The sequence below is a fragment of the Sminthopsis crassicaudata genome, chromosome 3 (genome assembly GCF_048593235.1).
Source record: "Sminthopsis crassicaudata isolate SCR6 chromosome 3, ASM4859323v1, whole genome shotgun sequence".
In the NCBI taxonomy this organism is placed as follows: domain Eukaryota; kingdom Metazoa; phylum Chordata; class Mammalia; order Dasyuromorphia; family Dasyuridae; genus Sminthopsis; species Sminthopsis crassicaudata.
This window is the reverse complement of record NC_133619.1, coordinates 580,938,447-581,082,625: the sequence shown is the minus strand read 5'-3', so window position 1 is coordinate 581,082,625 and position 144,179 is coordinate 580,938,447. Positions and strand designations below refer to the sequence as shown.

The following is a 144,179-nucleotide window of genomic DNA, read 5'->3' as shown; positions in this document are numbered from 1 at the left end:
ACAAGATCTTTGGAACTGGCCTCAATCATCTCATTGTTGGAAAGAGCTACGTCCATCAGAGTTGACCATCATATAATTTTGCTGTTGCCGTGTACACTGAGCTTCTGGTTCTGCTCATTTCACTTCGCTTCAGTTCATTTAAGTCTCTCCAGGCCTCTCTGAAATCATCCTGATGGTCGTTTCTCACAGAACATAATATTCCATAACATTCATATACCATACCTTATGCAGCCATTCCCCAACTGACTGGCATCCATTCCATTTCCACTTTGTTGCCATTAGAAAAAGGGCTGCCACAATGTTTTCATTTTTAAAAGCATGTGGTCACAAAATACACTTCAGTTATGTTGACTTAAATTTTTAGTAAATAATCTGAAAGAGCTTAGATATGGGCTATCAGCTGTGAAACTGGCCTTGCCAAGTCCCTTGAAGTCTTAGCCTCGTCTTGCCTTGGTCTTCCCAGGGACTTACAGGTGACTCCCCACAAGGCAGGGCGTTAGATGGGGAAGGTGACCCCCCAAGGAGACAGGTTTCTGAGGGAAAGTCAGAAAAGCAGCAACTCTGGGAGCTACAGTTAAAAAAGGATCATCCAGCACTAGAGAGGAACTATATTTAGGGAAAAAGTCCATTTTCTGTGAGTGCTGGAAAAGGGAGACCATGAAAGGAAGATATCTGAGACAAAGAATTTGGTAAAGATTCCAGAGGCTGATGCATAAAGTAGAGAGCAGAGGTAAACAGAAACTGAATGGGGGCAGGACCAGGATACATCCTGGGAGGGGCTGAAAATAAAGTCTCTCCCAAAAAGAGGGTTCCACCTCAGCAAAATGAATCTGAAAGACTGGAATAATGGGAGTGGAAGGCAGGAATCTGCTGCCATAAGACAAGAGGGGCACCTATTGATCAGAATATTTACACAGATCAGAGCAAAGGCAGGAAGGTCCTTTGGAATGGTACTCCAGATGTCTCTGCAGTGGAGGCCTCTGATCTCAGGCAACCTGTGACTGGGGATGTTCGATTTTCTCCACTCTTCAGTGGCAAGAATGGTCCTTTGTGTTTCTTCTTTGTCCACTCAGAGAAAGATCAGTAGAAGAGACTTTTTAGATATTAGTCACAGTAGGGAGGACTCTGAAATGCAGGAGGTTTCCAATTCCAGGTAGCCCATGCTCTGGATAGGAGGATTTCCTTAATGGCCATCTCATATTAAGGATAAGAATTAATGCTGGTAAAGCTAAAGTAACTTGTCCAAAGACATCCACCCATTGAAGTTAGCCAGGGCTACATGTACTCAGCATCCCAGTCAAAGAACTCTTTTGTAGCCATATGATAATTTTTCCAAGTGATGTGAAAAGATTTTCTTGAATGTAGGCTGGTCACTGTCTTTCTTAGGATTTGACTAAAGTCCAATTCCCAGATGCTGTGAAAACACAAATATTTTGTTGTATCTTTATCTGAGTTTTTTAGTAGCCCTGATGCCTGTGTCCTCTGTGAAGTCCCTTCTGTCTCCCACACTTTGTTCCCTTTTATACTTTCTATGACTAAAAGTGTGTGAGGGTGAGTATGATGTACATAAGATGCAAGATGGTTTTTAGCAACACATCTGCTATGTCTGACATAGCTTTAAGCTTAGTCCTTCCGCTGCCCTCCTCATGTCTGGCCTAGTGACAATCAGGAGAAGACCTTCTCTGCATGGACTTCATCAGGAGCAGGTCCGGCACAGACCGGATACAATCTTCCTTCACTATCATGACAGATGCTTGGTCCTATGCCAGGTTTTAAAGAAAAGTCCAGCCCATCAGTATGAGAAGGATAGGAATCCTGGCTACACAAGAGTTCTTATAAAAACTTCTGGTTGTACAAGTCACCACAAATCAGTGGTGTGAGAAATCAGGACAAAATGGCCAATGTGAAATTTGGGTTCATGGGAGAAGCACAGATTACAAAAGGAGGAATGGGTTAGCTCTCCTACTCCCTGCCCTGGTCACACCAGGACTGGTTCCTCACTGTATACTCTCAGCAGAGGAGAAGGGCTCATTGCAGGAAGGACATTAAGAACTGAAGAACGTTCCTAGGAGGATAATCAGGAGGGGAAATAATGATGGCAGGAAAGAACCAATTTTAAGCACCTACTATGTGCCAGGCACTGTGTTAGGCATTTTATATATATAAATAATCTCATTTAATTCTCAAAACAACTCTGTGAAGTAGGTGCTACTACTCTTCCCACTTTACAGTTAGGGAAACTGAGGCACACAGAGGTTCAGTGACTTGGGTCCCCCAGCTGATTAATATTTAACTCAGGTCTCTTCCTGACTCCAAGCCTAGTGTTCTGTCCATGGCACCACCTGTGTGGCCTCCTGGCCAGGGACAGATTAGCTGAAATCCAGGATTTGCAGGCCATGCAATAGGAAGGTTTCACTTTTTTGGTTTTATTGTTATGTTCTACTGCTGGGGAGGCAGTGGGAGTAATAAATGATTGTAAAAATACATCTAATCTTCTCTTTATTAACCTCAAAGGAGCTTATAAGTAGCAGAGGAGCCTGGTTGGTACAGTGTGGAGTTGACCAGTGATGTCTAGCTCACACAGAAATGAATTCCTGAAGGCCAAATACTGACTCAGAAAACAACAGATTCCCATTGTCCAGGCTGTGTTACATGTTAATGGGCCCCCCTGAGAAGTGTTGACCCCCACCTCTGAATTGGATCAGGAGGAGACAGCTGTGTCTCCCCAAGGAAGCCCTGCTGTGGGCCTTGTCCTCGGCAGGTCCCTCTCTGCCTCCCTTCCAGACCTGGTCAGGCTCCTCCCATGAGGCCCAGACACCCTCCTTTATGGGAAGAGAGAGGGAACAGGGGGCTGGGGAAACAGGTTTCAGGAAGGGATGGACTAAAGCAGCTGCGAGTGTGAAGAGCTCAGGTCTGCTAACTAGAACATCCAGTGGGAACGAAGCTGTCTCAGAATACCTCTGGTAACAGCGTGTCAGACTCACTGACTGAGCTTCCCTCTCCTGGTCCCTGCTCCTGGCTCTGCTTGTGGTTCCAGGAAAGACCTGGAAAACAGAGAGGCTCATCAAATAAAGAACGGCCCCACAAGTTTGGGAACATTCATGTGTTGGAATATTGCTAAATGTTACATCAGAAATGGGGCAAGGGATGGATGCAGAAAAACCTGGGAGGACTTGTATGAACTGATTAGGAGGGAAGTGAGCAGAACCAGTGAAACAGTTTATATGACAACCAGAACAAAGTCAATTATAACAGAAAATAACTTTGAAAAGTTAGCATAATGACCCACTTCAGTTCCAGAAGACTCTCTTGATGAAGCTTACTAGCCATCTCTAACAAAGAATTTGATGGGTTCAGCATTCTAATTGAGAAATATATATATATATATATATATATATATATTTTTTTTTTTTTTTTTTTTTTTGAGTGGGAACAAGGCTAATATGGGAATTTGTTCTGCTTGACATGTATATTTGTTTTTAAAATTTTAATTTTTCTTCTTTTTTTTTTCCCCAAATTGGTAGGATGGGAGGAGTGACAGAGAGAGATAAGATGAAATTTTTTCATTAAAAATTAAATAAAGTTATTTTTTTGCTATTTGCTCTTTGTACTTTCTTTTTTATCCTAAAGTCCAGGAAATATTCTACAAAGAATATTAGATAACTTACTTTAATATTTGTAAGTTACAAACCTGCTTTTCCAAGGCTTTACACAACAGATTAACTCCATTTTCACCAAAAAAAAATTATGACTCAGGTCCAATGTTTTTAGTTTCTCAATGCTACAGAAAAAAGGTAGGAGATTCCGAAGATGATCAACAGTGAGTTTACACTGAGACATCCTGAAAGAGAAGGACAACCAAGGGAAAAATGACAAACTCATTTCTCTGGGGGCCATTTATTTCTTGAGTTTTTGTGTGTGGGGGAAGGGAATCAAACTCACAGCTTCTTTAGAACCATGTGTGCGTACATGTGTGTAACTCAAATCCTGGAATTTGTTTTGCTTGATCCTGTATATCTGTTGTAAGATTTTCCCAAAAAGGGAGCAGGAAAGGTAGGTAAATGGGGAATAAAAACAAGATAGTGAATGAGAAAAGCAAAAAAATCAAAAAGGAATCTTTTTTTTTTAAAGAGAATAGAAGGAAAGTCAGAAATAAGCATATACAAAACAGTTTTGAAAGGTTGATTGATTTTATTTATTCAAAAATAAAATCAAGGTCTACATCATAATGATCAAGAATTTCATGAATAATTTTCTTTTTTAGTGTATGTTCTACCTTATAGAATAAAAGTTCATAGAAACTGAGTGAATGCCCATTAGTTGGGAAATGACTGAATAAATTATGATATATGAAGGAAATGAAATATTATTGTTTTTTAAGGAATAACAAAGGGGCAGCTAGGTGGCGCAGTGGATAGAACACCAGCCTTGAATTCAGGAGGACCCGAGTTCAAATCTGGTCTCAGACACTTAACACTTCCTAGCTGTGTGAGCCTGGGCAAGTCACTTAACCCCAGCCTAAAAAAAAAAAAAAAAAAAAAAAAAGGAATAACAAGCAGGCTGACTTAAGAAAAGCCTGGAAAAACCTGATACTGAGTAAAGTGAAACAGAGGTTTCTTTAATGGCCCTTTTCGAAGAATTAATGACCAAACAAGAAATAGAAAGGATCATAAATGTTTAAATGATTTTGAGTAAATAAAATTAAAGAGGGGCACCTGGTGATACACTGCATAGAATACTAGCCCTGAAGTCAGGAGGACCTGAGTTCAAACCTGTTCTCATATATTTAATACTTCCTAGCTGGATGACTCTGGATAACTCACTTAACCCTAATTGCCTCAGAAAAAAAAAAAAATTAAAGAATTTGCAAAATAAGAACCAATGCAGCTAAAATTACATGTAAAAAGGGAAAGCAAGTAAATGAGGCGGAGGGGAATCATTGAATTTCTTCTTCAAAGATCAAATGTGTAACTCATATAAGAAACTAATTTAAATTTAAGATAAAAACCATTCTTCAATAAATACAGGATCAAAAAATATCAACCGAGAATTAAAAATACTTCATTTTCTTCCAATTCTATATAAAATAAATTTTTAATCTTTTTTTAAAGTTTAATTGGTGTAGTAGATAGGACACCAGCCCTAAAATAAGGAGGACCTAAATTCAAATATGGCCTCAGTCACTTAACACTTCCTGGCTGTGTGACCCTGGGTAAGTCACTTACCTCCAATTGCCTCAGAGGAAAAAAAAGTTTTGAGTTTAGAATTCTATCCTTCCCTTTCTCCTTTCTGAGCCAGTAAAGATTCTGAGATAATGTTATATATGTTCAATCATGTAAAACATTTCATATAATTCATTTTGCAGAAGGAGATTTGAAAGAAAGGAAGTGAAAAATATGCTTGAGTGTCTATTCAGACCTTAGTTCTTTTTCTGAGATAGTATTTTTCATCACAAATCTTGTTTATTGTCATGGATCACTGAATTCCTGAGAATAGTAAAGTCATTTAAAATTCTTCATTGTACAATATTGCTGTTATTGTATACAATCAATCATACCTTTGATTTTTCACTCACTGCCATGTTCATGGACTCTGAAATTCCATTTTCTGATTATGATTATTTACTATTCCATCTTTCCCCCTGCTTTGCAATCATTAACCCTGTCCTTCATCCTTCTTAATTTTCCAGTGTTATCATATTTTACTCCCTTTCATATACTTTATGATGCAACAATGATGGCCTTGCTGTAATGACCCATACAAGTCCTATTTCCTGACTGCTTTTTCACTACTTATTCCCATGCCATTCCTTTTTACCTCTGTCTTCTAACTTCATCAAGATTCAGGTCAAATATCACCTAAAAATAAGCCTCCACTGCAACTTTTATCAACTAATACTTTTCCTCTAATTTTAATTGCTATTCAATTTTTTTCTTTTATGTAGTCTTTTGTTTACTGCTTCTTCCACTAAGATGTAAGTTTTCTGATGGCAGAGATCAATTTTTTTTTTTTTTTTTTGCCTTTCTTTGTACATGCAGTGATTAAAAGTTTTGATTAATTGGCTGCCTTTTAGAGATTTGTGTTGGGATGATCAGGAATGACCTCTTCTTGAAATTTTCCTTTGGGCCTTAGTGCCTTGGCTTTATTTTGAAAGCCAGATATAGATCAGGAAAACTGGAGATGGCCCTGGATGATGGCACTCAATCTATCCTTTAATCAAATTGATCACAAAGCCAATTCATTTTTTTCTCCTATCATAAAACTCCTTGATGACATATCCTTTATTCCTATTTTCCAAAGTTGCTCATTGGTTACATTTTGCAAAACATAATCATAAATAACCTTAATAAGCTCCTACACTACCATCTGTATAATTCTTTGGAGATTGTATATTCCATTTCTCACTATTATACAGTAATATCTATACAAGGGTGGTATAGAAAAGATATGCCTTTTATCCACGAAAATCTTTGAGTCAGCAAAGCACTGAAATTTCCTGAGGACAATGCAGTTCATTTACTTTCTCCTGTTCAATTAAGAGCCCAACTGAATGTCCATGTGCACTGTTTGTCTGAGATACACACAAATTGGATGAGTTCCATAGATTTTCTATTCAAATGAAAGCCATAACTCTTGCCAACAGGTATTTTTTATTCATTTAGTTTCTCCTATGTGGATGGTTAGATCAAACTTCTTTGAGTGGTTGTAGATGCTTGGTAGAACTGAAATAACTGGTCTCTATAAAGAATATCTAGAGCACTTTACCATCCATACAAAATCCTTCACTTCTTTGAAGATTCCATATTTTTGGGTTATGGAACGATATATTTATATACATATTTATATATGTATGTATATATGACATTAGGCTTGGTTGTTATGTTGGTTTTGCTTTCAAAATTTTTTTCTCTTTTAAGATTCTGTGTTAAAAGGGGGAGCTTTCTGCAATGGAGAATAAGAGAAATAGTGGGAAATATAGGTGACATAAAAAAAAAATTAAATAGCAATTATATGTAGTCTTTCAAAATCACTACCCATTCCCTTCACTCTGATTTGCTTTCTTGGCATGCATTTTCTAAGATGCACAAAATAGAAAGATTAATAATGAATAAAATTCTAATTATGTATTTTAAAGAATACAATAAAAGGAAAAGATCAGTGATTAATGTTAGTTCTTATTTCTAGGTAACAATGCTCAAGATATTTTTGAATTGTGCAATTATTCCTAATTATCTCTTCTCCCTAAATCTATTTCAATACTGCTTAGTTACCTCTTATTAGAATATATTTCTATTAGAGTCATTAAGAATATATTGCTATTCATCCAGCCATTCAGAAGAGCAATTTGGAACTATGCTCAAAAAGTTATCAAACTGTGCATACCCTTTGATCCAGCAGTGCTTCTGCTGGGCTTATATCCCAAAGAGATTTTAAAGAAGGCAAAGAGACCTGTATGTGAAAGAATGTTTGTGGCAGCACTCTTTGTAATGGCCAGAAATTGGAAACTGAGTGGATACCCATCACTTGAAGAATGGCTAAATAAATTGTGGTATATGAATGATATGGAATATTATTCTTCTGTAAGAAATGACCAGCAGGATGATTTCAGAAAGGTCTGGAGAGACTTACATGAACTGATGCTGACTGAAATGAGCAGGACCAGGAGATCGTTATATACTTCAACAACAATACTATATGATGATCAATTCTGATGGATGAGGCCCTCTTCAACAATGAGATGACCCAAATCAGTTCCATTTGTTCAATAATGAAGAGAATCAACTACACCCAGTGAAAGAACTCTGGGAGATGACTAGGAACCACTACATAGAATTCCCAATCCCTCTCTTTTTGTCTGCCTACATTTTTTATTTCCTTCACAGGTTAATTGTACATAATTTCAAAGTCCAATTTTTTTTTCAGCAAAACAACTGTTTGGACATGTGTGTGTGTGTGTGTGTGTGTGTGTGTATATATATATATATATATATATATATATATATTAGTTAATTTATACTTTAACATATTTAACATGTATTGGTCAACCTGCCATCTGGAGGGGGGGAAGGGGGGGAAAAGTTGGAACAAAAGGTTTAGCAATTGTCAATGCTGTAAAATTGCCCATGCACATATCTTGTAAATAAAAAGCTATAATAAAAAAAGAATACCTACTAAAAATCCTTATTAAGTACCAGTCAGAACACTAGATATTAGAGAAATTACAACAAAAGTGGAACAGTCTCTGCCTTCAAGGAATTTGCATTCTACCAAGGGAGATGATGTATAGATAAATAGAGACAAAATAGATAAAAGTGAATTTCTGTGAGGAGGGCTCTAAAAGCTGAGAAATTAGGAAAGGCTTCATGAGGAGGGAAGTGAAAACAAATCTTAAAGGACACTAATATCATGAGAGAAAGCAGTTAAAGGGATACAATTCTAGGCATAGTGGTGTCATGTCTGGGACAGGTCTCTGGAGGGCCTTAGGATGGGTCAAAGTCCTTGGTCTTTAGGAGGAAAAAATGAAGGAGGCAGGCAAGCTGCTATGTGGCCTTTCAAAGATGGATCCTAGACTCTGGAGTCAAGCCTGAAGTCTTTCCTGCTGAGTGTGCTGCAGCAGAGAGAGTCTTTCCCCCTCCCTCAGCCCTCTAATCCTTCCCTACAGTTACCTCACCACACCACATTCAGCAGGCCCTAATCCTGAGGAGAGCCACAACATCACCATATCATCTAAGTATATGATTATAGAACCATTATATCAAAAGGAGTAAGTACTTAGCCTTAAGTACTCTGCTGTTCTGGGTTCCAGTACCTTTTCAGAGTTCCAGCCCTCTGCAATCATGGTAAGCCTGTGTAAAGGCACAGAGACAGGAGATGGACTGGAGGAGGTAAACAACAGAAAAGCCATTCTGGCTGGACCACAGAAAATGGGAGGAAAATAAAGTTCAGTGAGGTTGGAGAGGTAAGTGTAGCACAGATTGTAAAGGTCTTTAAATGGCAAAGGATTTCATATTTGCTATGGAGGTAATAGGGAGCAACTAGAATTTACAGAATAAAGCAATGGCACAGTCAGATTGGTGCTCAAGGAAACCACTGGGGCCATTGTGGGGAAGATGGATTAGAGAGAGGAAAGATCTGAAATACAGAAACTAATTAGTAGGCTACTGCAATAGTGGAGGCAAAGGTGATAAGGCTCTTAACTACAAGGGTCATTGTATGTACAGAGGTAAGAAAATTTTACATATATGAGAAAGTGAGAAAGAAAGTGAGGAATCAAAGGGAAGAGTGAAGTTGCAAACCTGAATGACTCAAAAAGCCATAGGGAAGTGAGGAAGAGATGTGGGTTTTGCTGAAAAGTTAACCAATTCTGTTTAGACAAATGTAAGAAATCTTAATTAAGTTTTGACCATGTTCTTGGAGTATTTTCTGTAATTATAAGGAACCTCAATGAATGTTAACCAGTTCCCTCTGCATGACCTTGTACTGAGAACTACTTGTACTGAGAAATTTGCAATTATTTGATAAGACATTGGGAGGCACCGGAAAAGCTGGACACTTTTCCTTGTGCTTGATTTAAGACTTTCCTTTGAGCCTTGGTAAGTGTTTTACCCCCAGAAACCTTAGTGAAACTAGCTGGCTTAAAGGAATTTGTAAACTTCTCCCTTAGGTGAAAGCCCTCCATATCAGGGAAGCTGTTCTGTCCAGGGGAGCATATGTCATATAATAAATTTGGCACATGGCCTATATAAATCCCACAAGGGGTAGACTTCCCACAGGAACAAACACCTTAACTGAGATTTGTTTTTCCTCTTTGGGCTTCATTCTGACCAGCTGCATGATTGCGGACTCCTCCAGCTTGAAGAACCAGGAGTTGATGTTTCTTGAATAGATGACGATGTATGCTACACATTTGTCTGTCTGTGATTACTATGATAACAGCACCTGTTACATTGTGTACTGTTTCTCTATTAAAAGTTTCCTCTTCTGTTATGTCTTATTTGAACCAAGATTTGGAGCAGTCATGAACTTGTATTCATCCCCTTGAAGTTTGGGCCTGCCCAATGCGAATTCCAAACCTAGATAACACCTTGAGTTTGACATGCTTACAAGGACATTCAGAGACTGGGACTGATAACACAGATTTGGAAGCCTTGCACATAAACATAATAATCAGCTATTAGAGAGAAAGGCAGGAAATCTACCTTTCCCTGTTATATTACTGCTTAGAGCACAATGAGAGGAAGAGTGTAAGACTATGAACGATGAACCTGGAGCAGGAAAGCAGTTTCATGTTTCTATTCCCTGGTTTTTACTATTCTCTCTTCCTCTTGCACTCCTGTCCCTGATATTAAGCATAAAGTCTACAGATGGAAAGGCTGGGAACTCACCTCAACGTCTCCAATTTCCAAATTTGGTTTTCCATACTCTTTCACAGATATTTTATTTCCTCCTCACCAAAAGAATTTAGACTTAGATATAAATTCTTCAGGCTCTTAATGCTATCAAGAATAGAGAAGAGCTTATAGCAAACTGTAGGTAAAGTTCACAATTCACCAAACTGAAAGAGAAAACATAAGAGGGAAAGTGGTCAGTTCAATTTTCCATGATTAATTTCCTAACGTTATTTGAGTAACATTAAAAATACAGTGACTTTATGTACTTTCTTTAAAAATGATCAATCTCTTTCAGAAAAAAGTATTTTTAGACCTCAAACTATGCTTGGGAACTGTGGAAAGGCAGGTTCACCAATTCTCTATTGAGGGAATTGTTATGACTGTTATGGAAAGCCAATTTGTAATTATGCTAACAAATGATTAAATTTTCTCTATCCTTTGGCCTAGGGATAAACTGCTGGAGCAAGGACATCAAACACAAAAATAAAGGTCATTGAAGCAGGGTATCTATCCTGCTGAGAAGCTTACAGAGGAAAACCTTGCTTCCTGAAGCCTGTTTACTGCACACAACAAGACTCACTGCTCTGGGGAAATTTAGTCCTTTGTTAGAGAGTCCATGTCATGTGGAGATCCTGGGCTTCTCTGTGCAGCACAGGGAGGAGTATTTCTGCAAATTTTTCAGAGATAAAGATTTGGGTGAAAAAACCTTTCATTTAGTAAAAGTCACAAAGAAAGAAAGCCCGAATGACATTCTGGGCTGGTAGTACATCCAAAAGTGAAAGAAAAACATTGGGCTCCCTCGTAAGAAAGATCCATAGTTCAATCTGTCTGCAAAGAGCCTAGTAAAGGCTTCAAGATGCAAGAAACATGAATCAATCCAAATGCTTAAGGTGATAGAAATAAAAATTCACTTCCTCAAGAAGCTTACAATCTAATAAGGGAAACAGCATGCAAACAGTGGACACGAACAAAATATAGTCAGGATAAATTGTAGATAATCTCAGCAAGAAAGCACTTACAGAGGGGACACCAGGAAAGTCTTGTTGCAGAAAGAGGGATTTTAGCTGAGACTTTCCCTAAGTCTGGAGATGACAATGAGAATTTCAAGCATAAGAAACAGTCAATGTTAATACAGTAAGCAATTGGATGTCGTGGGCTCACCTAAAAACATTTCCTCTGTAAAAATCTTGTGAGTCTTTCTTCTGATCATTCCAAATGTATGTGATTTCTCAACTCTTACAACCTTCACTTCTGTTACACCCATTTATATCTCAACCCTATCTACCTTAGATTGATTTTTATTCTTTAGTGATGACTCTGTGCTATAATTAAGGAACAACTGGATTTGGAAAGTGTCCTGAAGGGTTATCAAATCATTTCTTTCCTTAGAACAGTCCTTTATTTTCATTTCAAAGGAATATGAAACAAAGCATTATAAGAAGCTTCTATAATATTCCCAATAAGAGTTTGTCCAGAGTCTTCATAATGACAACTAGTAGGAACTCATCATATCCTAAGGGGCTCCTCATTTTTGGGGGCAGCTCTAAACAGCTGAGAGCCCTTCCTTTTTGTGAGCTAAAACCTGCCTTCTATACATTCTACTAACTGGCTCCTCTCCAGGACACACATCCACCATGCCTCAGGAATAATTTCTTTATAGAAGCTCTTCCAGCCAAGGAGTTAACACAATCGAAGCCCCTTCCACTTCCCAGGCCTTTCCCTCAGATTGGATGGCTCCTTTTTTTTTTTTTTTTTTACTTTCTCTGTTGCATTCAGAACTTTCTCTGTCATGTCTGATGGCAGGTATCTCCTTCGAAACCCAACTTGCCAATTTTTTTTTCCCCATTTTTTCATCTTTCTCTACTAGAACACCAATTGTTATATGACAGAGACTATCTTTCTACTTTTATTCATTATTCCAAGCCCTATTAAGCACAGTAGCATACAGTAATACTTAAATACTTAATAAATATCTGTTGACTGATTTGCGACATGATACGCAGGACTCCTTTCCCAAAGTGTTCAAATATTCTGTCTATACAAGTGATACCCAGATCTGTATATCTAACCCTAGTCTTTTTTCTAAGTTCCATATCACATAATTAATTGCCTATTGTGCAGTTCATATTGAATTTTCATCGGAATCTCAAGCTTAATATATTCAAAAGTGAACTAATTACTTTTCTCCCAAACTTACCTCTTGGAAATATCACCTATTCTTTTTTCCATGTAGTTTGCTACCTCAGTGTCATCTTGCACTATACACTGTCCCTCACCTACATTTCTAAGAAATTGTCAAATATTTTCAGTTCTACTGCTTTATCATCTCTCATATTTACCTACTTTTAAATGTTCACATGACTATGGCCCTGTCCATCATTCTAGATTCTAAAGTTCTATATACTATTTGCTTATATGCGAAGGATAAAATTTTGCTTTCTGGCGCTATATAACCATAAATGCTATCCTTCTTCACCCTAAGGCATATAAAGCAAAATTATTTGCTTCAGAATATATACACATGTCTATACACAGGTCCACCTATTTTAATAACTGAGGCTTTTATGTTTATCTTCTATAGCCTGCCTCCAAAATCTGAGTTTGTCTTGATATGCACAATCCCAAGAGAAAAAAATCTAAATGAGTCACAAACAACTCTGTGAGGTCTTTGGCTCCACATTAGAGACAATGACCCTAGTATATGCTTCTGGCATTTGTCAGATAGATATTACATATCTAGGAAATATTGTGTCTTGATTTTTGCTTTTCCTTCTAAAATGAGGAAAGTCTCCCCTTCTTTACTTAAGATAAATCCCTTAGATAAAGGGTATACTTATGTCCAGGCAGTGAAGATATGACTATACATATTCTCCTTATTACTCAACCTTAATTAAGTCACAGGACAATAAATTTTCATTCTTTCACCTCCTTCAACCAAATATTATGCTCAAAAATACCCCAAGCACAAATCAGAAAGCTAACCCTTCCTTTGCCAGCAATCACTACATTAAAATCCTACAAAAAAAAAAAAAAAAAAAAAGCATTTCTAATACACACTGAATTTGGGAACATTCCTGTTTAAAAAAAAAAAAAAAAAAAAAAAGTTAAGTCAATGTGCCATCTTTGGAGCTTTCACAACAATGTAATCTTGGGAAGTGCCAAACCATCACTCCAATATGAACACAGAGTAGAAGATCTTCAGCTTCCCATGTTTTCTCGACATAAATGTATGAAATCTCCATTAGCAAATTTCCTTTCAACACTGAAATTTCAAAAGTGTGTTTCCCTTTCTCTTCTCTATTTCACATTCAGGACTACAATACAATCATTCATTGGGAGAGACATTTATTTACAACTGAAGTGAACTGAAGAGGAACTAATCAAATTTCCTCAATTTTAAATTCCTTGAACTCAGGGAGCCCTCCTTCCAATTTCTAGAATAAAAGAATCTAAATTAGTGCAACATTCTCTCTCTCTCTCCTGTACATTAATTTCCTGATTAAGTCGGCATCTCAAATCTGCTTCTTCTCCATCTACCATACTACTATTTAGGTGACATTACTAATGTCTGATCATGTCATTCTTCTCATCAATAAATTCCAGCACTTGTTATTGGTTCTAGCAACTAAACAGTGTGGATCTGAACTCTTACCTCTATTACTAAACAGTATTTTGCCATCTTGTTCTCCTAAAAGGTATATTATCTGTTTTGTCCAAAAAAGACTTCACATCCCCTTACATTATACACATAGGGCTCCATTAATGGACAATTTAAGATTAACATGGTAAAAATAAACTAAACCTAATTTTACCCACAGCCAGTCCACATACCTTTCCCTTCTTGGTGTTTTTTCGTGTTTCTTGGATTTGTTTTCAGTCTGAGCCCTTCTGTAGGATCTATAATAGAAATGGATATGGCAATGAACCTAAGAGGAGATCAGCAAAAAGTTTAAAAACAATAGTAAATAATGAATTTGTTGCTAAAAAGAATATATTTACTCTTCTGTTTAATAACTCACATATTTCTGGAGAGATGACTATTTAGGGCAAAAGAAAAAAAGAATAAATAGAGGTTATGGTAGCTGCAGTAAAGACAATCAATGCTGGGTACAATAAACAACCTGATAGGTGTTGGTGATCCTATCTCCAGGGTCTTTGCCCATGGTCATACGTTTACTTATAGGGAGGCTTTTTCTTGTCTCCTACCCATTATTAGGCCCTAGGTATCTTAATATCATATGATAGGGAAGGGGCATTTGAACTTTTAGAAGATATAAACTATATCATTAAAATTTTATTTTAAAAAATTCAAATGTTTCCTTTATATAATACTGCAAAAGAAGCAGCTGGGGCTTATAATGATATCCCTCAGTTGAACTTACGCTCTACCATCAGCAGTCATTTTACTTTATTTTTTGTTTTTCCCTTAAAACAGACATTTGGGCTTAAGTTGGACAATATGGGCAACCACAAACGTGGAACATACTCTGTACCCTTTAAAATTTATGATTTGACCTGAACAATCAAAAATGCATCCATAAAAAGAACAGTAAACCAAGGAATCACCAAGTATCTATTTATTTATTTTAATAGTTTTTATTTACCAGATATATGCATGGGTAATTTTACAGCATTGACAATTGCCAAACGTTTTGTTCTAATTTTTCCCCTCCTTCCCCACTCCCCCAGATGGCAGGTTGACCAATACATGCTAAATATGTTAAAGTATAAGTTAAATACAATATATGTATACATATCCAAACAGTTATTTTGCTGTACAAAAAGAATTGGACATGGAAATAGTGTATAATTAGCCTGTGAAGGAAATCTAAAATGCAGGCAGACAAATATAGAGGGATTGGGAATTCTATGTATTGGTTCATAGTCATCTCCTAGAGTTCTTTTGCTCGGTGTAGCTGGTTCAGTTCATTACTGCTCTATGGGAACTGATTTGGTTCATCTCATTGTTGAAAATGGCCACATCCATCAGAATTGATCATCATACAGTATTGTTGTTGAAGTATACAACGATCTCCTGGTCCTGCTCATTTCACTCAGCATCAGTTCATGTAAATCTCTGCAGGCCTTTCTGAAATCATCCTGTTTCACCAAGTATTTATTAAGCACTGTGTGTGCTAGGCATGCCCATAGTAAAGGCATGTAGAGTGCAGAGGACAGAGGGATCCCTGAGGGCTGAGAGTTACAGAAGACTTCATGAAGGAGGAGGACCTGATCTCAAGGGAATGGGAGGATCTTCTGTATTGCTCAGCTTGAGGCAAGGAAAAGATCTAGGACTCTCTCATCTACTGCTCATTAGATGCTTGGCTTAAGGTTTCTACTATCCTTTTGGTTCTTGTCTGAATTCCAAGTAAATTAATGGGGAATTTTAACATTTTTTTAATCTAAAGATTAACATAAGGTGGGCAAAATAAATCCAGGGACCTCAGAGGAAGTTTAAGTGCACACAGAGTTTGTGGTTTAGACCTCAGTGTTTCCTGGTAAGGCTGTATAGGGTAAAGTGAGTGAAGACCCTCTTCCAGGGATATACCCTCAAGCCCTAATTATGACTTGAAACTTTCCAATAACAAGTTGAGCAATAGTTAAAAAACTTCAGGTATTAGGTTGTCTACAATGAACATTCCCTCTGATTTTCCCCAACTCTTAATTAGCATTTAAGTACTTGTTTTAAAGGCAATTTATTCTTGTTTTTCTGGGATAGATTTCTGAGTTTGGAGCATAAACCTGGACTCCCCACACAATGAGAGAAAATTTAGTCAAAGGGTGAAGCTCCTGCTTTTAAGGGACCTATTTAATCTTGTGTTTTGTAGGTTATATTTTGCACTTCTTTACTGACACTTTGTCAGATGAGAGATGTCCTTTCTTGAGCAATCTTAGTAAATTCCTTTTTGCTTTTTCTTACTCTGAATGTCTATTTTTGTGGTCGCTGCTATCCCACACTGGCTGAACTAGTCTGAGCCACCCAGTGAGAGGTGAAACTCTGCTGTTTCAAAAACCTACTTACTTTATTATCTCCACTTCAGAACTTCACTGGAACTTTCTTATTCTCATCTATTTCTTCTTTCTTCCCTGATCCAAGGGACTGGAATATCAGGTCTCAGAGGGAGTGAGCATCCACATGTAGAGGACTCGGGTCAGCCTCAAACTCTCTGAATGACTACGGGTGATCTTCGGTTAATGACCCAGATAAGGGCCCATTCAGGTTATTTGGTGAAAGAAAATTCTTTCTCATCCCTTTTACAGCGCATGTCACCAGATCTGCTTCTAGCAGATTCTCTCTCATTAAAAAAAAAAAAAAAAAAAAAAAAAAAAAAAGGACCTCCCACTACTCTGCTCTCTACTCTGCAAAGACTCCAGTGAATCTGATAGAACATGACGGTTCTAATCACTCTCTTCCTGGGACTTTTTCCTTCTGTTGGTAAAATATCTAGTCCAGGCCTGAGCCACTTCATTCATCTCCTCCTTCCTCACACCCGCCTTTTCTTCTTTCCTCAATCCCACCGGAAGTCTCCATCACTTCTATTCTCCTACTTTCCACGGTCTTCCTCTCTCTAAGTTCTTCCCTCCCTCCGGATCATTCTCTCGCCTCCAGCACTCTCTCCTCTGGGCCCAGAAGCTCATCCTCTACACAGAGAACAGTCTCTGAATTCCACTTCTTCTGTCTGGATTGTTGGGAAAAATCACCGAGGCCTCCCACCCTCCCTCCCTCCTTTCTCAGCCTTAAGTCAATGGGACCCTCTAATCCGGGAGTCAGAAATCAGCCGCCAACGAGTCTTTAAGCATCTCTCACATTCCAGGCTTTGGGCTAAGTGCTGGAGACCCCAAAGTCAATGAAACAGCGCCTGCACTGAGGGAGGAAACTACCTGTGAGACAGAATCTGTACAGAACGAATGCAAGGTAACTGTAGCGAGGGAGAAGCGCTAGCAGAGATCCCCGGGGAAGGAAGCAAGAAGGGCGGGAGGGACAAGGGAAGGAAAGAAGGGAGGAGGGAAAGGCGCACGGAGGTGGGACCTGGGAGAGTTCCCAGGCCGCGGTTGCGCCCACAGGCGGATCCTTACCCCGCGGTCCTTCCTCCCCGGCTCGCTCCCACAGCCCCCGCAGGCCCATCTCCTCCCAGATGCTCCCAGTCAGCTCCCAGACGTCCCGCTCCCCTAGGGCGCTGACCAAGAGCTCGGCCAGCTCCGCTCTATCCGCCCCCTCCACTCTGCCCCGCGGGATGCTCCTCTCATCCTTGAGGTACAGCTTGAATTTCTTCAGCTCCTCCTCCGTCAGGTGCTCCAAGTACCGAGCCAACCGGCAGCGGATCCCCTCGGCCATCCCGCCCCTCGGCCCGCTTCTGTGCTGCCGCTCCCGCGGGACCCTCCTTTGGGGCGTTGTGTGTGTCCTGAGGGACCGAGGTCACGTCCCCAGATCACCGACAGCCTGCGTCTTCTTGGGTGACAGGAATGGCCTCGGGGTTCACTTCGGGTTTCCCTTTCAGTCCTCCCGGCGCCCTCCGCCTCAAACGCCTTTCCCCACCTTTCCCTCCCCCCGTTCCCGGGCTTTTCCTGCAGCTCTGGGAGTCCGACCCCGCCTCAGAACTCTTGGGTCCAAAGAGAAAGTGAAGGAGCAGCGATCCCGAGGTCAGCGCTTTTGGCGCTTAGTGAACCCCGCCCGCCGCGGGAACTGGGATTAAAGGGCAAGGACTGGGTCCCGCCCGCGCGCCTCGGGTTGTTCCTCACACTCCAGACCAAACCTGAAGAAAGAGGATTCTGATTGGATTCAGGACCGGGGCCTTTTATTTTTTTTTTTAACTGTTGGCTCCTGGTGGCGCGGACCGTTCTGAGCAGCGGGATTCGGGAGTCCGGCTCCGGGAGAATGGGACTGGGGGCGGGGGGGGGGGGGGAATGTGCAGCCGGTACCACCATACCAACCCGGATATTTGCGTCTTCCCTTCCTCCAACAGAGCCTCCTACCTACACTGACTCACTGACGTGGAATCCGAGGCTCTGGATTCAAGTTTCCCCTGTGACAGTTACTGTTTCCTGAGGTAACTCACGTGACCTCAGCATCAGCTTCCTCATGTGTAAAATCCCGGAAAGGATTTAGACTCAGTGACCTCCGCAGCCCCTGTCTTTTTCCACATAATATTTTTGAAGCACTTTGCACAAACCTGTCACTTAGCGGACTTATAATAAATGTTCATTGAAATCAGTAGATGCTTCCTAAATGCTTGCTCCTCCCCCCACTGTCCTTTCCCTTTCAGCTCTGCATCTGTGACAGGACCATCAGTTAGTTCCTTCCATGAAATACACATCGACCTGTTTTCTCTTTGATGATGGATATTCTTGTAATTCTATTTCTCTAATTGCTGTGAATAATATTTCTAGAAGGAGGGAGGAGATTAGCCTTTGACCTTTGAAGGAAGAAATCCTCAGCATTTAATGTAACCAGAATTGCTAATAAACCAACACGTGTGTAACCTGGTAATGAGCATCAGAAGGTCGGTGGCTGTGACCAGTGCTTTGGAGGTGGTGGTTCATGAACCGGAAACAGAAAAGTATAAAATGGCTCTCGCTCTCATGGAGCTCCTTTCTACTTCCTGAGAAATGGGGTCAGACTTTGCACAGAGAGAAGGGTCAGGAATCCCTCGGTGTTGTTTGTAGATGTTAATTTAACTCTTGTCTGTTTAACTTGGCACTATTTTACTACAGCTAAACCATTATATAGTTGGAATTTTGATGTTCCTTCCAGTTCTAAATCTAAGATCCTATGACACTAAAATAACTCCCATGTTGATGTTTATTTTTTGAAGGTGTCTGTTTGGAGACTGAGTCCATGCTGGAAGCACCGCTACTCCTCCCCTGGCTTGATCCCCGTTCTGATGAGTTGTGAGGACTGCCTCCTCCTTCCCAGAGCTGGGATCCCCTTTGCGTCCGTTGGGGTCCACCTGATTCACCCACCTCTTACAGCCCGCACCAGTGAGACATTCTGACAGACAGGCTAAACCACATCAATGTTATCCAGTCCCAGTTGTAATTCCAGAAGAATTTCCTCTCTGACAAGTGCTCAGTAACCCTGTGTTTAAAGACCTCCTTTGTTGGGAACTAGGAGATTGTCCCCCAAGTCAAACCTTAATCTCCCTGTCTGAAACTTTCCCCCATTCTCCTAATTCTGCCTTTGTGGGGAATCGGGGAACTAGAGAATTGTAGATTAAGGTACATTAAGCTTAGTGATAGACAAGATTTTAATTTTAGCTTTAAAAACCAGAATTTACCATTGCTGATGAAGCTCAGGTTCTTAGATTTCCTTTTCACCTATCTAGGATTCTGAGTCTCCTCACCTAGTCCTACATGGGAGTGTGGATGGTATGTTGTGTCTTATCCCACTAGGAGGCAGTCAACCCCAGAGTTGTTGTTTTTTTGTTTGTTTGTTTTTTATTTTTGAGTTGTAATTTATATCTGGAGAAACTAATCACTAGAAGTGATTTCAGAACCAGAAAAGTTATTATTCTGCAGGGGAATATCATTATGGGAACGTGTGTAGCTGATATTTTCCAACTACTCTACTGTACGTACATTGTATGTTCACTCCAACTTCTCATTTATGCTTTTTGAAGGTCACACATGCAAAGAAATTATGAGGTAAGGTCATATGAGATAAACGTTTTGGAAAAGGGCCTGTTGGAAATTCAGTTCTGAATATACTCTTCAAACATAAGCATCTTATTTTTTCCTTTGAATTTTTAGTGAGAGTAGGTAAAGGAGTAGGTGACAATGGTGCTATACACTACAAGGTATACAATATTAAACAGTCTGAGTCATTTAGTCATTATCATAGATTAACAACCAAAACAGAAATGAAATATTTGGGAAAAAAGATTGAATTCTCTATCATTCTAAAAGAGCCAAATCCAAATAGGTCATGAAAGAGCATGTATAATATACATGACAATTTAACTTCTTAGACAGGAAGAAAAGATCAAAGCCATTTTCCCTGCCCTAGAATTAATTTAACTGCCTGATTCATTTTAGCCCATAGTTTATGCTCAGAACATTCCCATCAGCTCCTGCCCTGAGCATCCCTGTATTATTATATTTGAAAGTAATGAAATATTATTGTTCTGAGAAATATAATAGACTGATTTTAGGAAATCCTAGAAAGATTTACAGGAACTGATGAGGCGTGAGACAAGTAGAACCAGGAAAAGAGATTATAATGTCCAGGCTAGCTCCCTGGAGGGCCTCAAGATCATTCAGAATCAGGATTAAAGTCCTTCGTCTTTAGGGGGAGAAGTGAAGGAGGCAGACAAGCTGCCTGAGGCTTGCCAAAGATGATTCCTGGACTCTGGAGTCCGGAGCCTTAAGTCTCTCTCCTCCTGGTCCTGGGGCAGAGTGACTCTGACCTCTCTCCCTCAGTCCTCCAATCCTTGCCTAAGATTACCTCACCACCACACATTCAGCAAGCACCAAGGGTAAGGAGACCCAACACATCACCATCTCATCTAAATATATGTATATAGAGCCATTATCTCACATAGAATAGGTAATTAGCCTCAAGTGCTCTGATGTCTGATTCTAGTATACCTTTTCAGAGTTTCAGCCCTCTGCATCTCCTGCTTTCCTTTGTTTTAGAACACAGGGAGTCACACTTTGCAAAGGGCTGAAACTCTGAGAAAGGTGTGCTTGAATCAGACAGCAGAACACTTAAGGCTAATTACCTATTCAACAATGACTCTGTTAGCATATGTTTGGACAAATGGCCCTTCTCACTCTTGGCTGCTGGCTCAATGTTTGGTGTATACAGATAGGCAAGGATTAGAGGGTGGGGGGTGACATGCCACTCTCACTGGGCAGCAGGACAAGGAGGAGAAAGGTGGAGATTCTGGACTCCAGAATCAAGAAGAGATCTTTGGCAAAATTCCTGGCATTGTGCCTCTAAAGTCCAAGGACTTTTACTTATCCTGACTCTGGCTGATCCTGAGGCCTCCAGGGAGCTAGTCTGGGACATTACAAAGTCCCCCCCTCACTTCTCAGGAAAAGGTGAAAACACTAAAAAAGAGATGATCCCACCCCCCACCCCGACTTCTCAGGAAGGGAGATAAAAAAAAAACCAAAGGGAAGTGGGGAGTCAAGCCAGATATTGTTAGAGGGTTTCTGGGATGAAAGGTCTTACTAGAAACAGGTATACACAAACCCATCAGCATGGGAGGTATAACACAAGCACATAGTAATAATGTACAGGCTATTAGTGATGACTCTCCCCATAGCCAGTGCAGGCTTGATGAGATGTAACAAACATGCATTGTACTTGGAAGTAGTGATATAACAAGCAATATGAATCAACACAGTCTTGTAAAAGACTTCCAGAAGTCCTAGAAGGAGGTTATGTAAACATCAGTCACGTATATGCCTCCTTCAGCAGCCAAGAGATAGTCCAAAACCAATCTATTATCCATTGCTTCATGTGTCAGGGAATCCAAAGATCCCCACAATTTTTGGAAATCCTGCAACAGTTTTATTATTATGGAATCCAATGATTTCTGAGAGTTCTGAGGTCCTGACTCAGTGAGGAAACTATGGTTCATAGGCAGTATACTCTTTATCACATGATAATAATGAGTTTAGAAATTTGAATGAAACCAATGAGTCTTGACCAAAAATCCAATACTGGATGTTAAGCCGTCTCTCTTCAAGCTGGCCTCTGTCTCTTCCTTCTTGTTTCAACTTTCTCATCTGTGTTATCTAATCTTATACCCTTTCTTCAATCAAATTAGAAAAGAGATCTCTCAAGTAAGAAAAGAATTAAGATGTTAGGAGTCACTGGACAAATAAGGTTTAAGGAGGAAAATGTTTGCTAATATAATGACATTAAAGCATTACATGTTGGCCTTGAAAGAGTATTTTAAAAACAATGAATCAGATTATCCTCCCACTATTATCTTCCCTGGTAACCCTCAGTAAACACCTCAGTTTCTCTTATATTTTATGTACAGAGAGGAATGGTAGAAAGCAATCAAAAGGCAATAATGTCCCTTGCTCAGACTAAGGAGAGAGAAAAACATGGAAACGGGCATGTGCAGTCAGAAGAAAGAACTAACATGGAAAAAAGATAAGGAAACGGTCTTTGGAAAATGCAGGATTTGAACTGGGGTTGAAAGGAAGCTGGGAACTCTTCAGATGGTGATGATAACCAGGTGAGTTTCCATCATTAGAGGTATTCCAGTGATGAAGGAATTGGATGGAGGATACTGCTTGTGGAACAGCAGGAAGGTCGTTGTCACTGGATTCTAGGTTCCATGGAGGGCAATGATATTGAGAAAGAATGGAAAGCTTAGAAACATATTTCTGATGCATTTTTAGATTTGCATGGGCAAACCAGTCAAGCAGACATGTTTTTATTATCAGGCTTGTGCAGCAGAGGCAACTAGGTAAGCAATCACTGCATTATATTCATAGAGAAGATGGCTAAAAATATCACTGCAGTTACACAACATTTAATGAGGATAAATGACATCAAAGGATAAGGATTTCTTCAGAATTTAGCCGGTTTGTGTCTAAAAATACACAGGAATATGAAGTCATCGTTCCTTCATTGTGAGTTGGAGAGGTTTGTGAGGGTCAGGAAGGCGAGCTGTCCATTGTTGGAGACTTCATGAAGGCATTGCAGTGAGATTGCAGCCATTAGTGTGTCACATGAGCAAAAGTCCTGAAGGAGACATTCTGGCTGACTACAGAGAAAGCCTGAACATTGGAGAGGCTTCTGTAAAGATACATTGGCTCCAATTTATGGAGAAGCTTAAGTTTCTGGAAAGAAGTGTCCATTATATTTAACAGAAAATAGGGAACCATGAAAAAATAGTGAGGAAAAGAGGTTCTATAGAAGATATGAAAACAAATTACTCCTTAAGCTAGAATGAAATGGGAAATTGAGGAATTTTTAGAATTTTAACTTTGGGTAATTCAAGACTCAGCACCAACCTTCTGTTTAATCATTAGGCTCTGGGAAAAAGAGCAAAGTTTTGCTCTTCCAGAAGAAATAATTCAAGAGATAACTCTCTTGACCTTTACTCAAGTTCTTAGAGAAGAACCTGACTAATTATTTAATAGCATAGAGATACAGGATGTCTCTAAACTGACTATCTCTATTTGTTGACTGATGAAGTAATATAGACTGAATCTCCTCAGTTACTAGCTCAAGTAATCTAAGAAACCTTTAATCCCTCTGACATAATCAATTACTTACCTCTAAATAAATCTCCTTATTGTGAGGGATCATGTGGTTTCTCATAAAATCATTAACTAAGGTAGATTGAACCTATAACCTGAATTTTAGTTTATGAAAGTCTGGTGGGTTTGGGAAAAAGGAAACTCTTTGTACAAACATTACAGCAGAGTCCCCATATCAGCTTAAGCATTTGCAAATTGTAACCAGCTGACCACAATAAACTTAGGTAAATACACCTGCAATAAGGCAGCTATATTGGCTTAACTAGAATTTAGCAAACCTTTGCTACTTCACTAGAGCAAGCAGTGAAGATTAACTGGATAAGGGGAGGAGAGTTACAAGTTTCTATTTAATAGCTTTAAACTCTGTAACCATTGGCCTCCTCTCTTTGAACAATCAGGGAACTTCTCGGGAGATTCTAATAGTAATAATACTATTAATAATAAAACTTCTAATCCTCACTTTGAGAAATCTCTGAGTAGTTATTTTTGGTCAGGGGTTGAATTGTCCCATACAAAGTGAATTATAGAGAAATTCAGGGGGCAGCTAGGTAGCACAGTGAATAGAGCACTAGCCCTCTGATCTCAGACACTTAATACTTCCTAGCTGTGTGACCCTGGGCAAGTCACTTAACCCCAGCCTCAGGAAAAAAAAAAAAAGAGAAAGAGAAATTCAGAGTCCTAGGCTTTCAGGAAGCTTATTAGTGTTGAGGAACTTGGGAAACAGACATGTAATCAAAGAAAGAATAGGAGAAATTTTTAAAAAATTACTTAATTTGGGAGCATTAATGATACCTTTAAGAATTGACAATCCAAGTTTGGAACAGTAAAGGAGGCAAATTTCTTTTATACTACCATGGTAGGTGGTTTAATGAATGGGATGAAAGACAGTTCTTTTGGAAGAAGGAAGGGAAAGTAGAGAAAGACAGATTGGAGACAGTTTCTTAAATGTCTTGAAAGTTTTTTTTTAAATTGGAAAATACCTTAGATGCCATCCATATGTACAGAAGCTCTAATATTCAAGGATAAACTGAAGTAACTTCCCCCAGCTCACACAACACCTAGGAAGGTTCCCTAGGCTCTTGACTCCTACTTAGCCAAAAGGTCTTTGAATTACACCACATTGAATAGGCAAGGAAGGGGAGATTTGGGTATTGCTTTTGGTATATTCACCTTTCTGTGGCATCAAATTTCCTTATCTGTACCAAATCCCAGAATTTTATAATGTTTAGAACAGAAATTTTTACTATAAGGTTTATGGACTTTAAAAAATATTTTGTGAATTATTGCAATAGAATTGATTTCTTTTTTATCCTATGCATTACATTTTACACACTAATGTAACATGTTAAGCTTTGAAAATCCCAAATATTTCACTTTTATGCCCATAACAATCCCAGGAGATAGGTGCTATTATTCCCATTTCATACATGAGGAAACTGTAGCAGATTGAGGTTAAGTGTCTTCCTCAGGTGATACAACTGCCACATATCTGAGGCTGGGTTTGAAGTGAGACCAGAGCAGGAGGGATAGACAGGAAATGCAAAGATGTCCCAGGAGCTGAAGTATCTCAGGGCCAGTCTGATGCTCTCATTTTACAGATGAGCAGCTGAAGGTCAGAGAGATGGACCCACTCACCTGTGGTCACTGGGATGAGGAGTATGGCAGGATTCTTGGACTCCAAATCCCACAATCTTGTCCCTTCACCACTGGAGCTGGTTGTGAGGGCAAAGAGCAGGTTAAGAGTAATGAGAAAGGGAATAGAAAATGGTGCTTAAAAGTGAAATTCAGAGTTGTAGAGGGAAGAGTTTGGGATAATAGTGATGTCTGTTTTGGCCACCTCTGGGGCTGGCTGAGGAGGAGAGCTGGAGATCAAGGCACTAAGGGTGGTGATGAGCTAGAAAGTCAGGGGGCTAGAGGGGATACAGTGGAGAATACTGGGAGCCAGATAATGGACTCCCTAGAAAGAGGAGGGAGAATAACATAGAGGCTGGGTTAGCACAAAAAAGAATCCAGGCAGTGACAGCAATTGTACTGAGTGCTGGATGAAGCAACGGGTAAAATGAATGTGGGGCCAGGAGAGTTCAAGCTCACATCTTGGAACTGAAGTTACAGCTTCCCTTTTATACCCTCCATAAGGATATTTTTCACTTTTATACATTACACTAATGCCAGAAAACCACAGAAAGCATAATCAAAGCTGTATCATTTCTTTGTTCTATTAGTCAAGGCTTATCCTGTTATTTCTCTTCATTTTTTTATTGGCTTTTTTCTACTTTTTTTATTAAAGGTTTTTATTTTCACAACATATACATGGATAATTTTTCAACACTGACCCTTGCCAAACCTTGTGTTCCAAATTTTCCCCTGCTTCCCCCAACCCCTTCCCCTAGATAACAAGTAATCCAATATGTTATACATGTTAAAATACATGTTAAATCCAATATATGCACATATGTTTATACAATTGTCTTGCTGCAAAAGAAAAATTAGATGAAAAAGGAAAAAAAATGAGAAAGAAAACAAAATGCAAGCAAACGATATAAAGAGTGAAAATGCTATTCTGTGATCTACCCTCAGGTTCCCCAGGCTGCTCTCTGGGAGCAGATGGCTCTCTTCATCACAAGATCTTTGGAACTGGCCTCAATCATCTCATTGTTGGAAAGAGCTATGTCCATCAGAGTTGACCATCATATAATTTTGCTGTTGCCGTGTACACTGAGCTTCTGGTTCTGCTCATTTCACTTCGCTTCAGTTCATTTAAGTCTCTCCAGGCCTCTCTGAAATCATCCTGTTGGTCGTTTCTTACAAAACATAATATTCCATAACATTCATATACCATACCTTATGCAGCCATTCTCAACTGATGGGCATCCACTCTGTTTCCAGTTTCTTGCCACTGGAAAAAGGGCTGCCACAATTTGTTTTCGCTTTTAAAAGCATCTGGTCACAAACACACTCCAGTCATGTTGACTGTTATATTTTCAGTAAGTAATCTGAAAGAGCTTAGATATGGGTTATAAGCTGTGAAATTGGTCTTGCCAAATCCCCTGAAGTTTTGGCCTCGTCTTGCTTTGGTCTTCCCAGGGACTTACAGGTGACTCCCCACAAGGCAGGGCGTTAGATGGTGAGGTGACCCCCCAAGGAGACAGGTTTCTGAGGGAAGGTCAGAAAAGTAGCAACTCTGGGAGCTACAAAAGGACCATCCAGCACTGGAGAGGAACTGTCTTTAGGTAGAAAGTCCATTTTCTGTGAGTGCTGGAAAAGGGAGACCATGAAAGGAAGATATCTGAGACAAAGAATTTGGTAACAGATTCCAGAGGCTGATGCATAAAGTAGAGGGCAGAGGTGGACAGAAACTGCATGGGGGCAGGACCAGGATGCATCCTGGGAGGGGCTGAAAATGAAGTCTCTCCCAAAAAGAAGGTTCCACCTCAGCAAAATGAATCTGAAAGATGGGAATAATGGGAGTGGGAGGCAGGAATCTGCTGCCATAAGACAAGAGGGGCACCTATTGCTCAGAATATTGCACAAATCAGAGCAAAGGCAGGAAGGTCCTTTGGAATGGTACTCCAGATGTCTCTGCAGTGGAGGCCTCTGATCTCAGGCAACCTGTGACTGGGGATGTTCGATTTTCTCCACTCTTCAGTGGCAAGAATGGTCCTTTGTGTTTCTTCTTTATCCAGTCAGGGAAAGGTCAGTAGAAGAGACTTTTTATATATTAATCACAGTAGGGAAGACTCTGAAATGCAGGAGATTTCCAATTCCAGGTAGCCCATGCTCTGGATAGGAGGATTTCCTTAATGGCCATCTCATATTAAGGATAAGAATTAATGCTGGTAAAGCTAAAGTAACTTGTCCAAAGACATCCACCCATTGAAGTTAGCCAGGGCTACATGTACTCAGCATCCCAGTCAAAGAACTCTTTTGTAGCCGTATGATAATTTTTCCAAGTGATGTGAAAAGATTTTCTTGAATTTAGGCTGGTCACTATCTTTTTTAGGGTTTGACTTAAGTCCTCTTCCCAGACGCTGTGAAAACACAAATATTTTGTTGTATCTTTATCTGAGTTTTTTTTAGTAGCCCTGATGCCTGTGTCCTCTGTGAAGTCCCTTCTGTCTCCCACAATTTGTTCCCTTTTATACTTTCTATGACTAAAAGTGTGTGAGGGTGAGTATGAGTGTACATAAAACCTACTATAGGATGGTTTTTAGCAACACATCTGCTATGTCTGACATAGTTTTAAGATTAGTCCTTCCTGGGGCAGCTAGGTGGCGCAGTGGATAGAGCACCAGCCTTGAATTCAGGAGGACCTGAGTTCAAATCTGGTCTCAGACACTTAACACTTCCTAGCTGTGTGACCCTGGGCAAGTCACTTAACCCCAGCTCAAAAAAAAAATTTTAGTTAATATTCTTTGTGCATTAAGTGACAGTAGGACAGCCCAGTGTATGACATGTATTATGAGTTAGGTTAGCTGCATGGACTTCATCAGGAGCAGATCTGGCACAGGCCGGATACTATCCCCCTTCACAATCATGACAGATGCTTGGTCCTATGCAGGTTTTGAAGTCAAATGAAGTATGTAGTTTAGAACCAGAGAGTTCTTATAAAAACTTCTGGTTGTACAAGTTGTGGTTGTGAGAAATCAGGACAAAATGGCCAATGTGAAATTTGGGTTCATGGAAGAAGCACTGATTACAAAGGAGGAATGGGTTAGCTCTCCTACTCCCTGCCCTGGTCACACTGTATGCTCTCAGCAGAGGAGAAGGGCTCGTCTCAGGAAGGACATTAAGAACTGAAGGACGTTCCTAGGAGGATAATCAGGACACAGAGGAGAAGAAATAATGATGGCAGGAAAGAACCAATTTAAGTACTTACTATGTGCCAGGCACTGTGTTAGACATATTATATATAAAAATAATCTCGTTTAATTCTCAAAACAACTCTGTGAAGTAGTGCTACTACTCTCCCCACTTTACAGTTAGGGAAGCTGAGGCACACAGAGGTTCAGTGACTTGGGTCCCACAGCTGATTAGTATCTAACTCAGGTCTCTTCCTGACTGCAAGCCTAGTGTTCTCTCCATGGCACCACCTAGTGGCCTCCTGGCCAGGGACAGATTAGCTGAAATCCAGGATTTGCAGGGCATGCAATAGGAATGCTTTTATTTTTATGGTTCCACTGCTGGGGAGGCAGTGAGAGAAATAAATGATTGTAAAAATAAATTTAATCTTTCTCTCTTTATTAACCTGCTTTTTTTTTCTTTTTTAAATTATAGATTTATATTTACAAAATATATGCATAGATAATTTTTCAGCATTGACAATTGCAAAACCTTTTGTTCCAACTTTTCCCCTCCTTCCCCCCACCCCTTGCCCCAGATAGCAGGTTGACCAATACATATTAACCTGTCTTTGCAAGGAGCTTATGAGACCAGTGATGTCTAGCTCACACAGAAATGAATCCCTGAAGGCCAAATACTGACTCAGAAAATGACAAGTTCACATTGTCCAGGCTGTGTTACATGTTAATGTGTCTGTTAAATATCCCCAACTGCATCAGTGTGGGCCCCCTGGGAGGTGTTGAGCCCCACCCCTGGACTGGATCAGGAAGAGAAAGCTGTGCCTCCCCAAGGAAGCCCTGCTGTGGGACTTGTCCTGGGCAGCTCCTCCTCTGCCTCCTTTCTAGTGCTGGTCAGCCTCCTCCCACGAGGCCCAGACACCCTACTTTATGGGAAGAGAGAGGGAACAGGGGGTGGAGGAAACAGAGGAAGGGATGGACTAAAGGCAGCGGTGAGTGAGAAGAGCTCGGCTCTGCTAACTAGAACGTCCAGCGGGAACGAAGGTGTCTCAGAATCCCTCTGGTAACAGCATATCAGACTCACTGACTGAGCATCCCTCTCCTGGTCCCTGCTCCTGGCTCTGCTTGTGGTTCCAGGAAAGACCTGGAAAATAGAGGGGCCCATCAAATAAAGAATAGCCCCATGAGTTCGGGAACATTCATGTGCTGGAATATCACTAAATGTTACATCAGAAATGGTGCAAGGGATGGATTCAGAAAAACCTGGGAGAACTTGTATGAACTGATTTGGAGGGAAGTGAGCAGAACCAGTGAGTTTATATGACAACCAGAACAAAGACAATTACTGTTAGGATTCTTTCAGATGTTATGGGCCAGAACTTGAGAAAAGGTAATGGGCTTAGTTCACATCTTTAAAAGGAGTTAACACCTTTAAAGGAGCTAGCTCATTGGTCCTGTAAGGAGTTCCCACAAGCCCATGGAGTACCCACAAGCCCATTCTCTGAGAGGATATAAGGAGCCAACATTGAGTGGGGTCAGTCAGTCTGGAGTGAGTCAAGGAGAAAACTTCAGTGAAGGTCGAGGAGATTCAGAGCTAGGATTCAGTGGATTCGCAAGTCCAGCAGATTCACAAGTCTAAAGGAAAAGCCTGCTCATGGACTTCTGGGAGATTCACATCTAGGATTGAATTCTGGGAAAACCACAATCCCACACTCTTGGAGGGAGAGTCTGATTCATTTCCAGGTCTACCTTTGTGCTGGCTGGAGGCTTTGGATTCAGAGGGAGCTAGAGACTGAAGCTGGCTGGAGACTTTCTGACAGGAAAAGATTCAAGACTTTGAAGGACACAATAAGGATCTGGACTTTAACTCCTGGCTGCATTTTGGGGATTACTGGTACTGAAACTAAAACTAAGGCTGGCTCCAGAAGCTCCCCAAGAGATCTGCCCAACGATCACAATTTAGAGACAACAGAACATCACATTCTGGCACCCAACATGGGGCAAGAACTTTTGCTTATCCTGACTGGCTGATTCTGAGCCCTTCAGGGAGCCAGCCTGGACTTTACAAATTATAACAGAAAATAGCTTTGAAAGGTTAGCACAATGACCCACTTCAGTTCCAGCAGATTCGTGATGAAGCTTACTAGCCATCTCTAACAAAGAAGGTGATGGATTCAGCATTCTAATTGAGATATATATATGTATATTTATATATATTTTTTGAGTGGGAACAAGGCTAATATGGGAATTTGTTCTGCTTGACAAATATATTTTTAAAAATTTTAATAATTTATTTAATTTATTTATTAATTTAATTAATAATTTGTAAGGGCCCTTTAAATGGGCGGACACAGTGCATCGGGAGATTGAGGCCCGGAAGTAATTTCTGTAGATATTAGGACTGCCCTTGGGCGGGATCCTGGCCATATTGAGATAGCTTCGTAATGGGTGACTCTCTCCCTGATTGGCTGTGTGTGTGACCTCACAGGCCCTATGTAAGCCCACTGCAGGCAGCGGGCGGTCCTCTTTAACCTGGCGTTCTTCACCTGGGCTTCCTAGCTTCGGTGGCCAAGCCAAGATGGATAGCCAAAAGAGGTAAGGTTTTTGGTAGTGAACACATGGGTCTTCTGACCAGGTGTTCACTCGGGAACCAACAAGTCAGGGCATCAGTTAGGGCATTATGTGAGTAGGTATAATAAAGGCTTTTAAGATTACATGTGGCTGTTCTTGAGTGCGCTACCGGTTATTAAGCTATAGATTCAAGAGATTGTGGCCAGAGACCTTTGAAGGCCTCAGAGGAGGCGAGCCGGGTAGAGTTCACACTGCAGAGGACAGTGGTCAAAGGTACTCTGGTGGGTCTAGGACAGACTAGCAATAGTAACTGCCAGGAGAGCACGTTACAATGATTAATTTTAAAAATTAATTTTTCCTCTTTCATTTTTCCCAAATTGGTAGGTTGGGAGGAGGGATAGAGAAAGGTGAAATTTTTTCATTAAAAATTAAATGAAAATTTTTTTGTGTCATTTGCTCGTTCTACTTCCTTTTTCATCCTAAAGTGCAGGAAACATTTTAGAAACAATATTGAGGAACTTACTTTAATATTTGTAGATTGCAATCCTGCTTTTCCAAGGCTTCACACAATAGATTAACTTCATTTTCACCAAAAAGATTATTGCTCAGGTCCAACTTCTTAAGATTCTTAATGCTACAGAAAAAAGGTAGGAGATTCCGAAGACATTCAACAGTAAGTTTACACCCAGACATCCTAAAAGAGAAGGACAACCAAGGGGAAAATGACAAACTCATTTCTCCAGGAGCCGTTTATTTCTTGATTTGTTTTTTTTGTGTGTGTGCAGGAAAGGAATCAAACTCACAGCTTCTTTAGAACCACAGCCTCAGAACATGTCTATGTATACCTGTGTGTGTGTGTGTGTGTGTGTGTGTGTGTGTGTGTGTGTGTGTGTGTGTATGACAAAAAGAATTGTCTTGTTTCCCCAAAAGGGGAAAGGAAAAGTAGTTAAAATGAGGAATAAAAATAAGATAGTAAATGAGAAAAGAAAAAGTCAATAAAGAATCTTTTTTCTTTAATGGAGAACAGAATAGAATGAAGGTCAGATATAAACATATACAGGACAGTTTTGAAAGTTAGATTAATTTTATTTATTTAAAAATAAAATCGAGGTCCACATTATAATGATCAACAATCTCATGAATAATTCTCTTTTTTTGGTGTTCAATCTTATGAAATAACAGTCCATGGAAACTGACTGAATACCCATCAGTTGGGGAATGATTGAATAAACTATGGTATATGAAGGAAATGGAATATTATTGTTTTTAAGAAATAATGAGCAGTCTGATTTAAGAAAAGACTGGAAGAACCTGATGCTGAGTAAAGTGAAACAGAACCAGAAGACACTGGTACATAATAAAAACAAGATTATATGATGATTTGCTGTGATGGAATTGGCTCTTCTCAACAATTCAAGGCAATTTCAATACAGTTGGGATGCAAAATACCAATCACATTCAGAGAAAAACCTATGAAGACTGAATGTGGATCTAAGCATAGGATTTTTAACTTTTTTGTTTTGTTTCTCATACTTTTTTTTTTTTCTTTTGGTCTCATTTTTCTTACACAACATGAAAAAATGGAAAGATGTTTAAAAGGATTGCACATATTTAACCTATACCTAAATTAACCTAAATTAAATTAAACCTATCTTAGGGTGGGGAGGAGGTTAGGGAGAGAGGGAGAAAAATTTGTAATGCAAAGTTCTATAAAAATGAATGTTGAAAAATATCTACATATATTTAGAAAAATAAAATACTATTTTTAAATTTAAAAAAATTAACTTATACATGTACATTCATTTTTTACATATATCCATATGAGTCAGGTTGAGTTTAAAAAAAATGTTGAAAACAAAAATGAAAATAGTGTATATTGCTCACTATTCAATCTCCATATGTCTTTCTCTTTCCATCCAAAGTTTGTTGGGATTGCCTTGGATCACTAAATTGCTGAGAAGAACCAAGTAGATCATAGTTGCTCATCACAGAATCTTGTTACTGTGTACAATGTTTTCCTGGCTCTGCTTGCTTTATTCAGCATTAGTTCATATAAATCTTTTCAGGCTTCTCTAAAATCAGTCTGTTCATAATTTTTATAGAATAATATCATATTTTTCTATAAAAGAATGAAATATTATTTTTTAAAAGAATTAAAATTCATTCTACTTGATGTTAATTCAGAATTTAAAAAAAAAATCCCATTTCTTTAATGGTTCTTTTCGAAGAATTAATGATCAAACAAGGATTAGAATGGATCATAAAAGTTTAAGTGATTGTGATTAAATAAAATTAAAGAGGGGCAGCTAGGTAGTGCAGTGGATAGAGTACCAGCCCTGAAGTCAGGAGGACCTGAGTTCAAACCTGGTCTCAGATACTTAACACTATAGATGTGTGACCCTGAGTAACTCACTTAACCCTAATTGACTTAACAGCAACAAAAAAATTTGAAAATTTGCAAAATGAGAACCAATGTACCTAAAATTATGTGTAAAAAGGGAAAGCAAGTAAACGGGAGGAAAGAATATTTGGTTTAGGATTCTTTGACAAAGATCAGATGTCTAACTTATATAAGAAACTAATTTAAATTTAAGAATAAAAATAATTCTTCAATAAATACACGATCAAAGGATATGAACAATTAAAAATACTTCATTTTCTTCCAATTCCATATAAAAACAATTTTCAACCATTAAAAAAAAAAGTTTAATTGGTGTAGTAGATACACCACCAGTCCTGAAATAAGGAGGACCTGAATTCAAATGTGATCTCAGTCACTTAACATTTCCTTGTTGTGTGAGCCTGGGCAAGTTATTTAACTCTAATTGCCTCAGAGGGAAAAAAAAAAACCAAAAAACTTTTGAGTTTAGAATTCTATCCTTCCCTCTCTCCTCCCTGAACCAGTAAGGATTCTGACATATATGTTATATATGTTCAATCATGTAAAATATTTTATATAATTCATTGTGTGCAAGAAGACTTGAAAGAAAGGAAGGAAGTGAAAAATAATACGTTTCAGTCTGCGTTCAGACATTAGTTCTTTCTCTGGAGAAAATACTTTTCATCACAAATCCTGTTAATTGTCCTGGATCACTGAATTGCTGAGAACAGCAAAGTCATTTACAATTCTTCATTGTACAATATTGCTGTTACTGTATACAACCAATTACACCCTTGATTTTTCATTCAAAAGTATTGTTCCACTACCATGTTCATGGACTCTGAAATTCCATTTTCTAATTATGCTTATTTACTATTCCATCTTTCCCTCTGCTTTACAATCCTTAACTCTATCCTTCATCCTTCCTAATTTTCCAGTATTATCATACTTTACTGCCTTTCTCATACTCTATGATGCTGTAATGATCAGGCCTTGCTGTTATTATCTATATTTGAAGTCCTATTTCCTGACTGCTTTTTCACTCCTTCTTACCATCCCATCCCTCTTTACCTCCATCTTCTAACTTCATCAAGATTCAGATAAAATATCACCTAAAATAAGTTTTCACTGCAACCGTTATCAACTAATACTTTTCCTCTAAGTTTAACTGCTATTCAATTTTTTTCTTTCATGTAGTTTTTTGTTTACTGCTTCTTACATTAAAATGTAAGTTTTCTGATGGCAGAGGCTGTTTTTTTTTTGTTTTGTTTTTGTATCTGCAGTGATTAAAAGTGTTGATTAATTGGCTGCCTTTTAGAGATTTGTATTTCTTTCAAAGTAAAGCCCAGGCACTAAGGCACAAAGGAAAATTTCATAAAAAGGTTTCTTAGTCTTTACATTTTATTTTAAGTACCTCTTTCTACTTTCTTATGTAGCAAAGCAAAAGTCTATTGATATTAGACTCCAAAGATGTTACTTCGCACTGTCACTGAGGAAGAAAACATTTTGTTTTGGAAAAGTATGAAAAGAAAACAATTCTAAAGATAAAAAGATTCTCAAATGTACAAATGAATTTGTGATTTCATGTATTTCGGAGGACCTTTTTATGATGCAGATCAAACTCCATTAATACTTATCCATTCTATGGTCTCTTGTCTTTGTTTCTCATATCCTGACCACAGAATATCCACCCAACATGTTGGAGGATTTCTGGCATTTCCAGGGAATCACTAGAGTATTTAAGCTGTTGTTATTCTTTGTCTTTGCTTCTTGAAGAGGACCAGGATATCAGGGAGCTCATGCAATGACATAAAAGTGAGTTGGATTTAAGTATAAGAGGACTGTGCAAGGTCACCAGCTTCATTTTCCCCCTCAGAGCCACCTGGGTCCAGAGGCCTGATATAGATCAGGAAGACTGGAGATTGCCTTGGATAATGGCACTCAAGCTATCCTTTCATCATATTGATCAAGAAGCCAGTTCATTTATTCCTCCTATCATAAAACTCCTTGAGAGCATATCCTTTATTCCTATTCTTCAAAGTTTCTCATTGGTTATATTTTGCAAAACAATCATATATAATCATAATAAGCTACTGCACTACCATCTATAGTCACTCTTAATTCTTTGGAGACTGTATATTCTATTTCTCACTGTTATACAGTAATATCTATACAAGGATGATGTAGAAAAGATGTGCTTTTGTGTCCATGAAAATCTTTGAGTCAGCAAAGCATTGAAATTTCTTGAAGGCAAGGCAGTTCATTTACCTCCTCCTATTCAATTAGGAGCCCAACTGAATGTCCATGGGCACTGTTTGTCCAAGATACACACAAATTGGATGAGTTCCATAAGTTTTCTATTCAAATGAAAGCCATAACTTTTGTCAACAGATATTTTTTATTCATTTAGTTTGTCCTATGTGGGTGATTAGGTCAAATTCCTTGGAATGTTTATAGATGCACTGAAATGTTTTTTATTTGATAGAACTGAAATATAAATATATGATATTTAGGCTTGGTTGAAATATTGGTTTTGCTTTCAAAAGTTTTCCTGTTTTAAAATTCTGTGTTAAAAATGAGAGCTTTCTTCAATGGAGAAGAGGAAGAGAAATAGTGGGAAATATAGGTGACATAAAAACAAACAAAAAATTAAACAGAAATTATATGTACTCTTCCAAAATCACTACCCATTCCCTTCATTCTTGATTTGCTTTCTTGGCATGCATTTTCTAAAACACACAAAATGGAAAGATTCATAATGAAGACAATTCTAATTAAATTTTAAAGAACACAATAAAAGGAAAACATCAATGATTAATGTTAGTTCTTATTTCTAACTAACAATGCTCAAGATATTTTAAAATTGGCCAATTATTCCTAATGATCTCTTCTCTCTAAATTCCTTTCAATATTGCTTAGTTTCTTTTTATTAGAATATATTTCTATTAGAGTCATTAAGAATATATTACTATTAATTGTTAAAATATATTACTATTATAATTAAGTACCTATTAATAATCCCTATTAAGTCCCAGTCAGAACACTAAATACTAGAGATATGACAACACAAGTGGAACAGTCCCTGCCTTCAGGGAGTTTGCACCCTATCAGGGGAGATGATGTATAGATAAATAGAGACCAAAGATTAAAAGTGAATTTCTGTGAAGAGGATTTTATAAGCTCAGAAATTAGGAAAGGCTTCATGAGGAGGGAAGTGAAAACAAATCTTAAAGGTCACTAATATCATGAGAGAAAGGAGTTAAAGGGGATGCAATTCTAGGCATAGTGGTGTCATGTCTGGGTTAGGTTTCTAGAGGGCCTTAGGATCAGTCAGGGTCAGGATCAAAGTCCTTGGTCCTTAAAAGGAGAAGTGAAGGAGGCAGGCAAGCTGCCATGTGGCCCCTCAAAGATAGATCTTGTACTCTGGACTCTGGAGTCTGAAGTCTTCCCTGCTGAGCGTGCTGCAGGAGAGATAGTCTGTCCCTCTCCCTCAGCCCTTCAAACCTTCCCTAGTATTACCTCACCAGGACACATTAAGCAGGCCCCAGAGTGTAAGACTATGAACACTGAACCTGGAGCAGGAAAGCAGTTTCATGTTTCTATTCTACTGTTCTCTCTTCCTCTTGCTCTCCTGTCCCTGATGGTAAGCAGAAAGTCTACAGATGGAAAGCCTGGAACTCACCTCAGTATTTCCAATTTCCAAACTTGGTTTTCCATAGTCTTGCACAGACATTTTATTTCCTCCTTCCCAAAGATACTATAACTCAGATCTAAGTTCTTCAGGCTCTTACTGCTACCAAGAACAGAGAAAAGCTTATAGCAAACTGCAGGGTGAGGTCTACAATTCACCAAACTGAAAGGGAAAACATGAGAAAGTGGTCAATTCAATTTTCCATGATTAATTCATTTTCTGTCCTTTGGGTAATGTTAATAATACACCGACATTTATGTAGTTTTTTTTTTTTAAATGATCAATTTCTTTTTTAAGAAAACAGTATTTTTAGACCTCAAACTGTACTATAAGGCAAGCATCATCAAAATGATTTAGTTTTTAAATTTTAAAGTTTTAAAATTAAAAAAAATTGAAAAGTATACCAATAGATCAGATTAAAGAAGAATCAGAAAAAATCAATAATTAATTCTTCAATAGGCATGAGAACATAAATTACTCAAGAATGAATTCTTATACAAAAAATTACTGAAAAAACTGCAAAGCATTTTGCACAAATTAGGTTTAGACTAACATATTCCACAATTAGCTCAAAATGTACATATCGTTTGAATATTGATGGTCAAAATGGAGGAGGAGGATAAAAAAAAGGAGTAAGAAGAAGATACAGAAAAAGAAGAGGAAGAAGAGGAATAGGTGCAGGAGTAGAGAATCAGATCATGAACCTCAAACAAATAAATAAGGTAGATTAGTGACAATATCAAAAGACAAAAGAATTCTTCATTACATGAAATTGAAAAGTTTTCCATGAAAATTAATTATACAATAAGGAAAAAATATTGGGGATATGTTTTGTTTAAGGCAGCAAACCACTGACATGTGATTAATATCCAAGATATATCTAGGGAAGTTACAGAATTAAATGATTTAAGTCATTGTTCAATGAATAAGTGATGAAAGAAGATGAACAAAAAGCTCTCAAAATAGAAATTGTAAATTTCTAATAATCACATGAAAGACTGATACAGATCATTACCAATAAGAGAAATGCAGAGTAAAACAATCTTGAGGCAAATTAGCAAAAATGACAAAAGAGATGGAAAGGGAATGCTGAGGAACTGTGGAAAGGCAGGCTCATCAATTCTTTATTGAGAGAATTGTTATGACTGTTATGGAAAGCCAATTTGAAATTATGCTAACAAGTGATGAAAATATCTATACCCTTTGGCCTAGGGATTAAACTGCTGGAACAAGGACATCAAAGACAAAAATAAAGGCCATTGAAGCATTTTTAATGTAGAGAAAGGAAGAAAAGAAAGTTCAGAGAAAAACATATATAAGACAATTTGAAAATAACATGTTGAATTTATTGCAGACCCTTACCCTTAAATTATATTATAAGAATTTAAAATTTTATAAGTATTTTTTGTTTTATTTTGTACATGGAAACATCCTCTTTTTTGATGTTCATTAGAAATAGAATAGAAAATTAAAATTAATAAAATATGACATGATCATGAGGAGGGAATGGGAATTATATATTTATTTTGGGAACCAAAAACTTAAAAATAGTAAATTATGAATGACAAAATGCATTTTTCCCACAGTTACTGCATACTTGCTTCCATTCCAATTATATTTCCTGGGTTATAGTTTACCAAATATGTGATATGCTGAGGAAAAATAATCAGGTCTCTTGTGATTAGGTAACAATTAATTAACAATATTGAAAGAAAAAATCTGGAATTAACTCCAGAACAGCTTTTTAGCTAATAATATTTAAGAGTTTTTGCATTTGACTAATGTATATACAATCACAACTGATGAGACTAGATGTTTATAGGAAGTGTTTGAAGTCTAGACAACAGGGCAAGAAGTGGGAAGTGCCTGAAAGTCCAATTATACATAAAACTTTATCACACACACAAACCAAGAACAATTGAAGGTAGGTTTCACTGCACTAAAACTTTGGAAAGAAACCGCAAGTGACAGATTAGAATATAAGATAGGAACACAAATAAATCCTAAGACTTCACTAAATGTCAAAAAAAAAAAAAAAAAAAAAAAAAAAAAAAGTTGAGTAAAACCCAGAAAAGTGCAAGAAAGACTCCTGACAGTTAAACCATTATTTGAGTCCAAGAAATTTAATCTTCCATATTCAAAAGAGGCATACATACTATATAGTTTGCCCTGGCAAATGAATGGTCTATATAAATTGACAAAGAGAACTGAAGATCTCAGTTCCAGGAAACATGGAGAACAGGGGTGAAATTTCCATTGAGATAGAAAGTATATCTACAAAAGCCAACTTATAGCTACAGAGTAAGATGGAGGCTGACTGTGTGCCTAGTGGAGAAGACAAAGTGCTTGGAGAAGGCCTTGCTACTTCACAGGCTAAAGGATAAAAAATGAACGGTTCCTTAGAGGAAGGGAGAAAGTGCTTCAAACAGAAAACAAAGATGATGCAAGATCTGAAGAGGAAGTCTCAAATTCTGACTTCTACCTGTGATTAAAAGATGAAAAGTAACAAAACTGAACACAAAGAATGAAAGGGAAAGAGGGCAGAAAAACTTTTACTGTAATAACAAGTATGAGACTTTCCAGTATTAATATATGCTATAGGGGTGATACTTTGGCAAACGTGTGGCAGACTGGAGATGGACTAAAAGCAGAGAGAGCAATGAAGAGTCTGTTACAACAATCCAGGTAAGAGGTCAAGAGAGCCTATACTAAAATGTAGCCAAGAGAGCATAAGAATAGAATCAATTAGGTCCAAGGAAAAAGACCTTCAGATTGGAAAGCATCAAACAATGGGGAAAAGAACTGAAAACCAAGATAATGCAAAGACTGGCAGGTGCCTCTGCCCTGTATTACATTAGGTTTGGATAAACCATATTCCAGTGTAGGGTGCTCCCAGAGACCTGAAGAAAACTGAACCAGAGAACATTACAACAGTGGACCTCCTTTTTCTTTTCTTTTCTTTTCTTTTCTTTTTTTTTTTTTTAATAGTTTTTATTTACCAGATACTTGAATGGTAATTTTACAACATTGGCAATTGCCAAACCATTTGTTCCAATTTTTCCCCTTCTTTCCCCCCTCCCCCAGATGGCAGGTCAACCAATACATGTTAAATATGTTAGAGTATACATTAAATACAATATATGTATACATGACCAAACAGTTGTTTTGCTGAACAAAAAGAATCGGACTTTGAAATAGTGTACATTTAACCTGTGAAGGAAATCCAAAATGCAGGCGGACAAAAATAGAGGGATTGGGAATTCTATATAGTTGTTCATAGTCATCTCCCAGAGTTCTTTCTCTGGGTGTAGCTGGTTCAGTTCATTACTGCTCTATTGGAACTGATTTGGTTCATCTCATTGTTGGAGATGGACCTCCTTTTTCAATGAGAAATGTCAAATAATCACAAGCTCAAAAAGATTTCTTGGAAGAACTTTAAAAGGAATTTAAAAATCAAGTAACAGAGATCAACGAAAAATTAGGGGAAAAAATAAGAGCAACCCAAGAAAATCAGGAAAAGAAAGTCAACCAACTTTCAACAGAGAATCAAAAACTTAAGAAAATCACTCCCTAGAATTGTACAAAGAGAAGCTAATGATATCCTAAGACAAAGAAAAAAAAAAGAAAGAAAGAAAATCAAAAGAATAGAAAAAAGAATATATTGTGAAATATTTCATCAGAAAAACAACTGATTTGGAGAATAGATTGGGGGAAAAAAAATTTAAGAATACTGCTATGGGCCAGAACTCTGAACTTGAAACAAAGGATTCTTACAAGGTACTAAATCAGTGGAATTGATAGAGACATGGTTATTTAGCATGGTGCTTAACAGTTCTCTAGTTCAGTACATGTACTTAGTACTTACCATAGTTCTACAAGATTCACACCTTTGATTAGAGAGGATATGAGCTGAACAAACTCAACCAGAATCAGAACAAGGGAAGACCAGAGAAGTGGTTGCAGGCTGTCCTCCTTTGCTTCCCCACTGAAACAAAGATCCAGAAGGCCTCCAGAAAAATTAGCTAAGTCCCAAGTGAAGGAGACAAGACTTTGAAGGAGACAATAAAAGATTTGGACTTTAACCCCTGGCTACTTGTGTGGTGATTACTGAGCTGAAACAAAGGCTGCTGTACCCAGAGACCCAAAGAAAACCTCAACAGAGAAAATTACATTTTAGAGAAAATATAACATTTTGGCATCTGAACATGGGGCCAAGAACCTACTTCTGTGAAATTAGGGTGAGTAAAAGAAGGAAACTTTGTAAAGGGCTAAAGCAGTATTCCAGTTAAAATGGGACAAATGTTTAGATAGGAGATATCTCCACCACAAAGAAAATTTGTTAAAAGCTTCATTAAACTTATAAAAAACAAGGTATGATTGTAACTTGGGAGCAGATCATTGAACTTTTAGAAACAGTATAGTACACATCAGCTTGGTTCTCTAAGGAAAAAGAATTAAATCCAGATGAGTGGAAATTAGTAGGAGAGCAACCATGTGAAAACTGCAATGACTCAATATCTAAAGAAACACTTTATACATATAACTTAATACAACTGGCTTTAAGAAATTATGTAAGTATTAGAATAAGGAAAAAGAAGAAAGAGCAGGAGGGGGGGGGTTCCAGATAAAGTAGGTGAAATGGATGAAGAATTAGACAAAAAAGCAGTTAAGTAAGAAGCTGATGAAATTTAGGAGTGTAGTGTTTCACAGCAGGAGCCATTAGGGCATTCTCCAACCCCTGACCCACCTCCCTCAACAAAGCCTTCATGGATGGAGGGAGAAGGAGGAGGGGGAGAGGCAGTGACACAATCAGCACCACCTATGAAGCAGCTTATGACAAGATTACAAAAGGCACTAGTTAAAGTAAAAAAAAAAAAAAAAAAAAAAAAAAAAAAGGACAGGATATATCTGATTTAATAAATGCCTACCCTATGATTGAAGAATTTGACTCTTCCAGTCAACAAAGGAGAAGATACACTCCTTTTAATCTGGAAAAAAATCAAAGATCTGAAAAAGGCTTGTTCTCTTTACTGGTCTACATCATGTTAAGATGATATTAGAGAATTTGGCTTATTATATTTTAACCCCTAGTGATTGGTAATACATAGCAAGGGCATGTTTAGAACCTGGACAAAACTTGTTGTGACTTTTGGAGTATCATGAATTATGTAGGATTCAAGCCCAACGCAATAAGCAAATGGAGTTAATATACAAATCACCTTTGACCAACTAGTAGATGTAGGTCAGTATACAGACACTTTAGCACAGATTAATTACCCTATAGCAGCATATGTGCAAATTGCTGCTGCTGCAATCAAAGCATGGGGCTCCCTCCCAGGAAAAGATGGATGGAAAGACTTCACAAAAATAAAACAAGGTCCCAATGAAACTTTTCCTGATTTTCTGGGATGTTTGCAAACAGCTGTCATATGAACGATTGGAGAAAATGCTGCAACAGCAATAATGATCAGACAACTGGCTAAGGAAAATGCTAATGAGATTTGTAGAAGAATTATATGGGGACTACACAAAGATGCTCCTTTAGAGGAGATCATAAGATGCTGTGCCACAGTGGGCACAAATGCTTTTTATACTCAGGCTATGATGAACATGAAAAGACAGGGTTCCTTGGGTCAAGGGACTTCCAGAGAGACCTGTCAATGCTTTCAATGTGAGAGCCCAGTGTAGTTATAGAGATAGAGTGAGAAGGCAGGGTGAGAGAAGATCCAAAACCCTTTGTCCAAAATGCAACCGAGGCTTCCACTGGGCCTCAGAATGTAGACTGACCAAAGGAAATGAGAGGCAGGGCCCAGCTCCAAGACCTCAAACAAAAAACAGGTGGGGCATGATGGCACACCTTTAGAAGTTCAGGACTCTGATGTGATCAATCAACAAAAAAACAATCAGACAGCAGAAAGGGATTACATGATCTATCAGCCAAAAAGCAATCAGAAGGGGGAAAGGGATTACAATTGGGGAGAATAGAGGTTTTTTAACCCAACAGAAGGGCAGTGTCCAGTGCAAGCAACTTCAATGTAATTGCCAGGTGATGAGGAGCGATCCAGAAAATGGAGGGACCAGATAGGTTAACTGCTTGGGGGAGAGGGTTTGCTTGTATCTCTACAGATGGAGAAGAAATCACATGGGTGCCAACAAGCCGTATTTGCCTTGTCCATCACAGAGAGTGAAAAAGAGAAAAACCTCGGAACAAAGGAGAAGACCTAAGAAACATCTGACACTGAAACAGCATGGCTGATAATGAGACTGTTAGAGAACTTCAGAACCAGCAGGAATCATTGGATTCTCTGAGACATGATAAGACTGATACAGGACTTCAAAATCTGCAAGAATCATTGCATTCATTGAGATGAAAAATTGTTGTTAAAACTGTTGCAGGACTTCAAAATCTACAGGGATCATTGGATTCCCTGATACATGATGAGATTATTGCAGGATTTCAAAACTTGGAGTAATCATTGGATTCCCTACATACATGAAGTAATGGACAATAGATTCCTTCTGGACTATTTCTAGGACTTAAGGACATGTAGAATTCCTCATGTTGATTCATGTTATTTGTCACATCACTACTAGCCTGTGTTAGTATATGCTTAAGGAATTTATGTAATTATATGTAATACCTCCCATGTTGATGGATTTATGTACACCTGTTTCAAGTGAGACCCTTCCAAAATCCACTAATCTGATTTGATTTCCCATTTCCTTTGGTGTTTTCATCTCCCTTCCTGAGATGTCAGGGAAGGGATGATCATCTCCTTTTATGGTGTTTCCAGGGTGTAGAGAGAGAAATGTTTACCATCTGATAGAGCTAGAACTCAGGGATGCTTCAATGGGGCCCTTCAGAGACAATCTGAGAAACCCCTAAACAAAGACTTTTTGGTCAGTTCCTGAGAAGAACCAATCCCCACAGCAATGGCAATGTGTGAGACTGGTTCCTAAACCCACCCCAAGAAGGAAGCTTCCAATCTCCTTCCTCAAACTTGTGTTCCTCTTCCTCTCCCTACTTCCTCCTCTGACCACCTAACTTAAGATACTTACCCCAGAGAAAACTCACAGGGGCTCACCTGATTGCTTGTAGCTTACAATCCTGCTTTGCCAAGACATTATGCAGAAGCTCTGCTACACCCTCCCGAATACGAATAAAAAACAGGTGTAAGCTTTTCAGGTTCTCAGCAGAGAAAAGATCCAGAACATTAACAGCAAAACCCGTAAAATCAGATATTCTGAAGGAAACAGAAAACCAGAGAGAGCATGATCAAATTACATTCTCCAAGGCTGATTCACTCTCCATTTTTCAGTGGGAAAGATCCTGTTGCACAGGTCACATTCAGTGTCTTTGAAAATCTCCCTTTCTTAACAAACTAGACATCATTTTCCAATCAGATCCCCATAAGTCTCTACAACTGTACTAGGTATAGGGGAGTGGGACAGAGATGAAGTTGGACCTTTGGTTTCACTGATATTAATAACTTTATGGTAGGGAAAGCCTCAAAATAAAAATTAATAGGTGGATCATCTTGCTGGTAAATTTAGACACAATGGAGAAAAACAGAAGAATTGTCACAAGACTGGAGAGGAACAAATGCCCAATATTTAAAAAGTAGAGAAGGTCTGTTCTTCAAGATAGAGACCAGGGAGTTTCACTTGGATTGCAAATAAAATTTAGTTAAGTTTATTTAAAAGGGTTAAAAAAAATCAACTGAGTAGAACATTGCTTGGCAATTTATGTAAAATGATTTTGATTGTGTATGTGTGTATCTGTGTACGTGTATGTATAATAAATTCAATATAAGTCACTTTATGACAAAGAAGCCAAAAAAGTATTGGGGGGAAAAGGTGGCCAGGTGGTGCAATGGATAGTGCACAAATCCTGAAGTCTGGAGGACCTGAGTTCTAATCAGACTTCAGACACTTAACAGTTCCTGGTTGTGTGACCCTGGGCAAGTCACTTAACCCCCATTGCCTCAACCAAAAAAAAAAAAAAATTTCAAATACTTTCAGTACCTAGTCATTTCAGTCTGAATGCTTTGTACCCTTGTCCTGATATACACCATGCCTTGTCAAATAAGCACTGAGAAAGACAGAATCCACAACAGTAGAGGGAATAATCTTTCCCTATTTTACACTAGCTCTCTCACTCTCTTTGCTCCAGCCAAAGGAGATAACTAACACCTCTCTGCCTTGCTATCCCTGCCTCTTCACAGACGGAATACAGGGCTTCAATACCTCACTGACGTCTCCCAACTCTTCCCGTGAGACAAGAGCCATAGTAGCAATGGTGATGACTGCTCTGTTCCTGCTCCCCACAATCCAGATTTAAAGATAATAGGCTGAGGAGGCACTGATTTTGCAGGTTATAAAGGTAGGATGCTGCAGGGAAAGAACAGGAAGGAGACCTTTCCTCTACAAAAAGTGACCCTCACAAGTAATATTTATTCACTAAAATAGTGATTATTTTCTTCCATTATTACCTATCAGTGCAGCTCATCCTTCCCAAACCAGAACTAATTTCCTCTAGCACAAGAAACACAGTGAAAACAACATTAGGGGGAACTTTTATCCATTCATGGGGTCAGATCAAGGGAAGGTCAGAGAAATCACAATGGGACAACCCAGGGAAGCTGGCACTCCCCTGAACAAACTGGCCCAGAGCCTGGTGAAGAGAAAGGCCTATTGCACCAAATTCCCAGAAGAGCCAGAATGGTTCTTCAGACTTGCCCAGACCTCAGAGAGGCAGTGTGCAGTCTCCCTCCCAAAGTCCATGTGGCTCTTACTGCTTACTTTCACTTTATGTCCCTAATCCTTGGGAGCCTCTGAAAAGAGGAAGTCTATGAAGACTCACCTTAGTATCTGTAGCTGAGAGTTCTTTTTCCCCAAGATCTCATGTGGAAGCTTCATGGCATCATCCTTAACAATTTTACTACACAAGACCAGGCTTTTCAGACTGGGAGAAGAGAAGAGATGCTGACAAGAGGAGTAAGTTACCTCAAGGTCTATCAATCTGTAAGAGACATACCATCACAACCAAAAAGGAATCTTTTTTTTTTTTTTTTCTCCAGGATTTACTTCTTTCTTCTTTTTCTGGGAAGGAGTCAGAGCCACCAATTCTTTATAACCACTTTCCTCTGACATCCCCAATCCATCCTTAACACTTTTAATTTCCTTTAAAACTTCCCCTTCCTAATATCTTGATCTCCCAGCCCATTCTTCCCATTCTGAACCTCATGACTATGCTGTATCAGATCAACTACATGACATAAGGAAAGCAAGAAAATGAGAGACAATCTTCATTTGGAATTATTGGGAATAATAATCTGGAAAAGGAGAGAGGAATTCATGTGGATACCTTTTTCGTGCCAAGAACAATTAGGATCTTTGGCACTTCACCACTGCAACACACACAGGCTGCATATACACACATAATTCTTCTTATTTTGAAAAAATATGTATTGGTGAGTCTTGCTTTTACAATACTTTTAATTCTAAATAAATTTCCCCATCACCCAGTTCTACAACCATTACTTATAACAAAGAATAAAAGAGAACGGAAAATATTTCCACAAAACTAAACATGGGATGCAAGTTTGTCAGCATGTATGCTGATATATCTTATTTGGGGTAATATTTGATCATAAAATCACCTATGTGCCATAGAGAGCATAGCACACAGCATCCATTCATGTAATTCTTTCCAGGCCTTTCTAAAATCAGCTTGTTCCTCATTTTTTTATAGACAATAATATTCCATTACCTTCATATACCACAACTTGTTGAGCCATTACCCAAATAATAGGCATCTACTCATTTTCCAATTCTTTGCTATACAAAAAGAGCTGCTACATTTTTGCACATGTGGGTTCTCTTTCCTCCTTTATTGTTTCCTTGGGTTATAGACCCTGTAATGGCACTGCTTGGTCAAAGGAATGCACAATTTTATAGGCCTTTGGGCACAGTTCTAAATTGCTCTCCAGAATGGTTAGATTATTTTACACCTCCACCAACAATGAAATAGTGTCCCAGTTTTCCCACATCCCCTCCAACCATTATCTTTATCTTTTCCTGTCATCTTAATCAACCTTAGAAATGTGAGGTACCACCTCAAAGCTGTTTATTTTGCATTTCTCTAATCAATAGTGATTTGGTACATCTTTTCATCTGGACACTTACTAACAGAGTGACTTTGGGCAAGTCACTTAACTCTAGTTGCCTCAGTTTCTTGTCTATAAAATGAGATGAAAAAGGGCGGGCAAAGCACTTCAGTATCTTTACCAAGAAAACCCCAAAGTTCACAGAAGGTTTCACAAGGATCAGACATGATCAAAATACCTGAAAACAATCCATTTTTAGCTTACTATAGTATGTGGTGTGAGATTTAAATTGAATTCCTATTTAGGGCTAGAATGATCAAAAAGAGAATTATCCCTTACTACATTATATTTTTAACTTAATCCAACAAAGTAATGTTATTTTCAAAGATTTCAGTTTATTCCTTATCTCATCCCTTGTCCTTAATTACTTCTCATAGAATTTGAGGTCTTATGATGCCCTTTATTTGTATTTTTCCCCTATTATTTCACCTGTCAGAAAATTTTGATTAACAAAATGAATTTTGTTGTTACTTTTTTCTGATTCTATAAAATATTTTCATGATAACTTCATTGGTATAATATTAAGCCTTAAACATTAATTAAGGGATCATTGTCACTTTCAACTTTTAATTATATCCCTATTTGTGTAAAAATTTTTATTTATATAAATCTTGTTTGTAAAAGGGTAAATTAAATACCAGATGTGTTCTGCTTTTTTTTTTATTCTCAGTGGATTTTGATCAATCAGTAAGCATTCATTAAGTACAAGGTACTGTGTTAAATACTAGGGATACAAAAACAAAAGTGAAACAGTCTGTTCCCTCCTTCTATTCTATCTGTAAAGAAGAAAACTTTATATAGACAAAACATAAGATTTTTAAAGGCATGTATTGTTTCTTCTCCTGCACCATGTACAGTACTTGGTACAAAGGAGATGTTGCTTGTAGATTTCATTAAAAAAATAATCTAAAGTCAATAAAAAGATATAATAAAAAATAAAAAATCTAAAGTATGTGTTTTAATATATTTTAATATAAAAATAAAATATGTATTTAAATTTATAAATAAAATATGTATTTAAATTGAATAGTTCATAATCTTATCCTATATATACATATATATGTGACGTATATACATACGTCATATATATATATATATAAATATGTGCCTATATATATTTATATACATAAAAATACATATAAGCATGTGGATATTTGTATTTTACAAAAATACACGATTTGCTGACAATCTGCAGAGGGATAAATTGTGTGCCTAGCTGTCTTACCAATGCTATGATAAGAACACTAGATTTGGAGTGAGCCAACTTTGGTTTAAATTCTGACTGTATGATTTTAGTCAATTAATGTCAGTGAGTCTTGAGTCTTTCATCTGTAAAATCAGAGGAAGAACATCTTGTTCTCCTTTCCTACTCCAAATGTATGCTTCTATCATTAATTAGTTTCTTCATTGACTCTGAGGTTTTCATAGGATACCATCATGTCATCAATAAATCCAGATAATTTCAGGTGTTTTTTTTCTTTTTGCTACTATTGTACCTTTAATTTCATTCTCTTGTTTTGTTGTTGTTATAACTAATATTTCTAATATTAATTAGTAGTAGTAAGGTTATGTATCCGTTTCCCTCTGTTGTTTTTTCCATTACTTTTCATAGTCCTAGTTTTCCACTCATTTAGATTCAGGTCTATATATTCTTTTCCTCCTAAGATCTTTCTTTTTCACATCTCAGTTCTTTACCTCATGTTTCCCACTCACACACTGGTAGCTATTCCAGACATGGGGCCAATTTAGACTTACGTCAGTTTTTCCAGTTTACAATTTGGATGATTTAGTTCCTTACAAAGGTTTTCCATACATGAGCCATCAAATTCAAAGCTGCCCAGTGTTAACTCCTTCAAGTTCGGATTCTTGTTGACCATGGAGAAAAGCTCTTGCCAAACATCAGCAGGTAAACCAAAACGACATATACTAGAGAAAAATGAGAAAATTTGTTATTGGCATCAGTGGCAGTCAAGTTACCTCCCAATATTAACATGTGTGCCTGTTTTTCTGAAGGAAAAAAAGTGAAAAGGCTCTTCCTTTTAAATTGTAACAGTTTTCAAGGAGAACAGAAGTGACATTAGCTTGGGACTCCCAAGGCTATAGACAAATCAAAGTACTGTCTCACTGCCAGATACATTTGGCCTTCACTCAAACTCCTGCCTCTTCCTCAACACCTTTTCTCCCTAGTTTTGTTACTGGAACCCTCCAATGCTCAGTAGCAATGCTGAAACCAATATCTGGATCAGTCAGGTAAATGAACGAGGAAGAAACCTCAAAGAAAGATAGGAAAGGTCTCTAAATATCTGACATGCACAAAAGCCCAGCATTTACGATATTAGACTCAGTTATTCAGAATAAGAAGAGATTCTATTATACTGAAACCTCTCTATAGGGCACAGCAATTGAAAAATTTGTCATGAAGAATTGCCATTAGAATAAAAGGATGGAAATAACTCCATAGAGAGATGACAACCCCAGCCAGTGCTAAAAATGAATAAATCCCAAATTATTGGATAAATATATTGAGCCCATAACTTTCCCAACTGAAGGGGTAAGACTTTTAAAACTTTTCTAATACTGCTCAGGCTTCATTTTTATTTGATTTTCTATCATTTTTCCCTTCCAAGGTATTTTAGAATTAGCGTATCACTACCTGACAAATGAAACAATATGGATTAAAGTTAGAAATTAAAGTTCAGGTGCCATATCTTAAACATTATAATCAGGCATCATCATCATGTATAAAAAAGGGCTGCAGGAAAACTAAACATATGTGATTTTAAACATCAAAAAAAATTTATAAGAAGAGAGGATCCTTAGATTTCCCTACAGAGAGCATGGAACCACTGCAGGATATTAATGGTTTCAGAGAAACAAGAATTATGAAAGAAGAATTTGTTGCACAGCAGAAGTGAAAAAGAAAAGAAAAATTTGGTAGAAAAGAAAGACTTGAATCTAGCCCTGAATCTTTTCCAAAAATAAAAGAAAAATTTAATTGGTAATACAAATATACAGAAATGAGGAATAATTGGAAGAAGACAAGCAAAAAGCAATAAAATTAAAAGACTATATTATTTATATACCAGGAAAACATATTGACTTAAAAAATAATATAAGCAAGGTCAACTTAATTAATAAAGCTCCCAGAGGACTTCAAAAAATCTGAACATCAAAATGCAAGGAATACTACAAGAAAACTACTCTGTTAAGACTACAGGAAACAAACTATCAAACAAAAAAAATCTATATATCAGTTCCAGGACATCCCTCCTCCCCATGAAGAAAATGTTAAATTTAAGAACTGCAAAAACAAAAAAACCAAATTATGCAAGTGACTAAGACTAGTGCATTGAAATATTAAAAAAAAATTAAGTTTGAATAACAATATACTATTCACGACTCAAAAAATTCAGAAAGGAATAATGTGATGTAAACAGCAAAAAGAGCTCATGATTCAACACAAAGTGATTTAGTCTGCAGATCAAAACTTAATCACCAAGGAAATGTACACCCTGTTTTTCAATAATTGAAGCACTGGAAGCAATCCTCTAAGAAAGAAAAGTGTGATAAAAGATGAATCCACACAAGTTCACATGCCAGGTCCAATCTGATTTGTTGTTATTCAGCAAGGCTTTTATGACACTCACTCTTCTCCCTGATACACCAATATATGCATAGTTATTCTTGCTCCATTTCTGCCTTAGTTACTTTTCATAACTTGGTCTTCTTTGGTCTATAGAGCTGATGACATACCTCGGTAATCAACTGCAAACTGTTAAGTGATGCTGCTTCCAGATTTCTCCTACCTCAAGAATTTGGGGGACAAAGTTCTATGTCCAGCATTAAGTAATTTAAACTCAGAAACAGGAATGAGGAGAATTTTCAGCTCTTTCTTACCCAGCAGCCCTAACTTTACTTCCACCTGAAAGCTCAGGAAGGATATGAGCTTCTCTAGCTTTATACAAAAGCTCCTCTTCTATTCCCAGCTCTGGAACTCCTACAAACCAGCCCCCAGAATCCCCAGCAATTACTTCCTGACCCCATAAGCTTTTCAAAAATGGGAACAACTTCTTTCCTCTTTGCTGTTAAAATAAGTAAATAGGTAGAAAGTATGGGATTTTTCCAATACAAAAAGGGAAAGCTGCTGGACACAGACCTGGAAATTTGTGGGACCCCACTTGCACTACCTCCTGCCCAGTTTCTTCTCCTCCTCCTCCTCACTCTGCAGGATTTCAGAGGCCCAGTGTCCTTTAATTCATCTCAGCCCAGAATGTCTCCCTGGCTTTTCTTTCTTTGGGGACAGAGAATTTTGGGACCAAAGAGGCAAATGCTGGGTCTGTTGCACTTTGCCCTTCTTTATGCCAGTGCAGCAAACTTCGCTAGTGTCCTTTTCACCATTTATGTGAGAAACCCACTTTTGACATGGTGGTTTGAATTAGTGCCCAGGTTTTATCTTTTCTTGGCATAGAAAAAAATATTATCTATTGAGGATCTCTTTTACAATTGCAATTTAAACAGTCAGTAGCATTAGGCTTTTCGGTCCCAAAATTCTCTGTCCCCAAAGAAAGAAAAGCCTGAGTGACATTCTTGGCTTGTTCTATGGCCAAAGCTGAAAGAAAAGCATTGGGCTTCCTCATGAAAAAGATCCATAGTTCAATCTGTCTGCAAAAAGGCCAGTAAAGGCATCAAGACGCAAGAAATACATGAATTAATCCAAATGAATTATGTTATAATAGAAATAAAAATTCACATGAAAGCCTAGCCACCATCTAAAAAGTAACAATTATTAAAATGATTATTTTCAGAAACGAAGTTCAGTTTGATACTTAGAGGATAAGAATTTTTTGTAAATCCCCTTTAAATATATATAAAACATGTATCCAATATTCATAGTTGAGATGGCTACTAAAACATAGCTGAGAATGTTTTAAATTCATATTATATAGCAGTATTACCACTACATAATTTTAGAATTTGTGCAATGATGATAGATGATATACAAAGGTCTAAAATGTTCTTATTTCTTCTCTAGATGGTATGTTTTACTTATGATCCTCAATAATGACATATTAAATACAATTATATAGTAGTGTTTCTGTGAAGTGTATTCTATTACATATTCACAAGCAAAATACTACATATTTTTCTCATATAGAAAAATTTAAAAACATTGTATAAAAATTTATTTTAGACCTTGATTTTATGTTTTCAAAGTGTGAATACTTTCAATATGATAGCGTAGGATAAAAGTTCTTTTTGAAAGGGAGCCAAAAGGACTAATAATATAAACTATTAATACTTTCTAAGGCAGGGCTCCTCTTTTACGAGTCAATGTTAGAATCAATGATTTCCAATTATTTTAATAGACTTCTATATGAGGAAGGGATCATACTCAAGTGTTTAAAAAATAAAGTGCCTTCAAGTCTTTTTATTTGAAATTTTAGTTATTAGGATTGAATTTAAATGTTGTACTCACCTACAGTACATATTAACAGTTTTTATAGGAAGTAAAATAGTTTATAAACAAAGTATATTGCACCTACATATTTAAAAACAAAAGGGAACTGGAATGGAAAGTATATTAGAACATGCGAAATTCCACTTAAAGTTAACTGCTAATAATAAAATAAAATAATTAAATTTATTATATTTGAAAGAAAGCACTTAGTCGAATCATACTTACTTTGATTTATTTGTCTAAATAAGTTCTCCTGAAAAATGTCTTTGATTCTAATGCATAATGTTGGTTTTGGGAGACCATTACTGGGAAGCAAGGGTTGCTGATATGCAACTTATGTTAATTATTTTATCAACTCATCTAATTTGTGACGTTTAGAAAAAACTCACATCTGTATTTTGTAAACTATCAATTTATAGTATCTTGATTTATAACAGATACGTATTTCTCATTTTATAAAAATGTAACTTGATAAGATATTTGTACTTTGTAAACTTATTTTCCTTATGCTTATTTCCTACTTTATAGAAGATTCTTTTTGAAAAATTAACACAAAAATTATGGCTCCTTTTGTGTTTTATATAGACTAATATCTTTTTGGAATAGATATGCCATAGAATCATTGCCCAGTTTTACTGAAATTTGAAAAAGTGATAAATTAAGTATTTATGCTAAAATTAACAACTGCAGGGCCTGGGATCACCATTAAACATACATGAGTGCACAAGAGTTTTGATTTAGACAAGCATGACAACTTACAGTAACAAGGTGTCATTACATATTAGTTTTAGCATATTTTCTATAAACATACACACTTAGAGGACATTCTGAGAAATGTGATAATCATGTAAAAATTTCTCTAATAAAATTTAAATAGTAAAGTAACAAAAAAGAAAGAAAGAAATGAAGACACTCACAAGGATATTTTTCTTGCCCTATAGCAGTGCTTAACGCAGAAAGCTGCATTCAGAACATCATACTGATGAAAAACTTCTATTTTGATTTCCCAGATGTTAGCTAGCACCTGTGTTACAAACTCAGAATCTTGAGTCTCATACAAATGAGAATAAAATTCTGGGAAATAAAATGCAAAATTAGAGCATTGTGTTTTTTTTTCAGTCTCTCCCTGGGCCCACTGCAGTAACTGTGATTTGATTTTTGGTGACATTCTGCATCTGAATTTTCTCTCCAGATCCCTTGCTGTCTCTATGTTTAAGAAGCCAAACAGGAAGCGGACCACCAGAACCACAAAGCTGGCATTATGCCCACTACACTCCTCCAGAAGTTCTCTGACACTTGGGATGGAGGAGTCAGAACTCTTCACCCCTTCTTCCTCTGTGCTCATCACATAGAACATGGCAGCAAAAAACTCTTGGAAACTCAGGTGAATGAAGCTGTAGCAATTTTCACAGCCACTGTCTTTCCGGAAAATGTTCATGTCTAAGAAGGCAGAGACATCAGCTGCCTCCAAGTTATTCCTCCTGAGGTCCTCCTCCTCAAACAGCACTTTCCTGTCCCAGATCCCCTCAGCAGCCAAGCAACACAGATCCCTCAGGTGCTGAAATATGAAGTTCTTGTCATCAGGGATGATTAAATTGGAAAGATAACACATGTAGAGGGCAGTGGTGGTTTTCAAAGCCTGGACAGGATTTTGTCCCTTCTCCATCTGCTGTTTCAGGCAAGTGCAGACAATCCAGTTCATCAGGGGAACGGAGCACATAGTGAACAGTGTGCCATTGCCTTTTACTAAATGAAAGGCTTTTTCACCTAAATCTTTATCTCTGAAAAATTTGCAGAAATACTCCTCCCTGTGCTGCACAGAGAAGCCCAGGATCTCCACATGACGTGGACTCTCTAACAAAGGACTAAATTTCCCCAGAGCAGTGAGTCTTGTTGTGAGCAGCAAGCAGGCTTCAGGGAGCAAGGTTTTCCTCAGTAAGCTGCTCAGCAGGATGGATACTGGCTCCTTCTGCTTCCAGTCTTTGCATAGATCATATCTGTGCTCATTACAAGGGAATTTCAATTCATCTAAACCATCAATGATGAATAGAAGTCTCTCTGGCTGGGACATGATCTCTGTCATTGGAGCTTGAGGGCCAGGCCAGTCATTGGCAATTAAATCAACAAAACTGATTTCTCTCTCTCCTAATGGGTTCAGTTCTCTGCAGGTGAGATAAAAAACATAGTCGAACCTCTCCTGGAAGAGGTTTCCCTCTGCCCAGTCCAACATCACCTTGCTGGCCAGGGTGGTCTTCCCAATACCAGCAGCCCCCTGCAGCACAACAGTGCGGGGTTGGACACCTGTCTCTTTAAAAGGATCAAATAAAGCTACCATCTCTATAAGCTGCCCTTGCTCCTGCATGACCTTAGCATGTTTCCATCCATGAACAAGGAGCTCGTGATGCTTCTGCTTCTTGTCACGATATTCTCGAAGAAGCAGCAGCTCTGTGAATCGGTGGTGAAAGAGCTTATGCTCCCCAGGGCGAGAGTTCCTCTCCCTCATGAGCTGGAATTTCTCTTTCATTCGTTCTCGGTACTTATTTCTTTCATCTAAATCATAACACACAAAAGAGAGATATTCAGGGTTACATTTGCTGGGGTGTCTTTGGGAAATGTCCCTGAGATCATGACTAGGGCATCACTGTTCCCAGAGCCCACAAAAAGGTGAAGAGCTACCCCCTGGGTTTGCCCTCTCCTCACATCTGGTGTCCAAGGGAAGCCCCCAAACCTTGTGTGCACCTCAGCTTAAGTGATCTTTCTGAAACATAAACACAGCCCTCATCAGAAGCCTCAATGTCTCTGTCTTATTGACAGGAAAATGTCTAAGCTTGACCACATTTCAAGGCCTTATTTGTCCATCCTTATTTTCTCCCAGCTTCCCCTTCAGGTGCTTCCTACACTTCACTGCATAGTCCATGTTATGCCATTCAAATCCACAAAGCAACTCCACAAACATTCATTGCCTTCTACATGACAGGTAACCTCCCAAGAGGCAAGGATATGAACATTGACCAAAAAAATCCAAAACCAAATTTTTTTATTACCCTCTAGATTGCATTCAGAACTTTCTCTACCATGCCTGATGGCAGCTATCTCGTCCAAAACTCAACTTGCCACTTTTTTTTTTCATTTTTGATCTTTCCCTACTAGAACACCAATTGTTATAAGACAGAGACTATCTTTCTACCTTTATTCATTATTCCAAGCATTAAGCACATTAGCATACAGGAAGTAACTTAATAAATGTCTGTTGATTGGTTTGAGACATGATAAGCAGGACTCCTTTCCCAAAGTGTTCAAATATTCTGCCTACACAAGTGATACCCAGATCTTACTTACTCTAGTCTTTTTCTGAGCTCCAATACCAGATAACCATTTGCTTATTTGTACAGTTCACATTGAATTTTCTGAATTTTCTTCAGAATCTCAAACCCAATAGAACTAATTACTTTTTCCCAAAAGTTAACTCTTGGGGACATCACCCATTCATTTTTCCATGTAGCTTTGCTATCTCGGTGTCATCTTGCACTATACACTGTCCCTCACCCCACATATCTAAGAAATTGCCACATATTTTCAGTTCTACTGCTTTATCATTTCTCATAATTACTTTCTTTTAAATGTTCGCATGACTATGGCCCTCTCCATTTTTCTGGAATCTAAAGTTCTATATACTATTTTCTTATGTGTGAAGGATAAGACTTTGCTTGATGGAGCTGTGTAACCACAAATGCTATCCTTCTTCACCCTAAAGCATATAAATAAAGCAAAATTACTTACTGCAGAATATATACACGTCTATACACAGGTCCACCCATATTAATAACTGAGGCCTTTATGTTTATCTTCTATAGCCTGCCTCCAAAATCTGAATTAGTTTTAATATGTAGAATCCCAAGAGAAAAAAAAAAAAACAAAATGCAACTAAGTCACAAACAACTATATGAGGTCTTTGGCCCCACATTAGAGACAACAATCCTAAGATATTCTTCTGGCATTTGTCAGGTATTATACACGAAGGAAGTATTAATTGTGTCTTGATTTTTGGTTTTCCTTCGAAAATGAGGAAAGTCTACCCTTCTTTACCTAAGACAAATCCCTTAGATTAAAGTGTCTACATATGCCCAGGCAGCAAAGACATGACTGTCTATATTCTCCTTATTAGCCACCCTTGATTAAGTCATGGAGCAATAAATTTTCATTCTTTCATCCCCTTCAACCAAATATTATGCTCAAAAATACCCCAAGCACAAATCAGAAAGCGAAAGTGCAGATAATCCTTTCTTTGCCAGCAATCCCTATATTAAAATCCTACAAAAAAAAAAAAAAAAAAAAAAAAAAAAGCATTTCTAATACACACTGAATTTGGGAACGTTTCTGTTTTAAAAAAAAAAAAAAAAGTTAAGTCAATGTGCCATCTTTGGAGCTTTCACAACAATGTAATCTTGGGAAGTGCCAAACCATTACTCCAATATGAACACAGAGTAGAAGATCTTCAGCTTCCCATGTTTTTTCTACAAAAATGTATGAAATCTCCATTAGCAAATTTCCTTTCAACACTGAAATTTCAAAAGTGTGTTTCCCTTTCTCTTCTCTATTTCACATTCAGGACTACAATACAATCATTCATTGGGAGAGACATTTATTTACAACTGAAGTGAACTGAAGAGGAACTAATCAAATTTCCTCAATTTTAAATTCCTTGAACTCAGGGAGCCCTCCTTCCAATTTCTAGAATAAAAGAATCTAAATTAGTGCAACATTCTCTCTCTCTCTCCTGTACATTAATCTCCTGATTAAGTCGGCATCTCAAATCTGCTTCTTCTCCATCTACCATACTACTATTTAGGTGACATTACTAATGTCTGATCATGTCATTCTTCTCATCAATAAATTCCAGCACTTGTTATTGGTTCTAGCAACTAAACAGTGTGGATCTCACCACTTAACCCTATTACTAAACAGTATTTTGCCATCTTGTTCTCCTAAAAGGTATGTTATCTGTTTTGTCCAAAAAGACTTCAATTAATTAAACGGTTAGGAAAGAATTCCATGTTCCTTTGACATATGCCCTTATATTTTTGACACATGGGGCTCCATTAACGGACAATTTCAGATTAACATGGTAAAAATGAACTGAGCTTAGTTTTACCCACAGCCAGTTCTGTCATCTACATACCTTTCCCTTCTTGGTGTTTTTTCGTGTTTCTTGGATTTGTTTTTAGTTTGGGTCCTTCTGTAGGATCGATAATAGAAATAGATATGTCAATGAACCTAAGAGATCATTACTCTTTTGTTTAATAAATTACATACTTCTGCAGAGATGACTATTTAGGGGAGAAGAAAAAAAAGGGAATAGACAAAGGTTATTGTAGCTGTAGTAGAGACAATTAATGCTGGGTACAAAAAACAACCTGACAGGTGTTGGTGATCCTGTTTCCAAGTTCTTTCCCCTTGGTCATACATTCACCTGCAGGGAGGGTTTTTCTTGTCTCCTACCCATTCTTAGCGCCAGGTATTTTAATATCAGATGTTAAGGTAAGGACATTTGCATGTTCAGAATATGTAAACTACACCATTGAAATTTTATTTTTAAAAATTCAGATGTTTTCTTTATATAATACTGCAAGAGAACAAACTGCTACTTATAATCACATGAACACATAGAACTCATGCTGTGCCATCAGCAGTCATTTTGTTTTATTTTTTGTTTTTTCTTACAAGAGACATTTGGGCTTATTGAGTTGGGCAAGATGGGGAAACACAAACCTGGAACATACTCTGTACCCTTTAGAAGTTATTATTTGGCCTGAAAGATCAGAAATGCACCCATAAAAAGAACAGTAAACCAAAGAATCACCAAGTATTTATTAAGCACTGACTGTGTGCTAGGCATGCCCATAGTAAAGGCATGTAGAGTGCAGAGGACAGAGGGATCCCTGAGGGCTGAGAGTTACAGAAGACTTCATGAAGGAGGAGGACCTGATCTCAAGTGAATGGGAGGATCTTCTGTATTGCTCAGGTTGAGGCAAGGAAAGAATCTAGGACTCTCTCATCTACTGCTCATTAGATGCTTGGCTTAAGGTTGCTATCCTTTTGGTTCTTGTCTGAATTCCAAGTAAATTAATGGGGAATTTTAACCTTTTTTTTTTTTTTTTTACCTGAAGATTAACATAAGGTGGGCAAAACAAATCCACACACACCAGGGACCTCAGAGGAAGTTTAAGTGCACACAGAGTTTTTGGTTTATATCTCAATGTTTCCCGGTAAGGCTGTATGGGGTAAACTGAGTGAAGAACCTCTTCCAGAGATATGGCCTCAAGCCCTAATTATGACTTGAAACTTTACAAGAACAACTTGAGCAATAGCTAAAAAACTGCAGGTGTTAGGTTGTCTACAATGAACATTCCCTCTGATTTCCCTCAACTCTTAATTAGCATTTAAGTACTTGTTTTAAAGGCAATTTATTGTTGTGTTTCTGGGATAGATTTCCGAGTTTGGAGCATAAACCTGGACTCCCCACACAATGGAAGAAAAAGCCAAAGGGTGGGGCTCCTGCTTTTAGGGACCTATTTAATCTTGTGTTTTGTAGGTTATATTTTGTACTTCTTTACACTCTGTCAGATGAGAGATGTCCTTTCTTGAGCAATCTCAGAAAACTCCTTTTTGCTTTTTTTTTTTTCACTCTGAATGTCTATTTTTGTGGTCGCTGCTATCCCACACAGGCTGAACTAGTCTGAGCCACCCAGTGAGAGGTGAAACTCTGCTCTTCCAAAACCCTGCTTACTTCATTATCTCCACTTCAGAACTTCACTGGAACTTTCTTATTCTCATCTATTTCTTCTTTCTTCCCTGATCCAAGGGACTGGAATATCAGGTCTCAGAGGGAGTGAGCATCCACATGTAGAGGACTCGGGTCAGCCTCAAACTCTCTGAATGACTACGGGTGATCTTCTGATAATGACCCAGATAAGGGCCCATTCAGGTTATTTGGTGAAAGAAAATTCTTTCTCATCCCTTCTACAGCGCATGTCACCAGATCTGCTTCTAGCAGATTCTCTCTCATTAAAATAAGTAAGTAAGTAAGTAAGTAAGTAAGTAAGTAAGTAAGTAAATAAATAAATAAATAAAAAGGACCTCCCACCCCTGCTCTCTACTCTGCAAAGACTCCAGTGAATCTGATAGAACATGACGGTTCTAATCACTCTCTTCCTGGGACTTTTTCCTTCTGTTGGTAAAATATCTAGCCCAGGCCTGAGCCACTTCATTCATCTCCTCCTTCCTCACACCCGCCTTTTCTTCTTTCCTCAATCCCACCGGAAGTCTCCATCACTTCTATTCTCCTACTTTCCACGGTCTTCCTCTCTCTAAGTTCTTCCCTCCCTCCGGATCATTCTCTCGCCTCCAGCACTCTCTCCTCTGGGCCCAGAAGCTCATCCTCTACACAGAGAACAGTCTCTGAATTCCACTTCTTCCGTCTGGATTGTTGGGAAAAATCACCGAGGCCTCCCACCCTCCCTCCCTCCTTTCTCAGCCTTATGTCAATGGGACCCTCTAATCCGGAAGTCAGAAATCAGCCGCCAACGAGTCTTTAAGCATCTCTCACATTCCAGGCTTTGGGCTAAATGCTGGAGACCCCAAAGTCAATGAAACAGCGCCTGCACTGAGGGAGGAAACTACCTGTGAGACAGAATCTGTACAGAACGAATGCAAGGTAACTGTAGCGAGGGAGAAGCGCTAGCAGAGATCCCCGGGGAAGAAAGCAAGAAGGGCGGGAGGGACAAGGGAAGGAAAAAAGAGAGGAGGGAGAGGCGCAAGGAGGTGGGACCTGGGAGAGTTCCCAGGCCGCGGTTGCGCCCGCAGGCGGATCCTTACCCCGCAGTCCTTCCTCCCCGGCTCGCTCCCACAGCCCCCGCAGGCCCATCTTTTTCGAGAACCTCTTAGTCAAATTCCAAGCCTTCTTTTTCCCAAAAGTGCTGACCAAGAGCTCGGCCAGCTCCGCTCTATCCGCCCCCTCCACTCTGCCCCGCGGGATGCTCCTCTCATCCTTGAGGTACAGCTTGAATTTCTTCAGCTCCTCCTCCGTCAGGTCCTCCAAGTACCGAACCAACCGGCAGCGGATCCCCTCGGCCATCCCGCCCCTCGGCCCGCTTCTGTGCTGCCGCTCCCGCGGGACCCTCCTTTGGGGCGTTGTGTGTGTCCTGGGGGACCGAGGTCACGTCCCCCGATCACCTACAGCCTGTGTCTTCTTGGGTGACAGGAATGGCCTCGGGGTTCACTTCGGGTTTCCCTTTCAGTCCTCCCGGCGCCCTCCGCCTCAAACGCCTTTCCCCACCTTTCCCTCCCCCCGTTCCCGGGCTTTTCCTGCAGCTCTGGGAGTCCGACTCCGCCTCAGAACTCTTGGGTCCAAAGAGAAAGTGAAGGAGCAGCGATCCCGAGGTCAGCGCTTTTGGCGCTTAGTGAACCCCGCCCGCCGCGGAAAGCCGGACTGGGTCCAGCCCGCGCGCTTTTGGTTGTTCCTCACATTCCAGATCAAACCTGAAGAAAGAGGATTCTGGTTGGATTCAGGACCCGGGCCCTTTTTTTTTTTTTTTTTTTTTGAACTGTTGTCTCCTCGTGGCCTCTCAGCCGCGGGAATCGGGAGTCCGGCTCCGGGAGAATGGGACTGGGGGGGGTGCAGCCGGTACAATACCAACCCGAATTATTTGCGTCTTCCGAGGCTCTGGATTCAAGTTTCCCCTGTGACAGTTACTGTTTTCTGAGGTAACTCACGTGACCTCAGCATCAGCTTCCTCATGTGTAAAATCCCGGAAAGGATTTAGACTAAGTGACCTCCGCAGCCCCTGTCTTTTTCCACATAATATTTTTGAAGCACTTTGCACAAACCTGTCACTTAGCGGGCTTATAATAAATGTTCATTGAAATCAGTAGATGCTTCCTAAATGCTTGCTCCTCCCCCACTGTCCTTTCCCTTTCAGCTCTGCATCTGTGACAGGACCATCAGTTAGTTCCTTCCATGAAATACACATCGACCTGTTTTCTCTTTGATGATGGATATTCTTGTAATTCTATTTCTCTAATTGCTGTGAATAATATTTCTAGAAGGAGGGAGGAGATTAGCCTTTGACCTTTGAAGGAAGGAATCCTCAGCATTTAATGTAACCAGAATTGCTAATAAACCAACACGTGTGTAAACTGGTAATGAGCATCAGAAGGTCGGTGGCTGTGACCAGTGCTTTGGAGGTGGTGGTTCATGAACCGGAAACAGAAAAGTATAAAATGGCTCTAGCTCTCATGGAGCTCCTTTCTACTTCCTGAGAAATGGGGTCAGACTTTGCAGAGAGAAGGGTCAGGAATCCCTCGGTGTTGTTTGTAGATGTTAATTTAACTCTTGTCTGTTTAACTTGGCACTATTTTACTACAGCTAAACCATTATATAGTTGGAATTTTGATGTTCCTTCCAGTTCTAAATCTAAGATCCTATGACACTAAAATAACTCCCATGTTGATGTTTATTTTTTGAAGGTGTCTGTTTGGAGACTGAGTCCATGCTGGAAGCACCGCTACTCCTCCCCTGGCTTGATCCCCGTTCTGATGAGTTGTGAGGACTGCCTCCTCCTTCCCAGAGCTGGGATCCCCTTTGCGTCCGTTGGGGTCCACCTGATTCACCCACCTCTTACAGCCCGCACCAGTGAGACATTCTGACAGACAGGCTAAACCACATCAATGTTATCCAGTCCCAGTTGTAATTCCAGAAGAATTTCCTCTCTGACAAGTAACCCTGTGTTTAAAGACCTTCTTTGTTGGGAACTAGGAGATTGTCCCCCAAGTCAAACCTTAATCTCCCTGTCTGAAACTTTCCCCCATTCTCCTAATTCTGCCTTTGTGGGGAATCGGGGAACTAGAGAATTGTAGATTAAGGTACATTAAGCTTAATGATAGACAAGATTTTAATTTTAGCTTTAAAAACCAGAATTTACCATTGCTGATGAAGCTCAGGTTCTTAGATTTCCTTTTCACCTATCTAGGATTCTGAGTCTCCTCACCTAGTCCTACATGTGAGTGTGGATGGTATGTTGTGTCCTATCCCACTAGGAGGCAGTCAACCCCAGAGTTGTTATTTTTTTGTTTGTTTGTTTTTTATTTTTGAGTTGTAATTTATATCTGGAGAAACTAATCACTAGAAGTGATTTCAGAACCAGAAAAGTTATTATTCTGCAGGGGAATATCATTATGGGAACGTGTGTAGCTGATGTTTTCCAACTACTCTACTGTACGTACATTGTATGTTCACTCCAACTTCTCATTTATGCTTTTTGAAGGTCACACATGCAAAGAAATTATGAGGTAAGGTCATATGAGATAAACGTTTTGGAAAAGGGCCTGTTGGAAATTCAGTTCTGAATATACTCTTCAAACATAAGCATCTTATTTTTTCCTTTGAATTTTTAGTGAGAGTAGGTAAAGGAATAGGTGACAATGGTGCTATACACTACAAGGTATACAATATTAAACAGTCTGAGTCATTTAGTGGTTATTAGCTTTATCATAGCTTAACAAGGAAAACCAAAAGGAAAGATGTGGGAAAAAAGATTGAATTCTCTATCATTCTAAAAGAGCCAAATGCAAATAGGTCATGGATAGGGGCGGAGCCAAGATGGCAGAGAAGATACACTCGAACTTCTAGCTCTCCCTTACCCTCAATACAAATTAATTCAGCCTCAAAAATAACGCTGGACTGGTAAAAATCACAAAGATTAGAAACACAAGAATTTACCAGCTAAGAGAATCTGGAACTTCCTCAGAAAAGGTCTGTAATGAAGGGAGGGGGAAAAGGACCAGCACAGACGGAAGGAGACTAAAGGCTAGCTTACTGTGCCAATGGGGCTGGAGAGGTCTATGGGATTAGAAGAGCTACTGAGACAGAGAATTCTGGCATAGGCTGATATCTCTACTCTGCTTGCAAAAGAGCAGACCAGCAGAGAAGTCAAGCCACTTAAAAAAAAAACAAAAACCCACCAGAAACTGCCTATAGCTACCCCAAACTGGAAGAGAGAGCACAAATCATGGCAGCCTTCTGCTGTCCGGGGCTTTTCCTTGGGGCAATTAAGAACCTGCAAGGCAGTGGGGGGGGATACAGCCTGGGGCAGCCTCTAATCCCACAGTGGAGGGTTCTACGGGAGGCAGTGGAACTCCCACAGCTGCACAATCCCCGAAACAGTGACAGTGCTTCTCAGGGTGGAGATACTTCCGGTCTGTTTGCTGGGGCTATTTGCTGGTCAACTGCTAACATCCAAGGCCCCACAGGGGGCTTTGGCCTGGGGTTGTGACGCTTTCACTGTTCAGCCTCTACCCTTAGGGCAGTCTCTAGGCTACAAAGTGGGGGTCCTTCACTGGGCACACCCGCAGCCGGCTCTGAACCACTTCTGGAGGAGGAGGAAGGAACTCTCTCCCAGAGTTGTACCTTTCTAGCCCATGCACAAGACAGTTGCCTTTCATATCTCTGTTCTGTAGAGGAAGCTGGGAACCCCTTAATCAGAAAGCAGGCCCCACAATTTATGAAAAAATGAGTAAGAGATTGAATAGAACAATTGACAGCTTCTGTATAGAAAAAGAGTGGATCTCTAACCCTGAGAGGCTAACAGCAGACAGTCTCCAGATAATGCCCTGAAGGGGAATGTTACCTGGCCCCCATCACATAACTCTCTCCTAGAAGAGACTATTAAAGACATGAAAAGAGAGTTAGAAAATAAATGGGCAAAGGAAAGAGAAGCTATGCTAGAGAGTAACAACGTCCTGAAATTTGAATTGGAAAAGAGAAAGAATTCACAGGAAATGCAGGGAAACAAAATTTGTGAATTGGAAAAGGTTAAAAAAAAAATCACAGGAAAGTAGGATTTCTAAATTGGAAAATATAAAGAACTCTCAAGAAAGTAGGATTTGTGAATTGGAAAAAAGAAAATAACTCACTAAAAAAAAAAAATTACTGAAATGGAAAAAAATTCCACAGAGCAAAATAATTCATTTAAAAACTCAATTGGACATATACAAAAAGAACTAAAAAATGTAAATGAAGAAAATAACTCATTGAAAATCAGGAATGAACAAATAGAAATGAATGATTCATTGAGACACCAAGATTCAGTCAAACAAAATTTTAAAAAATGAAAAGCTAGAGAATAACGTCAAATATTTATTGGGAAAATCTATAGACCTAGAAAATAGATCTAGGAGAGATAACCTGAGGATCATTGGACTTCCCAAAAATTATGATAATAAAAGATCCTAGATTCTATTTTACAGGAAATCATCAAAGAGAACTGCCCAGAGATAATAGAAACAGAAGGGGAAATAGGCATTGAAAGAATTCATCGAACACCTTCTGAAAAAGACCCTAAAACAAAACAAAACAAACAAACAACAACAAAAAAAAAAAACTCCATGGAATATTGTGGTTAAGCTGCAGAACTATCAAACTAAGAAAAAAAATATTGCAAGCAGTCAGTAAAAAACAATTCAAATATCGAGGTGCCACAATGAGGGTCACTTAAGACCTGGCTGCATCCACATTAAAGGATCAAAGGGCCTGGAATCTGATATTCCCAAAAGGCAAAAGAACTTGGAATGCAGCCAAGAATAAACTACCCAGCTAAGTTTATCATTTTCTTCCATGGAAGAAGATGAACATTTAATAAAACAGAGGAATTCCATTTGTTTCTAAGTTAAAAAAAAAAAAAAAAAAAAACACAGCTCTAAACAAAAAATTTGATCTCAAACCACAAGACTCAAGAGAAGCAGAAAAAGGTAAAAGGAACTCTTGAGAACTGTATTTCTGTTGTGGATATACAGAAAATTCACATGTATAATTGGATTTTACTGATAAAACATAAAAAAAGGAGAAGTAGAAAGAGAAAGGTGATAGTATCAGAAAATGGGTAAAGGGGAGATAAAAAGAGGGAAAAAAACATCCCATGAGGAGGCAAAGAAAATTTACCACATCTGAGGGAATTTAGAGAGGGGGAGGAACATTGTGTGAATTTTGCTCTCATCAGAGTAGACTCAAAGAGTTAATAATTGACATATTTGTTTTTCAGAGAATTCTCTCTCACCTCACTAAAAGGTGGGAGAGGAAAAGAGAAAAGGAAAAGAGTAATAAAGGAAGGGTACAAGAAAGGGGAAGGGATTTAAAAGAAGGGGGGGAGGGATACTAAAAAGGGAGGGCTGTGTAACACAAGTGGGGCCCATAAGTTTAATACTGGGGAAAGGGTTCAGGGGGCATAAGGGGGGGGGGAAAGAATAATCTGGAGATGATGGCAGGAAATACAGAATTAGTCATTTTAACTGTAAATGTGAATGGAATGAACTCTCCTATTAAGCAGAGGCGGATAGCAGACTGGATCAAAAGTCAGAACCCTACAATATGTTGTTTACAGGAAACACATTTAAAGTGGGGAGATACTTACAGAGTAAAAGTAAAAGACTGGAGCAGAGTCTATTATGCTTCAAGTGAAGTCAAAAAAGCAGGGGTGGCCATCCTTATCTCAGATCAAGCAAAAGCAGAAATTGAACTAATGAAAAGAGATAAGGAAGGAAATTATATCCTGCTAAAGGGTAGCATAGACAATGAAGCCATATCAATACTAAACTTATGTGCACCAAGTGGTATAGCATCCAACTTCCTAAAGGAGAAGTTAAGAGAGTTGCAAGAAGAAATAGACAGCAAAACTATAATAGTGGGAGATCTCAACCTTGCACTCTCAGAACTAGATAAATCAAACCACAAAACAAATAAGAAAGAAATTAAGGAGGTAAATAGAACATTAGAAAAATTAAGTATGATAGATCTTTGGAGAAAACTGAATGGTGATAGAAAGGAGTATACTTTCTTCTCAGCAGTTCATGGAACCTATACAAAAATTATATTAGGACATAAAGATCTCCAAATTAAATGCAGGAAGGCAGAAATAGTAAATGCGTTCTTCTCCGATCACAATGCAATAAAAACCAAATTCAACAAGAAGTTACGGGTAAATAGACCAAAAAGTAATTGGAAACTAAATAATCTCATCTTAAAGAATGATTGGGTAAAGCAGCAAATTATACAAACTATTAATAATTTCACCCAAGATAATGACAATGATGAGATATCATATCAAAATTTGTGGGATGCAGCTAAAGTGGTAATAAGGAGAAATTTTATATCTTTAGAGAAAGAGAAGATCAATGAATTGGGCTGCAACTTAAAAAGCTAGAAAAAGACCAAACTAAAAACCCCCAACCAAATATTAAACTTGAAATTCTAATATTAAAAGGAGAAATCAATAATATTGAAAGTAAAAAAAACAACAACTATTGAATCAAATAAAACTAAGAGTTGGTTTTATGAAAAAGCCAATAAAATAGATAAACCTCTGGTAAATCTGATCAGAAAAAGGAAAGAGGAAAATCAAATTGTTAGTCTTAAAAATGAAATAGGGGATCTTTCCACCAATGAAGAGGAAATTAGAGCAATAATAAGGAGTTACTTTGCCCAACTCTATGCCAATAAATTTGATAACTTAAGTGAAATGGATGACACTTCTGGGGCTGGCTGAGGAGGAGACCTGGAGATCAAGGCACTAAGGGTGGTGATGAACTAGACAGTCAGGGGATTAGAGGGGATATGGGGGAGAAGACTGGGAGCCAGATAATGGACTCCCAAGAAGAAGGAGGGAGAATGAGATAGAGGCTGGGTTAGCAGAAAAAAAGAATCCAGGCAGTGTCAGCAATTGCACTGAGTGCTAGATGAAGCAACGGGTAAAATGAATGTGGGGCCCGGAGAGTTCTAGTTTACATCTTGGAACTGATTTACAGCTGCCCTTTTATACCCTCCATTATACATTACACCAATGCCAGAAAACCACAGAAAGCATAACCAAGACTGTGACATTTCTTTGCTTTATTAGTCAAGGCTTATCCTGTTATTTCTCTTCATTTTTTTATTGAAGTTTTTTCTACATTTTCATTAAAGCTTTTTATTTTCACTACATATACATGGATAATTTTTCAACATTGACCCTTGCAAAACCTTGTGCTCCAAATTTTCCTCTGCTTCCCCCAACCCCTTCCCCTAGACGGCAAGTAATCCAATATATGTTATACATGCTATAATACATGTTAAATCCTATATAGGCACATATATTTATACAATTACCTTGCTGCACAAGAAAAATTAGATTAAAAAGGAAAAAATAAGAAAGAAAACAAAATGCAAACAAACAACATAAAGAGTGAAAATGCTATGCTGTGATCCACCCTCAGGTCCCCCAGGCTGCTCTCTGGGAGCAGATGGCTCTCTTCATCACAAGATTTTTGGAACTGGCCTCAATCATCTCATTGTTGGAAAGAGCCATGTCCACCAGAATTGATCGTCATATAGTTTTGTTGTTACCTTGTACAACGATCTCCTGGTCCTGCTCATTTCACTCAGCATCAGTTCATATAAGTCTCTCCAGGCCTTTCTGAAATCATCCTGCTGATTGTTTCTTACAGAACAATAATATTCCATAACATTCATATACCATAATGTATTCAGCCATTCTCCAATTGACTGGCATCCACTCTGTTTCCAGTTTCTTGCCACTAGCCACTAGGCTGCTACAAATGATGCTCTCAAGCTCAGTTAAAAAGTAAAAGTAAAAAGTTTTAATCAAATAAGACAAAGTATAGATAGTTTAGATTTGCATAAAAAAACCAAATAGAAATAAGAACAATTAACAATATGACAATTATAGCAGATAGAGGAAGAGAATACATCACCAATTCAAGGGAACCTCAAAAACTCAAATGGCTGGGAGTCCCGTTTCAGCCTCAATCAACTTGAATTGTGTAAATATTTTTCTGGGCAAAGCATCCTCCCCACGGATGAGACTCGGTCATAATATGGGGCACTGACTTTTTATAGGTCTTTAGACAAAGAAGGATTTTGCCAAAAAATTATATAAGGGTTTGGCACATACATCTGTGTAGGTGCGGGGTACGGGAGGGCTTCACTAGTTGACTCATTCCATATCGTCTGCATCTTGACAGTTCTTTATTAATTGTCTATGCCCAGGGAGGGAGCCACTCTTCTCTGGAGCATAAATATCTCTAGGAATGGCTAGTTCCTAGTATCTAGTGTCAAAAATATACAGAGTTCATGGAACGGTCAAGTTCCCATAATTTGGAAGCTCAGGCCTGTTAGATTTGAGTGAGCTTATAATCCTAATATGAAATTTTAAATTTCTTATTCAGTCAGGAAAACAGTAACTCTGGCAGCTACAGAGTTGGAATGAAGAACAATCCAGCACTGGAGGGAAAGTTGGGGAATGAAATATATTTTTGGAGAAAGTCCATTTCCTGTGAGTGCTGGAACATGAAGACCATGAAAGGAAGATATCTGAGACAAAGAATTTGGCCAGAGGCTGATGCGTAGAGGGCAGAGGTGGACAGAAACTGAATGGGGGCAGGACCAGGATGCATCCTGGGAGGGGCTGAAAAATGAAGTCTTTCCTGGGAAAAGGGTTCCACCTCAGCAAAATGAATCTGAAAGACAGGAATAATGGGAGTGGGAGGCAGGGATCTGCTGCCATAAGACAAGAGAGGCACCTATTGATCAGAATATTGCACATATCAGAGCAAAGGCAGGAAGGTCCTTTGGAATGGTACTCCAGAGGTCTCTTCAGTAAAGGTCTCCGATGTCAGGCAACTTGTGACTGGGGATGTTAGATTTTCTCCACTCTTCAGTGGCAAGAGTGGTCCTTTGTGTTTCTTCTTTCTCCAGTCAGGGAAAGGTCAGTAGAACAGACTTTTTAGATATTACAGTAGGGAGGACTCTGAAATGCAGGAGGTTTCTAATTCCAGGCAGCCTATGCTCTGGGTAGAAGGATTTCCTTAGGGACCATCTCCTATTAAAAATAAGAACTAATGCTGGTAAAGCTAAAGTAATTCTTGTGAAATCCTCCACGATTGAAGCGATCCAGTGTCTTCAGCGTCCCAGTTGAAGAACTCTATTGTAGCTCTATGATAATCCTTCCAAGTGATATGAAAAGATTTTCTTGAATTTAGGCTGGTCAGTATCTTTTCTATGGTTTGACTTAAGTCCTCTTCCCAGACACTGTGAAAACACAAATATTTTGTTTTATCTTTATATGAGTTTTTTTTTTTTTAATAGCCCTGATGCCTGTGTCCTCTGTGAAGTCCCTTCTGTTTCCCACACTTTGTTCCCTTTTATACTTTCTATGACTAAAAGTGTGTGAGGGTGAGTATGAGTGTACATAAAACCTACTGTAGGATGGTTTTTAGCAACACATCTGCTATGTCTGACATAGCTTTAAGCTTAGTCCTTCCGATTCCCTCCCTATGACAATCAGGAGAAGACCTTCTCTGCATGGACTTCATCAGGAGCAGATCTGGCACAGGCCGGATACTATCCCCCTTCACAATCATTTCAGATGCTTGGTCCTATGCCAGGTTTTAAAGAAAAGACCAGCCCATCAGTACGAGAAAGGTAGGAATCCTGGCTACACAAGAGTTCTTATGGAAAACTTTTGATTGTACAAGTCACCATGAATCAGTGGTGTGAGAAATCAGGACAAAATGGCCAGTGTGAAATTTGGGTTCATGGGAGAAGCCCGGGATACAAAAGGAGGATGGGTTAGCTCTCCTACTCCCTGCCCTGGTCACACCAGGACTGGTCATCTCAGGAAGGACATTAAGAACTGAAGGACATTCCTAGGAGGATAATCAGGATACAGAGCAGGAGAGGAAATAAGGATGGAAGGAAAGAAGACATTTTTAAGCACCTACTATGTGCCAGGCACTGTTAGGCATTTTATATATAAAAATAATCTCATTTAATCCCAAAACAACTCTGTGAAATAGGTGCTCTTGCTCTCCCCACTTTATAGTTAGGGAAACTGAGGCACACAGAGGTTCAGCTCTTTTACTCATTGTTGAAGGGTAGAAAACAACAAGAAATAGGACTTAGAGGGAAAAAATACCTAGGGGTCTGGACAGAAGAGGATTTTATTAAGGAGTGACTGTGCCCTTTCTAAAATATGTAAGAGATAGAGGAAGGATTAGGCACTGGAGCATATAGTTGTCCAAGGGGAAAGAACTTCCTGGATTAGAAGTATATACCATTTTCTTCCTCACACATTTTGTGTAGCAGAAAGCTCATTTTGTAACTCCTTTCATTTCTGCCTGGTAATTGCTCCAGTCAACAGAGATGTGGAGATATAATTTCCTTCCAGCCTTTCTTTTTTCTCTGCATGATGAACTGATGGAGCAAATGAAATTGGGGAGGTAAAAGTGGTGATATTGAGGACCCAATTGATTTTGAGAGATTTAGAACAGGAGAGAACTTGACCATTTTCACCTCTACCTTGAATGGTTTCTTATCCTGTAAATGGCTGCTCTTGAAACAACTATGGTGGCCTGTTAGACAAAAAGTAATTGCCCAGGAAAGAGAGCTCTGGTTCTCAGCTATCATAGCACAGTTGTTTATTGAAAATTTTTCTTCTGAAAATTTTCGTGTTTATCCACAGAATGAATGCTCTAGGATTCAAGTAAAATCTTCCTTTCACTAAGGATATTGAAATCCTTTCTTTGGACTGATATCTTTCTCTTTTTTAGGACATAAACTCTCAGAGAGAAGCAATTTCTACAAATTGTGTGAGGAGAATAAAAGGGTCATCAGAATTATCCCTGGCTTCTAAATGAAGAAATGCCTTGCTTATATATTTTGAAATTTTGAAGCTAAAAATATTGGAGTAAGAGAGTTCATTATCAAGGCTTAATCCAAGGATAAAGTGTTTGGAGAAGATTGTGCCAGAATTATCACCACTTTCATGATTGCCATGAAGAATGATTAATCGTATAGCAAGCCTTTTCCTCCAGTAAAAAGGCAGTATGGATAAAGGTCCCTTTGTACAGAACTTGAGATGATTCTAGATGGTGTTAAATCTATTGTATTTAATAAACTTCACATCTTATCCATTGATTCTGTCTATTGCTTTCATAATTGGTTAGTCAGATAATTATGAATCTAGAAGAAAGTTTCTTAACTAAGCAAAAATGGAATTCCTTCTCCTCGTTCAAAGTTATTGGATAGATATTGTGGGATCTGTGAATTCCTGGTGACCAAAACCAGCCTCCAAAAATAGTATCATTGGCATTGGAAAGTTCTTTTCAAATTATCAATGACCTGATTATGATCAGTCTGTGAGAGCTCAACTCCTGGAGAAGTCATTGTGATATACACAATTATTAAATATTCATTCTAATTTTCACACTCCATGATCTCCTTTTCTTGGGTGTCAGGGAAGGTAGATGTAAAAGTAGTAAAACTTAAATCAGTTGGTGGTTTTTTCAAATAAAGTTCAAATCTGCCTTCAACCACTTATGAGCTGTGTGATACCAGGCAAGTCATTTCACTTCTTTCTGCTATAGTTCCCTCACCTTTAGAATGGGGACAATAACACAATAACCAAGTGCAAAATATTTAGAAAGTCCCAAGCAAGGTTTTGAGTGTGCAGCTGCCCTTTACTGGTCAAGACAAATTTATGGTTCCTGATAGCTACAGATATCTCCAAATTCAGCTGGAGTTCACTCAAAAAAGATCACTGGTGTGCTAAGAAGTTTGGGGCATTAGAAGTCTTTGTGATTGGCCAGTTGTATAACTCTGATAGGCTATTTTTGTATAAAGTGTTTGAAGAAGACTAAGCCAGAATTATCACCGCTTTCACAGTTTCCATGAAGAATGATTAATCTACAGTGAAGCAAAGAGTGATTTCTCATTCTCAAAACTTAAGTCTTCAGGTTTACCAAATACAAAGTTAGTATTTGGTAGTATTAGTAAATACAAAAGTTAGTTACTGCTGTAAATTGTGTATGTGCTGACTTAAACCGATCCCCAATTATTCTAATCTCTATCTGGCCACTGGACCTTAATGACTCTGGAGGTGAAAATGAGGCAGGTGACCTTGTCCAGCCCACCCTTACTTAAATACAATTCACTTGCAGGTCATGTCCCTCCCTCCCTCCCTTCCTTCCTTCCTTCCTTCCTTCCTTCCTTCCTTCCTTCCTTCCTTCCTTCCTTCCTTCCTTCCTTCCTTCCTTCCTTCCTTCCTTCCTTCCTTCCTTCATTTCATTCAAAACCATCTCCAGTCATCTTGATCTATATCTTGCCACTGGACCCAAATGGATCTGGAGGGGAAAGGGAGGCAGCTGATTTTACACAGCTCTCTCTTATTTAAATCCAATTTACTTGCATGTCATGGCATCACCTCCCTGAAGTCATGTTCCTCTTTCATAATGAAGGACAAACAATAACTTTCTGGAGACAATTTTCATAATTACATCCTTATAAGACACTGTAATATCTCAGACTCCTAAACCTCATTTTAATTTTTTTCAATTTATAATATTGGGTGAAATGAATAAAGGGGAAAGCAATGAATGTTGGAGGGCAGGTAGAAAACTTGGGACATGAATTCACTGTTGGTAAAACTGCGAAGTAATCCAACCACTTTGAAGAATGATCTGGAATTATGCCTAAAGAGCTATAAAACCAGGGAAATCCATTGAACCTTCAATAACACTACTAACTCTATTAATTAGGATAAAAGATGATTAGAGAAAAGGGAAAAGAAGCCATAGTACTAAAATACTGATAGCAGTTCTTTGTGGTGCCATAGAACTGGGAACTGCAGAAAGGTCCATCATTTGAGAAATAGCTGAACAGATTGTCACATGTGATTGTGATGGACTACTCCTATGTTATAAGAAATGATATACTCAATGATTTTAGCAAAACATAGAAAGACTTCCATGAAATAAGGATTCATGAAATGTGGAGAACCAAAAGGACACTGTATACAGTAACAAAAACAACCACTTTAAGAACATCTCTGAATAACAAAGTCATTTTGACTATTACAAGTTCCCAAATTAACTACAAAGGACATATGAAGGAATAAGTCATCTTCAACCAGATCAAGAACTGATAGAATTATGAGAATAGTATATATTTAAATAGATGTATATACATAGGGGCAGCCAGATGGCACAGTAGATAGAGCACCAGCCCTGAAGTCAGGAGGTCCTGAGTTCAAATCTGGCCTCAGACACTTAACATTTTCTGGCTGTGTGACCCTGGGCAAGTCACTTAACCCCAATTGCCTTAGCAAAAAAAAAAAAAAAAAAAAAGATGTATATACATACATACATACATATACACCCATGGATCCCATAAACATATTTGTGTCTAATGTTAGCCATTTCTAGGATGGGGATAGGGAGAGATGAAAAAAAATTTTTAAAAAGAAAATTTCAAGATAACTTTATAATATATTTAAAAGGAATAGGAAGCTTCTATGTAATAGATTTGCAAACTCACATAAAGTTCTCTTTTTCTATTGTACTGTTTTGGAAATCCTTCCCTTTTCCTCCTTACATTCAGAATACAATCAAGCAGAGGTGAAGAGGCTAAATAAAGTTCATCAAGATAAATTCATATTTTTCCTAAGAACTTCTCTTGGCCCCACTCCCATGAACCCACTGCAAAATCCTTAAATTGCATGGGGTGGAGGTAAAGCAACTCATATAACAGAAAGTATTATATTTGTATGTAAAAAATTAGTTTTCTTAAATTAAAATCTGTTTTCTCTTGCTCTAATCCCCCAACAACTAAATAACAAATACCAAACCTTTGTAATAATTATACATAGTCAATAAAACAATTTCCAAAGATATATGTTAATATACTCCCTAATTATACTACCTCCAGAAAGTAGGTAGTATGTTTTATCATGAATTCTCTGGAGAAATGGTTAGTTATTGTGTTTGTTAGAATTCTTAAATCTTCCAAAATTATTGGAAAATCCTCTGACTTCACTGAAGATTCAACTCAAACATGACCTTCTGTAGAAAACTTTTTCTGTTCATCCCAGATGCTAATGCCCTCTCTATATGATATCTTTCTTCTAATCTTTAAAATACTGATAGCAGTTCTTTGTGGTGCCATAGAACTGGGAACTGCAGAAAGGTCCATCATTTGAGAAATAGCTGAACAGACCCTAATTTTATATACCTAATTATAGACATGCTATATGCTACATGAGACTGTGAATACCATGAGGATAGATATTATTTTTGCTTTTTCTTTCAAACTCAAATTTGGCATGTAGCCTGACCTGTGATATGGATAAGAAATAAGAGTGACAGATCAGTGGAATAGGTTAGATACACGTGGCACAATAATCAATGATCACAGTAATCTAGGATTTGATAAACCCCAAAACTCTAGCTTCTGGGATAACAACTCACTGTTTCCCCAAAATTCTAGGAAAACTAGAAAATAATATTCCAGGAACTTGACATAGATGCACATCTCACTTCCCATACCACAAAGTAAAGTCAAAATGGCTACATGATTTGGGCATAATGGGTGATACCATAAGCAAATTAGAAGAGCAAGGGCTAATTTGCTTATCAGTTCTTTAGAGAAAGGAGAAATTTATGACCAAAGAACTAGAGAGTATTATGAAATGCCAAACAGACAACTTTGATTATATTAAATTAAAAAGTTTCTGCACAACAAAAGCAAGAAAAACAAAATTAAAAGGGAAGTACGTAGCTGGGGAAAATTTACAGCCAATGTTTCTGACAAAGGCCTCTTTTCTAAAATATATGAAGAACGATGTCAAATTTATAAGAATACAAGTTATTTGCCAATTGATAATAGTCAAAGGATATGAACAATTTTCAGATATCGAAATTAAAGCCATCTATATTGATACCAAAATATACTCTAAATCATTATTGATTAGAGAAATGCAAATTAAAACAGCTTTGAGGTACTACTTCAAATCTCTCAGATTGACTAAGATGACGGGAAAAAAATGATAAATGGAGTTTATGTGGGAAACATGGGACACTAATGCATTGTTGGTGGAGTTGTGAAATGATCCAACCATTCAGGAGAGCAATTTGAAACTATGCCCATACGACCATAAAAGTGTGTATTCCCTTTGATCTAGCAGTGCCATTACTGGGTCTGTATTCCAAGGAAATCATAAATGAGGGGCAATGACCCACATGTGCAAAAATGTTTTCAGTGGCTCTTTATGAATTGGTAAAAGATGGAAAAGGGAATAAATACTCATCAATTGGGGAATGGCTGAATAAGCTATGGTATGTGAAAGTAATGGAATGTTATTGCTGCATAAAATATGAACAAACTAATTTTAGAAAGGCCTGAAAAAATTTACATGAGCTGATGCTGAGTGAAACAAGGAGGACCAGGAGTACAGTGCTTATTATAGGTCAGGCCACATGCCAAATTTGAGTTTGAATGAAAAAGCAAAAATAATACCTATCCTCATGGCATTCACAATCTCGTTTAGCATGTAGCATGTCTATAATTAGGTATATAAAAATGTCTAAAGATTAAAAGAAAGACACCTTACAAAGAGGGCATTAGCATCTGGGATGAATAAGATCAGGTTTTCTACAGAAGATCATGTTTGAGTTGATTCTTTAATGAAGTCAGGGGATTCTCCAATAATTTCACAAGATTTGAGAATTCTAACAAACACAATAACCAATCATTTCTCCAGAAAATTCATGATGAAATATACTACCTACTTTCTGTCAAAGAGGTAGTAGGAATTAGGGTGTAGATTAAAATATATATCTTTGGAAATTGTTTTGTTGACTATGCACATTTATTACAGGGGTTTTGTTTTTGTTATTTAGTTGGTGGGGAGTTAGAACAAGAGAAAAGTTTTTAATTTAAGAAAACTAATTTTTTATATACAAATATAATAAGTTTCTGTTATATACATCTTTTTCTCCACTACATGCACTTTAAGCATTTTGCAGTGGGTTCATGGGAGTGGGGCCAAGAGAAGTACTTAGGAAAAATATGAATTTTTCTTTTTGAACTTTATTTAGCCTCTTCACCTAGTCTTGGTCCTGTCTCTATTTTCTATGAGTTATGCTTTTAATCAGATTTGAAAACTTCCCCTCACTCTCACATTGAAGCCTTCTAAGGCACACATTAGAAATATCTTCTTCCTTCTCTCTTACCCATTCCTTCTTTTCTTTCCCACTCCAATCAATATCCACCACCTGGTAGGCTTCCCTAATTAACCTCACATAATTTCTATCATTTTCTACATTCCCCACCCCACCCATGTCCAACCTAGCACTTCTCTAGGTCTATCTATATTAATCTTTCTTTATCTCTTTTTACCTTACAACGTGCTGCAGACTAGAACACAACTGAATATAGGAAAAGATACAGAAATTGGAGAACCTATTTTCTAGTCCAACCCTTGTCCCTGAGTTTCTGAGCCTCCTTCACCTTTCCTCCTTCAAATTTCCTTATCTGTACCAAATCCCAGAATTCTATAATGCTGGAAACAGAAATTTTTACTGTAAGGTTTCTGAACTTTTAAAAAATATTTTGTTAATTATTTCAATACAATTGGTTTCTTTTGCAATCCTATGCGTTATATTTTACACATTAATGTAGCATGTTAAGCTTGGAAAATCCCAAATATTTCACTTTTTATCCCATAACAATCCCAGGAGATAGGTGCTATTATTCCCATTTCATATATGAGGAAACTATAGAGATTGAGGTTAGGTATCTTCCTCAGGTGACACAACTGCCATGTGTCTAAGGCTGGGTTCGAAGTGAGACCAGGGCAGGAGGGACAGACAGGAATTGGAAAGATGTCCCAGGAGCTGAGGTACCTCAGGCCCTGTCTGAGGCTCTGATTTTACAGGTGAGCAGCTGAAGCTCAGACAGAAGGACCGACTCATCTATGGCCACTGGGATGAGGAGTAAGGCAGGAATTTGGACCCTGATTCTTGGATACCAAATCACAACAGTCTTGTCCCTTCCTCACTAGAGCTGGTTGTGAGGGCAAAGAGCAGGGTTAAGAGTAATAAGAGAGGAATAGAAAATGGTGCTCAAAAGTGAAATTCAGAGTTGTAGAGGGAAGAGTTTGGGACAATGGTGAAGTCTGAGTTTTGGACATCTCTGGGGCTAGCTGAGGAGGAGAGCTGATGGTGATGAGGTAGACAGTCAGGGGATTAGAGGGGATATGGTGGAGAACACTGGGAACCAGATAATGGACTCCCTAGAAGGAGGAGGAAAAATGGCTTAGATGCTGGGTTAGCAGAAAACAGCACCTGGGTAGTGCCAGCAATTGCACTGAGTGCTGGATGAAGCAACGGGTAAAATGAATGTGGGGCCAGAAGAGTTCAAGCTCACATCTTGGAACTGATTTACAGCTTCCCTTTTATACCCTCCATAAGGATATTTTTCTCTGTTATACATTATACTAATGCCAGAAAACCACAGAAAGTATAAGCAAGGCGGTGACATTTCTTTGTTCTATTTGTCAAGGCTTATCATATAATTTCTTTTCATTTTTTTATTGAAGTTTTTTCTACTTTTTTTTAATTAAAGCCTTTTATTTTCACAGCATATACATGGATGATTTTTCAACACTGACCCTTGCAAAACCTTGTGCTCCAAATTTTCCCCTCTTTCCCACAACCCCTTCCCCTAGATGGCAAGTAATCCAATATATGTTATACATGTTATAATACATGTTAAATCCTATATAGACATATATATTTATACAATTACCTTGCTGCACAGGAAAAATTAGATCAAAAAGGAAAAAAATGGGAAAGAAAACAAAATGCAAACAAACAACATAAAGAGTGAAAATGCTATGCTGTGATCCACCCTCAGGTCCCCCAGGCTGCTCTCTGGGAGCAGATGGCTCTCTTCATCACAAGATTTTTGGAACTGGCCTCAATCATCTCATTGTTGGAAAGAGCTATGTCTATCAGAGTTGATCATCATATAGTTTTGCTGTTACCTTGTACAATGATCTCCTGGTCCTGCTCATTTCACTCAGCATCAGTTCATATAAGTCTCTCGAGGCCTCTCTGAAATCATCCTGCTGATTGTTTCTCACAGAACGTAATATTCCATAACATTCATATAACAATGTATTCTCCAACTGACGGGCATCCACTCTGTTTCCAGTTTCTTGCCATTAGAAAAAGGGCTGCTACAATTTGTTTTCACTTTTAAAAGCATCTGGTCACAAAACACACTTCGGTCATGTTGACTGTTATATTTTCAGTAAATAACCTGAAAGAGCTTAGATATGTGAAATTGGCCTTGCCAAATCCCCTGAAGTTTTGGCCTCGTCTTGCTTTGGTCTTCCCAGGGACTTACAGGTGACCACCCACAAGGCAATGGATTAGATGGGGGAGGTGACCCCCAAGATGAGAGGCTTCTGAAGGAAGATTAGAAAAGCAGCAACTCTGGGAGCTACAGAGTGGGAAAGAAGGACCATCCAACACTGGAGAGGAAGTTGGGGAATGAAATATCTTTAGGTAGAAAGTCCATTTCCTGTGAGGGCTGGAACATGGAGACCATAAAAGGAAGATATCTGAGACAAAGAATTTGGTAAAGATTCCAGAGGCTGATGCATAAAGCAGAGAACAGAGGTAGACAGAAACTAAATGCGGGCAGGGCCAGGATGAATCCTGGGAGGAGCTGAAAATGAAGTCTCTCCTGAAAAGAGGGTTCCATCTCAACAAAAAATGAATCTGAAAGATGGGAATAATGGGAGTGGGAGGCAAGAATCTGCTGCCATAAGACAAGAGAGGCATCTATTGATCAGAATATTGCACAAATCAGAGCAAAGGCAGGAAGGTCCTTTGGAATGGTACTCCAGAGGTCTCTGCAGTGGAGGCCTCTGATCTTAGGCAACATGTGACTGGGGATGTTAGATTTTCTCCACTCTTCAGTGGCAAGAGTGGTCCTTTGTGTTTCTTCTTTGTCCAACCAGGGAAAGATCAAGAGAAGAAACTTTTTAGATATTAGTCACAGTAGGGAGGACTCTGAAATGCAGGAGGTTTCCAATTCCAGGCAGCCCATGGTCTGGGTAGGAGGATTTCCTTAATGGCCATTTCATATTAAGGATAAGAATTAATGCTGGTAAAGCTAAAGTAACTAGTGTAAAAATCTCCATGAATTGAAGTGAGCCAGAACTACTGTGTCTTCAGCATCCCAGTTGAAGACTTCTATTGTAGCTGTAAGATAGTCTTTCCAAGTGATGTGAAAAGATTTTCTTGAATGTAGGCTGGTCACTGTCTTTCTTAGGATTTGACTAAAGTCCAATTCCCAGATGCTGTGAAAACACAAATATTTTGTTGTATCTTTATCTGAGTTTTTTTTAGTAGCCCTGATGCCTGTGTCCTCTGTGAAGTCCCTTCTGTCTCCTACAATTTGTTCCCTTTTATACTTTCTATGACTAAAAGTGTGTGAGGGTGAGTATGAGTGTACATAAAACCTACTGTAGGATGGTTTTAACAACACATCTGCTATGTCTGACATAGCTTTAAGCTTAGTCCTTCCGCTGCCCTCCTCATGTCTGGCCTAGTGACAATCAGGAGAAGAGCTTCTCTGCATGGACTTCATCAGGAGCAGGTCCGGCACAGACCGGATACAATCTTCCTTCACTATCATGACAGATGCTTGGTCCTATGCCAGGTTTTAAAGAAAAGTCCAGCCCATCAGTACGAGAAAGGTAGGAATCCTGGCTACACAAGAGTTCTTATGGAAAACTTCTGGTTGTACAAGTCACCATGAATCAGTGGTGTGAGAAATCAGGACAAAATGGCCAATGTGAAATTTGGGTTCATGGGAGAAGCACGGGATACAAAAGGAGGGATGGGTTAGCTCTCCTACTCCATGCCCTGGTCACACCAGGACTGGTTCCTCACTGTATACTCTCAGCAGAGAAGGGCTCATCTCAGGAAGGACATTAAGAACTGAAGGACATTCCTAAGAGGATAATCAGGAGGGGAAATAAGGATGGAAGGAAAGAAGCCATTTTTAAGCACCTACTATGTGCCAGGCACTGTGTTAGACATATTATATATAAAAATAATCTCGTTTAATTCTCAAAACAACTCTGTGAAGTAGGTGCTACTACTCTCCCCACTTTACAGTTAGGGAAACTGAGACACAAAGAGGTTCAGTGACTTGGGTCCCACAGCTGATTAGTATCCAACTCAGGTCTCTTCCTGACTCCAAACCTAGTGTTCTGTCCATGGCACCACCTAGTGGTCTCCTGGCCAGGGACAGATTAGCTGAATTCCAGGATTTGCAGGCCATGCAATGGGAAGGTTTCACTTTTTGGGTTTATTTTCATGGTTCTACTTCTGGGGAGGCAGTGGGAGAAATAAATAAATGATTGTAAAAATGCATTTAATTTTCCTCTCTTTATTAACCTGCCTTTCCAAGGAGCTTATAAGTAGCAGAGGAGCCTCGTTGATACAGAGTGGACTTGACCAGTGATGTCTAGCTCACACAGAAATGAATTCCTGAAGGCCAAATAGTGACTCAGAAAATGACAGGTTCACATTGTCCAGGCTGTGTTACATGTGAATGTGTCTGTTAAATATCCCCAACTGCATCAGCATGAGCCCCCCTGTTGGGGGTGTTGGCCCTCCCCCCCCCCCCCAGACAGGATCAGGAGAAGGCTTTGTCTCCCCAAGGAAGCCCTGCTGTGGGACTTGTCTTCGGCAGCTCCCTCTCTGCCTCCCTTCCAGGGCTGGTCAGCCTCCTCCCACGAGGCCCAGACACCCTCCTTTATGGGAAGAGAGAGGGAACAGGGGGCTGGGGAAACAGGTTTCAGGAAGGGATGGACTAAAGGCAGCTGTGAGTGACAAGAGTTCGGCTCTGCTAACTAGAACGTCCAGTGGGAACTAAGTTGTCTCAGAATCCCTCTGGTAACAGCGTGTCAGACTCACTGACTGAGCTTCCCTCTCCTGGTCCCTGCTCCTGGCTCTGCTTGTGGTTCCAGGAAAAACCTGGAAAACATAGAGGCTCATCAAATAAAGAACGGCCCCACGAGTTTGGAAACATTCATGTGCTGGAATATCACTAAATGTTACATCAGAAATGGGGCAAAGGATGGATGTAGAAAAACCCAGGAGGACTTGTATGAACTGATTAGGAGGGAAGTGAGCAGAACCAGTGAAACGGTTTATATGACAACCAGAACAAAGTCAATTATAACAGAAAATAACTTTGAAAGGTTAGCATAATGACCCACTTCAATTCCAGAAGACTCTTGATGAAGCCTACTAGCCATCTCTAACAATGAAGATGATGGGTTCAGAACTCTAATTGAGATATATATATACATATACACATATGTATATGTATATATATATATTTTTTTTTTTGAGTGGGAACTTGTCTAATATGGGAATTGTTCTGCTTGACATGTATGTTTGTTTTTAAAAGTTTAATTTTTCTTCTTCCTTTTTTTTCCAAATGGGTAGGGTGGGGGAGTGATAGAGAGAGGTAAGGTGAAATTTGTTCATTAAAAATTAAATAAATTGTTTTTGTCATTTGCTCTTTCTACTTCCTTTTTTAGCCTAAAGTCCAGGAAACATTTTACAAAAAATATTAGGGAACTTACATTAATGTTTGTAAATTACAATCTTGCTTTTCCAAGGCTTCACACAATAAATTAACTCCATTTTCACCAAAAAGATTATGACTCAGGTCCAAAGTTTTTAGGTTCTCGATGCTACAGAAAAAAGGTAGAAGATTCCGAAGACGATCAAAAGTGAGTTCACACCCAGACATCCTAAAAGAGAAAGACAACCAAGTGAAAAATGACAAATTCATTTCTCCAAGAGCCATTTATTTCTTGATTTTAAAATTTTTACACATGGGAATGTAATCAAATTCACAGCTTCTTTGGAACCATAGCCTCAGAACATACATGTGTGTGTGTGCACGCACGTGCTTGTGTATGACAAATGCTGGAATTTGTTTTGCTTGACCCTGTATCTCTGTTGTAAGGACTTGTCTTGTTTCCCCAAAAGCGAAGCATGAAAAGTAGGTAAATGAGGAATAAAAATAAGATAGTGAATGTGAAAAGGAAAAAAAAAAGCTAATAAAGAATCTTTTTTCTTTAATAGAGAACAGAAGAATAGAAGGAAGGTCAGAAATAAGCATATACATAAAAGTTTTGAAAGCTAGATTGATTTTATTTAAAAATAAAATCAAGATCTACATCATAATGATCAATAATCTCATGAATAATTCTCTTTTTTTGGTGTTCGACCTTATAGAATAAAAGTCCATGAAAATTGAGTGAATGCCCATAAGTTGGGGAATGACTGAATAAATTATGGTTTATGAAGGAAATGGAATATTATTGTTTTTTAAGAAATAATGAGCAGACTGATAAGAAAAGCTTGAAAGAACATGATGCTGAGTAAAGTGAAACAGAACCAGAAGAATCTAATACATAATAAAAATAAGATTATGTGATGATCAGCTCTGTTTGGATTGGCTCTTCTCAACAATGCAGCAATTCAAGGCAATTTCAATAGACTTGGGATGCAAAATTCCAATCATATTCAGAGAAAAACCTATGAAGACGGAATGTGGATGTAACGATAAGATTTTTAACTTTTCTGTTTGGTTTCTCATGCTTTTTTTCCCCCTTTGGTCTGATTTTTCTTGCACAACATGACAAAAAATGGAAAGATGATTACAAAGATTACACATGTTTAACCTATATGAGATTGCTTGCTGTGTTGGAGTGGGGAGGAGGTTAGGGAAAGAAGGAGAAAAATTTATAATGCAAAGTTCTATAAAAATGAATGTTGAAAAATATCTTTACATATATTTGGAAAAATCAAATACAATTTTTAAATTAAAAAAAATTAACATACATGTACATTCATTTTTTACATATATCCATATGAATCAGGTTGGTTAAATACAAATGTTAAAAAAAAGTAAAAATAGTATATATTGCTCAATATTCAATCTCCATATATCTTTCTCTTTCCATCCAAAGTTTATTGGGATTGCCTTGGATCACTAAATTGCTGAGAAGAACCAAATAGATCACAGTTGATTGTCATAGAATCTTGTTGTTATTGTGTACAGTACAATGTTTTCCTGGTTCTGCTTGCTTTATTCAGCATTAGTTCATATAAAACTTTCTAGGCTTTTCTAAAATCAGCCTTTCATAATTTTTATAGAATAATATCATATTATCATTCTATAAAAGAATCAAATATTACTTTAAAAAGAATTAAAATTCATTCTCCTTGAATTCATAATTTTTTTTTAAATTCCCATTTCTTTAATGGCCCTTTTTGAAGAATTAATGACCAAACAAGGAACAGAAAGGATCATAAATGTTTAAATGATTTTGATTAAATAAAATCAAAGAGGGGCAGCTAAGTGGTGCAGTGGATAGGGTACCAGCCCTGAAGTCAAGAGGACCTGAGTTCAAACCTGGTCTGAGATACTTAACATTTTATAGATGTGTTGACCCTGGGTAACTCACTTAACCCTAATTGCCTCAGCAAAAATAAATAAATAAAAAACAAAATAAAAAAATTAATTTGCAAAATGAGAACCAGTGTAGCTAAAATTATGTGTAAAAAGAAAAAGCAAGTAAATGGGAGGAAAGAATCTTTGGATTAGATTTCTTTGACAAAGACCAAATGTCTAACATATAAGAAACTAATTTAAATTTAAGAATAAAAACCATTCTTCAATAAATACAGGATATGAACAATTAAAAATATTTCATTTTCTACATAAAATCAATTTTAACCTTTTTTAAAAAAAATTTTTAGTTGGTCTAGTAGATACAATACCAGCCCTGAAATCAAGGGGACCTGAGTTCAAATCTGGCCTCAGTCACTTAACATGTCCTTGTTGTGTGAGCCTGGGCAAGTTACTTAACTCTAATTGCCTCAGAGGGAAAAAAAAAAAGTTTTGAGTTTAGAATTCTGTCCTTCCCTCTGTCCTCCCTGAGCCAGTAAGAATTCTGAGATATGTTATATAAGTTCAATCATGTAAAATATTTTATATAATTCATTGTGTGCAAGAAGACTTGAAAGAAAGGAAGGAAGTGAAAAATAATACGTTTCAGTCTGCGTTCAGACATTAGTTCTTTCTCTGGAGAAAATACTTTTCATCACAAATCCTGTTAATTGTCCTGGATCATTGAATTGCTGAGAACAGTAAACCATTTACAATTCTTCATTGTACAATATTGCTGTTACTGTATACAATCAATCACACCCTTGATTTTTCACTCAAAAGTGTTGTTCCACTACCATGTTCATGGACTCTGAAATTCCATTTTCTGATTATGCTTATTTACTATTCCATCTCTCCCTCTGCTTTACAGTCCTTAACTCTGTCCTTCATCCTTCCTAATTTTCCAGTATTATCATACTTTACTCCCTTTCTCATACTCTATGATGCTGTAATGATCAGGCCTTGCTGATATTATCTATATTTGAAATCCTATTTCCTGACTGCTTTTTCACTCCTTCTTCCCATGCCATCCCTCTTTACCTCCATCTACTAACTTCATCAAGATTCAGATCAAACATTATCTAAAATAAGGGTCCACAGCAACCCTTATCAACTAATACTTTTCCTCTAAGGTTAACTGTTCTTTAATTTTTTTCTTTCATGTAGTCTTTTGTTTCCAGCTTCTTCCATTAAGATGTACATTTTCTATTGGCAGAGACCATTTTTTTTTTTTTTTTTTTGCTTTTCTTTGCATCTGCAGTGATTAAAAGTGTTGATTAATTGGCTGCCTTTTAGAGATTTGTGTTTCTTTCAAAGTAAAGCCCAGGCATTAAGGCCCAAAGGAAAATTTCATGAAGAGGCTTTTTAGTCTTTATGTCTTATTTTTAGTACTTCTTTCCACTTTCCTATGTAGCAAGCAAAAGCCTATTGATATTAGACTCCAAAGCTTTACTTCCCACTGTCACTGAGGAACAAAACATATTGTTTTGGAAAAATATTAAAAGAAAATAATTCTAAGAAAGATAAAAAAAAAGATTCTCGGATTCGGAGATCCTTTATATGATGCAGATCAAACCCCAATAATACTTATCCATCCTGTGGCCTCTTGTCCTTGTTTATCATACACTGACCACAGAACATCCACCCAACATGGTGGAGGACTTCCTCACATTCTGGCATTGCCAAGGAATTACTAGAATATTTAAGCTGTTGTTATTGTTTGTCCTTCGTTCTTAAAGAGGATCAGGACATCAGGGAGCTGATGCAATGACATGCAAGTGAGTTGGATTTAAGTGAGGGAGGGCTGTACAAGGTCACCTGCTTCATTTTCCCCCTCCAGACCCACCTGAGTCCAGAGGCCTGCTATAGATCAGGAAGACTGGAGATGGCCCTGGATGATGGCACTCAAGCTATCCTTTCATTAAATTGGTCACAAAGCCAGTTCATTTTTTCCTCCTATTATAAAACTCCTTGAGAACATATCCTTTGTTCCTATTCTTCAAAGTTTCTCATTGGTTATATTTTGCAAAACATAATCATATATAAACACAATAACCTCCTGTACTACCATTTGTATGATACTCTTAATTCTTTGGAGACTGTATATTCTATTTCTCACTGTTATACAGTAATATCTATACAAGGATAATGTAGAAAAGATGTGCCTTTGTGCCCATGAAAATCTTTGAGTCAGCAAAGCAGTGAAATTTCTTGAAGGCAAGGCAGTTCATTTACCTCCTCCTGTTCAGTTAGGAGCCCAACTGAATCTCCATGTGCCCTGTTTGTCCAAGATACACAAAAACTGGATGAGTTCCATAGGTTCTCTATTCAAATGAAAGACATAACTCTTGTCAACAGATATTTTTTATTCATTTAGTTTGTCCTATGTGGATGGTTAGGTCAAATTTCTTTGAGTGTTTATAGATGCACTGAAATGTTTTTTATTTGATACAACTGAAACAACCGGTCTCCATAAAAAAATATCTAGAGTACTTTACCATCCATATAAAATCCTTCCCTTCTTTGAATTCCATATTTTGGGTGGTGGAATGATATATATATATAAATATATGCTATTAGGCTTGGTTGATATGTTAGTTTTGCTTTCAAAAGTTTTTCTCTTTTAAAATTTTGTATTAAAAATGAAAGCTTTCTGCACTGGAGAAGAGGAAGAGAAATAGTGGGAAATATAGGTGACATAAAACAAACAAAAAAATTAAACAGAAATTATATGTACTCTTCAAAAACCACTACCCATTCCCTTCACCCTGATTTGCTTTGTTGGCATGCATTTTCTAAAACACACAAAATGAAAAGATTAAAAATGAAGACAATTCTGATTAAGTATTTTAAAGAACACAATAAAAGGAAAATATCAATGATTAATGTTAGTACTTATTTCTAGCTAGCAATGCTAAAGATATTTTTGAATTGGTCAATTATTCCTAATTATCTCTTTTCTCTAAATCTCTTTCAATACTGCTTAGTTTTCTCTTATTAGAATATATTTCTATTAGAGTCATTAAGCATATTTTACTATTAATTATTAGACTATATTGCTATTAGAGTTAAGTACCTATTAATAATCCCTATTAAGTACCACTCAGAACACTAGATACTAGAGATATGACAACACAAGTGGAACAGTCCCTGCCTTCAGGGAGTTTGCGCCCTATCAGGGGAGATGATGTATAGATAAATAGAGACAAAATAGATAAAAGTGAATTTCTGTGAGGAGGGCTCTAAAAGCTGAGAAATTAGGAAAGGCTTCATGATGGAAGTGAAAATGAATCTTAAAGGTCACTAATATCATGAAAGAAAGGAGTTTAAGGGGATGAAATTCTAGGCATAATGGTGTCATGTCTGGGCTAGGTCTCTGGAGGGCCTCAGGATCTGTCAGAGTCAGGATAAGTCAAAGTCCTTGGTCCTTAAAAGGAGAAGTGATAGGGGCAGGCAAGCTGCCATTTGGCTCCTCGAAGATGGATCCTAGACTCTGGAGTCGAGCCTAAAGTCTTCCCTGCTGAGCGTGCTGCAGCAGAGAGAGTCTTTCCCCCTCCCTCAGCCCTCCAATCCTTCCCTACAGTTACCTCACACACCACATTCAGCAGGCCTCAATCCTGAGGAGAGCCACAACATCACCATATCATCTAAGTATATGGTTATAGAACCATTATATCAAAATGAGTAGGTACTTAGCCTTAAGTACTCTGCTGTTCTGGGTTCCAGTACCTTTTCAGAGTTCCAGCCTCTGCAATCATGGTAAGCCTGTGTAAAGGCACAGAGACAGGACATGGACTGGAGGAGGTGAACAACAGAAAAACCATTCTGGCTGGACCACAGAAAATGGGAGGAAAATAAAGTTCAGTGAGGTTGGAGAGGTAAGTGTAGCACAGATTGTAAAGGGCTTTAAATGCCAAAGGATTTCATATTTGCTATATAGGTAACAGGGAGGACCTAGAATTTATAGAATAAAGGAATGGCACAGTCAGATTGGTGCTTAAGGAAATCACTGGGGTCATTGTGGGGAAGATGGATTAGAGAGAGGAAAGATCTGAAATACAGAAACTAATTAGTTAGGCTACTGCAACGTGGAGGTAAAGGTGATGAGGCTCTTAACTACAAGGGTCATTGTATGTACAGAGGTAAGAAATTATATATATATATATATATATATATATATATATATATATATATATATATATATGAGAGAGAGAGAAAGTGAGGAATACAGGGGAACATTGAAATTGCAAACCTGAGTGACTCAAAAGCCATAGGGAAGTGAGGAAGAGATGTGGGTTTTGCTGAAAAGTTAACCAATTCTGTTTAGACGTGCAAGAAATCTTAGTTAAGTCCTGACCATGTTCTTGGAGTATTTTCTGTAATTATAAAGAACCTCAATGAATGTTACCCAGGTCCTTCTGCATAACCTTGTACTGAGAAATTTGCAATTATTTGATAAGACATTGGGAGGCACAGGAAAAGCTGGACACTTTTCCTTGTGCTTGATTTAAGACTTTCCTTTGAGCCTTGGTAGGTGTTTTGCCCCCAGAAACCTTAGTGAAACTAGCTGGCTTAAAGGAATTTGTGAACTTCTCCCTTAGGTAAAAGCCCTCCATATCTGGGAAGCTGTTCTGTCCAGGGGATCATATGTCTTATAATAAACTTGGCACATGGCTTATATAAATCCCACAAGGGCTAGACTTCACACAGGAACAAACACCTTAACTGAGATTTGTTTTCCCCTTTGGGCTTCATTCTGACCAGCTGCATGATTGCAGACTCCCTCAGCTTGAAGAAGCAGGAATTGACGTTTCCTGAATAGGTGACGATGTATGCTACACGGTTGTCTGTCTGTGATTACTATGATAACAGCACCTGTAACATTGTGTACTGTTTCTCTATTAAAAGTTTCCTCTTCCGTTATATCTTATTTGAACCAAGGTTCAGAGCAGTCATGAACTTGTGTTTGTCCCCTTGAAGTTTGGGCCTGCCCAATGCGAATTCTGAACCTAGATTAACTTTACAACATGTTGAGTTTGACATGCTTACAGGACATTCAGAGACTGGGACTGATAACACAGATTTGGGAGCCAGGCACATGAACGTGATGATCAGGTATTAGAGAGAAAGGCAGGAAATCTACCTTTCCCTGCTTAGAACACAAGGAGAGGAAGAGTGTTAGACTGTGAACACTGAACCTGGAGCAGGAAAGCAGTTTCATGTTTCTATTCCCTGGTTTTTACTGTTCTCTCTTCCTTTTGCTCTCCTGTCCCTGATACTAAGCAGAAAGTCTACAGATGGAAAGGCTGGGAACTCACCTCAGAGTCTCCAATTTCCAAACTTGGTTTTCCATAGTCTTGCACAGACATTTTATTTCCTCCTCCCCAAAGATATTATCACTCAGATCTAAGTTCTTCAGGCTCTTACTGCTACCAAGAACAGAGAAGAGCTTATAGCAAACTGCAGGGTAAAGTTGACAATTCACTAAACTGAAAGAGAAAACAAGAGGGAAAGTAGTCAATTCAATTTTCTATGATTAATTCATTTCCTGCCCTCCTTTGGGTAATGTTAAAAACAGATCAACTTTTATGTAGTTTCTTTATAAATCATCAATCTCTTTTAGAAAACAGTATTTTTAGACCTCCAACTTACTATAAAGTAAGCATCATCAAAATGATTTAGTTTTAAAATTTTAAAGTTTTAAAATTCAAAAAAACTTTGAAAAGCATACCAATAGATCAGATTAAAGAAAAATGAGAAAAAACTCAATAATTAATTCTTCAATAAACATGAGAACATAAATTACTCAAGAATGAATTTCTTATATAAAAAAATTATTGAAAAAACTACAAAGCATTTTGTAGAAATTAGGTTTACAGTAACTTATACCACAATTAGCTCAAAAATGTACATATTGTTTGAATATTGAGAATCATTATGGAGGAGGATAAAAAAAGAGGAGGATCAGGAAAAAGAAAAAAGGAGCAAGAAGAAAGTGTAGAAAAAGAAGAAAAGGAAGAATAGAAGGAGATACAGGAGGAGAGAATCAGATCATGAACCTCAAACAAATGTAAATAGGGGAGATTAGTGACAATATCAAAAGACAAAATAATTCTTCATTACATGCAATTGAAAAGTTTTGTATAAAAATTAGTTGTATAATAAGGAAAAATATTCAGAAATGTTTTGTTGTTTAGGGTAGCAAATCTCTGACATGTGATTCCTATCCAAGATATATTTAGGGAAGTGACAGCATTATATGATTTAAGTCATTGTGCAATGAATAAGCGGTGAAAGGAGATGAACAAAAAGCTCTCAAAATAGAAATTGTAAACCTTTAATAATCACAGGAAAAACTGACACAGGTAACTACTAATAAGAGAAACGCAGAGTAAAACAATCTTGAAGCAAATTAGCAAAAATGACAAAAAAGATGGAAAGTCAATGCTGGGGAACTGTGGAAAAGCAGGCTCACTAATTCTCTATCCAGGGAATTGTTATGACTGTTATGGAAAGCCAGTTTGGAATTATGCTAACAAATGATTAAAATGTCTATACCCTTTGGCCTAGGGATAAACTGATAGAACATGGACATCAAAGACAAAAATACAGGTCATTGAACCTTTTTTTCAAAGCAGAGAAAGTAAGAAAAGAAAGGTCAGAAAAAAAGCTATATAAGACAATTTGAAAATAACATTGAATTTATTGCAGACTCTTAAAAAATATAAGAATATGAAATTTTATAAATAATTTTTCTTTTATTTTGTACATGGAAACATTCTCTTTTTTTGGTGTTCATTAGAGACAGAAAACAAAATTCAAATTAATAAAATATGACATGATTGTGAGGAGGGAATGGGAATTATAGAATTATTTTGGGAAAAGTATGTGTTGTAAAGCCAGAACTTAAAATTAGTAAATTATAAATAACAAAATGAATTTTTCCCATAGCTACTGCTCTCTCTTCCATTCCGATTCTATTTCCTGGCTTATACTTTATCAAATATATGATATGCTGAGAAAAAATAAATAAGGAGGTCTCTTTTGATTATGTAACAATTAATTAGTTAGCAATTAATAATAATGAATGAAAAGATCTAGAATTTACTCCAGAACAGCTTTTTAGCTAAAAAATATTCAAGAGTTTTTGCATTTGAATAGAAAAGCACTGTATGAATATACATTCACAACTGATGAGACTAGATGTTTATAGGAAGTGTTTGAAGTCTAAACAAAAGGGCAAGAAGTGGGAGGTGCCTGAAAGTCCAATTAAACATAAAACTTTCTTTCACACACACAAACCAAGAACAATTGAAGGTAGCTTTCACTGCACTAAAACTTTGGAAAGAAACTGCAAGTGACAGATTAGCATATAAGACAGCAACATAAATAATAAATCACTAAATGTCAAAAAAAAAAAAAAAAAAGTTGAGTAAAACCCAGAAAAGTGCAAGAAAGACTCCTGAAAGTTAAACCATTACTTGAGTCCAAGGAAATTTAATCTTCCATATTCAAAAGAGGCATACATACTATACAGTTTGCCCTGGCAAATGAATGATCTATATAAGTTAACAAGAAAGAGAACTGAAGATCTCAGTTCCAGGATACACAGAAAACAGGGGTGAAATTTCCAATGAGCTAGAAAGTACATCTACAAAAGCCAAGTGGTTAGCTAAGAGTAAGATGGAGGCTGACTGTGTGCCTAGTGGAGAAGGCAAAGTGCTTGGAAGGCCTTGCTACTTCACAGGCTAAAGGATAAAAAATGAATGGTTCCTTGGAGGAAGGGAGAAAGTGCTTCAAACAGAAAACAAAGATGATGCAGGATCTGAAGAGGAAGTCACAAATTCTGACTTCTACCTGTGGTTAAAAGATAAAAAGTGACAAAATCGGACAAGAAGAATGAAAGGAAAGAGGGCTGAAAAACTTGTGCTATAATACCAAGTATGATGCTTCAGTATTAATCTATGCTGTAGTGGTGACACTTTGGCAAACGTGTGGCAGACTGGAGATGGACTAAAAGCAGAGAGAGCAATGAAGAGTCCAGGTAAGAGGTCAAGAGAGCCTATACTAAAATGTGGCCAAGAGAGCATAAGAATAGAATCAATAAGGTCCAAGGAAAAAGACCTTCAGATTGGAAAGCATCAAACAATGGGGAACAGAACTGAAAACCAAGATAATGCAAAGACTGGCAGGTGCCTCTGCCCTGTATTACATTAGGTTTGGATAAACCATATTCCAATGTATTGAAGCATTTGTACATAATATGATGAAAGAGATAATTAAAATTCAATATAAATTAAACAATGTGCTTTTTACATAAAATGTGACAGCAACTAGAAAGAAAAAAGCTGCCACCTGGGGAAAAGCTATTTGTGCCAGCTCTGATAAATGTCTGATAGCCAATTTATCAAAACCCTGCTTAAGAATATTAGTTACAAAGCAGATGATCTGCAGAGAGGGATTTCACCAAGATTTCACTATACTTGTGGGAACAGAGCCACGCACTACCGATCTATCATAGTTAGAGGACTGCTAGAAAAATGAAAGCCTTCCCTTAATTGTTCAAGTATAAGAACAAGCTGTTTTCAGAAGAAAACAAAAGAAACAACAATATTGTTTGATCCAATTGCTCCAAATCATTAATAAGAAAAATGCAAATTGAAACAACTATGAGCTTCAATTTACATCCAGAAAATTGGCAAAGACTTTAAAAAATGTAAATGATCAGTGCTAAAAGGGATATAGAAAGCCTTAAATACAAAACACCTTTGGTATATCTAGAAATCTGTGGAATGTTTGCAAACAGCTGTCATTCAAACAATTGGAGAAAATGCAGCTACAGCCATAATGATCAGACAACTGGCTAAGGAAAATGCTAATGAGGTTTGTTTGTAGAATAATTATATGGGGACTACACAAAGATGCTCCTTTAGAGGAGATCATTAGATGCTGTGCCACAGTGCGCACAAATGGCTTTTATACCCAGGCTATGATGCAGAACATGGGAAGATAGGGTCCCTTATGGCAAGGGACTTCCAGAGAAACACATCAATGCTTGCAATGTGGTCAAGATGGGCTTCTGAAAGCTCCGACATAGAGACAAAGTGAGAAGACAGGGTGAAGAGAAGACCTAAAACCCTATGTCCAAAAATGCAACAGAGGCTTCCACCTGGCCTCAGAATGTAGATTGATCCAGGGAAATGAGAGGCAGGGTCCAGGTCAAAGATATCAAATAAAAAACAAGTGGGGCAGGATGGCAGCCTAGGTAACACCAAGAGAGTCTTTAGAAGTTCAGGATTCTTACATGATCAATCAGTCACAAAGCAATCAGATGGAGAAAGAGATTACAATTGGGGATAATACAGGCTTTTTAACCAAACAGAAGGGTAGTGTCCAGTGCAAGCAGTGTCCAGTGCAAGCAGCTTCTATATAATTGCCAGGTGATGAGGAGAGATCCAGAAAGTGGTAAATAGAAGGGACCAGACAGGTTAAGTGCTTGGGGGAGAGGGTTTGCTTGTTTATCTACAGATGGAGAAGGAATCAGATGGTGCCAACAAGCTGTATTTGCTTTGTCCATCAGAGAGAGACGGAAAAAGAGAAAAACCTTGGAACAAAGGAGAACACCTAAGAAACATCTGACACTGAAAGAGCATGGCTGATAATGAGACTGTTATAGAACTTCAGAACCAGCAGGAATCATTGGATTCTCTGAGACATGATAAGACTGATATAGGATTTCAAAATCTGCAGGAATCATTGGATTCCCTGATACATGATGAGATTATTGCAGGATTTCAAAACTTACGGGAATCATTGGATTCCCTACACACATGACATAATGGACATTAGATTCCTTTTGGACTATTCCTAGGACTTAAGTACAGGTATAATTCCTCATGTTGATTCATGCTATTTGTCACATCACTACTAGCCTGTGTTACTATGTACTTAAGCAATTTATGTGATTATGTGTAATACCTCCCATATTAATGGATTTATGTACAACTGTTTCAAGTGAGACCCTTCAGAAACCCACTAATCTGATTTGATTTCCCATTTCCTTTGGTGTTTTCATCTCCCTTCCTGAGATGTCAGGGAGGGTGTGATCACCTCCTTTTATGGTGTTTTCTCTTCTTTTTTAAGAAGTCAGGGAAGGTGTGATCACCTCATTGTTGGGGTTCTCACCTCCTTGAGAAGTCAGGGAGTGTGACCACCCTATGTTCTAAAACAAAAGAAATAGGGAGATGTTATGGGCCAGACTTCTGAACTTGAAACAAGGATACTTACAAGATACTAAGTGGAATTGAGGAGACAATGGTTATCTATTTTAGCATGGTTCTCTAAATTCAGTATGAGTGATTTATTTAATCTTACAACAAATTATGGTTTCCAAGTGATATCATGATTGATTTATACTCAATGTAAAGTATATAAGCTGGGACTGAGAAAGCCCTCAGATGGAGAGGCAGAGAAGACAAAGGACTGGAGTCAGGAGCTTAAGCTCTCAGAACCAAGGGGAGAAATTCAATTCCATCTTCCATCTTTCTGGTGGCTGGCCTGGCCTCCTGCACTCCCCCACTAAGACCAAGGCCAGACTGAAAGTCTCTCCAGAAAGCTGCCCAGCATCAGGAAGAAATATTAAAGGATGTGGATTTTAACCCCTGGCTACTCTTGTGGTAATTACTCTAACTGAAATGAAGGCTGCTCCCAGAGACCCCAAGAAAACCAAACCAGAGAACATTACAATAGTGAGGACCTCCTTTTTCAATGAGAAATGTCAAATAATCACAAGCTCAAAATGATTTCTTGGAAGAACTTTAAAAGAAATTTAAAAATCAAGTACCAGAGATCAAGGAAAAATTAGGGGAAAAAAATAAGAGCAACCCAAGAAAACCAAGAAAATTAGGAAAAGAAAGTCAACTAACTTTCAATAGAGAACCAAAAACTTAATAAGAAAATCACTCCCTAGAATTGTACAAAGGGAAGCTAATGGTATTCTAAGACAAAAAAAATAAAAAAATAAAATAAATAAAAAAAAGAAGAGATTGTGAAATATTTCATCAGAAAAACAACTGATTTGGAAAACAGCTTGGGAATAAAAAATTTAAGAATACTGCTATCGGCCAGAATTCTGTACTTGAAACAAAGGATTCTTACAAGGTACTAAGTCAGTAGAATTGATAGAGACATGGTTATTTAGCATGGTGCTTAACAGTTCTCTAGTTCAGTACATGTACTTAGTACTTACCATAGTTCTACAAGATTCACATCTTTGATTAGAGAGGATATAAGCTGAACAAACTCAACCAGAATCAGAACGAGAGAAGACCAGAGAAGTGGTGGGAGACTGTCTTCCTTCGCTTCCCCACTGAAACCAAGATCTGGAAGGCCTCCAGAAAAAGCTAGCTGAGCCCCAAGTGAAGGAGACAAGACTTTGAAAAAGACAGCAAAGGATTTGGACTTTAACTCCTGGCTACTTGCATGGTGATTACTGAACTGAAACAAAGGCTGCCTCCAGAGACCCTAAGAAAACTTCAACAAAGAAAATTACATTTTCGAGAGAATATTACATTTTGGTGTCTGAACGTGGGACACACTCGATCCAGATTTCAGTGAAAAAGTCTCTGATCCTGATTGCAGTGGAAAAGTCTCCTCAACCCAGAAATTAAGGTGAGTACAAAATGGAAATGGAAACTTTGTTAAAGGGCTAAAGCAGTACTTCAGGTAAAATCGAACAGATGCTTAGAAACAGCCTTCTTTTCCTATTCAAGGAAAATGTATTCAAAACTTGATCAGACTGATAAAAAATCAAGGTTTGATTGTAACTTGGGAAATTGTAACTTTGAGAAATTGTATATTACAATTTCCTTGGTTTAGGGCAGCTAGGTGGTGCAGTGAATAGAGCACCATCCCTGAAGTCAGGAGGACCTGAGTTCAAATCTGATCTCAGACACTTAACACTTCCTAGTTGTGTGACCTTGGGCAAGTCACTTAACCCTAATTGCCTGAGCAAAACAAAACAAAACAAAACAATTTCCTTGGTACTCTAAGGGGAAAAAAAATGGATCTAGAGGAGTAGAAATTAGTAGGAACGTAGTAGGAGAGTAGGAGAGCAACTATGTCAATACTACAGTGATTACAACTGAAAGCGTAAATTTCAAAGCAAATTTAAGTATGATTCTCAATTTTTTAAAAAAAGGAAATTAAATGAACTGAAAAGTTTTCAGATATTTGCAAGAAAATAACATAAGTTAAAGGAAAATTTGGCATAGAATATCCAGGAGAAATATAAATAAATCATTAAAGACTAATTAAGGGACTCAATAAGGTCAAATCATTTACTTCTTACATATGAATATATTATTAGTTCTTTTATCACTGTCATTTTTATTTGGGTAATATGAAATAAAAGCTTGGGCTAAGCTGTGTATGATATAAATACTTTTTAAAAATATAAAACCACATAGGGAGAAATAAAGAGGAACAAATAACACATACAAATGAGACAAGAAAGAAAGGAAAAATAAATACAAAAGAAGAAAGCAAGCAGGAAAGTGAGTAGTACTGATTCCTTACTCTTATCAGGAAGAAGTTAAAAAGGCAACAACATATACATACACAAGGGTGTAGAAATTTTGTATTTAGAAAGAAATAAGAGGGCAAGGTGGTGGAGGAGTGAAGACAAGGGAAGGATTCTTGGAAAGGTGGGTAGTTTGAGGAATAGGAAGGCTAGGTAGCAAGTAAAAATAAAGGAGAGTGAGGAGGGTTAGGAATAGGTGAGAAGGATAGAGAAGAAAAATAGGAAGGAGGAAAATATATAACAAGTAATTATTTAGTAATTTACCTAAAAGTGAATATAAAAATAAAATGCTTCATACAAAAGTTAGATCTAAATAATTTAGGAAATATTTATATTCATGTGTAGATAAAATCAATATAATTTTTGAATGACATTTTAAACTAAGCTATTTGTGTCCCGACATCCTAATCAAATTACTGATAATGGCACTGAGTCAAACAACATAATAACAAAGTTCAATTAGAAGAAAGGTGAGGAACTTCAAACAAACAAGGAAGGAAAAAGATGTAAAGGAACCCGATTAAGTAGTATCGCACCTTAAGCCAGCCACATAGTAAAGTGAGAGTCTTATTGAAGTATAGAATAGATAATTTTATTTTAAATTAGTATATTCTTATATAAATAAAGCCTGTGTAGCCAAGAAAAGAAAGAATGCAGAAAAGTAGGGGGGAAAGCATTTTGTTGGTAATCTTTCAGATAGAATATGATTGGGTTGCAATATTGTTGTGATCTAGGAAATGATGAGTTTATTGATTTAGATAAAAATGGAAAGATTAGGACTAATGAAAGAGGATGCTATCCTTTTCCAGAGAAATAGATGGCAAGTGGAAACAAGCATAGTATGGTCTTACATTTATGGATATGATTATGTGTGTATACATTTGTATGTTTACATATATCAATGTATATATGTGTGTGTGTCTGTATGTGTATATATATATATATATATATATATATATCTACGTACATATATGAATGTTAATGGATATATATATATATATATATATATATATATATATATATATATATATATATATTTCTATGCCTATTATTACTTTCTTTCGGAAGGTCATGGTTAGGAAAGGGAGAAGGAAAAATAAAGTAAAAAGAACATACCATACCACAGAGGAAAACCTAGGAAGAATTATATAAGTTTTCTTGAAATGGAAATTTATAACTTTATATTGAATCCTCTTTTATGTACTGCTGTGTACATGATAATTTTTTTCATCTTTTCTTATTTTGTACTTAAGTTTAAAATAGAATATAAAAATAACCCCTCCAAAACTGTTAAGAATAAAATTAAGTAAAATTTAAAAATAGGTAAACAAAGGGAAAAGAATCGAACCAAAGATAGCTTCTACAGCAGGAGAGAATGTCTGGGTTCCTATTCAAAGGAAGATAGTGGAGCTAAAAAAATCACTCCTTTTTCAATGAGAAACATCAAATGATCGATCAGAAGCACAAAAAGAATTCTTGAAAAAACTTAAAAATTCCTTTAAAAATCAAGACAGAACAAGTGAAAAAAAAAAAAAAACAACAATTCAAGAAACTTAAAAAAATTATGAAAAGGAAGTCAACCAACTGCAAATAGAGAATCAATAATTTAACAAAGAAAATAATGTCTTGAAAATTAGAAATGGGCAATGGAAGCTAATAATAAAATTAGACCTCAGGAAGTAATAAAGATGAAATAAAAAATAGAACAGAAGGTGAAATATCTCAGAAAAATCACTGAGCTGAAAAATAGATTAAAGAGAGAGAATATAAAAATAGTTGGACTACCTGAGTGATATGAATTAAAAAAAGAAACGATACAATATTACAATAAATTATTGAGGAATATTGCCCTGAAGTTTTAGAAGAGAATAAAGCAGAAATAGAAAAAAAAAAAAAAGCAAAAAAAAAAAAGCAAAAAAAAAAAAATTACAACTTGAAAGATATTTCAGGAGAAAATTTACAAGAATACCACAGACATAATTCAAAGGTCCCAGGTTAAGGAAAAAAATATTATAAGGAACAAGAAAAAAATTTAAATACTGTGAAGCTATAATCAGGATTATGCATGAACAAGCAGTTACTATGTTGAAGCAACATAGGTTTTGGAACACTATTCTATTTCATAAAGCAAAAGAACTGGGATTTATGTGTAAGGGTATTGTATCCAGCCAAGTTAAGTATAAAACTATTTTTTTTTTAAAAAGAACATAAAATTTTTGGCAGCCCTTTTAGTAGTGTCAAGAAACTGGAAACTAAGTGGATGGCCATCAGTTGGGGAATGGCTGAATAAGTTTTGGTATACAAATATTATTCAATATTATGTTTCTACAAGAAACGATCATCAGGATGATTTTAGAGAGGCTTGGAGAGACATAAATGAACTTATGCTAAATAAAATGAGCAGGAGCAGGAGATCATTACACAGCAACATCAAGACCATACAATGATCAATTCTGATGGACGTGGCTCTTTTCAGATGATTAAGGGGAGTTTCAATGATCTTGTGATGAAGAGAGCCATCTACATCCAGAGAGAGGACCTTGGGACTTCAGTGTGGCTCACAACTTAACATTTTCATTCTTTTTGTTGTTGTTTGTTTGCATTTTGTTTTCTTTCCCATTTTTTACCTTTCTGATTTCATTTTTCTTGTGCAGCAAGATCATTGTATAACTATGAATGCATATATTGGATTTAACATGTATTTCTAACATGTTTAACATATTGGATTACTTGCCATCTGGGGAGAGGGTAAAAGGAAAGGGGAAGGAGAATTAGAACATAAGGTTTTGCAAGTATTAATGTTGAAAAATTATCCATGCATATGTTCTTTTGTTTGTTTGTTTTGGTTTTTTGCTGAGGCAATTGGAGTTAAGTGACTTCTCCAGTGTCACACAGCTAGGAAGTGTTAAATGTCTGAGGCCAACTTTGAACTCAGGTTTTCCTGAATTCATTGCTGGTGCTCTATCCACTGTGCCATCTAGCTGCCCCTCATGCATATCTTTTGGAAATAAAAAGCTTTAATTAAAAAAAAAAAGGAAAAAAGAAAAAGGACATTTAATGAATCAAAAAAGTTTCAGGTATTTGTCGCAAAAAGAGCATAACTTTAAAAAAAAATTCAATGTATAAAATCCAAGTGAAATATTGGGTATACGTTAAAGATCAATTATAAGGGACTCAAAAAGGTCAAACTGTTAACTTCTTATATGAGAAATATTGTCAGTATTCTTATGACTCATTAAGTGAGTAGTTTAACAGAAAGGCTTAGGCTAATATGTGTATGATGGAATGATTCTATAAAAAAAATTACATAGAGATAAAAAAGTTGTAATTTTTATACAAATAAAAGGAAGAACTGAAAAAGATGATGCAAGTTGGAATAAAGGGTTAAGCTAAAACCTTTCTCTCAGGGGACATGTGTTAAATATCGAACAACAGATAAAACTGGGAGAAGATTTTAATTTTTGATAGAAATAAGAAGGTAAATGGATACGGTAAGGGATAAATTTTTAGAAGAGTATATAGATTAAGTCTTAGGAGAAGGAATAAGTGAGAAACTTTTAGAAAGATAACTAGATTAAAGTAGATGGTGGCGGCAGAAAATAAGGGGGAATCGTAGAGGCATAGATTAAGGAATAGAAGGGCAAGGTAGCAGGTAACAATAAATCAGATGAGCTATGAGGGATATGCTAAATAGGATGAGAATGACAGTGGGGAAAAATAGGATGGAGAACAATACACAACAAATTAATAATAACTGAGAATGTGAATGGGATGAATGTGCTTATAAAATAGAAAAACATAGCAGAATGGATTAAAAATCTGAATTCAACAATATGGTGCTTGCAGGAAATACAGTAAAAATGAGAGAGACACATAGAGATAAAATAAAAGACCGGAACAAAATGTATTAAGTAAAAAAAAAAAAACAAAAAAAAAAAAAACAAACCCAGGTGTAGTAATCATGATGTCAGACAAAGGTAAAGCTAAAATATAATTAAAAAAAAAAGAAAAATTACCTTATCACCAATTGTTTTTCAATATTGCTTTAGACCAATTAAAATAATTGATGTTTTATTGATATAGATATATATATTATTGATAAAATTATCCCAAACACAAACTGCATGAACAGAAACATAAAACAAACAAACAAAAAAAACTTTTTATATAATTCAAGTCAGATTTAAATACTGGAGAAATAGTCATTGCTCATGGGTAGCTAAAACCAATTAAAAAAATTTTTAATGACAACTTTACATAATTGATATATTTACTCAATACCATCCCAATTAAATTACTAAAAATTATTTTCCTAAGTTAGAAAAAATAATAACAATATTCTTTTGGTAGAACAAAAGATCAAAAATTTCAAAGAAACTAAAGGGGAAACATGTAAAAATGGGAGATTCAGTGGTAGTAGACTGTACACTATTACTAAAAGGCTCTAAGAGCATTGGTGGAGTGTAAAATGGAGATCTTCAATTACTTCACATTAAAATGCTTTGTATAAATAGAAACAATGTAGCCAAGATAAGGGAAGCCAAAATTTGGGGAGAAATTTTCATAGATAATCTCTCAGATTATACGGTAGGTATAATTGTGATGTAATACTGCAGTAATAAGAAATGATAAGGTAATTCATTTAGAAAAACATGGAAAGAATTAGACTTATAAAGGAAGATGTAATCTACCTCTAGAGAAATGAGTGACAAACAGAAACATGCATCATATGGTCTTACATATATACATAGATTTATAAATTTGTCTTTATGTATGTATATATACATGTGTATATGTATATATGAACACATTCATGTTTAATAGTAGCCTTGTCCAGGGAAGGTAGAAGAGGTAGGAAGAGAAAAAAATAAATACAGAGCAGAGAATAAAAGAAAACTTTAAAGGAAGAACCAAGCTAGGTTTCTTTGAAAACAATGCATAGGATTTATTACATATGCTTTCATGAGATGGAAATTTCTTGCTCTATACTGAAATCTCTTTTATGCTCTCTTCTGTATATGGAAATGTACCTCTTTGGAAATGAACTCTTGGTGTGCGAGTATGTTTAAGAGAGCCAGATTTTAGTTTTAACATCAGCACAAATTTTCAAATAAGGAATAAGCTGCCCCATAAGGCAGTGATTTCCTCATCCCAGGAGATCTTTTATTGGGGAGGCAGAAGATTGCGTTTCAGGGATATAGTAAGAATATTCCTATTCAGGGATAGTCAACATTGACAATCTCTAATGCCTCTGAGAAACAAGCATGACTTCTTCATTTCCAGTCAGTGGGGATTCAGTGAATAAAGCAGGGCCACATTTATGAATTTATTTATTGATTATGACATAGTCTTTCTTCATCAAAGCTTTGTTTTCTCTTCACCAGAGTTTTGTTCATCTTCCTCAATCTAGAGCTGAGCCCTTTAATATACACAAATATAAACAAATAAACAAGCAAAACAAGAACAGCAACAAAATAGGGGAAGGATATAGAGGGAGAAATGTTTATTATCTGATAGGGCTAGAACTAAGGGATGCTTCAATGGGGCCCTTCAGAGACAATCTGAGAAACCCCTAAACAAAGACTTTCTGGTCAGTTCCTGAGAAGAACCAATCCCCACAGCAATGGCAATGTGTGAGACTGGTTCCTAAACCCCCCTCAAGAAGGAAGCTTCCAATCTCCTTCCTCAAACTTGTGTTCCTCTTCCTCTCCCTACTTCTTCCTCTGACCACCAGGCTTAAGATACTCACCGCAGAGAAAACTCACAGGGGCTCACCTGATTGTTTCTAGCTTACAATCCTGTTTCGCCAAGACATTATGCAGAAACTCTACTGCATCCTCCTGAATGTGAGTATTAAACAAGTGTAAGCTTTTCAGGTTCTCAGCAGAGAAAAGATCCAGAAAATTAACAGCAAAACCTGTACGATCAGATATTCTGAAGGAAACAGAAAATCAGAGAGAGCATGATCAAATTAAATTCTCCAAGACTGATTCACTCCCCATTTGTAAGTGAGAAAGATCCTATTGCACAGGTTACATTCAGTGTCTTTGAAAATCTCCTTTTCCTAATAAACTACACATGCTTTTCCACTCAGATCCCCATAAGTCCCTACAACTGTACTAGGTATAGGGGATTGGGACAGAGATGAAGTTGGACCTTTGGTGTCACTGATATTGATAACTTTATGGTGGGGAAAGCCTCAAAATAATAATTAATAGGTAGATCATCTTGCTGGCAAATTTAGACACACTGGAGAAAAACAGAAGAATTGTCACAGGACTGGAGAAGAACAAATGCCCAATATTTAAAAAGAAGAGAAGATCTGTTCTTCAAGATAGAGGCCAGGGAGCTTTACTTGGATTCCAAACAAAATTTACTTAAATTTATTTAAAAGGATTCCAAAATTCAACTGAGTACAGGACAGCTTGGTAGTTTGTATAAAATGATTTGGATTGTGTTTATGTGTACCTGTGTTTGTTGTAAAGGGCTAGAACTGAGCAGATGCATTTAATTTAAGATAACCTAGCACTTAAGGCTAATTACCAATTGGACAATTCTCTATTAGCATATGCTTGGAGGATAACCCTACTCAACTCTGTGCTGGCTTGATCTGTGGGTGTGGATAAAGAAGGGGAGAGAGATCAGAGGGTGGAGTAGGATAAGTAGATCTTTCTTTTGTAGTGGAGAGAGAGAAAGGAGGTGTGGAGATTCCTATATCTAATCCCCTCAAAATGACCCCAGAAGACCAAGAATAAAGACTTTTGCTTATCCTGACTCCAGCTGATTCTAATCTATCCAGGGTACTAATGCAGTCACAACAGTATGTATGTATGTGTGTATATATAATAAATTCAATATAAATCACTTTGTGACAAAGAAGCCAAAAAAATATTGAGGGATAAGGGCAGCCAGGTGATGCAGTGGATAGTGCACAGGTCCTGAAGTCAGGAGGACCTGAGTTCTAATCTGCCCTCAGACACTTAACACTTCCTAGCTGTGTGGCCCTGGGCAAGTCACTTAACCCCAGCTTCAAAAAAAAGAAAAAAAAAAAATACCTTCAGTACCTAGTCCTTTCAGTTTGAATGTTTTGCATCCTTGTCCTAATATACACTTGTCAAACAAGCACTGAGAGAGACAGAATACACAGTAGTAGAGGGAATAATCTTTCCCTATTTTACCCTAGTTCTCTCACTCTCTCTGTTCCAGCCAAAGGAGATGACTAACACCTCTCTGACCTTGCTATCTCTGCCTCTTCACAGATGGAGTCCAGGACCATGAGGCTTCAATACCTCCCCGACCTCTCCCTGTTGGATTACAAGGTGAGAACTCAGGTTGTTTGGACAATGAAAAGGTGAGAACTTAGGTTGTCTGGACAGTGACAAGGTGAGAACTCAGGTTGACTTGACAGTTCTCTGGCTCAGACCTTTGGTTTGGGCCTTTAAAGGGAGTTTACACCATAGGAATTATAAGAGGAGCAAGCTCACTGATGGAAGTAATTCCCCACACCCCATTGAGTTCTCACATGCCTATTCTCTGGGAGGATAAAACAAGGGCAGCATTGGGTCTGAGAGAATGGACTCTGGGCTGAAAGAACAAGAGCTGGAGGAGATTCAGAGCTCCCAAGAAACCTGCACACAGAGGAAAAGATTTTACAGATCTCCTCCCAGAGAAGGATTATAATTGAGCAGACGACGAGAACCTCACAATTCAAGCACATTACAAATTGGCGCCCAACGTGGGGCAAGGACTTTTGCTTATCCTGACAAGGACTTATTCTGAGCCCTTCAGAGGAGCTAGACCGGACCATTGCATCTCCCAACTCTTTCCCTGAGACAGGAGACACAGCAATGATGATGACTGCTCTGCCCCTGATCCCCCCAATCCGGGTCTGAAGATAATGGGCTGAAGAGGCACTCATTTTGCAGGTTATAAAGATAGGATGCTGTAGGGAAAGAACAGGAAGGAGACCTTTCCTCTACAAAAAGTGATCCTCACAAGTAATATTTATTCACTAAAATAGTGGTTATTTCCCTCCATTATTACCTATCAGTGCACTCATCCTTCTCAAACCAGAACTGATTCCCTCTAGCACAAGAATCACAGAGTGAAAACAACATTAGGGGGAACTTTTATCCATTCATGGGGCCAGATCAAGGGAAGGTCAGAGAAGTCACAATGGAACATCGGAGGGAAGCTGGCACTCCCTTGAACAAACTGGCCCCAGAGCCTGGTGAAGAGAAAGGCCTATTGCACCAAATTCCCAGAGGAACCAGAATGGGTAAAGCCTTGCCCAGACCTCAGAGAGGCAGTGTGCAGTCTCCCTCCCAAAGTCCATGTGGCTCTTACTGCTTACTTTCACTTTATGTCCCTAATCCTTGGGAGCCTCTGAAGAGAGGAAGTCTATGAAGACTCACCTTAGTATCTGCAGCTGACAGTTCTTTTTCCCCAAGGTCTCATGTGGAAGTTTCATGTCATCATCCTTAACAATTTCACCATCCAAGTTCAGGCTTTTCAGATTGGGAGCAGAGAAGAGATGCTGACAAGAGGAGTAAGTTACCGTGAAGTCTATCAACCTGTGGGAGACATAAGATCACAATCAAAAAGGAATCTTTTTTTTTTTTTTTTTTTTTTTTCCTCTCCAAGATTTACTTCTTTCTTCTTTTTCGGGAAGGAGTCAGAGCGACCAGTTCTTTATACCACTCTCCTCTGAAATCCCCATTCCATCCTTTACACTTTAGTTTCCTTAAAAACTCCCCCTTCCTAATATCTTGATCTCTGAGCCCATTCTTCCCATTCTGAAACTCATGCCTGTGTGATATTAGATCAACTACATGAAGGCAAGAAAATGAGAAAGACTTAATCCTGATTGGGAATTATTAGGAATAATAATGTGGGAAAGGAGAGAGGAATTCATTTGGATACCTTTTTCTTGACAAGAATAATCAATATCTTTGATATCTCACCACTGCAGCACACACAGGCTGTATATACACACGTAATTCTTATTTTGAAAAATGTCTATTGGTGAGTCTTGTTTTTACAATACTTTCAATTCTAAATAAATCTCTCCATCACCTGGTTCTGCAGCCATTGCTTATAACAAAGAATAAAAGAGCAGGGAAAATATTTCCACAAAACTAACCAACATGGGATGCAAGTTTGTCAGCATATGCAGCATTAGACATCTCATGTCCTCTCTCTTCCCAAATGAAGAGAAGAAAGTATACTGATATCTCTTATTTGGGATAATATTTGATCATAAAATCACCTATGTGCCATAGAGAGGATAGCATTGAGCATCCATTCATGTAATTCTTTCCAGGCCTTTCTAAAATCAGCTTGTTCCTCACTTTTTATATACAATAATATTACACTACTTTCATATACCACAACTTGTTCAGTCATTCCCCAATTGATAGGCATCTATTCATTTGGCAATTCTTTGCTACTACAAAAAGAGCTGCTACATTTTTGCACATGTGGATTGTTTTTCCTCTTTTATTATTTCCTTGGTTTACAGACCCAATAATAGCACGCCTTGGTCAAAGGTATGAACAAATATATAGACCTTTGGGCACAGTTCCAAATTGCTCTCCAGAAGGGTTAGATCATTTTACAATTCCACCAACAATGCATTAGTGTCCCAGTTTTCCCACATCTCCTCCAACATTTATCATTATCTTTTCCTGTCATCTTAATCAACCTTAGATATGTGAGGTCGTACCTCAAAGCTGTTTAAATTACATTTCTCTAATCAATAGTAATTTGGAGCATCTTTTCATATGACTATAGATGGCTTAAATTTCATTATCTGAAAATTATATGTTCAAATCTTTCGACCATTTATCAATTGGGGAAAAATTTCTATTCTTACAAATTTGAAACAGTTCTTTATATAATTCAGAAATGAGACATTTATCAGAAACACAATGTAAAAAATTTTTTCCTAACTTTGTACTTCTCTTTTAATCTTGTTGGTTTTCTTTGTGCAAAAATGTTTTAATAAAATGTAATCAAAGTTGTCCATTATACCTTTCATAATGTTCTCTAATTCTTCTTTGGTTATAAATCCCTCTTTTTCCCAAAGATCTGACAGGTAAATGGTCTCTTGTTCTCCTAATTTGTTTATGGTATCATCCTTCATGCCCAGGTATCCAATTTTCTAGAGGGAATGGCTTTGTATGGAGATGTGTGGGAAGTGCTGTGGAGATCTGGAACAGAATAGATGGCCTAGCAAAGTTAAGAGTAGTGCCAGGGACAGAATCCAATTTCCCAGAGGCTACAGGAAGGAGAGAGTAGAGGAGAACTAGATTTTCCATAATGTATATTTTCTCTCTCTTATTTAAGAAATTTCAGGAAGGTGATTGATCTTGTTCTCATTTAATCATGTTATGGCTAAAATGATCATGTTTAGATCACATAATCAATTTTGAAAATATCTAGGTACTTTGGTGGATAGAATACTGGGCCAAGAGTCAGGAAGACTTGTGTTTAAATCTTGTCACAGACACTTAATAACAGGGTGACTCTAGGGAAGTCACTTAACCCTGTTTGCCTCAGTTTACTCATCTATAAAATGAGCTGGAAAAGGAAGTGGCAAGAAAACCCCAAAGTTCACAAAAGGGTTCACAAAGAATCATATATGAGTGAAATAACTGAAATACAATCCATTTTTAGCTTACTGTGGAATGAGATTTCAACTGAATTCCTATCAAACTTCCTTCTACTATTCAGGCTGGACTGATCAAGAAGAGAATTTTTCCTTACTACATTATATTCTTAGCTTAATCCAACAGAGGAATGTTATTTTCAGATTCCTGTTTATTCTTTATCTCATCCTCTGTCCTTAATTATTCCTCTGTTTTAACAACTACCAAGCAGATCTGATGCTTTATAATAGAATTTGAAAAATATATTGAATTTGAGGTCTTGTAAGGCCCTTTATTTGTATTTTTTCCTATTATTTCCCCTGAACTTGAAAATTTTGATTAACAAAATGAATTTTGTTGTTACTTTTTCTGATTCTGTAAAATATTTCCATGATAACTTAATTGGTATGACATTAAGCCTTAAAAATTAATTAAGGGATCATTGTCATTTTCAACTTCTAATTATTTATATCTCTCTTATTTCTGTAAAAAATTATATTTATATGAATCGTTTGTATATGGGTAAGCTAACTACCAGTTGTTTTCTGCTTTTTTTTTTTTTTAATTCTCAATGGATTTTGACCAATCAATAAGCATTCATTAAGTACTAGGCATTGTGCTAAATACTAGGGATACAAAAACAAAAGTGAAACAGGCCTTCTATTCTACTTATAATGAAGAAAATTTTATAAAGACAAAGCATAAGGTCTTTAAGGGCATGGATTGTTTCTTCTCCTGCACCACTTACACTACTTGGTATAAAGGAGATATTGGTTGTAGATTTAATTTAAAAAAAAAAAAAAAGACAAAAATCTAAATTGTGTGTTTTTAATATATTTTCATATATAAATAAATTAAAACATATTTTACATAGAATAGTTCATATTTTTATCCTGTGTATATACATAGTGTAATATGTGCCTATATATTTATATACATAATCATACATATGAGCATGTGTATATTTCTATTTTACAAAAATAGATGATTTGCTAACAATTTGCAGAGGCATAAATTTTGTGCATATTACCAATGCTAGAGTAAGAACATTGGATTTTGAGTCAGCCAACCTTAATTTAAATTCTGACTGTCCTGAGTCTCTCATATGTAAAATCAGAGGAAGAACATCTTGTTATGATTCTATTATTAATTAGTTTCTTCATTGAATCTGAGGTTTTCATAGGATACCATCATGCCATCAATAAATAGAGATAATTTCAGGTGTTTTTTTTCCCCTAGTATTCAAGTCTAGAATGATCAAAAAGAGAATTTTCCACTACTATATTCTTAGCTTAATCCAACAGAGGAATGTTATTTTCTTTTTTTAACAGCTTTTTATTGACAAAATATAAGCATGGGTAATTTTTCAACATTGGCCATTGCAAAAACTTCTGTTCCAATTTTTCCTCTCCTTCCCTAGATGGCAGGTAGTTCCATACATGTAAAATATGTTAAAGTATATGTTAAAAACAATATATGTATACATATTTATATAGTTATCTTGCTGCACAAGAAAAATCTGATTTAGAAAAAAAAATAAAAATAATCTGAGAAGAAAAACAAAAATGCAAGCAAAGTGTAACAGAAAGAATATAAATGCTGTGTTGTGGTCCACACTCATGTCCCAGTGTTCTTTCGCTGGGTGTAACTGGTTCTGTTCATTACTGATCAATTGAAACTGATTTGGATACTCTCATTGTTGAAGAGAGCCACTTCCATTAGAATTGATGCTAATATAATATCATTGTTAAAGTGTATCTCCTGGTTCTGCTCATTTCACTTTGCATCAGTTCATGTAGTCTCTCCAAGCCTCTCTGTATTCATCCTGCTGGTCATTTCTTACAGAACAATAATATTCCATAACATTCATATATCACAATTTATTAAGCCATTCTCCAGTGATGGGCATCCATTCAATTTCCAGTTTCTACCCACTACAAAAAGGGCTGCCACAAACAGTTTTACGCATACAGGTCCCTTTCCCTTCTTTATTATCTGTTTGGGATATAAGCCCAGCAATAAAACTGCTAGATCAAAGGGTTTGCAGTTTGATAACTTTGGAGCATAGTTCCAAATTGCTCTCCTGAATGTTTGGATCAGTTCCCAACTCCAACAATGCATCAGTTTCCCAGTTTTCCCACATCCCCTCAAATATTCATCAGTATCTTTTTCTGTCATCTTACCCAATCTGAGAGGTATGTAGTGATATCTCAGAGTTGTTTTCATTTGTATTTTTTCAATCAATAATAGTTTGGAATACCTTTTCATATGACTAAAAATCATTTCAATTTTTTTACCTGAAAATTGTCTGTTCATATCCTTTGAGCATTTATCAATTGGAAAATGGCTTGATTTTTTTTATACATTAGAGTCAATTCTCTATATATTTTAGAACCTTTAACTATAAAAATGTTTTCCCAGTTTATTTCTTACCTTCTAATCTTGTCTGCATTAGTTTTATTTGTACAAAATATTTTTAACTTGATATAATAAAAATTTTCTATTTTGTGATCAATAATGATCTTTAGTTTCTTCTTTAGTCACAAATGAGGAATATTATTTTCAAAGATTTCTGTTTATTGTTTATCTCATCCCATCCTTAATCATTTCTCTGTTTTAACAACTGCCAAGCAGATGTGATGCTTTATAATAGAATTTGATGTCTTATAATGAATGCCCTTTATCTGTATTTTTTCCTATTATTTCCTGAGACTGAAAATTTTGATTAAAAAATGAATTTTGTTGTTACTTTTTTCTGATTCTATAAAATATTTCCATGATAACTTCATTGATATAATATTAAGCTTTAAAAATTAATTAAGGGATATTTGTAATTTTCAATTTCTAAGTACTTATATCTCTATTTCTGTAAAAAATTATATTTCTATAAATCTTATTTATATATGGGTAAATTCATTACCGGATATTTTGTGTTTCTTTTTTTTATTCTCAAAGGAATATCAATCAGAAGGATCAATCAAAGGATCAATCAGAAGCATTCATGAAATACCAGGAATGTTGTTAAATACTAGGGATACAAAAACAAAAGTGAAACAATATGTTCCCTCAAAGTCCTTCTATTCTATCTATAAAGAAGAAAACTTTATACAGACATGGCATGGATCATTTCTTCTCCTTCGCCATGTACTATTGTACATAGTACTTGTACTTGGTACAAAGGAGATGTTACTTGTAGATAACATTAAAAAAATAATTTTATCCTAGTATATATACACATTATATGTATATACATATGTGTAATATGTGACTATACATATTTATATGCATAATCATATATGTAAGCATGTGTGTATTTCTATTTTACAAAAATACATGATTTGCTGATAATTTGCAGAGAGATAAATTTTGCATCTTCCTGTCTTACCAATGCTATAATAAGAACACTGGATTTGGAATCAGCCAACCTTGGTTTAAATTCTGACTGTATGATTTTAGTCAATTAATGTGAGTCTTGAGTCTCTCTCTGTAAAATCAGAGGAAGAACATCTTGTTCTCCTTTCCAATTCCAAATTTATGATTCTATTATTAGTTTCTTCATTGATTCTGAGGTTTTCACAGGATACCATCATGTCATCAATAAATGAGATAATTTCAAGTGTCTTTTTTCTTTTTGCTACTATTGTACCTTTAATTTCATTCTCTTTTTTTGTTGTTTCTATAACTACTATTTCGATATCAATTAGTAGTAGAAAGGGTATATATCCGTTTTCCCTTTTTTTTTTCCTCCATTTTTCATTGTCTTATTTTTCCACTCATTTAGATCCAGGTCTATTCTTGCTTTTCCTCGTAAGATCTTTCTTTTTCACACCTCAGTTTTTTACCTCATGTTTTGCACTCCTAGTTACTCTACGCATGGAGCCAATTTAGACTTACGTCAGTTCTTCCACTTTACATTTTGGATGGTTTAGTTCCTTAGAAAGGTTTTCCGTACATGAACCATCAAATTCAAAGCTGTCCAGTGTTAACTCCTTCAGGTTCAGATTCTTGTTGACCACAGAGAAAAGCTCTTGCCAAACACCAGCAGGTAAACCAAAATCAGAAAAACTAGGGAAAAATAAAAGAATTTGCTATTGGTATCAGTAGCAGTCAAGTTACCTCCCAATATTAATGTGTGTGCCTGGTTTTCTGAAGGGAAAAAATGAAAAGGTCCTTCCTTGCAAATTTTAACAGTTTTCAAGGAGAATAGAAGTGACATTAGCTTGGTACTCTCTTAAGGTTAATATACTCAGACAAACCCAAGTACTGTCTCACTGCCAGATACATTTGGCCTTCACTCAAACTCCTGCCTCTTCCTCAACACCTTTTCTCCCTAGTTTTGTTACTGGAACCCTCCAATGCTCAGTAGCAATGCTAAAACCAATATCCAGATCAGTCAGGTGAATGAAGGAGGAAGAAACCTCAAAGAATGATGGGAAAGATCTCTAAATATCTAACATGCACAGAAGCCCAGAATTTACAAAGATAGACTCAGTTATTCAGAATAAGAAGAGACCCCATTATATTGAAAGCTCTGTATAGGGCACAGAAATTGAAAAATTTGTCATGAGGAATTGCCATTAGAATAAGAGGATTGAAATAATTCCCAGTGGAGGAGATGACAACCCTAGCCAGTGCTAAAAACGAATAAATCCCAAAGACTTAGATAAATATATTGAGCCCATAACTTTTCCAACTGAAGGGATAAGACTTTTAAAACTTTACTAATATTACTCAGGCTTCATTTTTACTTTGTTTTCTATCATTTTACCCTTCTAAAGCACTTCCGAGTTAGCCTATCACTACCTAACAAATGAAAAAATATGGGTGGATTAAAGTTAGAAATTAAAGTTCAGCTTCCATATCATAAGCATTATAATCAGGTTCCATCATCATATATGAAAAAGGGCACTAGGATACCTAAACATGCCTGATTTTATACATCAAAAAAAAAAAAAAAAAAAAGAAATTTTACAGGAACAGAGTATCCTTAGATTCCCTGACAGAGACAATGGAACCATTGCAGGATATTAATGGTTTCAGAGAGAAACAAGAATTATGAAAGAATTTGTTTGCATAGCAGAAATTAAAAAGAAAAGAAAAATTTGGTAGGAAAAAAAGACTTGAATTTAGCCATGAGTCTCTTCCAAGAAATAAAAGAAAAACTAAATGGTAACACAAATATACAGAAAGGAGGAGTAATTGGAAGAAGAGAAGCAAAAAGTAATAAAATTAAAAGACTATATGATTTATATACCAAGAAAACATATTGACTTCAAAAATAATATAAGCAAAGTCAACTTCATTGATAAATCTCCCAGAAGACTTCAAAACGCACTATCAAACAAACAAACAAAAATCTATAGATCAGTTCCAGGACATCCCTCATCCCCATGAAGAAAATGTTAAATTTAACAACTGCAAAAACAAAACAAAACAAAACAAGCAAATTCTGCAAATGACTAAGACAAGTACATTAAAATATAAAAGAAATTAAGTTTGAATAACTATATTATTCAGGACTCAAAATTAAAAAAGGAATGGAATAATTGTGATGTAAAGAGCAAAAAGAGCTCATGATTCAACACAAGGTGATTTAGTCTCCATATCAATACTTAATCACCAATGAAAAGTATACCAAGTTTTTCAACAATTGAAGCAAAGGAAGCAATGCTATAAAAAAGGAAAGTGGGATAAAAGATTAATTCACACAAGTTCACATAGTGAAAGACAAAACTAAGATGGCGTCCTAGGTCCAATCTGATTTCTTCTGTTATTCACCAAGGCATTTATAATACTGACTCTTCTCCCTGATACACCAATATATCCAGAGTTATTCTTGCTCCATTTCTGCCTTAGTTACTTTTCATAACTTGGTCTTCCTTGGTCTATAGAGCATGATGCCATACCTTGGTAATCAACTGCAAACTGTAAATGATGATGCTTCCAGACTTCTCCTACTTCAAAAAATTATGGGACAAAGTACTGTGTCCAGCATTAAGTAATTTAAACTCAGAGAAAGGAATGAGGAGACTATTCAGCTCTTTCTTACTCAGAGGCCCTAACTTTACTTCCACCTTAAAGCTCAGGAAGGACATGAGCTTCTCTAGCTTTATACAAAAGCTCCTCTTCTATTCCCAGCTCTGGAGCTCTACAAACCAGCCCCCAGAATCCCCAGCAACTGCATCCCTGAACCATAAGCTTTTCAAATATTGGAACTACTTCTTTCCTCTTTGCTATTAAAATAAATAAATAGGTAGAAAGCATTTATATAAGGCTTTAAGGTTCACAAAGCACTTTACAAACTTGACTTCATTTTATCCTTACACTCCCAGAGCATCTTTGTCCTTTCTATGGTCACTAGTGCGAGGGAGAATATCTTACTGAGAATCCAGCCATGGACCTAGAGAACAAGCTCCTAGCACTAACAGCTATACAATGAGTCCTATTCTCCCTCACTTTTTTTTCCTGCTTGACCCCCCCTTTTTAAAGATTCCAAAGCAAAGAACTGATGCCTTAATATTACTTACTGCCCTAGCTGAAGGCTCCCCAAAAAAGGGACCATCTGTAATACACACAAGAGATGGGGTTTTTCCTGCACAAAAAGGGAAAGCTGCTGGACACAGCCCTGGAAATTTGTGCAACCCCCCTACCTTCTGTCCAGTTGCTTATCCTCCTCCTCCTCACTCTGCAGGATTTCAGAGGCCTAGTGTCCTTACATTCATCTCAGCCCAGAATGTCTCCCTGGCTTTTCTTTCTATAGGGATAGAGAATTTTGGGGCCAAAGAAGCAAATGCCGACTCTGCTGCACTTTGTCCTTCTTTGTGTCTGTGCAGCAAACTATGGTAGTGTCCTTTTCACAATTTATGTGACAAACCCACTTATGATATGCTGGTTTGAATTAGTGCCCAGGTTTTATCTTTTTCCTAGCAAAACAGACAAAAATATCAGCTATTGGGGATCTCTTTTACAATTTCAATTTAAACAGCCAGTAGCATTTGACTCTTTGGTCCCAAAATTCTCTGTCCCCAAAGAGAAGCCAGAGTGACATTCTGGGCTGGTCATATGGTCACAATTGAAAGAAAAACATTGGGCTCCCTCATAAGAAAGATCCATAAATCAATCTCCAAAAAGCCCAATAAAGGCTTCAAGACACAAGAAACACATGAATCAATCCAATTGGATTGATTCAATCCAAATGCTTTATAATAGAAATAAAAATTCACATGAAATCTTAGCCACCATCTAAAAAGTAACAATTATTAAAATGATTTTTTTCAGAAACCAAGTTCACTTTGATACTTAGAAAATAAGAATTTTTTGTAAATCCCCTTTAAGTATATATAAAATATATATCCAGTATTCATAGTTGAGTTTCATATCCAGTATTCATACTAAAACATAACTGGGAATGTTTTGAATTCATATTATATAGCAGTATTACACCTATACAATTGTAGAATTTGTGTAATGATGATAGATGACATCTAAAGGCCTTAAACTTTCTTATTTTTTCTCTAGATAGTATATTTTACTTATGTTCAACAATGACATATGAAGTACGATAAAATAGTAGAATTGGTGTGAAGTGTATTCTGTTACATATTCAAAGCAAAACACTACACATTTTTCTCATATTGAAAAATTTAACAATATCGTATCAAAATTTATTTTAGACCTTGATGTTATGTATTCAAAGTGTGCATATTTAGAATATGACAGTGCAGAATAAATATTCTTTTTAAAAGGGGGCCAAAAGGACCAACTTACAATATAAAACTATTAGCATCTTGTAATGTCTTCTTTTGGGAGTCAGTGATAGAATCATGTAAAGGGCTAGAACTGAGCAGATGCAAGGTAACCTAGCAAGTAGGGCTAATTACCAATTGGACAATTCTCTATTAACATATGTTTAGAGAATAACCCTCCAAAACTATTCTATGCTGGATTTATGGGTGTGGACAAAGAAGGAAAAGAGAGAGATGAGAGGATGGAGTAGGACAGGCAGGATCATTCTTTGGCAGTGGAGAGAGAGAGGAGGGAGTGTGGACATTGCTAGATCTAATCCCCTGACAGTGACCCCAAAAGACCAAGAAAATAGACTTTTGCTTATCCTGACTCTGGCTAATTCTAAGATATCCAGGGACTCAACATTTGGTGCCCAACGTGGGGCTGGGGACGGGGGAGAATCTTTTCCTAACAGAAACAGTTATTTCCAATTACTTTAATAGATTTCTATATTAGGGAAGGATCATATTCAAGTATTTAAACAATAATTAAAGTGCTTTAAGTCTTTTTATGTGAAATTTTAGTTATTAGGATTGAATTTAAATATGGTATTCACCTACAGTATATAGTAACAGTTTTTATATGAAGTGAAATATTCTACAAAGTATATTGCACCTGCATATTTAAAAAAAAAAAAAAAGGAACTAGACTGGAAAGTATATGAGAACATGAGAAATTGCACTTAAAGTTAAGTGCTAATAATAAAACCAAAAAATTAAATTTATTGTACTTGAATGAATGTACTTAGGTTATAGTTACTTTGATTTAATTGTCTAAATAAGGTCTCCTAAAAAATGTATTTGATTGTAATTCAGGATGTTGGGTTTTTGGGACCATTCCTGGAATGCAAGGGTTGATGATATACAACTTATGTTGGATATTTTATAGACTCATTTATACCAATTCAATAAATTAAGTGACATTTAGACAAAACTCACAACTGTCTACTTTGTAAACTAGCAATTTATAACACCTTGATTTATAGCAGATACCTATTTCTCATTTTATAAAAATGTAACTTGATAAGATATTTGTACTTTGTAAACTTATTTTCCTTATACTTATTTCCTAATTTGTAGAACATTCTTTTTGAAAAATTAACACACAAAATATAGCACTCTATGTATTTCATGTAGAGGAATATCTCTTGGGAGTAGATATGCCATAGAATCAATGTCCAGTATTACTCAAACTTGAAAAAAAGTGATCAATGAAGTATATATGCTAAAATTAACAGCTGCAGGGCCTCAGATCACCATTAAACATACATGAGTGCACAAGACTTTTAATATAAACAAGTATGACAACTTATTGTAACAAGGTGTCATTGCAGATATTAGTTTTAGCATATTTTCTGTAAACACATATAGAGGATATTCTGAGAAATGTGATAATTATGTAAAAAATTTTCTAATAAAATTTAGATAGTAAAGTAAAAAAGAAAGAAAGAAAGAAAGAAATGACACTCACAAGTATATTTTTCTTGCCCCATAGCAGTGCTTAATGTAGAAAGCTGCATTCAGGACATTATACTGGTCGAAAACTTCTACTTTGATTTCGTGGATATTAGCTAGCACCTGTGTTACAAATTCAGAATCTTGAGTCTCATATAAGTAAGAATAAAATTCTGAAAGAAAAATGTTCCAAACACAGTCTTGTACATTTCTTTCATTTTCTGCTTGAGCCCACTGCAGTAACTGTGACTTGATTTTCGGTGACATTCTGCATCTGAATTTTCTCTCCAGATCCCTTGCTGTCTCTATGTTTAGGAAGCCAAAGAGGAAGCAGACCACTAGAACCACAAAGCTGGCATTATGCCCACTACATTCCTCCAGAAGTTCTCTGACACTTGGGATGGAGGAGTCAGAACTCTTCACCCCTTCTTCCTCTGTGCTCATCACATAGAACATGGCAGCAAAAAACTCTTGGAAACTCAGGTGAATGAAGCTGTAGCAGTTTTCACAGCCACTGTCTTTCTGGAAAATGTTCATGTCTAAAAAGGCAGAGACATCAGCTGCCTCCAAGTTATTCCTCCTGAGGTCCTCCTCCTCAAACAGCACTTTCCTGTCCCAGATCCCCTCAGCAGCCAAGCGACACAGACCCCTCAGGTGCTGAGATATGAAGTTCTTGTCATCAGGGATGATTAAATTGGAAAGATAACACATGTAGAGGGCAGTGGTGGTTTTTAAAGCCTGGACAGGATCTTGTCCCTTCTCCATCTGCTGTTTCAGGCAAGTGCAGACAATCCAGTTCATCAGGGGAACGGAGCACATAGTGAACAGTGTGCTATTGCCTTTTATTAAATGAAAGGCTTTTTCACCTAAATCTTTATCTCTGAAAAATTTGCAGAAATACTCCTCTCTCTGCTGCACAGAGAAGCCCAGGATTTCCACATGACGTGGACTCTCTAACAAAGGACTAAATTTCCCCAGAGCAGTGAGTCTTGTTGTGAGCAGCAAGCAGGCTTCAGGGAGCAAGGTTTTCCTCAGTAAGCTGCTCAGCAGGATGGATACTGGCTCCTTCTGCTTCCAGTCTTTGCATAGATCATGTCTGTGCTCCTTACAAGGGAATTTCAGTTCATCTAAACCATCAATGATGAACAGAAGTCTCTCTGGCTGGGACATGATCTCTGTTATGGGAGCCTGGGGTCCAGGCCAGTCATTAGCAATTAAATCAGCAAAACTGATTTCTCTTTCTCCTAATGGGTTCAGTTCTCTGCAGGTGAGATAGAAAACATAGTCAAACCTCTCCTGGAAGAGGTTTCCCTCTGCCCAGTCCAACATCACCTTGCTGGCCAGGGTGGTCTTCCCAATACCAGCAGCCCCCTGCAGCACAACAGTGCGGGGTTGGACACCTGTCTCTTTAAAAGGATCAAATAAAGCTACCGTCTCTATAAGCTGTCCTTGCTCCTGCATGAACTCAGCATGTTCCCATCCATGGAGAAGGAGCTCATGTTGCTTCTGCTCCTTGTCACGATATTCTCGAAGAAGCAGCAGCTCTGTGAATCGGTGGTGAAAGAGCTCATGCTCCCCAGGACGACAGTTCTTCTCCCTCATGTGCTGGAATTTCTCTTTCATTCGTTCTCGGTACTTATTTCTTTCATCTAAAATCATAACAAACAAAACAGAGATATTAAGGTTCTTTGGGAAATGTCCCTGAGATCATGACTAGGGCATCAGTGTTCCCAGAGCCCACATAAAGTTGAAGTGCTACCCCCTGGGTTTGCCCTCTCCTCACATCTGGTGTCCAAGGGAAGCCCCCAAACCTTGTGTGCACCTCAGCTTGAGTGATCTTTCTGAAACATAAACACAGCCTTCATCAGAAGCCTCAATGTTTCTGTCTTGTTCACAGGACAAAGTCTAAGCTTGCCCACATTTCAAGGCCTTATTTGTCCATCCTTATTTTCTCCCAGCTTCCCCTTCAGGAGCTTCCTACCCTCCATTGCATAGTCCATATTATGCCATTGAAATCCACAAGTCAACTCCACAAACATTTATTGCCTTCTATATGACAGGTAGTCTTCCAAGAGCCAGGAATACGAACAATGACCAAAAAAATAAATAAATAAATAAATCCAAAACCAATGTTTTTTATTACTCTCTAGTGTTGCATTCAGAATTTTCTCTGCCATGCCTGATAGCAGGTATCTTCTCCCAAACCAAACTTGCCAAGTTTGGGGATTATTTTTTTTTCATTTTTCATCTTTCCCTACTAGAACACCAATTGTTATAATACAGAGACTATCTTTCTACTTTTATTTATTATTCCAAGTAGTGAGCACAGTGGCATACAGTTAGCACTTAATAAATGCCTGTTGACTGACTTGAGACATGATAAGCATGAGTCCTTTCCCAAAGTGTTCAAATATTCTGCCTACACAAGTAGTTTTCCTGGGGTCTCTGGAAGCAGTCTTCCTTTCAGTTAGAGTAATCATCACAACAACAGGCAGGGGTTAAAGTTCAAATTCTTTATTGTCTTTTTGCCTGATGCTGAGCAGCTTTCTAGAGAGCCTTTCAGTCTGGCCTTAGTCTTAGTGGGGGAAGTGCAGGAGGCCAGGCCAGCCACCAGCAAGATGGAAGATGGAATTGAATTTCTGCCCTTGGTTCTGAGAGCTTAAGCTCTTGCCTCCAGTCCTTTGTCTTCTCTGGCTCTGAAGGCTTTCTGAGTCCCAACTTATATGCTCTACACTGAGTATAAAGCAATCATTATATCACTAGGAAACCATTATTTGTTGTAAGGTTAAATCAATCATATTGACCCATTCTAAACTAGATAACCTTGTCTCCTCTATTCCACTTAGTACCTTGTTTCAAGTTCTGGCCCAAAACACAAAAAGACTTCAGTTAATTAAATGGTTATGGAAGAATCCAGGTTCTTTTGGTATATCCCTTTACATTTTACAGATCAGGCTCCATTAAAGGACAATTTAAGATTGAGATTAATCTGCCAAAAATGAACCGAGCCTAATTTTACCCACAGCCAGTTCTATCATCTACATACCTTTCCCTTCTTGGTGTTTTTCCATGTTTTTTGGATTTGTTTTCAGTCTTGGCCCTTCTGTAGAATGTGTAATAGAAATGGATATGGCAATAAGTCTAAGAGGAGATAAACCAAGAGTTTAAAAACAAGAGTAATTGATGAATTTTTTTCTAAAGGAACTATCTTTCCTCTTCTGTTTAATGACTTAAATACTTCTGCAGAGATGGCTATTTAGGGCAGAAAAAAAGAGACAATAGACAAAGGTTATTGTACCTGTCCTAGAGACAATCAATGCTGGGTACAATAAATAACCTCACAGATGTTGGTGATTCTATCTCCAAGGTCTTTGTCCATAGTTATACATTCAATTGGAGGCAGGGTTTTTCTTCTCTCCTACCCAGTCTTAGGCCCTGGGCATCTTAATATCAGATGCTAGGTTAGGGATTTTTCCATGTTTACAAAATGTTAACAATAACATGAAAATCTTATTTTAAAAAATGCAGATGTTTTCTTTATATAATACTGCAAGAGAACAAACTGCTGCTTATAATCACATGAAATCATGCTGTGCCATCACAGTCATTTTACTTTATTTTTAATTTTTCCCTTGAAACAGACATTTGGGTTTATTGAGTTGGCCAACCAAAAACGTGGAACATACTCTGTACCCTTTAAAAGTTACGATTTGACCTGAAAGATCAGAAATGCACCCATAAAAAGAACAGTAAACCAAGGAATCACCAAATATTTATTAAGCACTGAGTGTGTGCTAGGCATGCCCATAGTAAAGGCATGTAGAGTGCAGAGGACAGAGGGATCCCTGAGGGCTGAGAATTACAGAAGACTTCATGAAGGAGGAGGACCTGATCTCAAGGGAATGGGAGGATCTTCTGTATTGCTCAGCTTGAGGCAAGGAAAGAATCTAAGACTCTCTCACTTACTGCTCATTAGATGCTTGGCTTAAGGTTGCTATCCTTTTGGTTCTTGTCTGAATTCCAAGTAAATTAATGGGGAATTTTAACATTTTTTTAACCTAAAGATTAACATAAGGTGGGCAAAATAAATCCATACACACCAGGGTCCTCAGAGGAAGTTTAAGTGCACATAGGGTTTGTGGTTTAGACCTCAGTGTTTCCTGGTAAGGCTGTATGGGGTAAACTGAGTGAAGACCCTCTTCCAGGGATATACCCTCAAGCCCTAATTATGACTTGAAACTTTCCAATAACAACTTGAGCAATAGTTAAAAAACTGCAGGTGTTAGGTTGTCTACAATGAACATTCCCTCTGATTTCCCCCAACTCTTAGTTAGCATTTAAGTACTTGTTTTAAAGGCAATTTATTCTTGTTTTTCTGGGATAGATTTCTGAGTTTGGAGCTTAAACCTGGACTCCCCAAACAATGAGAGAAAATTTAGTCAAAGGGTGAAGCTCCTGCTTTTAAGGGACCTATTTAATCTTGTGTTTTGTAGGTTATATTTTGCACTTCTTTACTGACACTTTGTCAGATGAGAGATGTCCTTTCTTGAGCAATGTTAGTAAATTCCTTTTTGCTTTTTCTTACTCTGAATGTCTATTTTTGTGGTCGCTGCTATCCCACACAGGCTGAACTAGTCTGAGACACACAGTAAGAGGTGAAACTCTGCTGTTTCAAAAACCTACTTACTTTATTATCTCCATTTCAGAACTTCACTGGAACTTTCTTATTCTCATCTATTTCTTCTTTCTTCCCTGATCCAAGGGACTGGAATATCAGGTCTCAGAGGGAGTGAGCATCCACATGTAGAGGACTCGGGTCAGCCTCAAACTCTCTGAATGACTACGGGTGATCTTCTGATAATGACCCAGATAAGGGCCCATTCAGGTTATTTGGTGAAAGAAAATTCTTTCTCATCCCTTCTACAGCGCATGTCACCAGATCTGCTTCTAGCAGATTCTCTCTCATTTAAAAAAAAAAAAAAAAAGGACCTCCCACCCCTGCTCTCTACTCTGCAAAGACTCCAGTGAATCTGATAGAACATGACAGTTCTAATCACTCTCTTCCTGGGACTTTTTCCTTCTGTTGGTAAAATATCTAGTCCAGGCCTGAGCCACTTCATTCATCTCCTCCTTCCTCACACCCGCCTTTTCTTCTTTCCTCAATCCCACCGGAAGTCTCCATCACTTCTATTCTCCTACTTTCCACGGTCTTCCTCTCTCTAAGTTCTTCCCTCCCTCCGGATCATTCTCTCGCCTCCAGCACTCTCTCCTGTGGGCCCAGAAGCTCATCCTCTACACAGTCAGGGAACAGTCTGAATTTCACTTCTTCCGTCTTGATTGTTGGGAAAAATCACCGAGGCCTCCCACCCTCCCTCCCTCCTTTCTCAGCCTTATGTCAGGTCTCCCATTGGGACCCTCTAATCCGGGAGTCAGAAATCAGCCGCCAACGAGTCTTTAAGCATCTCTCACATTCCAGGCTTTGGGCTAAGTGCTGGAGACCCCAAAGTCAATGAAACAGCTGCCTGCACTGAGGGAGGAAACTACCTGTGAGACAGAATCTGTACAGAACGAATGCAAGGTAACTGTAGCGAGGGAGAAGCGCTAGCAGAGATCCCCGGGGAAGGAAGCAAGAAGGGCGGGAGGGACAAGGGAAGGAAAGAAGGGAGGAGGGAAAGGCGCACGGAGGTGGGACCTGGGAGAGTTCCCAGGCCGCGGTTGCGTCCACAGGCGGATCCTTACCCCGCGGTCCTTCCTCCCCGGCTCGCTCCCACAGCCCCCGCAGGCCCATCTCCTCCCAGATGCTCCCAGTCAGCTCCCAGACGTCCCGCTCCCCTAGGGCGCTGACCAAGAGCTCGGCCAGCTCCGCTCTATCCGCCCCCTCCACTCTGCCCCGCGGGATGCTCCTCTCATCCTTGAGGTACAGCTTGAATTTCTTCAGCTCCTCCTCCGTCAGGTGCTCCAAGTACCGAACCAACCGGCAGCGGATCCCCTCGGCCATCCCGCCCCTCGGCCCTCTTCTGTGCTGCGGCTCCCGCGGGACCCTCCTTTGGGGCGTTGTGTGTGTCCTGGGGGACCGAGGTCACGTCCCCCGATCACCTACAGCCTGCGTCTTCTTGGGTGACAGGAATGGCCTCGGGGTTCACTTCGGGTTTCCCTTTCAGTCCTCCCGGCGCCCTCCGCCTCAAACGCCTTTCCCTCCCCCCGTTCCCGGGCTTTTCCTGCAGCTCTGGGAGTCCGACCCCGCCTCAGAACTCTTGGGTCCAAAGAGAAAGTGAAGGAGCTGTGATCCCGAGGTCAGCGCTTTTGGCGCTTAGTGAACCCCGCCCGCCGCGGGAACTGGGATTAAAGGGCAAGTACTGGGTCCCGCCCGCGCGCCTAGGGTTGTTCCTCACACTCCAGACCAAACCTGAAGAAAGAGGATTCTGATTGGATTCCGGACCGGGGCCTTTTATTTTATTTATTTATTTTTTACTGTAATCTCCCAATGGCGCGGACAGTTCTCAGCCGCGGGAATCGGGAGTCCGGCTCCGGGAGAATGGGACTGGGGGGGTGCAGTCGGTACCACAATACCAGCCCGGATATTTGCGTCTTCCCTTCCTCCAACAGAGCCTCCTACCTACACTGACTCACTGACGTGGAATCCGAGGCTCTGGATTCAAGTTTCCCCTGTGACTGTAACAGTTTTCTGAGGTAACTCACGTGACCTCAGCATCAGCTTCCTCGTGTGTAAAATCCCGGAAAGGATTTAGACTAAGTGACCTCCGCAGCCCCTGTCTTTTTCCACATAATATTTTTGAAGCACTTTGCACAAACCTGTCACTTAGCGGGCTTATAATAAATGTTCATTGAAATCAGTAGATGCTTCCTAAATGCTTGCTCCTCCCCCACTGTCCTTTCCCTTTCAGCTCTGCATCTGTGACAGGACCATCAGTTAGTTCCTTCCATGAAATATACATCGACCTGTTTTCTCTTTGATGATGGATATTCTTGTAATTCTATTTCTCTAATTGCTGTGAATAATATTTCTAGAAGGAGGGAGGAGATTAGCCTTTGACCTTTGAAGGAAGGAATCCTCAGCATTTAATGTAACCAGAATTGCTAATAAACCAACACGTGTGTAACCTGGTAATGAGCATCAGAAGGTCGGTGGCTGTGACCAGTGCTTTGGAGGTGGTGGTTCATGAACCGGAAACAGAAAAGTATAAAATGGCTCTAGCTCTCATGGAGCTCCTTTCTACTTCCTGAGAAATGGGGTCAGACTTTGCACAGAGAGAAGGGTCAGGAATCCCTCGGTGTTGTTTGTAGATGTTAATTTAACTCTTGTCTGTTTAACTTGGCACTATTTTACTACAGCTAAACCATTATATAGTTGGAATTTTGATGTTCCTTCCAGTTCTAAATCTAAGATCCTATGACACTAAAATAACTCCCATGTTGATGTTTATTTTTTGAAGGTGTCTGTTTGGAGACTGAGTCCATGCTGGAAGCACCGCTACTCCTCCCCTGGCTTGATCCCCGTTCTGATGAGTTGTGAGGACTGCCTCCTCCTTCCCAGAGCTGGGATCCCCTTTGCGTCCGTTGGGGTCCACCTGATTCACCCACCTCTTACAGCCCGCACCAGTGAGACATTCTGACAGACAGGCTAAACCACATCAATGGTTATAGACAGACAAATTTTTAACTTTAGCTTTAAAAAACAGAATTTACTACTGCTGAGATTATTAGATTTGGTTTTCACCTATCTAGGATTTTGAGAGTCTCCTTATATAGTCTACATATGAGTGTGGATGGTATATTGTGTCCTATCCCCACTAGGAGGCAGTCAACCCCAGAGGTTTTTTTTTAGTTGCAATTCATATCCAGAGAAACTATTCTGATCACTAAAGGTAAGTTTAGAACTAGCAGAATTTTTATTCTGCATGTTATCATTATGGTAACGTGTGTAGCTGATGTTTTCCAACTAGTCTACTGTACTTGCATTGTATTTTCTCACTCCATCTTCTCATTTGTGCTTTTTGAAGGTGAAGTATGCAAAGAAATGATGAGGTAAAGTCATATGAGAAAAACGTTTTGGAAAGGGCCTGTTGGAATTTCAGTTCTGAATATACACATCAAAAATAAGCATTTTATTTTTTTCTTTTAATTTTTTTTTTTTTTTAGTGAGAGGACAGGTGAAGAAGTAGGTGACAATGGTGCTATACAACTTTATCATAGCTTAACAACCAAAATAAATGAAACATTTGGGAAAAGATTGGATTCTATATCATTCTAAAAGAGCCAAATGGAAATAGGTAATAAAAGAGCATGCATGATACATATGACAATTTAATTTTTAATTTCTTAGACAGCTACCTGATTCATTTTAGCCCATAGTTTATGCTCAGAACCTCCTCATCACCTACTGCCCTCAGCATCCCTCTATTATGGTATATGAAAGTAATGAAATATTAATGTTCTGCAAAATATGAAAAACAGACTGATTTTAGGAAATCCTAGAAAGATTTCCAGGAACTGATGAGGAGTGAGACAAGCAGAATTAGTTAAACAAATGTACAAGATTATGTGATGATCAGCTCTGATAGTGTTGGTTTTTCTCAGCAGTGCAGTGATCCAACATAATCCCCAATAAATTTTGCTTGAAAAATGCCATCTGCTTCCAGGTAGAGACCTATGGACACTGATTGTAGATAAAAACACTCTATTTTCACCTTTTTTTTTCTTTGTCATGCTAGAAATAATTCAAGAAAATTTTCCTGAAGTAATAGAACATGAAGGAAAAATAGAAATAGAAAAATCCTTCAATCACCACCTCATAAGAATATTGCAAAAACCCCATATCAAAGAGAAAAATTTGCAAGAAAATAGAAAAAAACAATTGAAATATGCTGGAGCTACAGTTACAATAAAAGACAGCAGGTCTTGGAAATATATATACCAATTATCAAAAAACTAGGCCTGCAGCCAAAGATATCATATCCAGAAAAATTATCTACAATATTGAATGAAAAAAGATGGACATTCAGTGAACTTGCAGACTTAAGACTTTCAACTAAACCCAAACTCAAATAGGAAATTTAATATATAACAGCCAATGGGCAAGATTAATTTCAAGAAACTTAACACTGACAAATTGTTTCTCTTTACTTATTTTTAAAGATTTTTTTAAATTAATTTTATAATTATAACTTTTTTTTTGACAGTACATGTACATGGGCAATTTTTTACAACATTATCCTTTGTGCCCTTCCTTCCCTCCACCATCTCCCCTAGATGGCAGGCAGTCCCATACATGTGTTAGGATATACTCTAACAATATATGTAATATAGGTACAATATATGTGTGCAGAATCGAATTTTTGGTTGCACAGGAAAAATTGGATTAAGAAGGTAAAAATAACCTGGGAAGAAAAACAAAAATGCAGTTTACACTCATTTCTCAGTGTTCCTTCTCTGGGTGTAGCTGATTCTGTCCATCATTAATCAATTGGAACTGAATTTGATCTTCTCTTTGTTGAAGATAGCCAATTACATCAGAATATATCCTCACACAGTATTTTTGTTGAAGTATATAATGATCTCCTGATTCTGCTCATTTCACTCAGCATCAGTTCATGTAAGTCTCTCCAAACCTCTCTGTATTCATCCTGCTGGTCATTTCTTACAGAACAATAATATTCCATAACATTCATATGCCACAATTTATCCAACCATTCTCCAATTGATGGGCATCCATTCATTTTCTAGGTTCTAGCCACTACAAAAAGGGCTGCCACAAACATTTTGGCACATACAGGTCCCTTTCCCTTTTTTAGTATTTCCCTGGGATATAAGCCCAGTAGTAGTATGACTGGGTCAAAGGGTATGCACATTTTGACAACTTTTTGGGCGTAATTCCAGTTTGCTTTCCAGAATGGTTGAATTCTTTCACAACTCCACCAACAATGATCAGTATCCCAGTTTTCCCACATCCCCTCCAACATTAATTTTTTCCTGTCAGCTTAGCCAATCTGACAAGTGTGTAGTGGTATCTCAGAGTTGTCTTAATTTGCATTTCTCTGATCAATAGTGACTTGGAACACTTTCATATGAGTGGAAATAGTTTCAATTTCATCATCTGGAAATTGTCTATTCATATCCTTTGACCATTTATCAATTGGAGAATGGCTTGGTTTCTTATAAATTAGAGTCAATTCTCTATATATTTTGGAAATGAGGCCTTTATCAGAACCTTTAACTGTAAAAATGTTTTCCCAGTTTGTTACTTTTTAATTGATGTAATCAAAATTTTCTATTTTTGATCAATAATGATCTCTAGTTCTCCTTTGGTCACAAATTCCTTTCTCCTCCACAAGTCTAAGAGGTAAATTATCCTATGTTCCTCTAATTTATTTATGATCTCGTTCTTTATGCCTAAATCCTAGATCTGTTTTGATCTTATCTTAGTATATAGTGTTAAGTGCGGGTCCATGCCTAATTTCTGCCATACTAATTTCCAGTTTTCCCAGCAGTTTTTGTCAAAAAATGAATTCTTATCCCAAAAGTTGGGATCTTCGGGTTTGTCAAACACTAGATTGCTATAGTTATTCACTATTTTGTCCTGTGAAACTAACCTATTCCACTGATCAACTAGTCTATTTCTTAGCCAATACCAAATGGTTTTGATGACTGCTGCTTTATAATATTTTTACATCAGGTACAGCGAGACCACCTTCATTTGATTTTTTTTTCATTAATTCCCTTCAAATTCTCAACCTTTTGTTCTTCCATATGAATGTTATTGTTATTTTTTCTAGGTCATTAAAAGTTTCTTGGGAGTCTGATTGGTATAGCACTAAATAGATTATTCCCTCGGCCTATCCAAGAGAACTGAATGTCTTTCCAATTATTTAAATCTGACTATAATTTTGTGGCAAGTGTTTTGTAATTTTGCTCATAAATCCTGACTTTCCTTTGGTAGATAGATTTCCAAATATTTTATATTATCAACAGTTATTTTGAATGGAATTTCTCTTTATATCTCTTGCTGTTGGATTTTGTTGGTGATGTATAAAAATGCTGAGGATTTATGTGGATTTATATTGTATCCTGCAACTTATGAATTATTTCAAATAGCTTTTTAGTGGAATCTCTGGGGTTCTCTAAGTATACCATCATGTCATCTGCAAAGAGTGATAGTTTGGTTTCCTCATTACCTACTCTAATTCCTTTAATCTCTTACTGGACTCTTATTGCCGAGGCAATAATACAATATTGAATAGTAATGGTGATAGGGCCAACCTTGTTTCACTCCTGATCTTGGGAAATATTTCCAGTTTATCCCCATTACATATGATGCTTATGGTTTTAAATATGTGCTCCTGATTATTTTAAGGAATAGTCCATTTATTCCTATACTTTCAAGTGCTTTTAGTAGGAATGGATGTTGGATTTTGTCAAATGCTTTTTCTGCATCTATTGAGATGATCATATGGTTTTTGTTAATTTGGTTATTGATATAGTTGATATAGTTGATTATGCTAATAGTTTTCCTAATATTGAACTAGTCCTGCATTCCTGGTATAAATACCACTTGGTCATAGTGTATTATCCTGGGGATGATTTTCTGTAATCTTTTTGCTAATATTTAAGATTTTAGCATCAATATTATGTCTGTGTCATAAAAGGAATTTGGTACAACTCCTTCAATCCCTATTTTTTCGTATAGTTTATATAGCATTAGAGTTAATTGTTCTTTAAATGTTTGGTAGAATTCACATGTAAATCCATCTGTTCCTGGGGATTTTTTCTTAGGGAATTGGTTAATAGCTTGTTCTATTTCTTTTTCTAAAATGGGAGTATTTAGACTATTTACTTCTTCCTGTTAATCTGGGCAAGGTATTTCTTTGAAGGTATTTTTCCATTTCATTTATCAAATTTATTAGCATAATGTTGGGCAAAGTAACTCCTAATTACTGTTCTAATTTCCTCTTCATTAGTGGTGAGTTCACCCTTTTCATTTTTAAGACTGACGATTTGATTTTCCTCTTTCCTTTTTTGAATCAGATTTATTAAGGGTCTTTCTATTTTGTTGGTTTTTTTATGAAACCAACTCTTAGTTTTATTAATTAATTCAATAGTTTTTTTTACTTTCAATTTTATTAATCTCTCCTTTTATTTTTAGAATTTCATGTTTTATGTTTGTCTGGAAGTTTTTAGTTTGTTCCTTTTCTAGCATTTTTAGTTGTAAGCCCAATTCATTGACTTTCTCTTTCTCTATTTTATGCAAGTAGATATAAAATTTCCCCTGCTTTGGCTGTATCCCACACATGTCTCATTATTGTCATTTTCTTGGGTGAAGTTATTAATTATGTCTATGATTTGCTTCATTCTTTAGTATGAGATTATTTAGTTTCCAATTATTTCATGGTCTATTTTCCCCTGGCTTTTTATTAAATTTTTATTGCATCGTGGTCTGAAAGTGATGCATTTACTATTTCTACCTTACTGCATTTGAGTTTGAGGTTTTTATGTCCTAATATATGCTCAATTTTTGTATAGGTTCCATGAACTGCTTAGAAGTGTACTCCTTTCTGTCTCCATTTAGTTTCCTCCAAAGATCTATCATATCAAATTTTTCTAGTATTCTATTTACCTTTTTGACTTCTTTTTATTTATTTTGTGGATTGATTTATGTAATTCTGAGAGTGCAAGGTTGAGATCTCCCACTATTATAGTTATGCCGTCTATTTCTTCTTGCAACTCTCTTAATTTCTCTTTTAAGAATTTAGATGCTGCACCACTCGGTGTGTATATGTTTCATATTGATGAAGCAGTATCTATGCTACCCTTTAGCAAGATATAGTGCCCTTATCTTTTAATTAGATCAATTTTTGCTTTTGTTTGATCTGAGATGAGGATGGTTACCCCTGCTTTTTTGGCTTCACCTGAAGTATAGTAGATTCTGCTCCAAACTTTTACCTTTATTCTGTATGAAACACACTGTTTTAAGTGTGTTTCCTATAAACAACATATAGTAGGATTTTGGCTTTTAATCCAGTCTGCTAACAGCTTCCTCTTTATGGGGGAGTTTGCCCCATTCAAATTTATGGCTAAAATGACTAATTCTGTACTGCTTGCCATCATGTTAATGCCCTTCCTTATCTCTTTTAATTAGATCAATTTTTGTTTTTGCTTGATCTGAGATGAGGATGGCTACTCCTGCTTTTTTGATTTTGCCTGAAACATAATAGATTCTGCTCCACCCTTTTACTTTTAGTTTGAATGTCTCACCCTGTTTCAGGTGTGTTTCCTGTAAACAACATATAATAGGATTCTGACTTTTAATCCAGTCTGCTGACTGCTTCCTCTTTATGAGGCAGTTTGCCCCATTCACATTTATGGGGTAATTCACATTTAGGGGGTAAGAGGGAAGGAAAGGGGAAAAGCATAAGCAGGGGTTAACATGATGGCAAGCAATATAGAATTAGTCCTTCTAACCATAAATGTGAATGGGGCAAACTAATAATCTTATACTAAAGAATGATTGTGGTAAAACAGCAAATCATAGACATAATTAATAACTTCACCCAAGAAAATGACAATAATGAGACATCATACCTAAATGTGTGGGATACAGCCAAAGCAGTAATAAGAGGAAGTTGTATATCTCTACAGGCCTACTTGCATAAAATAGAGAAAGAGAGGGCCAACGAATTGGGTTTACAACTAAAATTGCTAGAAAAGGAACAAATTAAAAACCCCCAGACAAACACAAAACTTGAAATTCAAAAAATAAAAGGTGAGATTAATAAAATTGAAAGTAAAAAAACTATTAATCAATAAAACTAAGTTGGTTCTATGAAAAAACCAACAAAATAGACAAACCCTTAGTAAACCTGATTAAAAAAAGGAAAGAGAAAAAGCAAATTGTCTTGAAAATGAAAAGGGTGAACTCACCACAAATGAAGAGGAAATTAGAACAATAGTTAGGAGCTACTTTGCTCAACTTTATGCCGATAAATTCGATAACTTAAATGAAATGGAAGAATACCTTCAAAAATATAGCTTGCCCAGATTAACAGAGGAAGAAGTAAGTAGTCTAAATAGTCCCATCTCAGAAAAAGAAATAGACCAAGCTATTAACCAACTTCCTAAGAAAAAGTCCCCAGGACCAGATGGATTTACATGTGAATTCTACCAAACATTTAAAGAACAATTAACTCCAAGGCTATGTAAATTATTTGAAAAAATAGGGATTGAAGGAGTTGTACCAAATTCCTTTTATGACACAGACATGGTACTGATACCTAAACCAGGTAGATCGAAAACTGAGAAAGAAAACTATAGACCAATTTCCTTAATGAATATTGATGCTAAAATAATAAGATATTAGCAAATAGACTTCAGAAAAATCATCCCCAGGATAATACACTATGACCAAGTGGGATTTATACCAGGAATGCAGGGCTGGTTTAATATTAGGAAAATATTAGTATAATTGACCATATTAATAATCAAATTAATAAAAACCATACGATCATCTCAATAGATGCAGAAAAAGCATTTGATAAAATCCAACATCCATTCCTACTAAAAACGCTTGAGAGTATAGGAATAAATGGACTATTCCTTAAAATAATAAGGAGCATATATTTAAAACCTTTAGTAAACATCTTAAGTAATGGCGATAAATTAGAACCTTTCCCTATAAGATCAGGAGTGAAACAAGGTTGCCCACTATCACCATTACTTTTCAATATAGTACTAGAAACTCTAGCCTCGGCAATAAGAGCTGAGAAAGAGATTCAAGGAATTAGAGTAGGAAATGAAGAAATCAAATTGTCACTTTTCTCAGATGACATGATGGTATAATTAGAGAACCCCAAAGACTCTGCTAAAAAACTATTAGAAATAATTCAGAATTTTAGCAAAGTTGCAGGATACAAAATAAATCCACATAAATCCTCAGCATTTTTATACATTACCAACACAATCCAACAGCACTGATGCATTGTTGGTAGAGTTGTGAATGGATTTAGCCATTCTGGAGAACAATTTGAAACTATGCTATTAAGTTATCAAACTGTGCATACCATTTGATCCAGCAGTGTTACTACGTGCTTATATCCCAAAAATATATTAAAGAAGGGAATGTGCCAAAATGTTTGTGGCAGCCCTTTTTGTAGTGGCTAGAAACTGGAAATTGAATAAATACCCCCATCAATTGGAGAATAGTTGGGTAAATTGTGGTATATGAATGTTATGAAATATTATTGTTTTGTAAGAAATGACCAGCAGGAAGAATACAGAGAGGTTTAGAGAGACATGAACTGATGCTGAGGTCTTATATTCCAAATGTCTCTATTTTAAAAACAAAATACCCTAGAGGAAAGTCTTTAGAAATCGAATGGAAATAGACTTCAATCTTTACCAAAAGTTAAAATTTCCCTCTTCTGGAATTCTGAGAGATTGAAAAACAGGCAAGTATTTCCAATGGGAAATATGCCAAAATTGCAAGTGTCTCCAAGACCCAGGTGTCTTCAGACAAGAAAAAGTATGAACACAGAGCCCACTCACAACCAAATAAGCATTTGGTTTTGAGGCATACCAGCCATCAGAATGACAAAGAAAAGGATGCTTTCCTTGAAATGGAGGAAGGAAAGTAAGACTTTTTCCATACAGGAGCTCCAAATGATGAGGGGATGGGGGGCTTGTGTCTCCAAAATGCATTGGCTTAGACCTTCAAATCAAGAAGCAAAGATTTTATTTTATTTCATTTATTTATTTTATTATTATGCCATTAACTGATAAGCTAAGTTCCAAGAGTTTTAGCCACTCACAAGGGGAAAGACTTCTTTTGTAGAACAGGCCATTAACAGGAGAAGATGCCTGTAGCAGACAAAGTCCTAATGAAAGTGTTGCCATGAGGTAAGATGTTATAAGTTGGGCTAAAGAAATTTCTTTGGCTGGGTATTATACCCCTGACTGGTGGGCTATGGACTTAGCTGAGCCTCAAACTGTGTGGAAATATATATAAACATCTTGTTTACCAAGTTACTCACCTGGGTAAGCACAAGAAAGCTATCATACTACAGTTACAGAAATCATCCTCATGTGGTTTGTCATCATTTTCAGTTTTGTCTTTACCACTGATTTCACCACAATTATCTTGACTCTTGTGTTCATTATCACCGTCAGCAGCCTTAGATGCAGGTAGGAGTGTGAAAAACACAAAGGAGTCTCCCATTTCTTCTATTTGGGCTGGAAAAGGAAAGTCAATGAATTCTTCATCAGAACTATTTTTATATGCAGTGCTCTTGGTGCAACTTGATTCACTCTGTTTTTTCAGTTCTTCTTTCTCTTCCATTTTCAAAATGTGTTTTACTTCTTTCTCCAGATTCACCAGGTGTTATATACAATGTTCTCCTTTTCTCCCCCAGGAAATGGACTATGAAAAGTAAGAAATAGAGAGTATGACACCTGTCAGATTGGCTAAGATGACAGGAACAAATAATGATAAATGTTGGAGGGGATGTGGGGAAATTGGGACACTAATACATTGCTGGTGGAGTTGCGAAAGAATCCAGCCATTCTGGAGAGCAATCTGGAATTATGCCCAAAAAGTTATCAAACTGTGCATACCCTTTGACCCAGCAGCGCTACTACTGGGATTATATCCCAAAGAAATACTAAAGAGCGGAAAGAGACATATATGTGCCAAAATGTTTGTGGCAGCTCTTTTTGTTGTAGCTAGAAACTGGAAGATGAATGGATGTCCATCAGTTGGAGAATGGTTGGGTAAATTGTGGTATATGAAGGTTATGGAATATTATTGCTCGGTAAGAAATGACCAGCAGGAGGAATATAGAGAGGCCTGGAGAAACTTAAATCAACTGATGCTGAGTGAAATGAGCAGAACCAGAAGATCACTGTACACTTCAACAACAATACTGTATGAGGATGTATTCTGATGGAAGTGGAAATCTTCAACATAAAGAAGATCCAACTCACTTCCAGTTGATCAATGATGGACAGAGGTAGCTACACCCAGAGAAGAAACACTGGGAAGTGAATGTAAATTGTTAGCACTAATATCTGTCTGCCCAGGTTGCATGTACCTTCGAATTCTAATGTTTATTGTGCAACAAGAAAATGATATTCACACACATGTATTGTACCTAGACTATATTGTAACACATGTAAAATGTATGGGATTGCCTGTCATGAGGGGGAGGGAATAGAGGGAGGGGAGGTAATTTGGAAAAATGAATACAAGGGATAATATTATAAAAATATATATATATATATATATATATAATAAAAAAAAAAAAGAAAGAGAGTATGTAATCTCAGGAATAGAGGGAAATCATCTAAAAATTTCATTAGAAAATACCACAGTGGAAACAATTATGATGAGTTAGGAGCTTCATTATATTTTCCTTCCATGTTACTTTAAAGCAATTCAGAGTCAACATGAACCATGTTGGAGAATATATCATTCCTCCAAAAGCTCCCCATAACAGGTTGGCAGTGGAGAACAACCTATTCTGTTGAATGCTTCCTTATTTGTGAATTCGATGAAATCAGTAAATAGTAACACTATTTAGCACATTTACCCCTCAATTCCTTGTTAGTCAAATGTCTCTAAATGTTCTTGATCTCTTAGAGCTTCCAGTCTATGACCTTTTTTGGTCTATAGAATTTCACATTAAACCTCTTGCTTATATAACAAAGTTATCCTTTGGATACAATTGTGCCAACTAAATTCCCCAGTGTCCTGGTTCAAGCATGCAGACCTATCCAACTGGTAGAAAAGGCCAAAATGACCTTCATGGCTTCTAAAATGTAACCCTAAGAAAAAGATGCAGCTAGTGCAATGGAGAAAACCTCATGTTTGGTTACTTGGAAGCCCAGTTGAAAAGCCGGGAAGAGACTTAACAACTGAATCAGTTCAAGTACAAGAACATTCAGTACTTAGTCCTTTCTGTTAAATTTTCCCTCCTAGCTCCTAATTTTGCTACTATTTTTATATTGCTAAGTGAAGTTGGAGAAAGTCAAACTGAGTTCACTGGGTCCATTGTAATTTGGTATTACAAAAGCTCTCCCGACAGAAAGGTAATCCTTTTGAAATCTCAACTGACTTACTTTCTCCCCCTCTAATCATAATTACAATCATTTCCCTCATTTTTGTCTTTTCACCAGGTATCCATCAAGAGGTGATCATTTTTTTTTTCTTTTTTGCCAAGGAAAATTCTTCTGTCTACACCTTGGATATCAGCACTATTCTCATCTGTAGTAGACAATCCAGAACAAAACTACTAAGGATCAGAAAGATTGCTTCTCTTCTCAGTGAGCCTCATCTAAAATGTATCAAGCTAATCTCACAAACTACTTGTTACTAATCTCTGCATATTTGACATTAATATACATAGTTATAGATAGTTTTAAAAATATTTTACAAATAGGGAATCTGAGGTTTGCCAGGATAATAAACTCACCATGGCATTGGAACCATAACCATGCCACAAGCACTGATGCTAACCCAAAATCCCTTTTGATTCCATCTCTTAAAAGACCAGCTCCCAGTTTTCATAGATCTACAAGAAAAAATTCACTTACCCAAGAAGAAACCTACCTTGGATGTCTTGCTAGCAAGTTTCTCAATCAGGCACACAGGTAACAGGAATTTGGACTCTGAGCAGAGAATTCTCAAACTGAGGCAGCACTGGCCTATATTATTCCTTTTCTTCCCAAGTTTCCTCTCCTTTCCCCGCCCCCCATTTACATAAAGAAGATGTAATTCCCAATTTTATCAAGAGTTCTATAGTAGACTAATCTTTGTGTACTCCCTCACCAGTCACCACACCTCATTTCTTGATTATCCTCTCAAGTCTCTTGATTATCTCCTCATTTAATTAACAAACAACTCTGAAAAACTTTTGAGTCCATCACTGCTCAGAAACTGCTAAAGGGTTGTTTACCCCTAGGATGAATAAATCACAGAAGTCTGTTAGGCATCTACTAAGATACTTAGAAAGATGAAAGATCCAATCTTCTTTGAAGTGAATAAAACTTTTTGCCAAAGGGTAGCTCACATTACTTAAGGACCCACAAAAGGATCTCAGTGTTTGAATAAGCTAAATAAAATCCAAGCTCCAAGTTTTCTTTCTTTCTTTTATTGTAGCAAATTTGTTTATTTTTTTTAATACACATTGCTTTATGAATCATGTTGGGAGAGAAAAATAAGAACAAAAAGGAAATACCATGGGATTAAAAAAAAGTGAACATAGCATGTGTTGATTTGCATTCAGTCTCCTAAGTTCTTTTTCTTGATGCAGATAGCATTTTATGTCCAAATTTTATTGACATTGGTTTGGATCAGTGAATTACTGAGAAGAACCAAGACTTTCATAGTTGGTCATCAAACATTCTTGCTATTATTGTGTACAATGCATTCCTGGTCCTGCTTGTTTTACTAAACATCAGTTCATGTAAATCTTTCTAGGCCTTTCTATAATCAGCTTGTTCATCATTTAAAAAAAAATTAAAACAATATTATTCCATAACTTTCATGTACCACAACTTGTTTGGCCATTCCCCAATTAATAGGCATCCACTCCTTTTCTAATTCTTTGCTACCACAAAAAGAACTGCTATATTCTTGCACATATGGGTCCTTTCCCCTCCTTTATGGTTTTCTTGGGATATAGATCTAGTCATGGCCCTACTGAGTCAAAGGGTATGCACAGTTTTGTAACCCTTTGGGCATAGCTCCATATTGCTCTAGAGATGGTTGGGTGTCTGGGGGAGGGAAGGAATGGAGAAAAGAAAGGAAATGAATTTGGATTTGGAAAATTGGGGAGAATTGGGGTAAAACAATAACTTTGGCTTGGTAGAAGCTTGTTGTGAGAAAGAGATAATTGCTGACAGATGGAGGATAGAATACTCCCTTCCCCTGCAGACTCAAGAACAACTGGAGTTCTGAAGAATGTCTACGTTCTAGCAAAGCTAAAATTAGGTGGTTTTTATTACTGTGAAATAGGATGGCTTGTTATATCGGAGACAGAGTAGGAATAGATTTGAACAGAAAGGTGATATACCAAAGACATAATGTTTGTTTGTTTTTTTTATAAGAACTTTAGAGAAAAGGAGAGATCTTCCAGGTCTGTTGGAGAAGAACAAATATCCTGATATTTTAAAAATGTTAACAACAATATAGCCAATCTACTTATTCAGTGTCATCTCAATTAAATGACCCAAACATTATTTTACTGAGTTAGAAAATAAAAATTTTAAAATGCATTTGGAAAATAAGACTTTCAAAGAAACTAATGAAAAATAATAAAAGAAAAAGGTTTAGCATTGTCAGATCTTAAACTATATTATAAGGCAGTAATCATCAATATACTATCTGGTGCAGGGCAGTTAGGTTGTGCAGTACACCAGCCCTGAAGTCAGGAAGACCTGAAGTTGGCCTCAGACATTTAACACTTCCTAGCTGTGTGACCCTGGGCAAGTCATGTAACCCCATTTGCCTCAGCAAAAACAAAACAAACAAACAAAAAAACCCAAAACTTTTTTGGTTCTGATTAAGAAATAGAAAAATAGATTAATGGAACAGAATAAGCATACAGTAAATTATCATATGAATATTGTGTTTAATAAATGTAAAATTTTAAATTTTGGAGCTAAGAATTTATTTTTTGATTAAAAAAAAAAATTATTAGGAAAGCTGGAAAGCAATCTGCCAGAAATTTGTCACAGGCAAATATCTCACAGCATTTATAAAGACCAAACCAAAATTGATATATGACCTAAATATAAAGGGGGATATCACAAGGAAATTAGAAGAATGTGAAATATATTACCTATAAGACTTAAGGAAAAGAGACCAATTTATGCATTAACTAAAGAGAGCATTGTGAAATAAAAATGGATCATTTTGATTACATTAAATGAAAAAGGTTTGTACAAATAAAACCAAGGTAGCTAAGATTAGAGGGAAAGGAGAAAATTGGGAAAAATCTTTTATAAAAGGGCTTAATAAGTGCTTAATAAATGTTTGTTAACTGACTGATTGCCTACTGAGTACATTGTTTGGTCCTATTAAGGAAAACAATCAGTGATAGATCACTTCAGTGCCTTTACTTTCCAGGTCAGGACCTCCCCTTAAACTTCCTCCTCTTCTTCCTTCTAATCAACTTCTTTCTCTCCTCCCATCTTCCTCTTCCTCTGCTTCTCCTCTCCTCTCCTTTTCCTCCTGCTGAAGCCCAGCTGCCCTAGTCCAGCTTCCTGAACCATGGAGAACATCAGCACCAGCAACATGATTGCAAATGATGAGCCAGGCTATGACTTAAACTTATTTTGCATCCCTAACCATTATGCTTAAGATCTGGGAAAAGTCTTCATTCCTCATGGCCTAATCCTGGACAGGACTAAACATTTGGCACAAGATGTGCTTAAGGAGATGAGAGGCCACCACATGGCTGTCCTTTGTGTCCTCAAGGGTGGTTACAAATTCTTTGCTGATTATATCAAGGTACTGGATAGGAATAGTGATCAATCAATTCCTCTGACTATAGATTTTATCAGAATGAAAAGCTACTGCAATGCCCAGTTAATAGGGGACATAAAAGTGACTGGGGAGATGATTTTTCCACCTTAACTGGAAAGAATGTTCTGATTATTGAAGATATAATTGACACAGGGAAAACCATGCAGACTTTGCTTTCCCTGGTCACGCAGTATAATCCAAAGCTGGGGAAAGCAGTCAGCTTGTTGTTGAAAAGTGTGTGGATACAGACCTGACTTTGTGGGATTTGAAATTCCAGAACAATTTGTTGTTGGCTACAACCTGGACTACAATGAATACTTCAGGGACTTAGACCAAGTCTGTGTTATCAGTGAGGTTGGCAAAGACAAGTATAAAGCAGAAGTTCCAGTTGGTATACAGAAAAGCTTTGAAACACAGGAAATATATCAGCTTTACCTCTAGATTCCCTCCCCCCCCCCCAATCCAGTTTATCCTTTATTTCCACATCATGACTATCTGTGTATTGGAACTTTTTTTTTTTCCCCTGAGGCTGGGGTTAAGTAACTTGCCCAGGATCACAGAGCTAGGAAGTGTTATGTGTCTGAGGCCAAATTTGAAGTCTGATCCTCCTGAATTCAAGGCTGGTGCTCTATCTACTGAGTCACCTAGCTGCCCCTTGTTTATTGGAACTTTTTACATAGATTGTATTTTATCTGTTTTATACTGGAGGAATGTCTGTTGCTACAATTCTGATTGTTTCATTTGCCCTACAAAACTTAAAAGAGAATATCACTGGGCTATATTGAAGTTGTGTTCACATAAGGGATGTTCAAAGAAAATAAAAATATTTAAGTTGATAATTTAATTATGTTACTGAAAATGCAGAAAACTGATTGAATGTTGTTAGTTAAAATATCCTTTCTGTCAAAGAGGGAGCAATCTGATTCAACATTTTTTTCCAGGTTTATTCAGAATGCAAGAGATTTAATGATTTTCTGTTTTCTTTATCTCTAAGGGTTTCATTATGATCTCATACCTTTGGTTGTTGTTGTTAATGCTGCATGAAAAGGGAAGCAAAAAGTTAATTTTATTGAGATGAACAATAGAAAGCAGCATCCAAAAAAAGTTCACTGAGTTGTATCCCACTCTTACAGATTATTTCTTTTTTGTTTACTAATCAGAAGTAATTTTCTTTTTTTTTTTTTTTCTTTTTTTTTTTTTTTGCTGAGACAATTGAGATTAAGTGACTTGCCCAGGGTCACATATCTAGGAAAATATTAAATGTCTGAGGTTGAATTTGAACTCAGGTCTTCCTGAAGTAATTTTCTTTTAAACAATAATTGATATTCTGAAATCTATACTGCAAAATGTTTAAAATAAAGCTGTCTTAATTTTTAAAAATTGCATATCAGTCCAATTTTTATTTGAACCTTACCATCTACCTCTTTCTCCCTGGTTTATGCTGCTGATAATCTTCCATTACATTTAAAAAATTAATTAAAGCTTTTTATTTAAAAATATATGCATGGATAATTTTTCTTTTTTTCAATTAAAGCTTTTTATTTACAAAACATGTATGGGTAATCTTTCTTCCTTTTTATTAAAACTTTTTATTTACAAAACATATGCATGAGCAGTTACCAAAACCATTTGGTATTGGCTAAAAAATAGATTAGTTGATCAATGGAATAGGTTAGGTTCACAAGACATAATAGTCAATAACTATAGCAATCTAGTGTTTGACAAACCCCAAAATCCTAACTTTTGGGATAAGAATTCACTATTTGACAAAAACTACTGGGAAAACTGGAAATTAGTATGCCAAAAATTAGGCATGGACCCACACTTAACACCATATACCAAGATAAGATCAAAATGGTCCATGGTTTAGGCATAAAGAATGAGATCATAAACAAATTAGAGGAACATAGGATGGTTTACCTCTCAGACTTGTGGAGGAGGAAGGAATTTGTGGCCAAAGAAGAACTAGAGATCATTATTGATCCCAAAATAGAAAATTTTGATTACTTCAAATTAAAAAGCCTTTGTACAAACAAAACTAATGAAAACAAAATTAGAAGGGAAGCAACAAACTGGGAAAATCATTTTACAGTTAAAGGTTCTGATAAAGGCCACATTTCCAAAATATATAGAGAAATCAAGCATTCTCCAATTGATAAATGGTCAAAGGATATGAACAGACAATTTTCAGATGAAATTGAAACTATTTCCACTCATATGAAAGTGTTCCAAATCACTACTGATCAGAGAAATGCAAGTTAAGACAACTCTGAGATACCACTACACACCTGTGAGATTGGCTAAGATGACAAAACCAAATAATGATTAATGTTAGAGGGGATGCGGGAAAACTGGGACACTGATGCATTGTTGGTGGAGTTGTGAATGGATTTAGCCATTCTGGAGAACAATTTGAAACTATGCTATAAAGTTATCAAACTGTGCATACCATTTGATCCAGCAGTGTTACTATGTGCTTATATCCCAAAGATATATTAAAGAAGGGAATGTGCCAAAATGTTTGTGGCAGCCCTTTTTGTAGTGGCTAGAAACTGGAAATTGAATAAATACCCATCAATTGGAGAATAGTTGGGTGAATTGTGGTATATGAATGTTATGAAATATTGTTCTGTAAGAAATGACCAGCAGGATGAATACAGAGAGTCTTGGAGAGACTTGCATCAATTGATGCTGAGTGAAATGAGCAGAACCAGGAGATCATTATACACTTCAACAACAATACTGTATGAGGATGTATTCTGATAGAAATGGATATCTTTGACAAAGAGAAGATTCAATTCAGTTCCAATTGATCAATGATGGACAGAATCAGCTACACCTAGAGAAAGAACACTGGGAAATGAATGTGACTCTACTTGCATTTTTGTTTTTCTTCCCAGGTTATTTTTATCTTCTGAATCCAATTTTCCTTGTGCAACAAAAGAACTGTATGGATCTGCACACATATATTGTATCTAAGATATACTTTAACATGTTTAACATGTATGAGACTGCCTGCCATCTGGGGGAGGGGGGAAAAGGGGGAGGGAGGGAAGGGAAAAATTGGGACAAAAGTGAGTCCAAGGAACAGTGTTGTAAAAAAAAAAAATTATTTAAAATTTTTAAAATTAATTTTGTAATTATAACATTTTTGATAGTACATAGGCATAGGTAATTTTTTTTACATTATCCCTTGTACTCCCTTCTGTTCCGATTTTTCCCTTCCTTCCCTCCACCTTCTCCCCTAGATGGCAGGCATTCCCATACATATTAAACATATATATGTGCAGAACCGAATTTTGTTGTTGTTGTTGCAAAGGAAGAATTGGATTTGGAAGGTAAAAATAACCTGGGAAGAAAAACAAAAAATGCAAAGTTTACACTCATTTCCCAGTGTTCCTTCTCTGGGTGTAGCTGATTCTTTCCATCATTGATCAATTGGAATTGGATTAGATCTTCTCTATGTGGAAGATGTCCACTTCCATCAGAATACATCCTCATACAGTATTGTTGTTGAAGTGTATAGTGATCTCCTAGTTCTATTCATTTCACTCAGCATCAGTTGATGTAAGTCTCTCCAAGCCTCTCTGTATTCATCCTGCTGGTCATTTCCCACAGAAAGTTTTGTAAAAATTAACCATGCATATGTTCTGTCAATAAAAAGCTATAATTAAAAACAAAAAACAAAAAACAAAAAAAAAAAAACCAAATAAAACCCAATAGTATATGATGATCAATTCTGATGGATGTGCCTCTCTTCAACAATGAGATGAATCAAACCAGTTCCAATTGTTCAATAATGAAGAGAACCAGCTATACCCAGTGAAAGTTATGCACCACATGAGTATGCACCACAACATAGCATTTTCACTCCTGTTATTGTCTGCTTGAATTTTTGTTTTCCTTCTCAGGTTATTTTTACCTTATGTCTAAATCCGATTTTTCTTGTGCAGCAAGATAACTATATAAATATGTATACATATATTGTATTTAATATATACTTTAACATATTTAACATGTCTATCTGCCATCTAGGGAAGGGAGTGGGAGGAGGGGAAAAGTTGGAACAGAAGATTTTGCAAGGGTCAATGATGAAAAAAATACCCATGCATATGTCTTATAAATTAAAAGCTATAATAAAAAAATGTAATTTTACAATTACTATTGCTAACTACATTTCCCCCCATTTATTCTCTTTCACCCTGTCCCTCCTCAAGTCTTTTGCTACTGACCACTCTTTCCCAGTATGCCCTCTATCACTCTCCCCACTTCCCGTATCCTGTTCCCCTCCCTACTTTCCTACAGGGTAAGATATTTTAAAATTCATAGTATGTTATTTCCTTTTTGAGCCAATTTTGATGACAGCAAGGTTTACTTATTCCACCCCTTCCATTCCTTCTCTTCCCCTTCACTATGAGAGCTTTTTCTTGTCTCTTGTGGCAAATATTCTACCTCTCCTTTTCCCATTTGCCCAGTACATTTCTCTTACCTCTTATTTTAAAAGATATTATCCCTTCATATTCGACTCACACCTGGGCCCTGTCTCTCTCTATATATATATGTTCTTAAACTGCTATAATGAGAAAGTTCTTGTGAGTTACAAGTATCATCCTCCTATATAGGAATGTAAATAGATAAATCTTAAGTCACTGATATCCCTTTCCTGAATACCTCCCAATGCTTCTCCTGAGTTGTGTATTTGAAAATCAAATTTTCTATTTAGTTCTGGTCTTTGATAATTCTCTATTTCATTAAATATCTACCTTTTCCCTTGAAGGATTTTTCTAGTTAGATGGTTCTTGTATATAATCCTAGCTCTTTTGTCTTTCAGAATATATTCCAAACTCTTTATTCCTAGTTGCTTATTTTGTATTATTCTGACTGTGGCTCCATTTTACTAGTTTCTTTCTGGATGCTTGCAATATTTTCTCCAGGACCTGGGAGTTCCAGAATTTGGCTATAATATTCATGAATTTTTTTTTTGGGGGGGGGGCATTTTTTTTTTCAAGAGGTGATTGGTGGATTCTTTCAATTTCTATTAGAAAAAAAAAAAAAAAAAAGCCTGGATGGAGAGGGAGTCCCCAGTCCAGATTGCTAGAGATACCCGAGTGTCATGATGAAGCCATGTAGTCAGAAGGAACTGAAGACTTCTAACTCACATCCTCACCAAATGCCAAACTGGGTTAATTTTTAATTGTCAAGAGCATTCCATTTTATAAAGATTTTTTCAGGGTCTCCATTAGGAGGTGGGGCCTTTAGTTATTGAGAGAAACCACCGACTATCACTTTATTGATTGCTGGCTAGCCAATTAAGAAACTAATAATTGGAATACACTGGAGAGCTGCTGAAATACATGGGAACCACCTGATAGTGACTGCTTGGAGATCCAACTCAGAATGAATCTCCTCTTGTGAGAGGATGATACAAGGAGGTAGTTGCTGTTCTCTGACCTCTCTCCTCTTCCCTCTGCCTCCAATTTTATCTCATTCCCAATGCACAACACCTGTGTCAGCAAAAGCTACCTTGCAATCCCTTCCAATGTTATGATCCACAGCTATGGAGGCTCTTGGAAAATTGACCTGTCCCTTAATAAATAATTACCCAGAAACGATTGCAGGATTTGTCACAATACTTTTCTTTGAAGATATTTTGTGTATGTCTTTGTTTTATAGGATAAGGGGATAGATGGGGGGACATTTGCATTATATGTTACTTTGGAGGTCTACAGTAAGAACTCTATACGTAGAATTGGCCGTATATAATATATATACTTTAAATCATGGACAAGAACCCTATTTGGAAAAGTCACTACTGGAGTTTCCCCAATATTTCTCCCATAATCTCTTGCAAGACAACCATGCAATACAACAATATTTCAGAAAATAAAGTGTTTAATTTAGTTCTTTGCAACCATGTACAAAATATATAATATACCACACTCCCACTTTTTTAAAAGATTGGGTTTGGGCTGTATTCTTTCCCCTCTAATTCAAAGTATCCTTGTTTTTTCTCATTTTGCAGCATTCACTTTGATAGTTCTTCCTATTTGTGTTTTCTTGC

The 144,179-nt window shown here is 37.3% G+C and overlaps 3 protein-coding genes and 1 pseudogene across 13 annotated transcripts in view; 1 reads left to right on the top strand and 3 right to left on the bottom strand.

The window, feature by feature from the left end:
• LOC141563628 (NACHT, LRR and PYD domains-containing protein 3-like) overlaps positions 1-17,727 on the bottom strand; it is an 18,084-nt gene extending 357 nt beyond the window's left edge. Inside the window, exons 1-6 of one of the 3 annotated variants that reach the window (XM_074305001.1) lie at positions 17,469-17,727; positions 14,223-14,288; positions 10,386-10,555; positions 3,692-3,841; positions 2,959-3,044; positions 1-1,414 (exon numbers count right to left, since the gene is read on the bottom strand). The exon at positions 1-1,414 is cut by the window's left edge and continues 357 nt beyond it. In XM_074305001.1, coding sequence (XP_074161102.1) covers positions 10,548-10,555; positions 14,223-14,288; positions 17,469-17,727 — 333 coding nt within the window. In that variant the 3' untranslated portion in view covers positions 1-1,414; positions 2,959-3,044; positions 3,692-3,841; positions 10,386-10,547. Of the gene's footprint in view, positions 1,415-2,958; positions 3,045-3,691; positions 3,842-10,385; positions 10,556-14,222 lie in introns of all 3 variants that reach the window. The other 2 variants (XM_074305000.1, XM_074305002.1) reach the window with 2 other exon arrangements.
• An 8,073-nt stretch (positions 17,728-25,800) lies between these two features.
• LOC141563625 (NACHT, LRR and PYD domains-containing protein 12-like) lies at positions 25,801-61,227 on the bottom strand. 4 transcript variants are annotated; one of them, XM_074304992.1, is made up of 9 exons: positions 60,559-61,227; positions 57,863-57,919; positions 53,601-55,233; positions 48,981-49,151; positions 45,920-46,078; positions 44,142-44,300; positions 37,048-37,218; positions 31,509-31,619; positions 25,801-27,646 (listed from the first exon to the last, which is right to left on the bottom strand). In XM_074304992.1, the coding sequence occupies exons 1-9, from the start codon at positions 60,815-60,817 to the stop codon at positions 27,508-27,510; spliced, it is 2,859 nt and encodes a 952-aa protein (XP_074161093.1). In that variant the 5' UTR covers positions 60,818-61,227; the 3' UTR covers positions 25,801-27,507. The 4 variants fall into 4 exon arrangements, with proteins under 4 accessions (XP_074161093.1, XP_074161090.1, XP_074161092.1 ...); XM_074304989.1 differs by having other exon boundaries at positions 25,806-27,646; positions 31,509-31,679; XM_074304991.1 differs by having other exon boundaries at positions 25,806-27,646; positions 31,509-31,679; positions 45,920-46,021.
• A 6,374-nt stretch (positions 61,228-67,601) lies between these two features.
• Positions 67,602-123,016, bottom strand: LOC141563621 (NACHT, LRR and PYD domains-containing protein 12-like). 6 transcript variants are annotated; one of them, XR_012488467.1, is made up of 10 exons: positions 122,326-123,016; positions 119,633-119,689; positions 116,603-118,235; positions 111,242-111,412; positions 105,113-105,271; positions 102,474-102,632; positions 89,437-89,607; positions 82,239-82,409; positions 78,609-79,934; positions 69,711-69,817 (listed from the first exon to the last, which is right to left on the bottom strand). XR_012488467.1 is itself a non-coding variant. In XM_074304979.1 (9 exons), the coding sequence occupies exons 1-9, from the start codon at positions 122,582-122,584 to the stop codon at positions 69,640-69,642; spliced, it is 2,958 nt and encodes a 985-aa protein (XP_074161080.1). In that variant the 5' UTR covers positions 122,585-123,016; the 3' UTR covers positions 67,602-69,639. The 6 variants fall into 6 exon arrangements, 5 of the variants coding, with proteins under 5 accessions (XP_074161080.1, XP_074161079.1, XP_074161081.1 ...); XM_074304979.1 differs by lacking the exon at positions 78,609-79,934 and having other exon boundaries at positions 67,602-69,817; XM_074304978.1 differs by lacking the exon at positions 69,711-69,817 and having other exon boundaries at positions 77,340-79,934.
• A 14,317-nt stretch (positions 123,017-137,333) lies between these two features.
• Positions 137,334-138,559, top strand: LOC141562436 (hypoxanthine-guanine phosphoribosyltransferase pseudogene; annotated as a pseudogene).
• Positions 138,560-144,179: the final 5,620 nt, after the last annotated feature.

Coding starts and splice junctions, on each gene's coding strand:
- LOC141563621 (XM_074304979.1), bottom strand. CDS start 122,584: ATGGCCGAGGGGATCCGCTGCCGGTTGGTTCGGTACTTGGAGCACCTG. Junction 119,690..122,325: donor CGGGGAGGAAGGACCGCGGG/GTAAGGATCCGC, acceptor CACATTCTACAG/AAGGGCCAAGACTGAAAACA. Junction 102,633..105,112: donor TGTCAGCTGCAGATACTAAG/GTGAGTCTTCAT, acceptor TGTTTCCTTCAG/AATATCTGATCGTACAGGTT.
- LOC141563625 (XM_074304989.1), bottom strand. CDS start 60,817: ATGGCCGAGGGGATCCGCTGCCGGTTGGTTCGGTACTTGGAGGACCTG. Junction 46,079..48,980: donor TGTAAACTGGAAAAACTGAC/GTAAGTCTAAAT, acceptor TGTCTCTTACAG/ATTGATAGACCTTGAGGTAA. Junction 31,680..37,047: donor TGGAAATTGGAAATACTGAG/GTGAGTTCCAGG, acceptor CTTCTCTTTTAG/GATGTCTGGGTGTAAACTTA.